Here is a 134435-nt window from a genome sequence, read left to right on the forward strand (position 1 = left end):
ATTTTTTAAGCAAGGTCCGTTTGAACGTAAGTACACAACGAAAGTTTATTTCAAAAAAGTAAATTTATTTTCATAAAGTACATACTTCACTCTATTTTTCGACATAGTTGCCAAGTTTGTTCAAACACTTATCATACCTCTGAACCAATTTTAAAATACCCTCTTCATAAAAACTTGTCGCCTGCTCCGATAACCAAGAGTTCACTGTAATCAGAGAAGGGCGACCGGAGCAGTCCTCATCATGGACGTTGTCACGGCCATCTTTGAATTGTCGTACCCACTTACGGACTTTGCTTTCACTCATAACAGTATCACCGTACACTTCACAAATCTGTCGATGAATTTCTGCAGCAGGCAGGTTCCTTGCTGACAAAAACCGTATCACTGAGCGAACCTCACATGCGGAGGGTGAGTTGATAGTCTTAAACATTTTTAAAGCGCAGGACAGAACCGTACAGGTTAGCTACAAAGCGGAAACTGCGCACAGTTGTTCCTGAGGCATGCCGGTACATGACGCATGCACTCGTTGCAGTATGCACTCGTACTACTAGTGTCTACAACAAAACGGACCTTACTTAAAAAATACCCCTCGTATATTATACATTATACTTGGTCATTATACCTTCCCTACAATGGGAAAATCCAGTCTCAACATTTTAGGCAGAATTGTGCATCCTTGCGACTAATAAGCAAAAGCTCATTAGCAGATGTACTTCTGAAGAGAGGGAATTCCACATTCTTGGAAAAAGCTATTTTATGTGTCTAGTGGATCTGTAATCCTTTGAAGGTAATGCTACTGAGCACTACAAAAACTTTCCTTTTTTGCTTTGCAGTTTCCAGGAATCCCAGCTATTATGGTGATCATGCTGGTTGGGGAATTCAAAGAGAGATTTTAAAAAAAAGAAGAAGAAGAAAGAATGCTCCCAAACTTTGATTGTATAGATCAGAACTACCGCCACTATCCTGACAATAACAGGCAAGAAGGAGACACCTTCTCAATAGGTTCTTGTGGGTTTTTTTGGGCTATATGGCCATGTTCTAGACGCATTTTCTCCTGACGTTTCACCTGCATCTATGGCAAGCATCCTCAGAGGTAGTGAGGTCTGTTGGAATTAGGAAAATTCCTAAATTTTCCTAATTCCAACAGACCTCACTACCTCTGAGGATGCTTGCCATAGATGCGGGCGAAACGTCAGGAGAAAATGCCTCTAGAACATGGCTATATAGCCCGAAAAAACCCACAAGAACCTAGTGATTCCAGCCATGAAAGCCTTCGACAATACACCTTTTCAATGTTTCCTGTGCTGTCTTCTCCTGCCAAACTGATAATAATAATTAAGAAAACACAAAAATGTAAATCCAAAGTTAGAACAAGAAGAAATTAAGCATGAAGTATACACTAGTTCTGAAGAACCATGCTATTTCCAGTCATCAAAAAATACATTAACCCCAGATATCTGTGTGTATTGTAATGCTTGGTAGCCTTGCCTGACCTGACTCAGATATCCCCTTTGAGAATCCAATGTGGATGACACTGAATCAGAGATTGGAAAAAGCCACTTATTCAGTATTTTCCAGTGTATTGTTGTCTTGTGACACAGCACAGAGGGATCTGGCCCTTTCTTTCATGGAGCTTTGTCACTGTGCAAAGTCACCTTGAATTGCAGCTGCCAGGCAAACATCACCGCTGCTTATTGTCATAGCTGACTCTGGCATGACCCACTGCTGTGGCCTCCCACTGATGTAAGCTTCCTTTTCTCACCTCCTTTAAAGCGATTTAAAAATGAATGTTTATGTCATATTACATTCTATCATTTTATGTTTTATGCCACACACAGTGATGACAGTGGTGGAAATGCTATTTAAATAATAATAATAATAATAATAATAATAATAATAATAATAATTTATATACTGTTCTATCTCCCCGAGGGGACTACACCGTGTCTGCCATCTCAGTGAAATTATTTATTGGATTAAAGCACAGGTGTCACCAAGTTTTTCTTTTTCAAAATGAGTTTTTAATAATAATAATAATTATTATTTATTTATTTATTTGGTCAGTCATATGACCATTTCAAAAAATGAGTTTTTTATAAAATAATGTGTAACACAAAGGTTTATAGTCTGCAGAAAAGTAGCACTGTGTGGAATTATATCTATGCTTTCAAATGAGAGGAATTCAGCAATTCTACTGTGATCTTTTTCCATCCCTGCTTCTCTTGGTTTTTTTTTTTTTGTTTTTTTGGGGGGGGGGGGTTTGTCGTGTCAGGAGCAAGTCGCTTCTGGTGTGAGAGAATTGGCCGTCTGCAAGGACGTTGTGCATGGGACGCCTGGATGATTTGATGTTTTTATCATCCTTCTGGGAGGCTGCTCTCATGTCCCCGCATGAGGAGCTGGAGCTGACAGAGGGAACTCATCCACCTCTCCTCGGATTCGAACCTGCGACCTGTCAGTCTTCAGTCCTGCCGGCAAAGGGGTTTAACCCATAGCGCCACCGCGGGCTCCTCTGTGACTTCCTGCCTTCAAATCATAGTCTCTGTGGGCCCTTCCTGGCTTGCCCAAAATGCAGGACCTGTATTAGTTTTACCTGAGGAGTCAAAATATGCTTCAGGGAAAATCAAATTATTCTGGAGAAAACTGGTATTTCCTAATTTTCTATGGATTAAGAAAACACCTGACAAGATCTGGACCCTAAGCTAAGTTTCAGATCTTTCCAGGTGAGGGATAGACTGTGGGGATAGACTTCCGGGACTGCTTCCATACTCTCAGGGGTCAATCCCCTGAGCCTGAGGACCCTTCCAGAGGACCCTTCCAGACAGGTCCTATATCCCAGGATCTGATCCCAGATTTTCTGTTTATTCCAGATTATCTGGCAGCGTGGACTCATATAATCCAGTTTCAAGCAGAAAACCTGGGATCAGAGCCTGGGATATAGGGCCTGTCTGGAAGAGCCCAAAGTGGAATTTCTTGGACTATCAGACCCATTTTGGTTTGAGGATTCTGAAAGTTGTAGTCTAAGGTATACATCTAATTGTTGGTTCAGCTAGTGTTGGAATTTGTGCAAGTGTTGATTTATAATTCAGCAAATAATTCAAGACATCTAGTCTAGTTAGAACTACGTTTGGATTAAGTCTCTCAAAAGTAACTTTTCCAAACTTTGACATCTTGGACATGGCTTTTTTCCCTTCTGTTCTGTGAACAACTGCATTTTTGAGAAGGGAAGTGGAATGTAAATACTTTCAAAAAGATGCTGTTGATGTTGTTGTTGTGGAGTGTGCCTTCAAGGTGTTTCTGATTTATAGTGATCCTATAATGGAGTTTACTTGGCAAATTTTGATCTAAAGACTTTGCCTTTGCCGCCTCCTCTGAGACTGACAGAGTAGGACTTGCCCAAGGTCACCCAGTAGGTTATTAATGGTCGAAAGGGGATTCAAATCATAGTCTATGTGGTCCCTTCCTGGCTGGCCCAAAATGCAGGACCTGTATTAGTTTTACCCGAGGAATCCAAATGATGCCTCAGGGAAAATCAAATTATTCTGGAGAAAACTGGGATTTCCCAATTTGCTATGGATTAATAAAACACCTGACAAGATCTGGACCTTAAGCTAAGGTTCAGATCTTTCCAGGTGAGGGCCCTGTTCCTCCCAGGTTTTGGACCTGTCTGGAAGGGCTCACTGAGTCTTAGTCCAGGACCTAAACCATTACACCATTCTAGTTCTTAATAAGATATTACATTGAATCAAAGATACTAGAAAGCCTTCTAAATTTGTCCTGTAACAGCAAGGTAGGCATGAGGTCTGAGTAGGAACATTTCTTATTTGGACGGATCACACCATTGCTGCAGTTTCTTTCATTTTAATAAGCCTTACACAACGGAGGTTCCCAAGAGACTGCACCCAATCCATTTGGAACGATGAATGTTAACTGCAGCTGTTTTTGAGTCCTGAATTAGGATCCACATTTTAGGGTGGAGGAGAGTAACACCCCCCCCCCCCCCACACACACACACTTTCCTAGTCATTCTCCTCTTTTTCCTTTTTAAGTGGTCATTGGCCTAACTGGAATCATCCCTTTTATCGTAACTCCCTCTAATAATGCTAATAGTTGTTTCAGGGAGACTCAGGGACTATTGGTTGGGAAAAGAACACAAAGGCGAAGGTGAAACACTTCATCTCTCAGCAATCTACTTTGCCCTGTCCAGTTTCTTTTAAGTTCAAAATAGGAAAACAGTGTGCGTGTGTTGTGTATTACTACATGTCCAAACGTATCTCCTGCTATGAATCATCACGAAGATTAAGATCATCTGGAGAGGCCCTGCTCTCGATCCCACCGCCATCGCAAACGCGATTGGTAGAGATGAAAGACAGGGCCTTCTCAACAGTGGCTCCCTGTCTGTGGAATTCCCTCCTGAAAGACATCAGATTGGCCACCTCCCTCTTGTCCTTTAGAAGGAAACTCAAGACTTGGCTGTGGGACCTTGCGTTTGACCATTAAATAATGGTTTGTATGAAGAAGACATAAGCAATTTCAAAGTGACAATGAATTTTAATTGGTGTATTTTAACAACTGTTCATTTAATGTTTGTTTTAATGAATTTGTTGATTGTTTTTATCATTATGATGGCACCGAATGGTGTTTACTATGAGGCTGCCCTGAGTCCGCCCTCGGGGGTGAGAAGGGCGGGTATATGAAAGTATATGAAATAAATAAATAAAGGGTAGGTATACACGTATATTCAATAAATAAATAAATACTATAATGGAACTTGTCCACAAAGCGCATATATTTTGAGGACTGGAGTATAATATGTTTTGTAGAGATGGAGCATATCTGTTCTGTCACCACTGGGCCTATACACAATGTCTTTATTCTATAGGACGCACACTTTAAACCCAGTGGGAAGCCGGGGTGCCCGAAGAGAGATTGTTAGAGACTTCCAGAAGTAATGGGCTTTAGAGTTCTTTGAAAGTACAACAAAGTCTTTATTAAGGAACAAATCTTCAAACAACACTTCAAGGCTTTACTATTCTATTTTTAAAGAAACTGGCACTGACTTGGTTTAACTGTACTATTTCAGCATAAGGAAGAACTCTTTATAATCCCTCCCAGGCCGCTTTCTATCTATGCCTAGTCGGCATGGGTGCTGCTACCGAAATCCACGTGCGTCTGGGTATCGAGCAGGCCTTACCGGCTGAGACTTGAAGATATAGCAGCTGGAATTCCGTGGTTCTACAATACTGTCTAGTGGGAACTTCAGGTCTGTTTCCCCCTCTGGTGCTGTGAGGCTGAGAAGCTGTGAGCTCTCAGCCAGAGCCTTTGGGACCTTTTCCTTCCGTTTCCCTGGAACTGGATAGTCAGTTTGGACCCCGGATGGTCTTGAGGAATGAAGCCTTTCCTACGGGACAAACTGATTTGCGTCCTATAGGCTGGCTTCCTTGTGAGGGACTGACTAAAATGGTTCCTCTCTCTTCCCAAAACCCAGGAAAAGGGGCGGAACCAAAGCTAAATGAAGATGGACAGGGGGCTTGCCCTATGACTGCAAACTATAACAGGAAGCCACCCTGCTGCAAAATCCCAAGCCTGGGATTGCAAACAAACCTTTAGTTCAAAGCAAATAAAATTGGAGCTCCTGGAACAGCTGTTCCAGAACAATATCCCACCTCAATATTCAGTATTTTTATTTGTAATATAACATATTCACTGGGTTTAGATTTCATTACTTAAATCAGATCCTCCACATCATACTAGAATCAAGGAAAAACTACTGTAAATATCGCTTTATCTTACTTCCACTACCTTCCACTACAAGATATATCATGAGAGGGCAGCTTTTCATCCTCCACGTATCATTGCTGGGAGCACTGGGGATGGGGATTTATCTTTTCCATTGCACAGTGGTGCCCAAAAAACAGTTATCTCACCAAAATCAGAATTAAAGGCAGGAATAAAGGGAGGTAAAAACATCTACACAAAATCCTGATGCTGTAGCTAGAGTAAAACTGATGCTGTAGTTTTACTGTTGTATTTGTATGCTGTTGTTTTGTTGGTGGCCTTGGCCTTTGTAAGCCGCATCGAGTCCTTCGGGAGATTTTAGCGGGGTATAAATAAATATAATAATAATAATAATAATAATAGAGTATTTTGGTGGGTGAGACTGCCCAGCTTTGGGAAAACAAAGTTATTTATTATTTATTTATTTCAAACATTTCTAACCCACCCTTCTCAACCCCGAGGGGGGACTTAGGGTGGCTTACACCGGCAACAATTTGATGCTACAAGATAAAACGCTATAACAAATAAAACATCAATTTAAAACAGTTAATAAAACAGATTAAAATCCCATTGAAACGTTGTCAACAATTCTACAGTTCAACGTATTCTACAGCATCCTGGAGTAATATTGTCCATTTAACCAGAAAACCCCCCAATATTAATGCATTAGTCCTCACTCTCCTACTCAAAGTACCCAGAATAGCTACAAATCAGAGACACATAAGCAAGCAGTCTCTCAACCAGATGCATCATAGTTAGAGAAGAGGGGTTCTTGGTAGGAGGCAATTTTAAAATAGCTTGCTATTCCCAGCAGTAAATCCCCGACAGGGCCAGCTGAGGGCATTTGGCTGCCCCAAGAAAGGCAATGTTCGAGAAGTTGCTGGACTATCATCAAGCCATGTAAAAAAAAACAAGGGAAGGTGTTGCAACCCTGCAAGAGATCATGGTTGAATTGCTTCCAATTTTTTTGCAGTACCTAGGAGTGAAGAAGAAGGACCAAGTAGTTGTGATCATGACAGTTGAGGGCATGTGTGCAAACTGGGCCATAATCAACCTAACAAGACACATCAGAACATCGGAAAGTTGCAATATTGTTATATGGGTTATCTCTACTTTTGTAATTTTTCTGGAAAATACTTGTCACTCTATGTTTTGTCTTAGACATGAGTCTAGAGCAGGGGTCCTCAAACTTTTTAAACAGAGGGCCGGATTATAATTTGAAAAATAACGAATGAATTCCTGTGCACATTGCACATATCATATTTGTAGTGTAAAAAAACACTTAAAAACAATACAATAATTAAAATGAAGAACAATTTTAACAAATATAAACTTATTAGTATTTCAATGGGACATGCGGGCCTGCTTTTGGCTGATGAGATAGGACTGTTGTTATTGTTGTGTGCTTTCAAGTCATTTCAGACTTAGGTTGACCCTGAGCAAGGGCCGGGTAAATGACTTTATAGGGCCGCCTCCGGCCCCCGGGCCTTAGTTTGAGGACCCCTGGTCTAGAGTCACTGTGCATATCAACTCCTAGAACCATAGAATCATAGAATCAAAGATGGAATCACGAGACAAGCAGAAACAAGCTTGCTCCCTCCTCCCTGTAGCTTCCTCTCACATATTTATACACGAGAGGTAGCCACAGGGAGGAGGGAGCAAGCTTGTTCTCTGCTGCCCTGGAGACTAAGACACGGAACAATGGCTTCAAACTACAAGAGAGAAGATTCCATCTGAACATGAGGAAGAACTTCCTGACTGTGAGAGCCGTTCAGCAGTGGAACTCTCTGCCCCGGAGTGTGGTGGAGGCTCCTTCTTTGGAAGCTTTTCAACCTAGGCTGGATGGCCATCTGTCAGGGGTGATTTGAATGCAATATTCCTGCTTCTTGGCAGGGGGTTGGACTGGATGGCCCATGAGGTCTCTTCCAACTCTATGATTCTATGATTTTCTGTTGTGTTTTTCTGTCATATTGTGTATATTGTATTGATGGGCATGGCCTCATGTAAGCTGCCCCGAGTCCCCTTGGGGTGATGGTGGCGAGGTATAAATAAAGTATTATTATTATTATTATTATTATTATTATTATTATCTGTCATCCAGCATGGCCATGTCGAATGAGGGTTTATGGAATGTATAGCCCAGAAAGTAATGTTTGCGTGTTCTGCCTGTTCATTATGGTTGTGCCCACGCTAGTATTTATTTATTTACTTACTTACTTCATTTATATACCGCTTTTCTCAGCCCTCAGGCGACTCAAAGCGGTGAACAACATCGATACAAAACATCATGAGACAAGTATAGGGCAATTAAAAACAATTGTAACATAAATAATTAAACATCCGTATAAGAATCATTAGCGCCTCAACAGTAAAATCAGAATTCAGTCTCATCATCCATTATTCCGTATTCCTATGTTCAGTTTCACTGTTTAATCAAATGCTTGTTCGAACAGCCAGGTCCTCACTTTCCTCCGAAATGCCAGCAGGGAGGGGGCCGATCTGATATCTGCAGGCAGGGCGTTCCACAGCCGAGGGGCCACCACTGAGAAGGCCCTGTCTCTCGTCCCCGCCAAGTGTGCCTGTGATGCAGGTGGGACAGAGAGCAGGGCCTCCCCAGATGATCTTAGTGTCCTAGTCGGTTCATAGGAGGAGATGTGTTCGGAGAGGTAAGTAGGGCCAGAACCGTTTAGGGCAGTGGTTCTCAACCTTCCTAATGTCGCGACCCCTTAACACTGTTCCTCATGTGGTGGTGACCCCCAACCATAACATTATTTTTGTTGCTACTGATTAACTATAACTTTGCTACTGTTATGAATCATAATGTAAATATCTGATATGCAGGATGTCTTTTCATTCACTGGACCAAATTTGGCACAAATACCCAATACACCCACATTTGAATACTGGTGGGGTGGGGTACGGATTGTTTTTTTGTCATTTGGGAGTTGTAGTTGCTGGGATTTATAGTTAACCTACAATCAGAGAATTCTGAACCCCACCAATGATACAATTGCATCAAACTTGGCACACAGAACTCCCATGACCAACAGAAAATACTGGAAGGATTTGGTGGGCATTGACCTTGAGTTTGGGAGTTGCAGTTCACCTACATCCAGAGAGCCCTGTGGACTCAAACAATGATGGATATGGACCAAACTTGACACGGATACTCCATAGGTCCAAATGTGAACAGTGGTGGGGTTTGGGGAAGATAGACATTGACACTTGTGAGTTGTAGTTACAGCCTGTGTTGGATGGGGCCTCACTCCCCCTGAAGACGCAGGTTCGCAGCTTGGGTGTGACCCTGGACTCATCGCTGAGCCTGGAACCCCAGGTTTCGGCGGTGACCAGAGGAGCATTTGCACAGCTAAAGCTTGTGCGCCAGCTGCGCCCGTACCTTGGGAAGTCTGACTTGGCCACGGTAGTCCACGCTCTGGTTACATCCCGTTTAGACTACTGCAACACTCTCTACGTGGGTTTGCCTTTGAAGACAGCTCGGAAGCTTCAACTAGTCCAACGCTCGGCAGCCATGTTTTTAACAGGAGCGGAGCGCAGGGAGCATACAACCCCCCTGTTGCGCCAACTCCACTGGCTACCGATCTGCTACCGGGCTGAATTCAAAGTGCTGGCGTTGGCCTTTAAAGCCCTAAACGGTTCCGGCCCAAGCTACCTATCTGACCTCATCTCTGCCTATGAACCCACCAGGACTTTGAGATCTTCCGGGGAGACCCTGCTCTCGATCCCGCCTGCTTCTCAAGCTCGGCTGGCGGGGACGAGAGATAGGGCCTTCTCGGTGGTGGCTCCTCGGCTGTGGAACGCCCTTCCTACGGACATTAGACTAGCACCATCTCTAATGGTATTCCGCAAAAAGGTGAAGATCTGGATGTTTGTGCAGGCGTTTGAGTCATTTAGTGCAATCTGGTAATGGAACATAGGAATGGAACAATGGACGACGAACCTGGACTACGCTTGGATGATGAGAAGATTGGGTACGGTTGTTTTTTGTAATAATTGTGCATTGTAATTGCTTATTGGTAATTTATGGATAATGTGTTAAGTCAATTGTTATATGTTGTATGGAACCACTGCTGTTTCTACTGTTTTTACTGTTTGTGAACCACTGTGAGTCGCCTTCGGGCTTGAGATACAGCGGTATATAAGCAAAGTAAATAAATAAATAGATAAATAAATAGTTACTGTGATGTATAGTTCACCTACAATCAAAGAGCATTCTGAACCCCACCAGTGACAGAACTGGGCCAAACTTCCCACACAGAAATCCCATGACCAACAGAAAATACTGTGTTTTCTGTTGGTCTTTGGTGACCCCTCTGACACCCCCTCGCGACCCCACCAGGGGTCCCGACCCCCAGGTTGAGAAACACTGGTTTAGGGCTTTATAGGCTAATGCCAGCACTTTGAATTGTGCCTGGTAGCAAACTGGCAGCCAGTGGAGCTGGCGCAACAGAGGAGTAGTATGCTCCCTGAGTGCCGCTCCTGTTAGCAACCTGGCTGCCGAACGCTGGACCATTTGAAGCTTCCGAGCAGTCTTCAAAGGCAACCCCACGTAGAGAGCGTTGCAGTAGTCTATAGGGGATGTAACCAGAGCGTGGACTACTGTGGCCAAGTCAGACTTCCCAAGGTACGGGCGCAGCTGGTGCACAAGTTTTAACTGTGCAAATGCTCCCCTGGTCACCACTGAAACCTGGGGTTCCAGGCTCAGCGACGAGTCCAAGATCACACCCAAGCTGCGAACCTGCGTCTTCAGGGTATAGAATATTGACCTAAATTGCCTGGGGTGTCACTAAAACCCAGGAGTCCTGGTACGAAATCTTCCTCATAATTTTCCTTAAGCAAAAAAGTGGTTCCATCTCCATGCCCAGAGGCAGGCAAGAGGAACAGAGGTTTGGCTCCCTGCCCGTTGCTCTATCTGCTAGTTTATAAAGCCCTATCAGTCCTAGTCAAGTGAGGTTTTAAACTTTGTGAATCTGAATGTTTCTGGCACCGAATTGAGGGCGGGTGAGGGATGGTAGCTTTAATTTATCTCCGCGCTGCTCTAAGTAATGAGCCAGACTTCTGGCTGGAGCAAATTGAGTCCTGCTCAGTACTTGCCTTATAAGTCCAGCATCCTTCCTCACTTGCTTTGCTTTTCTGTTTCCCCCTCCGCTTCCTCCCCCTTTCCCTTGTCTGTCCATAAATCTGGTAACAATCAGAAGCAAAGCGAGCAGAAGTGGGCCAGGGCCGGAATGAGGCAGGGGGCGGGGAAGCAGCACAAGAGCTTGCACGGGTGCCAGGTTCCACAGCACTTTTATAAACATGTTTGCCTGAAGCCAAGTCGTGCACATTTTCAGCCTTTATATGGGAAAGCAGCAAAGAAAGGGGGCCTCTGAGAATCCTTGGGGCTCCCAGCCCAAGGACCCAAGATGTGCGCTATTTGGCCACTTCCCTTGTTAGTGAGCCTCAGGCAAGGGCCAGTGGATTTAGAGAGTGGCAGGGGCCTCTACGGGCATCCCTCACTAATAGCCTTCAGGCTGGTTGAATGTTATCTAGGCAGGAAACGGGGAAGTGAAAAACTATGCCTGCCTGTTTGCCATGGATTTTTCCATTTTCTCCAGAGCACATTTCTTTACCTTGAGAACAACCAAGGCCAATCCTATCATTGAAGAAGGCAAGGCAGCAGATGTATAGTGTGCGTGTGTGCGTGCGTGCCTGTGTGCGTGTTATTAAACAGAGCTTTATCCTTTCCCTACCCGTCTCCCTGCATATCTTGCCCTCTGTTCCCTCCTCTGTTGCACCAGCTCCACTGGCTGCCAGTTAGCTTCCAACCACAATTCAAAGTGCTGGTTTGACCTATCAATCCCTAAACGACTCCGGCCCAGTTTACCTGTCCGAACGGATTCTCCCCTATGAACCATCAAGGTTGTTAAGATCTTCTGGAGGGGTCCTGCTCTCGGTCCCACCACCCCCGCAATCGCGTCCGGTGGGGACGAGGGACAGGGCCTTCTCGGTGGTGGCCCCTCGGCTCTGGAACTCTCTTCCGTTGGAGATTAGAACTGCCCCTTCCCTCCTGACCTTTAGAAAGTTGGTGAAAACCTGGCTGTGGAACCTGGCACTTGATGAGTGAGTCAATAACCCTTGACCACACGGACAGATGGTGATGAATTGTGATTTTATTCTGACAACTTGGCCTTATGTAATTATATGATTGCATTTTAATGTGTTTTATATTAGAGTTTTATAGGATGTGATGTTTTAACTATTGTGTATGAACTTCTCTGTTGTAAACTGGCCTGAGTCCCTCATCGGAGGTGAGAAGACCGGTATATAAAAGTTCTAAATAAATAGATAATAAATAAATTAGGTTAGGAATCCTCAAACTAAGGCCCGAGGGCCGGATATAGCCCTCCAAGGTCTTTTACCTGGCCCTCGCTCAGGGTCAACCCAAGTCTGAAATGACTTGAAAGCACACAACAAAACTACTACTACTACTACTATCTATCTATCTATCTATCTATCTATCTCAGGGGTCCACAAACCTTTTAAACAGAGGGCCAGGTCACAGTCCCTCAAACTGTTGGAGGGCCACATTATAATTTGAAAAAAAAAGCATGAATGAATTCCTATGCACACTGCACATATCTCATTTGTAGTGCAAAAACCACTTAAAAACAATACAATAATTAAAATGAAGAACAATTTTAACAATGGGAAGAGCGGGCCTGCTTTTGGCTGATGAAATAAGATTGTTGTTGTTGTGTGCTTTCAAGTTGTTTCAGACTTAAGTTGACCCTGAGCGAGGGCCGGTAAATGACCTTGGAGGACCGTATCCGGCCCCTGGGCCTTAGTTTGAGGATCCCTGATCTATCTCATCTACTACAATTCTATCTCATCAGTCAAAAGCAGGCCCACACTGCCCACTGAAATACGGTACTAATCTATATAAATAAAAGTGTAATGTTCGTTTGTGGGATTAACAGAACTGAAAAACCACTGGGCAAATTTGGACATAATTCGCCTATCAGGCCAACGAGTGACCATCACTCAAAAAAATGATTTTGTCATTTGGGAGTTGTAGTTGCTGGGATTTATAGTTCACCTAAAATCAAAGAGCACTCTGAACTCCACCAACGATGGAATTGAACCAAACTTGGCACACAGTTCTCCCATGACCAACAGAAAATACTAGAAGGGTTTGGTGGGCAGTGTCCTTTGGTTTTGGAGTTGTAGTTCACCTACAGCCAGAGATCACTGTGGGCTCAAAAAATGATGGATCTGGACCAAACTTTACAAGAATACTTAATATGCCCAAATGTGAACACTGGTGAAGTTTGGGGAAAATAGAATCTTGACATTTGGGAGTTGTGGTTGCTGGAATTTATAGTTCACCTAAAATCAAAGAGCACTCTGAACCCCACCAATGATGGAATAGAACCAAACTTGGAAAACAGAACTCTTATGACCAACAGAAAATACTGGCAGGATTTGGCGGGCATTGATCTTGAGTTTTGGAGATGTAGTTCACCTACATCCAGAAAGCACTGTCGACTCAAACAGGACCAAACTTGGCACAGATATTCAATATGCCTAAATGTAAACACTGGTGGAGTTTGAGGAAAATAGAGCTTGCCATTGGGAGTTGTAGTTGCTAGGATTTATAGTTCACCTACAATTAACGAGCATTCTGAACCCCACCGACGATAGAATTGGGCCAAACTTCCCACATAGAATCACCATGACCAACAGAAAATACTGTGTTTTTCGATCGTTTTTGGCGACCCCTCTGACACCCCCTCACGACCCTCCCAAGGGTCCCGACCCCCAGGTTGAGAAAAGCTGCTTTATACTGTATCTTGCCCTCTGTTCCCTTAGATCAGAGATCCTCAAACTAAGGCCCGAAGGCTGGATACGGCCTTCCAAAGTCATTTACCTGGCCCTTGCTCAGGGTCAACCTAAGTCTGAAATGACTTGAAAGCGCCCAACAACAACAACAATCCTATTTCATCAGCTAAAAGCAGGCCCACGCTTCCCACTGAAATACTAATAAGTTTATATTTGTTAAAATTGTTCTTCATTTTAATAATAATAATAATAATAATAATAATAATAATAATAATATATTTATATACCACTCTATCTCCCCGGGGGGACTCAGGGCGGTTTCCAAACAACAACATCAAAACATACAGAGTCACAACATGATCAAAAAATAACAGTAACAGCAACATAAGCATGGAATTACCCAACAACACATAAAGCTTAAAAGGAAAAAAAATCCTTTGTGAAACCAGGATTTGAATTCCCACTCAGCCACGGAAATCAGGCAAATGACTCAAGGCAAGCCACACTTTATCAACATTAGATGACAGCAACAGCAAACCCTTTTGAACAAATCTTGCCCAGAAAACTCTATTATAGGCCTGCCATACGTCAGAGACAATTTGAAAGCACACAACAACAACACTGTAGGCAGCAACATGACTTGGAACAGCATCAGGAATGATAGCTATTTTGGAATATGTCAATATGTAGAAAATGGAACATGTTTATTTTCTGATGCTCTAGAAACTAGAATCTGAATCAACGGTTTCAAGTTGAAAAAAGTGATTCTACCAGAACATTAAGAATTTATTTACTGCAAGGACTGTTTGATAGTGAAATACACTTTGTTTGGGGGGGGGGGGGTCCTTTGTGCTTAAATAGCTCATCAAGAGTGCTGTCGTTCGGTATTTCTAAATTGTGAGGGTTGAACAAGAGGGTCCTTGTGATCTCTTCAAACTCTAAGATGCTATTATTCCATCATACTGTAGCTAGACTACCGTATATTCCGGTATATAAGACGACTGGGCGTATAAGATGACCCTCAACTTCTTCAGTTAAAATATAGAGTTTGGGATATACTCGCCGTATAAGACTACCCAACGCACACCAAATAAAAATTTCAAAAGCATCAGATTTGATTTCAATATGGTAATTTTCCTATTACTGTACCTCCTTCTCTGCCTCTCATCTCGCGCATGCGCACCTGCACCACTTCACTGCAGTCTTCAGGAGCGGGATCTGGGAGTTAGAGGAGGAGGTACGGTAATAGGATACAAAGGCGGGCCAGACAGGTAAAAAAAATGTGTTTTTCTGGGCCCAGAGCCACTCTATCTCTTTTTTCTATACCCCGGACGCCTGCAGCTTGTTCCGCCCTTCACTTACACCTTCCCAGTGAGGCGCCCCTTCACCTCACCATCGGGACTGCATTAAGTCCACGAATCCTGATGAATGGATTTTCTTCTACCGTACTTGTACAGCGTTGCCCTTAATGCTTTCATGCAGTTGCTGCATACGGCAGGGTCGCAGCCACTCCCATTTTTGAGCTCCCCCACAATATGCAGCAACCACAGAGTCTCCAATCCGGATTGGAAGTTTCAATCCGCCCTATAACACAACTTCCGGTGTATGAGACTACTCCCACATATAAGATGACTCCCATGCATAAAGCTACTCCAGCGTATAAGAGGACTCCCGTGTATAAGGCTACTCCTGCATATAAGATGACTCCCGTGTATAAGACGACCCCTGACTTTTGAGATGATTTTCTTGGCTTAAAAAGTAGCATTGTACTCCAGAATATACAGGTAGTTATATTTTTATGTGGTAAAGATACATAGGACATTTCTAATTTCTCAATCTTAGTCCATTATCTCTAAAATGAATGAAAAGTGATCAACTTCATAGTGGTCTCAGCAGAGGCGGCCCTAGGTAATTTTCAAAGGTAAGCAAACAGTATTTTGGCGCCCCCACCCCACCAATCACTGATATATATTTTCCGTTCGTCATGGGAGTTGCCATATTTGGTTCAATTCCATCATTGGTGGAGTTCAGAATGCTCTTTGATTGTAAGTGAACTATACATCCCAGTAACTACAACTCGCATATGTCAAGGTCTATTTTCCCCCAAGAGCGCCTCAAGAGTGCCCCTGGGCAAAATCAACTATACTGCAAATGCTTACTTTGCGCAATGGGTTGAGCCGCCCATGGGTCTCAGAGATACAGATGAGGCACGGAAATGTACTTACTTGCTCCTGAGATTGAAAGCACTAGCAATTCACTGGACTGGAGATGAAGATAAATCTGCTGTCATAGCTGATGTGAAAGAAGTTTATAAATAACAACTCAATTGAATAAATAGGCTGCATTTAACACTTTCTGCCTTGGCGCCATTCAGACATGCAAAAAATAAAGACTAAAATATATTCCTGGCATCATTAGCAGAATATCTATATTTCTCTCCAACATGGGGACTTGTTTCTTTTGTGGTCAATATATATGTGTTTATGTAAATGCATGTGTGGAAGTAAGGGACAGAAACTAGTTAATTTATATAGAATGGTAGGGGAGTCAGAAGATTGGGAAACTATTTTTAAAAAAGAATCCATTTCCATTGTTTGTTGCAGCATTTGTTGTACTTCCTTTAAAAAAGTGACTCGTTATATTTCCTGTTATTTTTGTTACTTTCTTTGTTATTTCATACTACTATTTGTTATTTTCTTGCAAACAAGAGAATAGCATGAAATTTGAAAAATTCCACTCAGAAGGAATTGGAAATGTTTTGAGAGGCACTTTGTCAAAGCATTTAAATATGCAAGTTCTTATACATCCACACATCACATCCTACCCACTTATTACATTATTTTCTAAATGTAACTTCATTATACCCTCATTTACCAAAGGTGAGCAACTCATTACAGTTGGGTGGTTCCCTCAAGTTCTAGGCCAGAAAACATCTCAAACTACCCTTGTCACCTGCCTTGCTTTTCGATCTCTTTGGTGCCAGAGCCCATCTATAATAAGGTGGGGGCTTATTTAAAGGAATAAAATCCCTAAAGCAGAACACCACTTGTGATTGGAATGAGACTTCTGTGTTTAAGAGCCGCCGCAAACTAGGCTCCTGCGGGAGCAAACCTTGCGAGCACGTCCTTGACGTCATGAGACTGCGCCTCTCTCTCCGCCCTTTTCTCCATGCTAGAGAAGAAAACCACTGGTTTTTCCTTTGCTAGGGCAGCATTGCCAGCGTTCTCTCTCAGTTGAATTCTGCCAACTGAGAGAGTACGCTGGCAATGCTGCCCTAGCAAAGGAAAAACCACGCTGGCACGGAGAAAGGGGCGGAGAAAGGGGCGGGGCGAGAGGCGGAGTCTCATGACTTCAGGGACGTGCTGGCAAGGTTTGCTCCCGCAGGAGCCTAGTTTGCGACGAGTCTTAAAACCCAAAACAAAAAGCTGTAAGGAAAGCTGGAACTTTCTTCTGGCCGAAAAACCCTTTTGAAAGCCCTCTGGCCGCCACCAAAATTAAAAGCATTGATAAGCCCTTGGCTTACTTGAGTTATTGCAGGCAAAAGTGTGTTGGATTAGCCCTCAGCTTCTGTTCTGAGGTAATACTAAAAGATTGTTCTTTAAATTATATGCTGCTACCATTAGTCTCCTGTTTGCTGCAGGAAACTGCTTTTAAAACTTCACCCACAGAGGCACACATGAGGCAGATGTTGTGAACAACAAAATAATGATGTTTATTTAAAAGAACTGGAACAATTCAGGTATAAAGCTTAGCTGTTTCAAAATACTGATTTAAAAGCATGTGGTTACTTTAAGTAGTTCAGACTTAGTTACACAAGAACACTTCTCTCTCTCTCCACAGAATTTACTGACAGGATTTCCTCTTTGAAAGTAATTTCTAGACTCCTCCACAGATAGTCCTATCCTGGATCTATCTCTTCACTTTTCCACCAGCTATCTCCCTAATAGTTGTAGAATTTTTTCACTAGCTATCTCTGCTAGCCAACTGACCAATTTCAGGCCTCTCTCACTAACCCTTCACCACTCCTAACTCCCAACTCCTTCTTCTTTGACCCTCACAGTCAATCTCCTTGACAGGGTTTTAAAACCTTCCCTTAAAGTCATTTTTTTTCTTTTGCCAAGTAATCTCTTAGTCAATTACAGTCTTCTCTCATTTCCCTCCAAAGCTGCTCTTTCTAAACATGTCCCCTTCAGGAAATGAGTAACTAAAATGGGTTCCCCCCGGCACCCTTTCCAAAATGGCTGCCAAACTTCCTGCACCCAGTTTTCTAGGCTTTTCCTAGCCTAACAGGTAGGGAATTCACTACACCATCCCATGGATCAGGAGTGGAAATGACTACCACACTGTTAGAGTTTCCACTTTCCTCAGTATATTTCTTCAAAGTTCAATTATTCCTGGCTAGTACAGTCTTGCAATTACAAGAAAAAAGTAATACCACTTTGGGACCTTGGAAAAAGGTTAAGTGACATAAAATCCTACTTGATATACTGGACCATAAAGACCTGCCAATCCTTCTCTGAACTACACATGTCCACACTTCACTAGCTTTTTCCTGAATGGTACAACTTCCCACTAATAGTTTAATTAATAAAGAATTACAAACCAGTCTTGTCTCAAAGTATAAATTTCTGCTAAAGGTTATAAGCACCATTCCATCCCCATCTTCATATGAGTAGATATTTGTTTCTGACTTCAACAAGTATTTACATTTACTTTCTCATTTACAAACTCAGGATAGGTCTTTTTTTCCATGTTAGACTTGAGAAACTGCAAGTTGCTTCTGGTGTGAGAGAATTGGCCATCTGCAAGGACATTGCCCAGAGGATGCCCGGATGTTTTGATGTTTTACCATCCTTGTGGGAGGCTTCCCTCATGTTCCTGCATGGGGAGCTGGAGCTGACAGAAGGACCTCATCTGTGCTCTCCCTGGATTCCAACCTCCTACCTGTCACTTCAGTCATGCCGGCACAAGGGTTTAACTCATTGTGCCATCGAGGGTTCCTTCAGGATAGGTAGTAGTTGGTGGAAATTATTTCCATTAATTCATTTTCTCTCCTTTTCTTCTTCCAGAGTTATTATGAGACTGTGATGTCTGTTTAATTGGCTCAGATTTTTTTTTTCTAATTCCAAGTTATTCTGGGACTGTGATGTCTGTTTAAGCAGCATTATTGGATAAAAAGAAAGTGGACTTCCTATAACAACAGCTTTGGGTTAACTATTGAGACTTTGAAAATAGCTGTACATTTGGGAAAGTATGAGAAACAGCGGATTTATGCATATCCAACAGTTATTTGTTATAATCTTCAGAAACATGGGTCAATAAGAATTTACTTTTAATAGACACACAAACAGCTTAATTAAATTAGATCTTGTTTTAGTTAGCTGTACAGCCAACATGACTACCCTTGAATTTGTTTCCTAGATTTGAAGATACTGTATCTTAGATTAACAGGGTAATTCTAAACAAGAATTAAGTCCCCTAAGGACGGGGACTTAACTCTTTTGAGGTTTCCACTTCCAGCAAATATACTTTTGTTTTATTTTGGATTATGATTGGCTGAATTTCACCTATGCACAGAGGCGGCCTTAGGTAATTTTCAACGGTAAGCAAACAGTATTTTGCCTCCCCCCAACCAATCACTGATATATATTTTCTGTTCGTCGTGGGAGTTCTGTGTGCCATATTTTGTTCAATTCCATCATTGGTGGAGTTCAGAATGCTCTTTGATTTTAGGTGAACTATATATCCCAGTAACTACAACTCGCATATGTGAAGGTTTATTTTCCTCCAAGATTGCCTCAAGAACGCCCCTGGGCAAAATCAACTGTACTGCGAATGCTTACTTTGTGTAATAGGTTGAGCCACCCCTGCCTATGCATCACTTATATCTTTTTTCAGATGTAGCAGCACAGAGACATCTTGAGAAATCCAAAGTTCTCTGCCTAGGGGCCTGTGGCTTCACAAAGCCCAGGGACAACTTAGATCCCAAGAGAAGTTACTTTTCTACTGCTAATAATGGAGTTTAAATAATGGAGAGTGACCATTTATCCCACTTCTGTTTGCCCCATATATAGTATTCCCCCCCCCCCCCTATAGTGTTGCCCCTATGACACACTTTCCCCCGCCCTAAACTGAATGCCTTACCCCACTGTTTTATCCTTTTTGGGCTCCCCCCACTTACACATTTTCTATCCCTACTTTTCCCAGGGTTTTATCGTTTTACCATTTTATTTCGCCCATTTGGCCTTTCCATCCTGTTCTATTTGATTGTGTTAATTTGCTTTATTGTTTTGTTTTTGTTACTGTAATAATTCTCTGTTGTAAGTTTTGTTTTTGCATTTTGTATTTTATTGTGTTGTATTGCATTTTTTATAATAAACATTTATTACGGTCAATGACCAGCATCAAAAAGATACAAGTGACAGGGTGTGCAAGTGTCAGAGTATGCACACATGTACAAGCACAAGTGTAGAAGTATACATTTTTTGCATTTTTTGAGCTTGGCCTCATGTTAGCCGCCCCGAGTCCCCATTGGGGAGATGGTGGCGGGGTATAAATAAAGATTATTATTATTATTATTATTATTATTATTATTATTATTAAATGTTATTGCTCTTTGTCTCAGTTTCCCGCATGGTCAACAAGGGAGTTGACCTCTGCCTACATAGAGATACCTCCAGAGCAAATGAACAAAAGAGGCAATGTCCCGTCCCATCATGTAGTTATTCCATTCTTATGTCCATTACTCAGTATTTCCAAATGCCTCCTCAAATAGCCATGTCTTAAGTTTCTTCCGAAATGCTAGAAACAAAGAAGCTGATCAGATCTCCCTAGGAAGGGCATTCCATAGCTGAGGGGCCACCATTGAGAAGGCCCTGTCTCTCATCCCCGCCAGATGTGCTTGTGATGATGGCGGGACCGAGAGCAGGGCCTCTCCAGATGATCTTAAAGTCCTCAAAGGTTCATAAGGGGAGATTCGTTCGGACAGGTAAGTTGGGCCAGAACCGTTTAGGGCTTTATAGGCTAAAACCATCACTTTGAATTGTGCCCGGTAGCAGACTGGCAGCCAGTGGAACTGGCACAACAGGGGAGTTGTATGCTCTCTGAGAGCTGCTCCAGTAAGCAACCTGACTGCTGTCCGTTGGACCAGTTGAAGCTTCCAGACAGTCTTCAAAGGCAACTTTGATTTCAAACAACCTCCAGTATAGTTTTCAATTGAAAAGGTTTCACCAGCCAGTCCAAATCATTGCCAGAAAATGTGAACAATTCCTACCATTTCGGGAAAAGTGTGGAAAGCAGACAAGTGAAACTTTGGTTCTGTATTTCAGTCGGATTCCTTCCCTATATCCACCTGGGCTTCCATTTTCCTTTAATATATACAGTACCCACATAGTTAACTCGAATAGTTCTCAAAACGTAGCTTGGCATAAACAGCCTCATCAATTCCTGAGGGAGCTGCTGGGAGCTTAATTTTTGCTGATGATGTGAGGCTGGGATGCGTGGCAACTGAATCAGAGCTCTCCCCCACTCCTCCGCCTGCCGAGCACAATATCGTTGCTAAGAATGAGCATTTCCATTTATAGAACCCTCTTGCTTGAGCTGATGTCATCCCTCCTCCACGAGCTTGGTAAACACCGCCTGTGTGTGTGTGTATAAGTGTGCCTTGCGTGTTACTTCCTAGAGAAGGGAACAAGACAGCTACTGGGTCGCTACTGAAGCATCTCTCTTGGCACGGACACCTAGCCGACGTCTAGTGCTTCCAGCTATGTGGCATCCATGGCTCATGGGGAGAAATGAATTGAGTCATCCCTTAAGGATCTCCTTCCATGCAAGGAAAAGGAACTTCCAGGGGGGCTGTGGTACTCCTTTGCAGAGAGACTGTCCAGGGTGCCAAGACTGGTTCAGTATGAGACTCATAGGACCATAGAGTTGGAAGAGACCACATGGGCCACCCAGTCCAACCCCCTGCCATACAGGTAATGCACAATCAAAGCACCCCTGACAGATGGCCATCTAGCCTTTGTTTAAAAGTGTCCAAAGACAGAGCCTGAACCACATACTGAGGCAAAGAGTTCCACTTGACCAGGGACCACTTGACCAGGGACTACTTGACCAGGGACCACTTGGCTAGGGACCACTTTGACCAGGGGCCTCTTGATTAAGGACCACTTTGACCAGGGAGCAATTTGACCAGGGACCACTTGACCAGGGACCACTTTGATCAAGGACCACTCTCCACAGGCATGTAGCCGGGGGGGGGGGTGGCTTGAGGGGCTTCAGCCCCCCCCCCCCCAAATTCTCATGGTGGTTTGCGAAAAGGCCTTACTGGTGCATTATTTAAACTGTTATGTTTATTCATATCATGATCTGATCACCATACTCAATATATCCCATATGCATGGGGGTATTGGGGTAACAATACAAAAGGTTTGCTAGGGTAGACCCTTTTTCACTCAGACTCAGCCCCCCCGAAACCCCCCCTGAAAAAAATCTCACCCCCCCCCCCCGAATCGAAATCCTGGCTACGGGCCTGACTCTCCAACATTAGTACCAAAAGGGTTACAAATCAATTTTTGGTCAACTTTAGATTCAGTTTGGTTATTAGGAGTGCTGATTCAGAAAACTGCATTAGATAGACCCCATCAGCTTTCGTTTCTGATATGGAACATATGCCATCCAGTAGGCGCCATCTGCTTGCTCGCTCACAGGGCCAGATCAACTACACCCAAGAGTACTGAAGGAACTAGCGGAAGTCATTTCGGAACCATTGGCAATCATCTTTGAGAGTTCTTGGAGAACGGGAGAAGTTCCAGCACATTGGAGGAGGGCCAGTGTGGTCCCAATCTTCAAGAAGGGAAAAAGAATGACCAACAATTACCGTCCGGTCAGCCTCATGTCGATACCAGGCAAGATTCTGGAAAAGATTGTTAAGGAAGTGGTCTGCAAGCACTTAGAAACAAATGCGGTCATCGCTAATAGTCAACACGGATTTACCAAAACCAAGTCATGCCAGACTAATCTGATCTCTTTTTTCGATAGAGCTACAAGCTGGATAGATGCGAGGAATGCCGTGGATGTAGCGTACCTGGATTTCAGGAAGGCCTTCGACAAGGTCCCCCATGACCTTCTGGCAAGGAAACTAGTCCAATGTGGGCTAGGCAAAACGACGGTGAAGTGGATCTGTAATTGGTTAAATGGACGAACCCAGAGGGTGATTCTCCCCAATGCTTCCTCTTCATCCTGGAAAGAAGTGGTGAGCGGAGTGCCACAAGCGGGGTTTTGTCCTGGGCCCGGTCTTGTTCAACATCTTTATTAATGACTTGGATGAAGGGTTAGAAGGCATGATCATCACGTTTGCAGACGACACCAAATTGAGAAGGATAGCCAATACTCCAGAGGACAGGAGCAGAACTCAAAACAATCTTGACAGATTAGTGAGATGGGCCAAAACTAACAAAATGAAGTTCAACAGTGACAGATGCAATATACTCCAAATAAACAGAAAAAATGACATGCAAAGATACAGAATGGGGGACAATGCCTGGCTCAAGAGCAGTACGTGTGAAAAAGATTTTGGAGTCCTTGTGGACAACAAGTTAAACATGAGCCAACAATGTGTTGCAGCAGCAAAAAAAGCCATTGAGATTTTGGCCTGCATCAATAGGAGTATAGAGTCTAGATCCAGGGAAGTCAAGCTACCCCTCTATTCTGTCTTGGTTAGACCACACCTGGAATATTGTGTCCAATTCTGGGCACCACAATTGAAGAGAGATACTGACAAGCTGGAATGTGTCCAGAGGAGGGCGACTAAAATGATCAAGGGTCTGGAGAACAAGCCCTATGAGGAGCGGCTTAAGGAGCTGGGCATGTTTAGCCTGAAGAAGAGAAGGCTGAGAGGGGACATGATAGGCATGTATAAATATGTGAGAGGAAGTCATAGGGAGGAGCGAGCAGGCTTGTTTTCTGCTTCTCTGGAGACTAGGACGCGAAACAATGGCTTCAAACTACAAGAAAGGAGATTCCATCTGAACATGAGGAAGAATTTCCTGACTGTGGGAGCTGTTCAGCAGTGGAACTCTCTGCCCTGGAGTGTTGTGAAGGCTCCTTCTTTGGAAGCTGTTAAACAGAAGTTGGATGGTGTAGTGAATTCCCTACCTGTTAGGCTAGGAAAAGCCTAGAAAAGTAGGTCCAGTAAGTTTGGCAGCCATTTTTGAAAGGGTGCTGGTGGAATCCATTTTAGTTACTCATTTCCTGAAGAGGGTGTGTTTAGAAAGAGTAGCTTTGGAGGGAAATGAGGGAAGACTGTAATTGGTTGAGGGAGAGTGGGCGGAGCCTAACTTGGTAAAAGGGGAAAAAATGACTTTAAATGTCAGGCAGATTGAATCTGGGTGCCAGAAGAGATTGAACCTGGTGTTAAAGGGAGAAGGAGCTGGGAGTAAGGAATGGTGAAGGGTTAGTGAGAGAGGCCTGAAATTGGTCTTTTGGCTAGCAGAGATAGCTAGTGGGAGGATTTTAACAGCTATTAGGGTAATAGCTGTGAGAGGAGTAAAGAGATAGATCCAGGCAGGACTATCTGTGCTGGTGTTTAGAATTACTTTCAGAGAGCAATCCTGTCATTCTGTGGAGGGAGAGAGACACCGGGATTGTGGTGCAGCTGGCTGAGTGCCAGCTGCATTAAAGATCACTCTGACCAAAAGGTCATGAGTTCGAAGCCAGCCCGGGCTGGAGTGGGTGTCCAGCCATTGTGTAGCCCGTTGTCGACCTTTGCAACCCGAAAGACAGTTGCATCTGTCAAGTAGGAAAATAAGGGACCACCTTGTGTGAGAGGCTAAATTTAACTAATTTATGAGGCCATAAAGAAAGAAGACTCCGGGGAAAGTGGAATGCGGAAGAACTTCATCGGTGTCGTTGATGGACGATGAAAAGCAGCAGCTCCCCTGGCGGCCAGAAAAAAAAGTTAAATAGCCTTTGTCTGTTAAATGTTGTTTGTCAAACTGGCATTGAATGTTTGCCATATATGTGTTTACTGTAATCCGCCCTGAGTCCCCTGCGGGGTGAGAAGGGCGGAATATAAGAACTGTAAATAAATAAATAAATAAATAAGTGTTCTTGTGTAACTAAGTCTGAACTGCTTAAAGTAACCACACGCTTTAAGTCAGTACTTTGAAACAGCTAAGCTTTATACCTGAATTGTTCCAGTTCTCTTAAATAAACTTCATTGTTTTGTTATTCACAACATCTGCCTCACGTGTGCCTCTGTGGGTGAAGTTTTAGAAGCAGTTTTCCTGCAGCAAACAAGAGTCTATGGTGGCAGCGTATATTTTAAAGAACAATCTTTTAGTGTTACTGCAGAAACACAAGCCTGAGGGCTAGTCACTCTTGCCACATATATTTCTAGTAAGCCAAGGGCTTATCAGTACTTTAATTTTGGTGGTGGCCAGAGGGTTTTAAAAAAAGGTTTTCAGCCAGAAGAAAATTCCAGTTTTCCTTACAGCTTTTGGTTTTGGGCTTTTAAACGCAAAAGCCACATTCAAATCTAAGTGGTGTTGTGCTTTAAAGCCTCTCATACCTTTATAGATGGCTATCTGTCAGGGGTGCTTTGAATGCAATTTTCCTGCATCTTGGCAGGGGGTTGGACTGGATGGCCCATGAGGTCTCTTCCAACTGATTCTATGACCTATTTCAGAGATTATTATCCTCTTCAAGAACAATCTTGGAAGGAAAACATGTCTTTTCTATTTTAGTTGGGAAGCCATCACTTTTGCTCTTATTTGTTTCAGTCCATATAAGTTGCAGCCACCAACAGTTTCTAAATCTAAATTATTTCCATCCTGCTGCCTACCTGCCCCTTTCCCTGCCACTGTGGAAGTTATGGGATTTTTCAAGGACTTTAGACTTTAAACTGGGCAGGAAGGCCGGCTGGATTTATTGCCTGACAGATGGTTTTAAAATTTGACGCCATAGTACATCAAATCAGCTAATTTCTTATCCTCTAGTTACAAACTCTGACATCAGTTTATGCAGCATTGAATAGCTGGGGGTGGCAATGGAGTTAATCTACATGTAAGACACTTGATGAGAGTTACACATTTGCCACCATGAGTTTTGGGCATTGTCCAGGAGTATTCCATAAGAGGTAAATATTGAAGAGGAACCAACAGTATCCTCAGGGAACAGGGAGTCATACATCTCCAAATATCAGTGGATGGCTTCAGTTTTGTTTCTTTTTGCAACCCCCTCTCCCCCAATACATTTTAGCTTATGTATATATTTCAATATTTCTCCTAAACCAGATTCTGTCTCATTTGTGTGCACAGTACACGCCATCTATCCACAACTGATTGTAATAGGTGTGTTTTGGAAAAAATCAGAGAGAACAAGATATAAAGATGTCCAGTTGGGAGAAGCTTTCAAGGTCCAGCAGTCCATATTTGGTTTATGCATGCTTCTTTGTCAGTATATCCACCCACGCAGCACAGACTGAAATGCAAACAGTCACAAAACACAATACCCAGATGTGTGCACGCAGACGAGATTGAATACAGAACAACAGGATTCAATAAATTAAACTTGTTTTAATATATTAACATTCATTGATTTCAGTTGTTAATAAATGGGAATTAGAAAATTACAAACACTACTTAGGTGAGGATTAAACCATTCTAAATGGCAGAGGAAAATAAGAAACCGTTTCCATTGCTGTTTCAAGATAGACTGATCCAGGGGTCTTCAAACTTTTTAAACAGAGGTTACAATCCCTCAAACTGTTGGAGGGCCGGATTATAATTTGAACAAACATGAATGAATTCGTATGCACACTGCACATATCTTATTTGCAGTGCAAAAGCCCCTGGTGGCATAGTGGGTTAAACCCCTGTGCCGGCAGGACTGAAGACCGACAGGTCGCAGGTTTGAATCCGGGGAGAAGTGGATAAGCTCCCTCTGTCAGCTCCAGCTCCCCAAGTGGGGACATGAGAGAAGCTTCCCACAAGGATGATAAAAACATCAAATCATCTGGGCGTCCCCTGGGCAACGTCCTTGCAGATGGCCAATTCTCTCACACCAGAAGCGACTTGCAGTTTCTCAAGTCGCTCCTGACATGATAAAAAGAAGTGCAAAAAAACACTTCAAAACAATACAATAATTAAAATGAAGAACAATTTTAACAAATATAAACTTATTAGTATTTCAGTGGGAAGTGTGGACCTGCTCTTGGCTGATGAGATAGGATTGTTGTTGTGTGCTTTCAAGTAGTTTCAGACTTAGGTTGACCCTGAGCGAGGGCCCGGTAAATGACCTTGGAGGGCTGTATCCGGCCCCCGGGCCGTAGTTTGAGGACCCCTGGACTAATCTATGGCCCCTTCCACAAAACTGAATAAAACCCCAAATTATCTGCTTTGAACTGGAATATATGGCATTGTGGACTCAGATAATTTATTATTTGATTTATTTCGAACTTTTATATACCGGTCTTCTCACCTCCGGAGAGGGACTCAGGCCGGTTTACAACAAGATTCATGAACAGTAGTTTAAAAACATCACACCCCATAACATTCTAGTACATAAAATACATTAAAAAGCAGTCCTGTACTTAGATAAGGCCAAGTTGTCAAAGAGAAAACAAAATTTATTATTCATTACCATCCGTCCGTGTGGTCAAAAGTTACTGACTTACTCATCAAATGCTAAATACCAGAGCCAGGTCTTCACCAATTTTCTAAAAGTCAGGAGAGAAGGTGCAGTTCTAATCTCCAGTGGGAGAGAGTTCCAGAGCCGAGGGGCCACCACCGAGAAGGCCCTGTCCCTCGTCCCCACCAGACCCACTTGCGAGGGTGGTGGGACCGAGAGCAGGGCCCCTCCAGAAGATCTTAACAACCTTGATGGTTCATAGGGGAGAATCCGTTCGGACAGGTAAACTGGACCGGAGTCGTTTAGGGATTTATAGGTCAACACCAGCACTTTGAATTGTGCTCAGAAGCTGATTGGTAGCCAGTGGAGCTGACGCAACAGAGGAGTAGTATGCTCCCTATACCCCGCTCCTGTTAGTAATCTGGCTGCCGCTCGTTGGACTAGTTGAAGCTTCCGGGTAGTCTTCAGAGGCAACCCCACGTAGAGAGCGTTGCAGTAATCTAAACGGGATGTAACCAGAGCGTGGACCACTGTGGCCAAGTCAGACTTCCCAAGTTCAAAGATAAAACAGTTCAAAGCAAATATTGTGGGATTTTCTGCCTCAATATTCTGTGTAGAAGGGCCCTATGCCATCAGGGGTATCCATCTAACAAACTTAAGGTGCTTTTCAGACTTTTAGACTCACGCTGAGTGCTTTGTAAAGCCTCTTAAGGCAGAAATTTAGAAGAAAAGCTTCCACTACTAGCTCCTCCTCAAAATGATAATCCACTCTTCTAGCTTCCCAGATAAGTTTTATAAGCATTTTAAAAATAAAACTGAGATTGTATAAATAATTATTCAAATGTGTTTGAAGATGTTTAATACATGGTGTCAGTTTGTTTGGTATCTGGTCCAAAGCGAAAATGGGGTACAGTCTTCCAAAAAGGCTGTTGAAATGAATGAGAGCTTTTTTCTACAGCACTCGTAGCATGGAATGTTTTCATGGATTTTAGCCTAAACGATGAAATAATTCTCTCAACTGAGCTGATTTTTTGTCTACATTACAATTTGTTTTATAAGGCCTCGGTTACTGCAAAGTATTTGCACTGTTAAGCAGAGAGATACAAAATTCCAAACAAACTTTGGCAGTCTGACGTCGAGTGGAGAAAAGCCATAATTTACCAAAAGGTAAACATTTACCTGTGAGTACATTGGGGTTGAGAGCCAAATACATCTACAGCTTTGTTGTCAGGCAGTCGTTTAAGAGTGACATTGTTTTGCTTGCTCTCTGTAAAATGGGATCAGGATCATTGTGCACATGACTATAAAAACACAAGCAAGATACAAGGAAGGCTTTGAAACAGAGTCTAGATAGCCATCCGTTGGGGATGCTTCGACTGTGCATTTCCGGCATGGCAGGAGGTTGGACTATATGGAAGAGACTGTGGTCTCTTCCAACTGCCCCAGAGTGTGGTGGAGGCTCCTTCTTTGGAAGCTTTTAAACAGAGGCTGGATGGCCATCTGTCAGGGGTGATTTGAATGCAATTTTCCTGCTTCTTGGCAGGGGGTTGGACTGGATGGCCCATGAGGTCTCTTCCAACTCTTTGATTCTATGATTCTATGAAGCCAAACACTTTTGTCATTGAATCTATATAAATAAAAATGTAATGTTTGTTTGTGGGATTAACATAACTCAAAAACCACTGGACGAATTGACACCAAATTTGGACAGCATACACCTAACAATCCAATATATGTCCTTCACTCAAAAAAAAATGATTTTGTCTTTTGGGAGTTGTAGTTGCTGGGATTTACAACAATAAATAGCATGATAGAATTGAACCAAACGTGGCACACAGGACTCCCATGACCAACAGAAAACACTGGAAGGTTTGGTGAGCATTGACCTTGAGTTTGGAAGTTGTAGTTCACCTACATCCAGAGAGTACCATGGACTCAAACAATGATGGATCTAGACCAAACTTGGCACAAGCACTCAATACGCCCAAACATGAACACAGATGGAGTTTGGGGAAAATAGACCTTGACATTTGGGAATTGTAGTTACTGGGATTTATAGTTCACCTACAATCAAAGAGTGTTGTGAACCCCACCAACGACAGAATTGGGGCAAACTTCCCACACAGAACCTCCATGACCAACAGAAAATACTCAAGGCCATGCAGTCCAACTCCCTTCACCAGGGCAAGAAAAGGTAATCAAAGCCCTCCTGGCAAAGAGCCATCCAGCCATAAATATAGATAGATATGATTCACATACAGAGAGATATAGTATCATAGATTTGAAAAGGACCCCTGAAGAAGGACAATATGCTGCATGTCCAGAGTAGGCAAACCAGACACTCTCCACATCAACACTGACAAAGAAACAACAAGGAATACTGTTTACCCACAAGCAAAAAGACATTACATATATTAGAAACCAACACTTTCTCATTACTTTATTTTCCAGATTACCAGACTGGGCCACAGCAACGCGTAGCAGGGGACGGCTAATAATAATAATAATAATAATAATAATAATAATAATAAACTTTATTTATATCCCGTCACCATCTCCCCAAAGGAACTTGGGGGGCTTACAAAGGCACTCCAGGGTGCAGCATATAACATAAAACACATGAATGTGTAGTGCTGCATGGGGCTGGGAGCAGCTATGTTTTGGGGCATATTGTAATGCCTTTGGAAGACTACGACTAAAAACAATACCTTTTTGAGTTATTGATATAATGATTTTTATATATGATTTCTCTGACACTTGAAAATTATTTAAAGGGTTCCTCTAGAGCAGGGATCCACAAAACTTTTAAACAGAGGGTCACATCACAGTCCCTCAAACTGTTGGAGGGCCGGATTAAAATTTGAAAAAAGCATGAATGAATTCCTATGCACACCACCCATATCTTATTTGTAGTTCAAAAACACTTAAAACAATACAATAATTAAAATGAAGTACAATTTTAACAAAAATAAATTTCAACGGGAAGTGTGGGCTTGCTTTTGATGAAATAGGATTGTTGTTGTTGATGTTGTGCGCTTTCAAGTCATTTCAGACTCAGGTAGACCCTGAGCGAGGGTTGGGTAAATGACCTTGGAGGGCTGTATCTGGCCCCCAGTCCATAGTTTGAGGACCCCTGCTCTAGAGTAAAAAATAAGTTGAGAAAGACTAGTATAGGGTGTAACTTTAATTTTAGTTCTCTCGTCTATTTCAGATCAAAGACAGAAAATATTAGCTGAAATAATAGTATTTGCTAGCTGACATATTTCATGGCATTTTAGCATTTGATAGCCAAGCGATATTATGGCATATCATTTTCATGGCAGTCAAAACATTCAGATATGTACAATCTTATTTATGCATAGGATTGTTCTTTTCAGGTTTGAAATTACAATCCTATGCATGGATTTAGCTGGGTTTACTTTACTGGCGGAGCCCCCGGTGGCGCAGTGGGTTAAACCCCTGTGCTGGCAGGACTGAAGACTGACAGGTCACAGGTTCGAATCCGGGGAGAGGCAGATGAGCTCCCTCTATCAGCTCCAGCTCCTTATGCGGGGACATGAGAGAAGCCTCCCACAAGGATGGTAAAACATCAAAACATCCGGGCGTCCCCTGGGCAACGTCCTTGCAGACGGCCAATTCTCTCACACCAGAAGCGACTTGCAGTTTCTCAAGTTGCTCCTGACACGACAAAAAAAAAAACAACCCAAAAACTTTACTGGCACACTTGAAAGAACGGAAATGTGGATTCACACTAAAATGTGAGTCTTAATATATGAATTCATCATAATTTCACATTCAAAAATTCATATTCAGCAGCAACTGGTTTTTTTTAATTGCACATTTAAAAAGGCATAATTTTAATTTCTGGTTTTTACAAAAGAAATATATCCCTCCACTATTGCAGTGGAAGATATAAAAATATGCAAGGTTGGACTGGTTGGAGAGAGAAATTTCTCTCTCCAACCTATTCTGGTCTCTGGAAAGATGCATGGCAGATGCTAATGTTCTCCTGCTCCTGCTCCCAATAGGGACTAACTGCCAAGAGGGATGGCCAAAGGGGAATAGCTTTGCCGCAGGAAGAAGCAGCTCCTGCTCCCTATATATCTGGTATATGGCTGTGCACAGGGTCCAAGGGGCTACATTTTAAACGAGAAGACAAAAAAGTGCAGTGGAAGGAAGATGGAATTATAGATATCTACATAAATATCTACATAAAAACTCCAACCATCACCCAAGTCAAAAAAGAAGCACCATTAAAGCCTTGGCAGACCGTGCAAAAAGAATCTGCAAACCCCTCCTCCTCCAAGATGAACTGAACCACCTCAACTGGGCTCTCCAGGCCAATGGATACTCCACCTCAGACATCAGAAGAGCTGCAAAACCAAGAACAAGCCACGAGAGTCAAGACAAAGATTCACCCAGAGGAAAAGTGTTCTTGCCATACATCAAGGGAACCACTGACCGCATAGGGAAGCCGATGAGGAAAGACAACATACAAACTATCTAGAGACTCACCAAGAAAATCCAACAAATGCTACGTTCAGCAAAGGACAAGAGGGATCCTCTCACCTCTGCAGGAGTCTACCGTGTACCATGCAGCTGTGGACAAGTCTACATAGGGACCACCAAACGCAGCATTGCCCAAACACGCATCATGGAACATGAAAGGCACTGCAGACTACTTCAACCAGAGAAATCAGCCATAGCAGAGCACCTGATGAACCAACCTGGACACTGCATATTATTTGAGAACACAGAAATGCTGGACCACTCTCACAACCACCATGTCAGACTATACAGAGAAGCCATTGAAATACACAACAAGCATGTGAGCAATTTCAACAGAAAGGAGGAAACCATGAAAATGAACAAAATCTGGCTACCAGTATTAAAAAACTCTAAAATTGCAACAGAACAACAACAGAGAGGAAACAATCAGGCACATCTAATTACCTCTCAACAAAAGTTTGCCCCAGGCGCAGTCACGCCATTGTATGCTAATCAAGGTGGTCAGTTGAAACATTCACACCTAGCTACAGCAGAGAAGAGTCCTTTGTCTCACCCTGGTCATTCCACAGATATATAAACCCTTTTTCCTAGCTCCAACAGACCTCACTACCTCTGAGGATGCTTGCCATAGATGCGGGTGAAATGTCAGGAAAGAATGCCTCTAGACCATGGCCATACAGCCCGAAAAAACCTACAACAACCCGAAGATGGAATTGCTTGTATCTGTCACTTGTTCACTCTTCTTTTAAAGGCATGCATGAACATTCCCAGAATTATAATGGGTGAGTACTCAAACTCTTTAAAATGTTTTCAAAATTAAAGTGATATGTTAAGACAAAGTTAGAAAACAACATAATGGAGATTCCCCATCATTTACAGCAGGGGTCCTCAAACCTTTTAAACAGAGGGCCAGGTCACAGTCCCTCAAACTGTTGGAGGGCTGGATTAGAATTTGAAAAAAAAAAACATGAATGAATTCATATGCAAACTGCACATATTTGTAGTGCAAAAACCCCACTTAAAAACAATACAATAATTAAAATGAAGAACAATCTTAACAAGCATAAACTCGATAGTATTTCAATGGGAAGTGTGGGCCTGCTTTTGGCTGATGAGATAGGATTGTTGTTGTTGTGTGCTTTCAAGTCGTTTCAGACTTAGGTCAACCCTGAGTGAGGGACGGGTAAATGACCTTGGAGGGCTGCATCTGGCCCTCGGGCCATAGTTTGAGGATCCCTGGTTTACAGCATAAAATCAGGTGATAACAAAGGTGTACATTAGGAATCAGGGGAATTGCATTATCTGAGTGGCAAAATGCTGTGCTTAGTGCTGCAGAAATTTAGGTTTTCCTTATAAAGAGACATACTACTGGAGCGAGAGTCATCCAGATCCATAATCATACCCAATACTTGTGCAGTTTTTTTAAAACAAAAGATGACTATGTCCCTCTGATACATCTTTTGTAAATGTGCGGCTATGTCATTCCCTGATGTAACACTTTATTTGTGAGTTGTTGAAACAGGAGTAAACATCGCCAAAGTGTGTCTCGGTGCTATCCTAATTAAAAATGGAGATTATGTACTATTGCTTTGTTAACTCTCTGGGATAGTTTCAGAACCCCAGAAAGGAGAAAAATCACCAAGTGGAAAATAAGTGTTCCAAGCTGACCTGCCAGAGAAAGGGAATTTGCTGCTTTGTTCCCCGACATTTACTGCTTGCATCCCAGAGCCTGTTAAGGAATTTCTCCACATATCATGCTGATGAATCTGGCAGTCCACCATTTCCAACGTATCTTTTCTGTCCATCTGCCTTGTCTTTTGAACATACTTCTAATCAGGACCCATGGCCGCCACCATAGGGATCTCCTTGATTTATTATTTCTCTTCTTCCAAAATATTCTATCCATAAGGCCAGAAGATCTTCTACTCAGGAGACAATGATGCCCATTAGTCCAGCTAATGGGCTTACAGCTGAAACTGGTTAAGTTCTTATTATATGAAGCTCAAGCCAGGAGTTTCATTTACTTGACCATTTCAAGTCCCATTCTAGCTGCCCTACAACAGGTCTGAACAGCCCGACCTCAACCCCAAAGTCATTGAACCAGCTGCATCTTCCTCTATGTGATTGCCATGTATTGCTGGGCACATCTTGCTTTGAAACTAAGATATGCGTCTCCAACTTAGTCATGTGCCACAGAGAGGTTATCACCAGAACTTGGGTTGATAGTTATTCTGTGGTAATCCGCTGCTGACTTTGGTCAGAATGACAAAGACCACTCTAGGATGGAGTCGAAAGCCAAAGACTTCTGTTGTGTGGCTCTGAAGCTGTCTGGCCCAAAGGAATGGTCAAGAGCGGTTCCTATGGCTACTCGCTTCTAAGGGAATTAGATGAAGGTGTCCAAGCTTTTTCAGCAGGTCTCTATGTTCCTGGCCATGCACAGCTTCATTTGGTGCTTCATGTTGCTTTGTGTGTCTTGGACCGACAGAAGGCCCGGTAGAAGCCACGGATGATACGATACATCCAAACCACATTGAGCACTTCCAAGGCAACACTGGGCACAATCCAGGCCAGCTGTACCCACAAGCCTAGGCGCTCGTATTCTGGCGTTCCATACCAGAAGTATACTTGGGCATAATAGGAGGGAATGACGGCAATACGCACCACAAAGAACACTACCATCATGGCTAGGCCGTTGGTCAAGACAAGCCAGGAAGAGCGGGGCCAGCCAGCTGTGTCTAGGAACCATCTGAGGAAACAAAAAGACAGGGTTAAACAGATGTAGCCCCTCCCCACATAGAAGGTGGCCTAGAAGACCGTGCCCAAGGTGAAATGAAATAAAAAGGCGATATATACTGTCTGACTTGCTCAGATCCAAGTAAGAAATCAGACATATCTCCCATGGAGATATGAAAACACCTATGGTGTCCATTGACAGGTAATTCTGTCAATGCAGGGAACAAAATTTTGGAACCCACCAAGGGCTGCTGCACCTCCTCATGTAGGCCATGCATAGAAAGCACTGAACAGACTGTGCTCTGGTACCACAAGATGCAGAGCTGCCTTAAGAAATGGGGCCACAAAGTGGAGTCCACGTCATGCAAGTGTGGAGAAGAGCAAACCACAGACCACCTATTACAATGCAGTCTGAGCCCTGCCACATACACAATGGAGGACCTTCTTATAGAGGCACCAGAGACACTACAAGTGGCCAGCTACTGGTCAAAGGACATTTAATATAATGCCAAGTTTTTTAAAATTCGTGTTTTAGAAATACATTGCAACTGTACTCCTGGTTTGCTTCTGATACGATAAATAAATAAATAAGCAATGGCAGTGAATACAGAGATGCATCTCACTCTAAGAACAAGGCACATGTGGAGTTCGTACCTTGTTTAAAAGTACTGCTGCACTTCTGGGAGCATTGCCAATTGGAGCAACAGGTTGATGTTATAGATTCAAGAGTGTGCCTTCTGAGTAGTAGTAGTAGTAGTAGTAATAATAATAATAATAATAATGGCTCTGGCATAAATATAATAATAATAATAATAAACCTTTATTTATACCCCGCTAACATCTCCCGAAGGACTCGGTGTGGCTTACAAGAGGCCGAGGCCCAACACATCAATAAAACAACAGCATAACAAATACAACAATAAATAAACTCATAAAACAAGCAATAAACATTATAACAATAGCAATAAACATTAGACAATAACACCATGACACATTTAAAACCAAGGCTGGGCCAAATGTAATGATTAAAATTTTAAAATGCTGAGCATGACAGGTGAGATGGATAGGTTTTTGGAGATAGGTGCGGTGTGCAGACAATCTTAAATCTCTAGTAAAGTGTAATTGTGACATGATGCTAGGAGTTTCCTATTCTGGGAAGGCAAACTGGAACAACCTCGTCTTCAAGCTCTTCCTAAAGACTGCCAATGTTTGGGCTTGTCTGATATCCTTGGGGAGTTCCAGAGTCGGGGGGCCACCACGGAGAAGGCCCTGTCCTTCATCCCCACCAACTGCGCTTGCAACGCAGGTGGGATCATGAGCAGGGCCTCTCCAGATGATCGGAGAGATCGTGTGGGTTCATATATGGAGATGCGGTCACGCATCACCGTATATAAACCAGTACAGGTGGTCCCAGTGGTCATCAGTACACTGTGTGCCATGCCAAAATATCTCAGCTGGCATTTGGAAACAATAAACATTGACAAAATCACGATCTGTCAACTGCAAAAGGCCACCTTACTTGGATCTGCACACATCATTCGAAAATACATCACACAGTCCTAGACGCTTGGGAAGTGTTTGACTTGTGATTTTATGATACGAAATCCAGCATATAGATCTCGTTTGCTGTGACATATTGTGTTTTTGTGTCAGTAAAAATGAGAAAGATGACAGGGCCAATTGGATTTGATGCGGATGGCTAGGACGGTTTTAAATTATGTTATTTTAAATGGTGTATTTTAATATTTAGATAAATGTTTTTTAATGTTTATGTATTGTACCCAGGCATTGAATGTTTGCCATGACCAGGGTGGGACAAAGGACTCTTGTCTTCTGGAGCTAGGTGTGAATGTTTCAACTGAACACCTTGATTAGCATTTGATTGCCTGGCAGTGCCTGGAGCAATCTTTTGTTGAGAGGTGATTAGATGTCCTTGTTTGTTTCCCCTCCGTTGTTGTGCTGTTCTAATTTTAGAGTTTTTTAAATACTGGTAGCCAGATTTTGTTCATTTTCATGGTTTCCTCCTTTCTGTTGAAATTTTCCACATGCTTGTGGATTTCAATGGCTTCTCTGTGTAGTCTGACATGGTGGTTGTTTGAGTGGTCCAGCATTTCTGTGTTCTCAGATAATATGCTGTGTCCTGGTTGGTTCATCAGGTGCTCTGCTATGGCCAACTTCTCTGGAATCTGGATTTATAGTTCACCTACAATCAGAGTGCATTCTGAACTCCACCAATAGTTCACCTACAATCAGAGTGTATTCTAAATTCAACCAACCTTGGCACACAGAATTCCCAAGACCAACAGAAAAGACTGGAAGGGTTTGGTAGGCATTGACCTTGAGTTTTGGAGTTGTAGTTCACCTACATCCAGAGAGCACTGTGGACTCAAAGAATGATGAATCTGGACCATACTTAGCATGAATACTCAAAATGCCCAAATGTGAACACTAGTGGAGTTTGGGGAAAATAAACCTTGACATTTGGGAGTTGTAGTTGCTGGGATTTATAGTTCATCTACAATCAAAAAGTACTCTGAACCCAACTAATCATAGATTTGGGCCAAACCTCCCACACAAAATCCCCATGACCAACAGAAAATACTGTGCTTTCTCATGGCCTTTGGTGACCCCTCTGACACCCCTTCGTGACCCTCCCAGGGGTCCCGACCCCCAGGTTGAGAAACACTGCCTTAGCACCTCCCTGTCTGCAAATTGAGTCTAAGGGGAGACAGACACTTCAACTTTTCAATACAGGTTCTTGAGCCCATATCCCTTGCCACATGCTCCAAGTCAACTCACCGTAGATTCACGAAGGGTGTGGAGAGCTCCGAGATGAGACGGAAGTTGGCAAAAAAGGGCAGCACCCCACGGCTCTATTGGGACAGAAAAGGAAACCCTCAGTTGCCAGGACAACATCCATGACAGTGACACAGGCCTTGCTACATCTGTGGCTAGTGGCTTCCATTGTCAGTGGAATGGGGAACGTGCCTTGGATAGCAGTCTCAACTTTAAAGGAGTTACCCAAGGCGCTCAATCCCAAAGAAGTTCAGAACATTGGACAGCTCCTTTAAAGCTCAGGCTCAAACCCAGAATACAGTTCACTGGCTCAGTGACAAGGAACACTCCCAGCCACCACTGTCCTACTCTTTCCAATGGCAGAAGATGTAGATACCTCTAAAATCCTGAGCAGAAACCCCCCACCTTCCCACTTACCCCCCATAAGGAAGCAAAGCAGAGAGTGGTTAGATAGCAACAGAGCAGAGAACCAACACAACCAGACCCAATGCTACCACCCATATAGACGTACATAGCAAAACTATTTTCTGTCTAAAGAATGGGATGAAAGCCTACATGCAGGCATAATTAAAAGCCTGTATATGTTTATACCAACAGAAGGTGGTCCAAATGATTCCTCTCTTTGGTTGTTTGATCTTACCAAGGGATTGTTTTTGCCTTTCTCTTCTCCCATCTCCCAAGGCATCAAGAGCTTCACCTCATTGGACTGAAGCTTCATTCAAATAAGGAGTGCTAAGGGATGTCACATTTTTGTTCTACAACCACCAGAAGCAAATGACCATACTGGCTACAGGTTTCTGGGAGCTGCGGTCCAAAAAAAAAAAGGATTTTTCTTAAGTTCACAAAACAAATTGCCTTTTTAGGGGAGATTTCTTCTGCCCCAGTTCCCTCACCCACACAAAACAGACAGGGTTTTAGAGACACTCCTGGGGTGTCAGTGATGCCAAATATCATAGGGTGAGCCCACACACAGGAGAGTGACTACAAGAAATGCAGTGAGTTAATGCCCACAAGGGGAAAAAAAAGAGCAAGAGAAGAAAAGGAAATCAGGAACAGGATGGAATGATTGAATCCTTAGTTGCAAGTGTAAGAGATATTAAAGCAAGAAGGATGTCCTGAGAAATGGTGTTGGGGACTGCTCTTAGAGGCTGGATGGCCATCTGTTGGGGATGCTTTGCATGCAATTTTCCTGCTTCTTGGCAGGGGGTTGGACTGGATGGCCCATGAGGTCTCTTCCAACTCTATGGTTCTATGATTCTTCAGTGTGATACCCTAAGCTGGGCTTAATCATGAGTAAGCTTCCCTCCATTTATTGTAAGGATTGGGAATTTCAGACTGTAACAGATTTACAGTCGCAATCGCGTCTGGTGGGGATGAGGGACAGGGCCTTCTCGGTGGTGGCCCCTCAGCTCTGGAACTCTCTCCCATTGGAGATTAGAACTGCCCTTTCCCTCCTGACCTTTAGAAAGTTGGTGAAAACCTGGCTCTGGAACCTGGCATTTGATGAGTGAGTCAATAACTCTTGACCACACGGACGGATGGGGGTGAATAGTGATTTTATTTTGACAACTTGGCCTTATGTAATTATATTATTGTATTTTAATGTGTTTTATATTAGTGTATTACTGGATGTGATGTTTTAAACTATTGTGTATGGATTTCTATGTTGTAAACTGGCCTGAGTCCCTTTTGTGTGTGTATATATATGTAGTTTTGCACATGCTTTGTAATGTATTTTTTTGTTTTGTTTTTTGGCTTTTAAAGTCCTCTCTGCTGTGTTTTTCAGTGTTTTTATGAGTGATGGTCACTCATTGGCCTGATAGGTGTATTGCGTTCAAATTTGGTGTCAATTTGTCCAGTGAGTTTTGAGTTATGTAAATCCCACAATCGAACATTACATTTTTATTTATATAGAAGATATATATATATATTATTTATCATCAGAAAATATCATATTCTACACACTGGAGCCTCTGGTGGCGCAGTGGGTTAAAGCGCTGAGCTGCTGAGCTTGTTGACCGAAAGGTCGCAGGTTCGATTCTGGGGAGCGGTGTGAGCTTCCACTGTCAGCCCCAGCTTCTGCCAACCTAGCAATTTGAAAACATGCAAATGTGAGTAGATCAATAGGTACCGCTCCAGCCGGGAAGGTAACGGCACTCCATGCAGTCATGCCGGCCACATGACCTTGGAGGTGTCTACGGACAACGCCGGCTCTTGGGCTTAGAAATGGAGATGAGCACCACACCCCAGAGTCAGACATGACTGGACTTAATGTCAGGGGACAACCTTTACCTACTACACACTTTTCCATTTTTCTGGAAAAATGGCTTGGGAATAAAATGTTTTTCCCGCAATTTTTCCAGTTTTTTTCCAGGTCTTCCCGTTTCCACTTCTGAGTAAACACACTTAGGGTTGCACTGATATTTCTTTCTTTTGGCCTTTGAAAACCCCTCAACTGTGGAAATGCACCTCACGTATTTAGAAATCACAGAGGGAAAGGAGAAAGAAGCACAGAAGTGGTTGAAGTGAAGGAAACATTTTAGGATAAAGAAAAGGAGAATGGAGAATACAGGAAAGCTCATCCCGACCCAGCGCTAGGGAACTAACCAATACATATCCATAAGCGTATAGCGCTGCCAAGTGGTGGCAAACGAAAAGTGAATCTCCCAATGTTGTCCAGTAGCGCACTAGCAGCAACAGATCTAGAAGTCAGAACACAACACATACACACACAAGGAAGGTTTACTGAAATATCAACTTGCAAGAAACAAGGATCAAGCAGACATGAGAGGGAAACACAACCAGGCTGGCCACCTTTTTACCAAGACTGTTGAGCCTTCACCAGCCCTGCACCCCGTTACCTAGAGAAAGCATGGGAAGCTTTTCCTGACATGACAGCAAAGCCAAAACAAGGCATCAGTGGCGATGCTAACTGGGAGATTCTGGATCTCCCTGCCATTCCATGAGCTGTTTCTTCCACTATTTCACTTTGCCAGAAGCTTTGCTCTTGGTTTAGTAGGCCCTGACAATTTTGAGGGAAAATCATTTCAGCTTTAAAGAACCCTGCCAGAACTTCAAAAGTCAAAACAACAACTTGTCAAAAATTGGGAATAGCAAGCTATCTGCAGGGCTTTGCTATTTATTTATTTATTTATTTATTTATTTACTGTATTTGTATACCGCCTTTCTCAGCCTATCGGCGACTCAAGGCGGTTTCCAACAAAACAGTATAGTCTCATAATATAATTTAAAACATAAAAATCACAACAACAATAAAAACAACATCATTGGCGTCTCCTTATTGTCAAGGATTGTCCAATTCCATCGTCAGTCATCAGTTCCTATATCAGTTATCTGTATCCGTTACTCTGTGTTTGTGAACGCTTGCTCAAACAGCCACGTTTTGAGTTGCTTCCAAAACGTTAAGAGGGAGGGAGCAGATCTAATCTCTCTAGGGAGGCTGTTCCATAGCCAGGGGGCCACCGCTGAGAAGGCCCTGTCTCTCGTCCCCGCCAAACGTACCTGTGAGGAAGGCAGGGCCGAGAGCAGAGCCTCTGCGGACAATCTCAAGGTCCTAGGTGGTTCATAAGGGGAGATACGTTCAGACAAGTAAGTTGGGCCAGAACCATTTAGGGCTTTATAGGCTAGAACCAGCACTTTGAATTGTGCCTGGTAGCGAACTGGCAACCAGTGGAGCTGGCGCAACAAGGGGGTTGTATGCTCCCTGAGAGCTGCTCCAGTTAGCAATCTGGCTGCTGTCCGTTGGACCAGTTGAAGCTTCCGGACAGTTTTCAAAGGCAACCCCACGTAGAGAGCGTTGCAGTAGTCTATACAGGATGTAACAAGAGTGTGGACTACCATGGCCAAGTCAGACTAATGTGCCTTCACAAACTTGTATATAACAATGTATGGCCAAATCATAGCCAAACAGTCAACAAAGGATGCAGTGGGTGGTTATGAGATGAGAAGGAAATCTTTTTAGGAACTGAAGGTGTGAAAGGGGTGGTGTGTATTTGGTATTTTCCATCCATCCATCTTGCCCTTGGTCGGCCCCTTTTCCTTTTTCCTTCCATTTTCCCCAGCATAATTGTCTTCTCTATGCTTTCCTTTCTTCTCATGATGTGGCCAAAGTACTTCATCTTTGCCTCTACCGCATCTCTGTGTACGAACCCACACGATCTCTTCGTTCATCTGGAGAGGCCCTGCTTACGATCCCACCGGCATCGCAAGCGAGATTGGTGGGGACGAGGGATAGGGCTTTCTCGGTGGTGGCCCCTCGACTCTGGAACTCTCTCCCTAAGGACATCAGGCAGGCCCCGTCGCTAGCAATCTTTAGGAGGAGCTTGAAAACGTGGTTGTTCCAGTGTGCCATTCCAGAATAAGGAAACTCCTAGCATTATGTCCCAACGCACTTGATCAGAGATCCAGGATATAGAATCTTGCATGCCCATCCCCCTCCAAACACCCCACCTTGTCATGCCCAGCACTTTTAATTTTAATTATTACACTTGGCCCGGCCATTGTTTTTAATTGTGTCATTGGGTGTTGTTAATGTTATTACTCTTTTTTTTTGAGTTATTGTGTTGTTGTTGCTGCTACTGTTTTTATTGTTGTATTTGGGCTCTTGTGAGCCGCACCGAGTCCTTTGGGAGATGGTGGCGGGGTACAAATAAAGGTTTATTATTATTATTTTATTACTATCCTTCCCTCCAGTAAGCAATCGGGCTTTATTTCCTGGAGAATGGACTGGTGGATCTTCTCGCAGTCCAAGGCACTCTCAGCACTTTCCTCCAGCACCACAGTTCAAAAGCATCGATCTTCCTTCGCTCAGCCTTCCCTAAGGTCCAGCTCTCACATCCGTAGGTTACTATAGGGAATACCATGGCTTTGACTATGCGGATCTTTGTTGCCAGTGTGATGTCTCTACTCTTTACTATTTTATCGAGACTGGTCATTGCTCTCCTCCCAAGAAGTAAGCGTCTCCTAATTTCCTGGCTGGAGTCTGCGTCTGCAGTAATCTTTGCCCCTAGAAATACAAAGTCTGTCACTGCCTCCACGTTTTCTCCCTCTATTTCCCAGTTGTCAATCATTCTTGTTGCCATAATCTTGTTTTTTTTAATGTTTAACTGCAACCCAGCTTTTGCGCTTTCTTCTTTCACCTTGATTAGAAGGCTCCTCAGCTTCTCCTCTCTTTCGGCCATCAAAGTGGTGTCATCTGCATATCTAAGGTTGTTAATGTTTCTTCCAGCAATTTTCACCCCAGCCTTGCATTTGTCAAGCCCTGCACATCGCATGATGTGTTCTGCATACAAGTTGAATAGGTTGGGTGAGAGGATACAACCCTGTCATACGCTTTTCCCAATCTTGAACCAGTCTGTTGTTCCATGGTCAGTTCTGACTGTTGCTACTTGGTCCTTATACAGATTCCTCAGGAGAGAGACAAGGTGATTTGGTATCCCCATACCACCAAGAACTTGGCACAATTTATTATGATCCACGCAAAGGCTTTAGAATAGTCAATAAAACAGAAATAGATGTTTTTCTGAAACTCTCTTCCTTTCTCCATTATCCAGCGGATGTTGGCAATTTGGTCTCTCGTTCCTCTGTCTTATCTAAACTCAGCTTGTACATCTGACAACTCTTTCTCCATGTATTGCTGGAGTCTTCCTTGAGCATTACCTTACTGGCATGAGAAATAAGGGCCACTGTACAGAAGTTTGAGCAGTCTTTAGCGTTTCCCTTTTTTGGTAAGGGGATATAAGTTGATTTTTCCAGTCTGATGGCCATTCTTGTGTTTTCCATACTTGCTGACAAGCTTGGGCATTCCCAAACATGATTCCCCACCCATCAACACACACACACACACACACATTGTCCAATAATCTTGTTGTATATTTCCACAACAATCATACTAAAGCCCTTCTACACTGCCATATAATCCAAATTATCAAAGCAGATAATTCACATAATTGTCTTTGAACTGGATATGAGTCTACACTGTTCAAAGCAGATAACCTGGATTTTATATGTAGAAAAGGCCTAAGTTTCTTCTTCAGATCGTGAAAAGCAAAATAAAGGATGACCTGACAGTACTGTTTGGTCTGACAGGGATGAGTTAAGCAAGAAGAGGCATTTTTTAACATCTGAAAGTAAGTTGAAGTCCATTGTATAATATGATGAAGGCACTTTGGTTCTAAAGCAAAAAAGGTCTTCTAAAATCTAACTTTGCCATAAGGCACAGTTATAAGCTAAAATCCGTGTTGCTTCTCTAAAGCTAAACTAATTGGACATTATTTATGATATTGCAACCAGAAACTCTATTTTTAAAATGGTCCAAATTGGCTTTAGGAGCCCAAACGTGTGGTACAAATACATCACCCCACAGGACACATTGGGAGGGTATTTGGGAGCAAACCTTTGCCCAACTCTGGGCTATGTGAGAAGGGGTTTTGTGCTATAGACTACTGAGCAGCATTTCGATATTCAGGCCAGTGACTTCCATCTTGCAATTGGACAACTGAGATGAATGGAAGTGATTTGTTGATGACAGCAAGATACTCTCTGGCAGAAGATGCAACAGCTTACTTGGGGCTTTCTTCAAAGGATGCATGGAGATAGACACCTGGGCCTGCCAAGCACCTCAGAACTGGGAAATCAATCACAAAGTCCCCTCTCCAAGGATATTCAAATGTCAACTCAAAAGTGGTTAATCTTGGCAAGTGTTTTTAAAACCTTGTTCCTTTTCCAATTGCCTGAAAGTTGTGTGTGTGTATGTATGTATGTATGTGTGTGTGTGTGTGTATGTGTGTGTGTGTGTGTGTGTGTGTATATATATATATATATATATATATATATATCTACTGTTCTTAAAGAAAAGTTGAGGAGAAAATATTTAAAGTAAGTACAGGCTGAGCATTCAGAATTCTGGAATCCAAAATTGTCCTCATGAGTGACTGAGATAGTGACACCTTTGTTTTCTGATGCTCAGTGTACACATACTTTGTTTCAATACCAATATTTGATAAAATTGCAATCAGGTTTTTTTGGGTTTTTTCCGTGTCAGGAGCAACCGCTCCTGTTATGAGAGAATTGGCCGTCTGCAAGGACGTTGCCCAGGGGACGCCTGGATGATTTTTGATGTTTTATCATCCTTGTGGGAGGCTTCTCTCATGTCCCCGCATGAGGAACTGGAGCTAATAGAGGGAGCTCATCCGCCTCTCCCCGGATTCGAACCTGCGACCTGTCGGTCTTCAGTCCTGTCGGCACAGTGCTTTAACCTACTGCACCACTGGGGGCTCCTCTGCAATCAGGTGATGTGTAGAACGTGCATATGAAACATAAATGTATTTTGTGTTTAGACTTGTATCCCATCTCCAAGATATCTCATTCTACACACATATGTAAATACAGTTATACCAAAATCTGAAAAATCCAAACTTCTGATCCCAAGCATTTTAGATAAGAGGGACTTAACCTGTAATACGTGAAATAAATAAATATCTTTGTATTCAATGGGGAGAACTCAGTTCACTTGTGTATATTTCATGTATTTCTTTAGTCCAGTTGTCCAGATGTTGGACTGCATAACCCTTAAATATAATCTCTCCTTTGACAAGAATGCCTTTGCTTCAATATCTGCAGGGATTTCTCTTTGTCCTGACACCATCATAGGCATGGTTGGTTAGAAAAGGGCTTCTTAAACTCTTTTCATCTGAGACATTTTTATGTGACTTCAGGTATATAGATATGCAGGGGGGGGGGGGGGGGGAGTCAGATACCAGTTGTACAAGTTCTCCCACCAAAAAAAATGGGGGATGCCTGTAATTGACATCATAGGTAAACCTCAACTATGAGAGACAACATGAGAAAACATGTCCAGAAAATCACATTGTCTGATTTTTAACTAATTTATTTGCAAATTATGGTGGAAAATAAGTATTTGGTCACCAACAAACAAGCAAGATTTCTGGTTTTCACAGATCTGTAACTTCTTCTTTAAGAGGCTCCTCTGTCCTCCACTCATTACCTGTAGTAATGGCACCTTTTTGAACTTGTTCTGAGTCTAAAAGACACCTGTCCACAACCTGAAGCAGTCACACTCCAAACTCCACTATGGTGAAGGCCAAAGAGCTGTCAAAGGACACCAGAAACAAAATTGTCACCCTGCACCAGACTGGGAAGACTGAATCTGTAATAGGCAAGCAACTTGGTGTGAAGAAATCGACTGTGGGAGCAATAATTAGAAAATGGAAGAGATACAAGACCATTGATAATCTCCATCGATCTGGGGCTCCATGCAAGATCTCACCCCATGGGGTCAAAATGATCACAAGAACGATGAGTAAATTTCCCAGAACCACAGAGGAACCGAGTGAATGGCCTGCAGAGAGCTGGGACCAATGTAATGAAGGCTACCATCACTAACACACTACGCCGCCAGAGACTCAGATCCTGCAGTGCCAGCCATGTCCCCCTGCTTACGCCAGCAAATGTCTGGGGCTGACTGAAGTTTCCTAGAGAGCATTTGGATGATCCAGGAGAGTATTGGGAGAATGTCATATGGTCAGATGAAACCAAAGTAGAACTCTTTGGCAGAAACACAACTCGTTGTGTTTGGAGGAGAATGAATGCTGAGTTGCATCCAAAGAACACCATACCTACTGTGAAGCATGGCGATGGCAACATCATGCTTTGGGGCTGTTTCTTTGCAAAGGGACCAGGGCGACTGATCCGTATACAGGAAAGAATGAATGGGGCCAGGTATCATGAGATTTTGAGTGCAAACCTCCTCCCATTAACAAGGACACTGAAGATGAAATGTGGCTGGGTCTTTCATCATGACAATGATCCAAAGCACACCACCAGGGCAACAAAGTGTGGCTTCATAAGAAGCATTTCAAGGTCCTGGAGTGGCCTAGCCAGTCTCCAGATCCCAACCCTATAGAAAACTTTGTTGCCATGTTGCCCAGCGACAGCCCCATAACATCACTGCTCTTGAGGAGATCTGCATGGAGGAATGGGCCAACAGACCAACAGCCGTGTGTGCCAACCTTGTGAGGACTTACAGAAAACATTTGACCTCTATCATTGCCAATAAAGGATATATAACAAAGTATTGAAATGAACTTTTGTTAGGGACCAAATACTTATTTTCCACCACAATTTGCAAATAAATTCAAAATCAGACAATGTGATTTCCTGGATGTGTTTCTCATGTTGTCTCTCATGGTTGAGGTCTACCTATGATGTCAATTACAGGTCTCTCTCATCTTTTTAAGTGAGAGAACTTGTACAATTGGTATCAGACTAAATACTCCCCCCTCCCACTGTATAAAATAGGTATAAAAATCAAACATTTCCTGATAATAAATCAGTATTTGTAAGGCTTGTTAAACAGGCTCATTTTCCTTTTTGTGGAGTACTGCTGATGTCCACTATACTCTGAAATCCATCATAAAACTGCACCTTGTTGCTAACAGATTTGTGTAAATAGGTAGCATTCAGAAACCTTTTACTGTTGCCATATTTTTCGTGGCCCTCAACGCTAAGCTAAGGAGCCCCTCTTTGGAATCAGAATCCACAGTTTTAAGATTTCTCCAGTTAACTCTTGCACTGACATCAATCTAAGTGGCTACCTCATAACTTCTGCCCACCCAGTGAAAGAGGGAAGCTTGCTACTTACCATAGAGCAGATAGCCACAGGTGATAGCTACGTTCAGTTTGACTAGCCAAGGGTCTCCCCTGCAAAGATGAAACAATACGGGGATGTTAAAACAGCTGGGGTCTCCCTTCCCCTCCAACTCAAGGTGCTATTTCTTTTCCCTATTAATGGGCTAAGCTCTAAACTTGGATTTTATGAATTACCATTCATAAAATCCAAAATTCTTACAGTAATTTTATGAATTACCATAGAAATTACCATTCATACCAGCAAGGACATCTTTAAACCAAAAGAATCACTGATTTGGTCTTCGATAATGATGATGATGATGATGATGATGATAATGATAATAATAATAATAATAATAATAATAATAATAATAATAAACAACTTCATTTTTATATCTCACCTCCATCTCCCCGAAGGGACTCAGGGCAGCTTACATGGGGCCAAGCCCAATCAACAAAGCATTAAAATGAATGACAACAATTCAAAACAGCATTAAAAAACATTATAGCAATATATAAAGCAAGCAACGAAACCAACAACAATGGCATAATTCAAGTTTCAATACGGGAGGACAGACTGACGCACCACAATTCAGAGGATAGGGCTCGTGGGTAAAGTTTTTAAACTATGTTTTAACATGTTATATTGTATTTATATGTTGTAATTGTTTTATAATTTGATATGTTATATTTATTATTTGTTGTTGCACTTACTGCATTTAGATGTTTTAATTGTTTTATAATTTGATATGTTATATTTATTATTTGTTGTATGATGCGGCATTGAATTTTGCCATAATCTGTAAGCTGCTCTGAGTCCCCTTTTGGGTTGAGAAGAGCGGGGTATAAATACAGTAAACAAACAAACAAAAGAACAAACAAATAAATAATATAAGTGTATAGGTCAAATAGCAGCATTAAGGATAAGAGCCTACCGTAGGGTCATTCGTTAGTAACAACTGATAGAATCAAGGTAAATTAAATAACTATTATGCATCTCAATTTCCTAGTTTGAAATGCATATATTACCTGAACTGCAATGCATACTAAGGTTGCAAAAGCAATAAAAAAAACCTCTCAACGAAAGTTTTTCCCAGGCTCAGCCAGGCCTTCAAATGCTAATGAAGGTGGTCAGTTGAAACATTCACACCTAGCTCCAGCAGAGAAGAGCTCTTTGCCCCACCCCAGCCATTCCACAGATATATAAACCCAATTTCCTAATTCCAACAGACCTCACTACCTCTGAGGATGCTTGCCATAGATGCAGGCGAAACGTCAGGAGAAATGCCTCTAGAACATGGCCCTATAGCCCGAGAAAACCCACAAGAACCCAATAAAAAACATTTTGGTTTGCAAATGAGCAGGTCTTGAATAAAAGATTGGAGTACAACCTTTGGCTGCAACTGCCTCCAGGATTGATAAGACTGTGGCACCTTCTACACTGCCGTATAAAATCCAGATTACCAGTTTTGAACTGGATTACCGTATATAGCACTGTAGACTTGTATAATCCAGTTCAATAATGTGGACTATTTGATTATCTGGATTATATGGCAGTATAAAAGGGGCCTGCCTTTGCCAGGTATTGCTGGACTTCAATACCCATCAGTCCGAGCCAGACTAGCCATTTGACAAGCATGTTGGCAATTGGGGGACACGGAAAGAGCCTCCTCGAAGACTGAGTAAATACCAGAGAAATCAGCCATAGCAGAGCACCTGATGAACCAACCTGGACACAGCATTTTATTTGAGAACACAGAAATGCTAGACAACTCTCACAACCACCATGTCAGACTACACAGAGAAGCCATTGAAATACACAAGCATGTGGACAATTTCAACAGAAAGGAGGAAACCATGAAAATGAACGAAATCTGGCTACCAGTATTAAAAAAAAACTCTAAAATTACAACAGCACAACAACAGAGAGGAAACAAACAAGGACATCTAATCACCTCTCAACAAAAGTTTGCTCCAGGCACTGTCAGGCCATTATATGCTAATGAAGGTGGTCAGTTGAAACATTCACACCTAGCACCAGCAGACAAGAGTCCTTTGTCCCACCCTGGTCATTCCACAGATATATAAACCCTTTTTCCTAGTTCCAATAGACCTCACTACCTCTGAGGATGCTTGCCATAGATGCAGGCGAAACGTCAGGAGAGAATGCCTCTAGAACATGGCCATATAGCCCGAAAAAACCTACAACAACCCAGTGATTCTGGCCATGAAAGCCTTCGACAATACATTGAGTAAATACAGTTGGGTGTCCCCCGCGTAACATTTCTTGTAAACGGCTAATCTTTCCAAACCCAAAAGCACTGCTTTTAAACATGCTGGAAGTTGACCAGTAGCAACATATGGAGGGCCATAGGTCTGGTAAGGAGACAAGTTGCTTTTTCCATGTCTCTTTGATCCCTTCTACACTGCAATATAATCCAGATTATCAAAGCAGATAATCCACATTACCTGCTTTGAACTGGATTATATGAGTCTACACTGCCATGTAATCCAGGTCAAAGCAGATAATCTGGATTTCATATGGCAGTATAGAAGGGGCCATTGTTTTTATGTAATGTCAGGAACAAAAGAAAAGAGAGAGGAAAGTAGAGGTGAAAAGTAAAAGGGTCAAGCCCCAAGAGATATGGAGCATGGAGAACAAGCCCTATGAGGAGCGGCTTAGGGAGCTGGGCATGTTTAGCCTGAAGAAGAGAAGGCTGAGAGGAGATATGATAGCCATGTATAAATATGTAAGAGGAAGCCACAGGGAGGAGGGAGCAAGCATGTTTTCTGCTTCCCTGGAGACTAGGATGCAGAACAATGGCTTCAAACTACAAGAAAGGAGATTCCATCTGAACATGAGGAAGAACTTCCTGACTGTGAGAGCCGTTCAGCAGTGGAACTCTCTGTCCCGGAGTGTGGTGGAGGCTCCTTTGGAAGCTTTTAAACAGAGGCTGGATGGCCATCTGTCAGGGGTGATTTGAATGCAATATCCCTGCTTCTTGGCAGGGGGTTGGACTGGATGGCCCATGAGGTCTCTTCCAACTCTTTGATTCTATGATTCTATAAGTAGAGAAGTGGCAGGCTGTACCCAAGAGAAGAAGACAACTCTCACCAGACCAGAAGGCATGAGCTTTTAGGACACAGGGAGGGCCAAGGAAGTTGACTGGAACAAAATATGGGCAGGTGGGACAGAAACAGAAATGGCACAGACGGGATGTGAAAGGGATGCTTGCAGGACTTTGACACTCAGCCCAGCCAACCCTATTTGGGAGTAATGAGAGATCGAGGGAGACCCAAGCATGGCCACGGTCGATTGTCAGCAGGGCAGGAGGATAGCCAGGCAGCAGCCTAAAGCACCTCTTTGGGCCCAGTGCCAGTCCTGGCTCACAAGCTCCTGCCTGCAGCTGATTCCACCCCATCCGGCTCAGTCCTAAACCCAAAGGGGAACAAGAGCCTATTCTTTCCTAGCACAAAACAGCCCTTCATGGTTTCCCAGCACAATGGGGCCAATCAAGCTCAGGGGCTCTGCCTCTCTTTCTGGCTTGAAGGGAGCAGGCTGAGGAAACAGAGTGTGCCGACTGGGTGGTAAAGCATATTATGAGAGAATAGTAGTGTGTGTATGTGTTTGTGTGTGAAAGAGAGGGGTGGGGGGAAGAGATTACAAGAGAGAGATTAAGGGCAGAATGAGAGTACAAGCCAGGTGCTCTATTCCTCCTTACCAGATGGGGTTGGCATTTACAGCATCATCAAACCAAAGGATGTAGAGGCAGAAGAGTCCAACTATTAAGGCATGGAGGGTGGATACGCACCTATGAAGGAGTAACAGGAAAAAGAAGAGTTAAGTGCTGGTCTTGGCCTATAAAACCCTATACGGCTCCGGCCCAGCTTACTTATCTGAACGTATCTCTCTCTACTTTCCACCTTGTAATTTAAGATCTATTGGGGAGGCCCTGCTCTTGGTCCCACCAGCATCTGAAACGTGTCTGGTGGGGACGAGGGACAGGGCCTTCTCGGTGGTAACGGAATTCGCTCCCCAGCAAGATTAGATCAGAGTCCTCCCTCCTTAAAAAGGTAGAAGGTAAAGGTAGTCTCCTGACATTAAGTCTAGTCATGTCTGACTCTGGGGTGTGGTGCTCATCTCCATTTCTAAGCCGAAGAGCCAGCGTTGTCCGTAGACACCTCCAAGGTCATGTGGCCAGCATGACTGCATGGAGCGCCGTTACCTTCCTGCCAGAGCGGTACCTATTGATCTACTCACATTTGCATGTTTTCGAACTGCTAGGTTGACAGAAGCTAGGGCTGACAGCGGAAGCTCACGCCGCTCCCCGGAATCGAACCTGTGACCTTTCGATCAACAAGCTCAGCAGCTCAGTGCTTTAACCCACTGCGCCACCGGGGCCTCCCTCCTTACTTTTAGGAAAAAACTAAAGACGTGGTTTTGGAGCCAGGCCTTTGGCTAGTGGGCACAGCGACACTTTAGGCACTGAACTCGGACAATAGGCTTGTTTGAAAATTGGAAATGGTTTTATGACCTGTGATTATGTTATTTGTTATTTGTTCTGTGATTATGTTATTTGATTATGTAATTTTAATTAATATCGCTGTTTAATTGTTATGTAATGGATTTTATACTGCTGTTTTATATTGTTGTTTTGATACTGTTGGCATTGAATTGTTGCCCGTGTTAGCCATCCTGAGTCCCCCCTCGAGGGTGAGAAGGGCGGGGTAGAAATGGTCTAAATAAATAAATACATAAATAAAGTGTTCACCCAGGATTGAATGCACACATAGACGATTCAGGTCCAGGCTATTTGGCTGACTGCATCCCTTTGTACAAACCTGCTCAAGCCCCGAGATCTTCAGGAGAGGGCCTTCTCTCGGTCCCATCTCTATCTCGGTTGGTGGGACTGAGAGAGAGGGCCTTCCTTCTTAGTGGCTGTCCCTTGACTCTGGAACTCCCTTCTGCCCAAAGAAGCCAAAATGGTCCCCTCCCTGCTGTATTTCCGGCAGCAGGCTAAAACCCTTTTATTTATTTATTTATTTATTATTAATAATAATAACACTTTATTTGTACCCCGCTACCATCTCCCCAAGGGACTCGGTGCGGCTTACATGAGGCCGAGCCCAAACACAACAATACAAGCAATAATAACAACAATACAAGCAATTAAAAAACATAAACAATAAAATACACAACATTATCAATAAGACAACACACAATTAAAAACAGTGGGAAGGCCAAATGTAGAGTTAAAATTGGAAATAATGCTGGGACATGGACAAAAGGTGATATTGGTGTTTGTGGAAGGGCATACGAGCAGACCTAAAGAAATGTAAAGTGCTTTAGAGGACAAAGTGCTATGGGATCATTATTCCAGGAAGGCACACTGGAACAGCCACGTCTCCAAGCTCCTCCTGAAGACTGCCAGAGTTGGAGCCTGTCTGATGTCTTTAGGGAGTGAGTTCCAGAGTCGAGGGGCCACCACCGAAAAGGTGGTCTCTCTCGTCCCCACCAAACACGCCTGCGATGCTGATGGGATCAAGAGCAGGGCCTCTCCGGATGATTGAAGGGATCATGTGGGTTCGTATACAGAGATGCAGTCACGCAGGTAGGCGGGTCCTAAACCGTTCAGGGCTTTGTAGGTAAGAACCTGCACCTTGAATTGGGTCTGGTAGATGAATGGCAGCCAGTGGAGCTCCTTGAACAGGAGGGATGACTGCTCCCTGTAAGGAGCCCCAGTTAACAACCTGGCTGCCGCCCGTTGGATCATCTAAAATTTCCGGGCCGTTTTCAAGGGCAGCCCCACGTAGAGTGCATTACAGTAATCCAGTCTAGAGGTGACTAAGGCTCTTATTTATATATATATATATATATATTTACGGCACTTATATGCTGCCCTTCTCACCCCGAAGGGGACTCAGAGCAGTTTACAATATATATTTTCATACAATATATTATATTATTAGCATAGTACAATACCAGTATTATATATTACTATATGGCACTATACCATTATAGTGTAATATTATTAGTAATATTACATGTAATGTAAATATATAATTATAATATTGTATTATTATTACTAGTATTATATTGTATTACATTATAATATTATAAATATTATATGTATATACAATATACTATATTATATTATTAATAAAGACAAGATGATAATGTCAGACAGGCTATTAAAGAAGAAAAATTTTAAGATAATGTCAGGGGCTACTGAGGTTTTATATGTTTTATGGATTTAATTTGAATTGTTTTTAATACTAATGATGTTTAATACTGTTTTAAAATCTGTATATTTGTATATTTTAAATTGTATTGTAATGATTTGAATGTTAGCTGCTTTGAGTCTCCTTATGGAGAGAAAAAGCGGGATATAAATAAAAATAAAAATCATAATAAATAATTTTCCACCCCACTTCTGTACCTGGAATTCCATTCATTCTGCTTGACATCAGGAAGAGTGGCATAGCGGGGGCTCAGCGACAGGGACAACTGGGGGCTGAGAGCTGAGAAGAAGAATTGGAAGGCCACAAAACTACTGGCCACGATGCAGTAGCCCACAGAGTTGGAGTCCTCCATTGAGTTTCAGCAGCGCCTGTGAACAGATGACTGAATGTTAGAAGAGAGAATGGGCTGCTGTTGTGTGGAAATACATTAAGGCAACAGGTTTAAACAACACTCTCTTCAAGCCAAGAGTAGAGGATCTAAAGGGGTTACTTTGCTGCCTGGCAGTGTACCACAGGTACCATGATATTACATCTGCCCAAATATGCTGGCTGGAGGATGCTGGGGGTTATAACAACAAACAAACAAACAAACAAAAAATACTTCCAGCACAGCAAGACATTTCCCAGTTTCCCAGTTTTGATCCAAATAGCAGGGACAATTTAAAATCAAAATTCAGAAAGGTTGTCCAACAAATAGTTTGATAGTCCTTGAACTTTGAGTCCAAATAACCCAAAAAAGTAAAAAAAATAGTATGAGCAAAGTACATATATAGGCTGAAATGTGTCAGACTTTTTTTTAGCAATAGAAAACTTATATTTGGATCATCATGCAATGTGTCTCCAGTTTCTTCTGTGGATTTGATTGGATGTTCTCCAGTTTTTCCTTCTTTTATATACATTTAAGACTATGTTACCAAGTCACTTAGCCAGTCTCCCACTACAACTCAATGCCACAGGATGAACACTTAAATCAGGCACCACTGGCTACTTTGAAAAAGGATACCGTTATGGAGGAGAAACAAGGTTCAGGCAAAAATCAGTCCTATGTTGCGCCAGCGCTTTTTCCACGGCCTTGAAGGGACTCACTGGCTCAAGCCTCCCTCTAACCTCACGCACTTGCCCGTGCATGCACACAATGCTGCCATGCAGCCAGCACACCTGCTCTCCCCTGCTTGGAGTCTCAAAAAACAGCCCTCCCTTTGGCTGAGAGGATGGCCAATTACAGCAGGAGGAGGGCTTTTGGTTGGAGGATTTGCCATCTGTTTCCAAAAAGGAAGAGAAGGACAGGCGGAGAGATCTTCTGGCGGTCCAAGGCACTCTCAGAACTTTCCTCCAACACCACAGTTCAAAAGCATCTATCTTCCTTCGCTCAGCCTTCCCTATGGTCCAGCTCTCACATCCATAGGTGACTATGGGGAATACCACAACTAATTTACAATGCCATAAAAGAAATCTCCAGCAAGCCTGCAAAGAATGAGGAAGTACTTCATCAGTGTCACAAATGGACGGTAAAGCAACAGCTCCCCTGGTGGCCAGTTGGAATGTTAAATTGCTTCTCTGTCTTATATATGTTGTGTGTCTATGGCATTGAATATTTGCCATGTATATGTACATTGTAATCCGCCCTGAGTCCCCTGCGGGATGAGAAGGGCAGAATATACATACTGTAAATAAATAAGGCTGCATACGGCAAAGCTGCATACTCTCGCCCAACCTTTTTAACTTGTATGCAGAACACATCATGCGATGTGTGGGGCTTGATTAATGCAAAGCTGGGGTGAAAATTGCTGGAAGAAACATTAACAACCTCAGATATGCAGATGACACCACTCTGATGGCCAAAAGCGAGGAGGAGCTGAGGAGCCTTCTAATCAAGGTGAAAGAAGAAAGCGCAAAAGCTGGGTTGCAGATAAACATCAAAAAAACCAAGATTATGGCAACAAGAATGATTGACAACAAGAGGGAGAAAATGTGGAGGCCATGACAGACTTTGTATTTCTAGGGGCAAAGATTACTGCAGATGCAGACTGTGGCCAGGAAATCAGAAGACGCTTACTTCTTGGGAGGAGAGCAATGTCCAGTCTCGATAAAATAGTAAAGAGTAGAGACATCACACTGGCAACAAAGATCCGCCTAGTCAAAGCCATGGTAAACTACGGATGTGAGATCTGGACCTTAGGGAAGGCTGAGCGAAGGAAGATAGATGCTTTTGAACTGTGGTGTTGGAGGAAAGTGCTGAGAGTGCCTTGGACTGCGAGAAGATCCAACCAGTCCATCCTCCAGGAAATAAAACCCGACTGCTCATTGGAGGGAAGGATACTAGAGACAAAGTTGAAGTACTTTGGCCACATCATGAGGAGACAGCAAAGCCTAGAGAAGACAATGATGCTGGGGAAAGTGGAAGGCAAAAGGAAGAGGGGCCGCCCAAGGGCAAGATGGATGGATGGCATCCTTGAAGTGACTGGACTGACCTTGAAGGAGCTGAGGGTGGTGATGGCCGACAGGGAGCTCTGGCGTGGGCTGGTCCATGAGGTCACGAAGAGTCGGAGACGACTGAACGAATGAACAACAACAACAAACAAATAAATAAATAGTATACAGGAGAAGTAGAAAGGCAAAGTAAGGTGATCCCTGCATGTGCTCTAAAAGGCATCTTATACAGAGATCTGCCAGCAGACAAAAAATGTAACATCCATATTTGCTGGTCTGCTCTTAATTACTTGTTCAAAGTGTGTCCTGTTCAAATCCCAAATTCAGGCAGACATTGAAAAGATCTGCTGTGGGCCATGACAACTCAGGAATCAAGGACAGGATTGCAGGAATGCTTACCTATGGGTAACCTCCACCTTGTTTGGTTTACTCCTAAATAACAATGCATCAGGCTTGTGCAATTCGGCTGGAGGGTGATCTGTTTTCGGTATCCAAATTTCCGTTTTCGGGAGCCTCCTGAAAATTGGCTAATAAAAATCTGTTTTCAGCTAGGCAGCCGAAAGATCCGGGAAGATCTGGCCAATTGGCAGCAGTGGGGAACTTTCAAGGCTCCCCTTTCCATCCCTGGGACCCTTTCCTTTCTTCCCTTCAAGGGAGCCTGGGTTTGAGGAACAAGTTAAGGAAGCACCTTTCCTGGGACCCTTTCCTTTCAACAAAGCCTGGATTTGAGGAAAAGGATTAAGGAAGCATGCACCATGTACTTCCAAATAGAAGGGAAGAAGATGCTCCCAACAGCCACGTAGGCCATTTCGGGTGAAAAAAACATGGCAACTGAGCCCTTGCCATTACGGCCGTCTGAAGAAGCCAAACACACCTAAGGAAAATGTTAAAACTTTACATAAGTCTATTTTTAGTGCTTGATTTTTTAAAAAAGGTTTGACTACTTTTAAAGCAGTATTAGGTCTGCTTCTGAGTAACTACCCAAACCTTCCTTAAGATGCTCTATGGCAGAATCTTGAGTTTCCCGGACACATTTATTCTATTTTTTCTTAATCTTAAACCAAAATGGACCCATTTATGCATTAAATTGCTGCTGCTCACAAAAAGGAATTATTTTTCCTTCTCTTCTTTAAGAAATCTTTTAAAATATTTCTAATCCTCCTCCTAATCCTTCCCTCTTAATCTTCCTCCAACTGAATGTGCAGAATGTGCAAAGTCTGGAGTAACACAACACAAACAGTGATGTTCTCTATAACTTTACTTTTAACACAATAGCATGGGGAGTGGTGAGAGCATAATATTAATCCTTCAAAAACAACAACAACCACAACAACTGAAGAACAGGTAACCTTGTTGCCTTTAATTTGTTTTGGAGGGGTAGAATGAAAAACATAAACCCATAATTTTCAACTTGCTGCTTTAGGGGAATAGATTACAAGTGTTTTGGGGCTATGTTTATTTTTGAAAAAATAGAATAATATATTTTAAAAAGTTACTTCCTAGAAAAGGCCTGCATGTAATGCAATGAGTTACTCTTCCTGCAAAATAATACAATACTCAATACTCAATATGCCCAAATGTGAACACTGGTGGAGTTTTGGGAAAATACACCTTGACATTTGGGAGTTGTAGTTGCCTGAATTTATAGTTCACCTACAATTGAAGAGCATTCTGAACCCCACCAACGATAGAATTGGGCCAAACTTCCCACACAGAACCCCCATGACCCACAGAAAATACTGTGTTTTCTGCTGGTCTTTGGCGACCCCTCTGACATCCCTTCGCGACCCCCACAGGGGTCCCAACCCCCAGGTTGAGAAATACTGATGTAGTGTTTATCAGGTCCTTCTACACTGCGATATAATCCAGATTATCTGCTTTTAACTGGATTATATGAATCTACACTGCCATTTAATCCAGTTCAAAGCAGATAATCTAGATTTCATATGGCAGTGTAGAAGGGGTCCTAGAGTGGTGTTCTTTCAGTAGACAAAAAATACATTTTTTATTCATGGCTATTCTCTTTTCTTGGGGGCTATGTGTCCTTGACCCAGCAAACATTGAGCACTAAATGTGCTTTGAAAGAACTTACAAGGTCCACTCAGTTAAAAGCCCCTTTCAGAACAAGAGATGATATGACTCTAAAAGGTCTCAGCCCAAACTTAGCTAAAGCATCTCACATTTGGAAAAAGTTGGGAGACAGAAGACCCAAGGCCATGGATGTTGTTGGTCAAAGTTGACTTTTCACCTCCATGGATAACGATTTAAGTCGTTAGAAGACTGTTCCTTCAGGGTGCATATCAGTCACACAGAAAAGTCTGCTTTGTATCACCCAATAACCTTTGAAACTTCTTCCAGCTTGACACTTCAGAGATAAAGGTTTAACTTGTGCTTTTAGACTAGATAAGCTTGCCCAGTTTTTTGCTTACAAGGCAAAACTGTGCATGTGTGCTGCGAACTCACGTTGCATTATATTCAAAGGGCCTTGCTTTTAGGACAGGCATGCTGTAATCCAAAGCTGGATGTTTAGGTTTAATGTTTAAACTGGCTTTGAAATAACCAGCCATATCTCAAGGTATAGGTTTAAAGTTTAAACCAGAGGTCCCCAAACTAAGGCCTGCAGGCTGGATGAGGCTCTCCAAGGTCATTTCCCCGCCCTAAACTTTAGATTAGATTCAACCTAAGTCTGAAACAACTTGAAGGCACACAACCACAACAATCCTAATTAACTTGGCTGTGTCATCAACCAAAACCATGCCCACACCTCCCACTGAAATACTGATAAGTTTATCTGGGTTAACATTGTTCTTCATTTTAAATATTGTAGTGTTTTTTATATATATCTATATAAATAAAACGTAATGTTCGTTTGTGGGATTAACAGAACTCAAAAACCACTGGGAGTTTTTGACACCAAATTTGGACAGCATACAGCTAACAACCTAATGTATGTCCTTCACTCAAAAAATTGAGTTTGTCATTTGGGAGTTGTAGTTGCTGGGATTTATAGTTCACCTACAATCAAGGACATTTTGAACTCCACCAATGATGGAAGTGAACCAATCTTGGCAGATAGGACTCCCATGACCAACAGAAAACACTAGAAGGGTTTGGTAGGCATTGACCTTGAGTTTGGGAGATATAGTTCACCTACATCCAGAGAACACTGTGGACTCAAACAATGATGGATCTGGACCAAACTTGGCACGAATATTCCATATGCCCAAATATGAAAACAAATGGAGTTTGGGGGAAATAGACCTTGACATTTGGGAGTTGTAGTTACTGTGATTTATAGTTCACCTACAATCAAAGAACATTCTGAACCCTACCAACAGCAGAATTGGGGCAAGCTTCCCACACAGAACCCCCATGACCAACAGAAAATACTCAAAGCCATGCAGTCCAACTCCCTTCACCAGGGCAAGAAAACGTAATCAAAGCCCTCCTGACAAAGAGCCATCCAGCCATAGATAGATAGATAGATTAGATAGATAGATAGATAGATAGATATGATTCACACACAGAGAGATATACTATTATAGATTTGAAAGGGACCCCTAAAGAAGGACAATTATACGTTGCATGTTCCAGAATAGGCTAACCAGACAATCTCCACATCAACCCTGCAAAGAAACAGCAAGAAATACTGTGTTTACCCAACAAGCATAAAGAAATAATATAGATTAGAAACCAACACTTTCTCATTACTTTATTTACCAGATCACCTGACTGGGCCACAGCAACGTGTGGCAGGGGATGGCTAGTGTGTGTGTATTTGCACTACAATTAAGGTATATGAAGTGTGCACTAAAATTCATTCGGGTTTTTTTTTTCTTCAAGTTTTGTTCCTGGGTTATAAATGTCATTTCCTAATTGGGTCTATCATAAAAACATGGGAAAGGTTTGTTAAGCTGCCAAAACAACATTTTGCAGCACATATTGTTAGGTTTTCAATGAATATCTCACAACTGTGAGAAGTGGCTGTTTGATCCGAACCAATAGATAAAACATTTCCTTTTTTTTTTTAACAATTAAATGTTTTAATGCCTTCTTTGCCAAACAGGTGCAATTATAATTTAAAACAGCCTCTGTTTAACAGCCTGGCAAAGTGAATGTAACGCTCAGCAGAAATACCATACAAGTAGCTTTTAAATGGTACATTTCATAAGGACTGGATCGAGATGAGTGAACTTCTTTTCACGCCAAATTATGATTTTTCCCATTCTTAACTGGAGTGCACAAGTTTTCAAGTATTGTAATATATTAAAAATAATATATAATAGATAAACATTTCCAATGTATTGAGAAAATTTAAGGAGTAACAGGCTCATTTGCACTGCCGTGCCAATATCTGAACTTTCTCCAGAAAATGCACACTTCTGTGGCTCTCATATATGCCCTTGTCTTGCTGGATAGTTGTGTCCTGAGCAAAATCTCTTTGAAGCACACAATATTTAAACTGAAAAAAGGAGCGGGGGGAGGTTCTGTTTACTTTGAGGCCCTTCTGATGCAACCGAAACCAGTCTCATGAAAACACTGAAAGAGCCAGAAAAAAAGCTTGTTTTCCCCAGCAAAGATGAGTGAAAACATATTTCTAACCACCAGCAGCAAAAATTTGAAAAATTCAGCAACATTAACATATATATAATAGGCCTGGGTAACAACGCAAAAATTTGTTTCTAAAATCGATTTGTAATTGGGGTTTTTTTTTGTTTCAATATTTAAAATAATTACAAAATTTTCCAAAAAAAAAGTTCGGTATTTACGAAATTTCGTAAATATTTACAAAACATTTTGTAAAGATGGCGCCCTTTTTTTTCAATATTTTTAAAATATTTTTTAAATTTAATTATTAATTTAGTAGAATAGGGAGGAGAAATTAAAATTATTATTAAGGAGGGAAGGCAGGCACTCACTCTGGCGGGCCCTCTCGCTCGCCGCTCGCTCGCCGCTCGCTTGCCCCTCTCGCTCGCCATAGATGCAGGCGAAAAGTCAGGAGAAAATGCCTCTAGGCCATGGCCATATAGCCTGAAAAAAGCTACAACAACCCAATCAGGGACATCTAATCACCTCTCAACAAAAGATTGCTCCAGGCACTGCCAAGCCATCAAATGCTAATCAAGGTGGTCAGTTGAAACATTCACACCTCGCTCCAGCAGACAAGAGTCCTTTGTCCCACCCTGGTCATTATTCCACATAAATATAAACCCTTTTTCCTACTTCCAACAGACCTCACTACCTCTGAGGATGCTTGCCATAGATGCAGGCAAAACGTCAGGAGAGAATGCCTCGCTCGCCCCTCTCGCTCGCCCTCTCGCTCGCTTGCTCAGCCGGCGCCGAGAGAGGAGAGCTCCCAGCAAGCATCGGCAGGCGGCCATCTTACGTATTTCCGAAATGGACGGAAATACAAAATTTTTTGGCGCCTGCCGTTTCGATATTTAAAAACACTTCCAGGTTAAAAAAAAAGTTTTGTAATCGTTTCGTAACGAATTTTTTAACGAATTACGAATTAACGAAACGAATTGACCAGCCCTATAACAGTGTTTTTTAACCTGTGGGGTCGGGACCCCTGGGGGGTGTCATGAGGTGGTTTCAGAGGGGTTGCCAAAGACCATCACAAAATGTATTTCTAACAGTCTTAGAAACCCCTTTAGCAGAGAAGGCTGAAGATCTCTCCGTCTGTCCTTCTCGTCCTTTTTGGAACCAGATGGTGAATCCTCCCACCAAAAGCCCTCCTCCTGCTGGAGAGAGGCTCACGCCAGAAAGTCCCTTCAAGGTATGGAGCTTCCGTTTGGGAAGTTTGGCCCAATTCTGTCGTTGGTGGAATTCAGAATGTTCTTTGTTTGTAAGTGAACTATAAATTCCAGCAACTACACCTCCCAAATGTCAAGGTCTATATTTCCCAAACTCTACCAGTGTTCACATTTGGGCATATTAAGTATTTGTGCCAAGTTTGGTCCAGATCTATCATTGTTTGAGTCCACAGAGCTCTCTGGATGTAGGTGAACTACAATTTCAAAAATCAAGGTAAGCGCCCACCAAACAGTATTTTCTGTTGATCATGCGAGTTCTGTGTGCCAAGTTTGGTTCAGTTCTATCGTTGGTGGAGTTCAGAATGCTCTTTGATTGTAGATGAACTATAAATCCCAGAAACTACAACTCCCAAATGATAAAATCAATCTCCCCCAGCCCTACCAGTATTCAAATTTGGTGGTACAACAACAACAACAAAACTTTATTTATATACCTCCCTATCTCCCCGAGGGGACTCAGAGCAGTTTCCAAGTAACATCATCAATACATACAGAGTAAACAACATAAACATAAAATTAACAAAGCAACAGAAGCATAAAAAATCACAATAGCACATATATATTTGAAATAATCCTGCCTGTTCAAGGCAATTTAAAAAGGCCAGGCTGAGGCTAGTGCAATTTCAAGAGGGAAATTAGGTGTAATGCTATAGCAGCCCACAAATAATAATAGGTATAGTCTATAGCTGTTCATTTCCGGGGCCTAATAGGAGAAAGTGACAGGGATAATTGGTAGAAAAAGATATGGCCATATTCAGCAATGTCTGGGGCTGAGCTAGAACTAGTCGTTCTCAAAGGCTTGTTTCAACCACCTGGTCTTCAAGCTCTTACGAAAGGAGAGGAGGGATGGGGCCTGTCTTATTTCTCTAGGAAGGGCGTTCCAGAGGTGGGTGGCCACCACCGAGAAGGCCCTCTCTCTCATCCCCACCAACTGTGCTTGTGACAGTGATGGGAGCAAAAGGAGGGCCTCCCCGGAAGATCTTAAGGTTCACATCGGTTCACAGAGGGAGATGCAATCGCGAAGATAGGCAGGGCCCGAACCGTTTATCAGGTATTTGTGCCAAATTTAGTCCAGTGAATGAAAATACATCTTGCATATCAGATATTTACATTATAATTCATAACAGTAGCAAAATTACAGTTATGAAGTAGCAGTGAAAATAATTTTATGGTTGGAGGTCACTACAACATGAGGAACAGTATTAAGGGGTCACGGCATTAGGAAGATTGAGAACCACTGATATATAATTTCCCTTCAACTGGTCTACAAAGGATGACTAAAACAAATATATATTTCCTGACTTCTGTTAATGGACAATATTTTAAAACCTTAGACATTATTACACCATTTTATGATTGTGCATACCACAGGTCAGCTCTCACATTGTTTTCTCCTGGTGGGAGTTTGCTGGGAAGGATTCCAGCAGATCAATAAGTTACTATTTAAAAACAACTCATACCTAACTTTTACTGTGCTTACAAAGTAATCTGTTGCTTTCATTAAGGCACTAGATAAAATGATGCTGACTTCTTTGCTGCTCATTAGTAAAGGTAAAAGTTTTCCCCTGACATTAAGTCCAGTTGTGTCTGGGGGTTAGTGCTCATCTCCATTTCTAAGCTGAAGAGCCTTCCCGTTGAAGCGGTACCTATTGATCTACTCACATTTGCATGTTTTCGAACTGCTAGGTTGGCAGAAGCTGGGGCTGCAGAAGCTCACGCTGCTCCCCGGATTCGAACCTGCGACCTTTTGATCAGCAAGTTCAGCAGCTCAGAGGTTTAACCCACTTCACCACCGGAGGCTCAGTACTTTTGCTTTAATTTCCTGGTTAAGAAGAGAGAAAGGCTTAGGTCAGTAAGTGAATGGAATACAAATAGGAAAATTGCCATCAGAATGCATGCATGAAATCCCAAGGAAAAGTGACATTCAGGCTCCCTTCTATACTGTCCTTATATCCCAGGATCTGATGCCAGTCTGATATAATAAATAATAAATAAAACTTTGTATTGTCGAAGGCTTTCATGGCCGGAATCACTCAGTTCTTGTGGGTTTTTTCGGGCTATATGGCCATGTTCTAGAGGCATTTCTCCTGACGTTTCGCCTGCATCTATGGCAAGCTTCCTCAGAGGGTGAGGTATGAGGAAGCTTGCCATAGATGCAGGCGAAACGCCAGGAGAAATGCCTCTAGAACATGGCCATATAGCCCGAAAAAACCCACAAGAACTGAAATAAAACTTTATTTATATGTATTGTCGAAGGCTTTCATGGCTGGAATCACTGGTTGTTGTAGGTTTTTCCGGGCTATATGGCCATGTTCTAGAGGCATTTTCTCCTGACGTTTTGCCTGCATCTATGGCAAGCATCTTCAGAGGTAGAGAGGTCTGTTGGAAGTAGGAAAATGGGTTTATATATCTGTGGAATGACTAGGGTGGGACAAAGGACTTTTGTCTGCTGAAGCTAGGTGTCAACCAGAGAAGTCAGCCATAGCAGAGCACCTGATGAACCAACCTGGACACAGCATATTATTTGAGAACAGAGAAATGCTGGACCACTCGAACAACCACCATGTCAGAGAAGCCATTGAAATACACAAGAATGTGGACAATTTCAACAGAAAGGAGGAAACCATGAAAATGAACAAAATCTGGCTAGCAGTATTAAAAAAACTCAAAAATTACAACAGCACACAAGAATCTGCAACCTGGGGAGACCTAGAAGTCTTTCCTTTTTTTTTTTTCTTCTTCCCTTGGTTGGTGTTGTTGTTTGGTTGTTGTTGTTTGATTGACTCTTCCATTCTTTAAATTGGAGCCCCCAGTGGCGAAGTGGGTTAAACCCCTGTGCCGGCAGGACTGAAGACCGACAGGTCGCAGGTTCGAATCTGGGGAGAGGCGGATGAGCTCCCTCTATCAGCTCCAGCTCCTCATGTGGACATGAGAGAAGCCTCCCACAAGGATGATAAAAAATCAAATCATCCGGGTGTCCCCTGGGCAACGTCCTTGCAGACGGCCAATTCTCACACACCAGAAGCGACTTGCAGTTTCTCAAGTCGCTCCTGACATGACAAAAAAAATTCTTTAAATTTCCCACTTTTCTTTCACACACATTGTTCCCACTCTTTTTATGTAATAAAAGAAAAAAATTATTTTATCACTACTTCTTTAGGGAGCTTACCTTTATTTTCAATAAAAACATTTAAAAAAATAACTTGTACAAAGAAAGTAGTAATATTTGGTTTGAATCTTTAATGGAGTGATTGCAAGGATTGATATTTACAGGTGAAGGGTTAGGGTTAATGGGATTTAATTCATTTTTCTGAATTAAATCTCATTAAAACTTGCTGAAAGAACTAATAATGCTTGCTTTGTAGGAAGACTTAGGAAGTGCACACTCATGCAGCTCTCGGAATGCTGGTATCTAGGACTTTGATACAACTTCCTAGAGTCCAAAGTAACTTTGTAAACAAGGCGTTCAAAAGCTTTAGGTAGGGAATCCTGTTTGATCCTGCCTGCCCACTGAGGTCAGCTAGGGAGGCACTGTTAAACATCCTGTTGGCCATGACACCTGGCCTTTGGGACTCCTGCTTCTGAAATATTTGTCTCTTTGACTACCTGCCACTGCCAACCAAAGGGAATTTTGTTTGTTGGTTGTTCTGGAAGGCCAATAGCCTGACAACTGATTGTACTTGCCATTCTTTTTCTTTCTTTCTTTTACAGTTTTAGTGTCCTTATTCCAAGTCTATATTTTTAAAGTTTATTACACAACCTGACTTGAATGGTTTAACTGAGAATCACAACTATATTAATATCTTAGATAATGTAAAGGACCGTATAAGAAAGCATGCCTTCCCTATTTTCAAGTTTGGGGCCAAACATGTACAAGACACGCAAATGCTTGTATTGCAATCAGAACCATGGGCTTTAACCTGTTTCTCCATTCAAGGCTGTCTTTTCGAAATAAAAACTGCAGCCAAAGACATAGGGTAAATTTACACAATAGAATTAATACAGCTTGACACCACTTTAATTGGGTTGTTATAGGTTTTTTGGGCTGTATGGCCATGTTCTCTGGATGCCCGACCACCATCTCCCAAAGCAGTTCCTCTATTCCGAACTCAAGAATGGAAAACAGAATGTTGGCGAGCAGGAAAAGAGATTTAAAGATGGGCTCAAAGCCAACCTTAAAAACTCTGGTATCAACACTGAGAACTAGAAAGCACTGGCTCTTGAGCGCTCCAGTTGGAGGTCAGCTTGACCAGCAGTGCTGTAGAATTTGAAGACATACGAATGGAGGGCGAAAGGGAGGAACGTGCCAAGAGGAAGGCACATCAAGCCAACCCCGACTGGGACCGCCTTCCACCTGGAAACCAATGCCCCCACTGTGGGAGAAGATGTAGATCAAGAATAGGGCTCCACAGTCACCTACGTACCCACCGCCAGACCACCGACCTTGGAGGACCATCATCATCCTCGGACTATGAGGGATCACCTAAGTAAAGTAAGTAAGTAAGGCCATGTTCTAGAACTATTCTCTCCTGACATTTCGCCTGCATCTATGGCAGACATCCTTAGAGATGCCTGCCATATCTATGGATGCCTGCCATAGATGCAGGTGAAACGTCAGGAGAGAATACTTCTAGAATATGGCCATACAGCCCGAAAAACCTACAGCAACCCAGTGATTCCGGCCAGGAAAGCCTTTGACTATACCACTTTAGAGCCCCCGGTGGCACAGTGGGTTAAACCCCTGTGCTGACAGGACTGAAGACTGACAGGTCACAGGTTCGAATCCAGGGAGAGCGTGGATGAGCTCTCTCTATCAGCTCCAGCTCCTCATGCGGGGACATGAGAGAAGCCTCCCACAAGGATGGTAAAACATCAAACATCCAGGCATCCCCTGGGCAACGTTCTTGCAGACGGCCAATTCTCTCACACCAGAAGCGACTTGCAGTTTTTCAAGTCGCTCTTGGCATGACCAAAAAATAAATAAAAGTACCATGGCTCCATCTATGGAATTATGAAGACTGAAATTTTATAAGGTCTTTTGCCTTCTTTGTATATGATTGCTAGTACCGCACCAAACTACAACTCACAGAATTCTGCACCACTGAGCCATGCCAGTTAAAGTCATGTTAAACTGTATTAATTCTATAGTGCTGGTACACATGAAGAGTAAATCCACACAAGTGCTATATCCAAGCTACAGTGAGAATTATCCTGCCCTGGTTTGACCCCACTAATACCACAATTACTTATTTAAATCTTAGCTCAAACTGGTCTTAGAAGCCCACACACTTTCAGCTCTCTGAAGCCACCTTGGTACAAAAGGGTGCTTGTGGCACATCTACGTGTTCACTGTACCAGATTATTTTAGGCCAAAGGACTATTTTTTCTTTTTTCCTGATAAACCTATCAACCAATAGTCTTTCTTGTTTCCTGTCAATCTTATCCCCATCTATCAATCTGATCCCAATGGATGGTTCCTCTATGCCATCCCCTCTCCCTCCCATGTGAGTGCGGGAACTTTAAATGTCACTTAAAATGAAGAATGAGGAGATGTTTCTTCCAACAGACACACACACATTCACACAATAGAGGGCGGGTAGTGCAAACGTGCCAGGGCAGTGAAAGGGGGGAGGTGGTGGCTCACTCCACATCCCTTTCACCTGTCCTTCTTCCTCTGTTGGTGCTATAACTCACCCTCTAGAATTGGATGGTTCAGATTGGCCCCTTCTACACTTCCATATAATTCAGATTATCAAAGCAGATAATCCACATGATGGAAGTCCTATTCCACAACAGGAGTTTGCAAACGCTGAAGACCCACTGACATCATTCATCAAGTTTGGGGTTTTTTTGGTCATGTCAGGAGCGACCTGAGAAACTGCAAGTCGCTTCTGGTGTGAGAGAATTGGCCGTCTGCAAGGACGTTGCCCAGGGGACGCCCGGATGATTTTTGATGTTTTATCATCCTTGTGGGAGGCTTCCCTCATGTCCCCGCATGAGGAGCTGGAGCAGATAGAGGGAGCTCGTCTGCCTCTCCCCGGATTTTAACCTGTGACCTGAGAAACTGCAAGTCGCTTCTGGTGTGAGAGAATTGGCTGTCAGGAAGGACGTTGCCCAGGGGATACCCGGATGATTTTTGAGGTTTTATCATCCTTGTGGGAGGCTTCTCTCATGTCCCCGCATGACGAGCTGGAGCTGATAGAGGGAGCTCATCCGCCTCTCCCCGGATTTGAACCTGCGACCTGTCGGTCTTCAGTTCTGCCGGCACAGGGGTTTAACCCACTGTGCCACCGGGGGCTCCATTCATCAAGTGATGCAAAGATATAGAAAGATTGCACTGCTCCTAGAGATTATTAAGGAGAAGCAGGAAATTAGGCACCACCATTTCTGGCAGCTTCATTGCTTTCAATGCTCCCTCTTGGCCACTAACAGTACTTTTTGCATCCTGGTTTCTTCACCTTGAACTGGTTATGATTTTGGACTCTTTTACTCTGGAGATTTGTGCACCATTCACCATCCCTCCCCACCATTCAATTCCCTTTTCCCCATCTGCATGAGTGAGCAACTGACTGGTTGAGTGAGAGTGTGTATACCTTCCTCCTCCTGATACACCTGTCCCACCCCCTTAGTCCCCATGAACAAGCTAAGCACCCCTCAGCCCCCACAAAGGTGGAGGAACAACTATACTAATAACATAAGTCTGTCTCCAAAGGACTGAAGTATTAAAAGTCCCAAGAATCATAGAATCATCTATATAAATAAAAATGTAATATTCATTTGTGGGATTAACATAACTCAAAAACCACTGGACAAATTGACACCAAATTTGGACACACAACACCTATCTGTCCAATGAGTGACCATCACTCATAAAAAAAACACTGAAAAACACAGCAGAAGGGACTAAAAAAGCCAAAAAAGCAAAAAGATGCAACAGCGAATGCGCAAAACGACTCCCCCTGGCAAACAAAATACACAATAGCATATCCACACTCTCTTCTGGACTACAGCTCCCAGCATCCCCTAGACCAGGCCCTTTAGGAGAGGAGGATGATAAAAGGCACTACTTCCAAGCTGCAAGCTTTCTTTTCCTTGGATTTCTTTGAGAGCACCCCAATCCATGCATATTTCCAATTTCCTATTCCTGGACTGCAACTCCCAGCAATCCTCCAGATAGAGAATGCCTCTAGACCATGGCCATACAGCCCGAAAAAACCTACAACAACCCAGTGATTCCAGCCATGAAAGCCTTCAACAATACAATCCTCCAGATAGATAGATTAGATAGAGATAGGTAGGTAGGTAACTAGATAGATGAGGAGGATTGCTGGGAGTTATAGTCCAAGAATTGGTAGAGAAGGAAGAAAGGAAAGAAAGAGGAAGGGAAAGAAAAGTTGGGGGGTGGGAAGGAAGGGAAGAAGAAGAGAAGGAAGGAAGGAAGGAAGGAAGGAAGGAAGGAAGGAGAGAGAGAGAGAGAGAGAGAGAGAAAGAAAGTGAAGGAAGGAAGGAAAGGGAAGGAAGGAGAGAAAGAGGGAGGGAAGGTTGGCCACAGCAACGCGTGGCGGGTACAGCTAGTAAAATAATAAATTTACATCAAATGTATATCATACACACTACAGAGAGCAGAAAGTCTTAGGATGCATCTAAACTACAGAATTATGACCTGCATCTCCTTGTGGCTCAATGCGGGGTACAATATGGTTTAAACAGAATGATAAAACACAATGTGACTGAAATACGACTTGCAGGGACGAGCGAGAGGGCCTTTTCTGTGGTGGCCCCCCGACTCTGGAACTCACTCCCCAGAGATATTAGGCAAGCCCCCACGCTGGCAATCTTCAGGAGGAATATGAAAACCTGCTTATTCCAATGTGCCTTCAGTGATTGAATGTAAGACATTCCCTGACCAAACCTTGCACAAAATGACCTCAGAAGCACTTTATTTTATGGTTCGTGCAATTAAATCCTTCCTCATCCCCAGATCCTCCTGTCCTATTTCCCAGTGTTTTAAAATTTTTATCCTTGAATTTGGCCCTGCCCGGTGAAATCTTTTGTGTTTAATGTTTGATTTTATATTGTTGTGTCGCTTATTATATTGGTTTTGCATTTTATGTATTTTATTTTCTGGTTTTGTTATGCTTTTGTGTTATATTGGGTGTACTGTACCGATGGGCATGGCCTCATGTAGGCCACACTGAGTCCCCCTGGAGGAGATGGAGTGGGATATAAATAAATAAATTATTATTATTATTATTATTATTATTATTATACATAAAACACATGACCACCCCAATAAAATGTAGGTGGAATTCAATAGTTAAAACTAACAAGGTAGGCCTGCCAGAAGAGATAGATTTTCATCTGTGTTTTAAATTCCAACAGCTCATTTAGCTGTCGGATCTCTTCCAGCATGTCGGTCCACAGTCTTCTTGGGGCAGCCATTGAAAAGGTCCTCTGGGTGGTGGTTGCCAGTTGGCTTGTGGTTGGTTGGAGTAACCACCCCCAGAGGGCCTCCGTGTCCTAGAGAGAGGATTGTATGGGAAAAGGTGATCCCGTCGGTAACCTGGTACTAAACCATGCAGGGCTTTAAAGGTCAAAGCCAACACTTTGTACTTTGCCCGGAAACTAATTGGCAGCCAGTGGAGTTACTTTAGTATAAGTGTATTATGCTCACTCCTAGATATTACTGTAACTAGTCTGGCTGCCGTGTTTTGAATTAATGGGAGTTTCCAAACTTGGTACAAGGGTAGCCCAATGTAAAGCGCATTGCAGAAGTCCAACCACGAGGTTATCAATGTGTGCACTACCATCTTCATTTCCTTCAAATCTAGAAAGGGGCATAGCTGGTGGTTCAGAAGCTGATAGTAAGCACTCCTGACTGTCACATCTATCTGGGCTGACATCTGGAGAGACGGATCCAGGAGCACTCCCAAGTATTTATGTGGGAGAGTAACCCCATCTAAAACTGATTGACACATCACCATCCCTAGATTAGGACCCTTGATAGCAAGCACCTCTGTCTTGACTGGATGAAATTTCAATTTGTTTTCCCTCCCCTGGCCTATTGCCTCTTCCAGGCAATCATTCAGAGGAGGCACACTATCCTTAGCTGAAGCTGTTTTTGAAGGCATGGAGAATTATATTTGGGTGTCATCAGTATAGTGGACACCCCATCCCCAGGTTAAGGTGCACCTGCACTGAAGAATTGATACAGTTTGACATCTCTTTAACCACCATGGTTCTCTGCTGTAGAATCATGGGAGCTGTAATTTGGCAAGGCGTGAGCACCCTTTGGCAGAGATGGCTCAAGACCTGATAAAACTAAAACTCTCCTGATTCCATAGCATTGAGCCATGGCCGTCCAAATGGGGACCTCTCCACCCAGCACCAACTGCTGCTGTGGGCCAGAGTGAAGAGGGGACGGATGGACAGGGGACAGTTCCACCTTGTTTCCTGTACTATGCTAATAATATAATATATTGTATATACATATAATATTTATAATATTATAATGTAATGTGAAATAATACTAATACTATTGCTTGTTTTCTGCTGCCCTGGAGACTAGGACACAATGGAACAATGGCTTCAAACTACAACAAAGGAGATTTCATCTGAACATGAGGAAGAACTTCCTGACTGTGAGAGCCATTCAGCAGTGGAACTCTCTGCCCCGGACTGAAAATGCAAAAAGAAATTAAGAAATACAGCGCTTGCACAAAACCACTTATATTATATACACACAAACACATATACACACACACACAAAACACATATACACAGACTGAGCCACAGCAACGCGTGGCAGGGGACAGCTAGTATCTATATAAATAAAAATGTAATGTTCGTTTGTGGGATTAACAGAACTCAAAAACCACTGGACGAATTGGCACCAAATTTGGACCCAAGACAACTAACAACCCAATGTATGTCCTTCACTCAAAAAAATGTTTTTGCCATTTGGGAGTTGTAGTTTCTGGGATTTATAGTTCACCTACAATCACAGAGCATTCTGAACCTCACCAACGATAGAATTGGGCCAAACCCCCCACACAGAACCCCCATGTGGGCCACAGCAATGCGTGGCAGGAGACAGCTAGTGATATTATAATTATATATTTATATTACATGTAATATTACTAATAATATTACAATATAATGGCGTAGTGCAATATAGTAATATTTAATACTGATATTGTATGCTAATAATATCATATATTGTGTGTATCGTGTAAGCCGCTCTGAGTCCCCTTCGGGGTGAGAAGGGCGGCATATAAATGTTGTAAATAAATAAATGGTGCCAAACGGCATTCATTGTACAGTGCGGACACAACCCTGAAGATAGTTCCCTGGGATCCCCATATCCAAATGCTAATCAGCAAGAGGACCAACATCAGACACACAGGCCCTCCAGTTTGCCCAGACACCCCCCCCCCATTCTTTACTCAAAAAGAAGAGAATCAATTGTCTCTCCGTGGGCTCTCTAACGTTCTCTAGGTCCTCCAGTGCAACTCTAAACTTTTGCAGAAATTGGCCACACTGGAAGACCTAGAGATTCCTAGATATCATATTAAATTGACAAATATTAAGATTGCAGTATTGCGTCAATTGTACCACTGTACCATGCAAGGAAACTGTGCTGCTCTGACAGGAGATCACCTTATTTTACAAGTCTTACCTGCTCAAAAATACTCTGACTAAATGTATAATAGTAATGGACGAGCTAGACTTTTCAAGCCATGGGCTATAGGTCACTTTTCAAATAAGTGGCAGACACTCCATTTAGTATATGTATGTATGTAGATAGATAGAGTCATTATCACCATCAGAACCACTTGAACTGCCCTGGCTCAATGGCATCAGGAGAGTTTCAATTTTGCAAGGTCCTGCCCCAAAGCACGACTCTGGCCCCTTTCACACTGCCAAATAAAAACCAGATTATCTGCTTTGAACCGGATTATATGGCCGTGTAGACTCAAATCTTCCAGTTAGAAGCAGATCATGTGGATTAACAGCTGGATTATATGGCAGTGTAGAAGGGGCCTCTGTGGATCCCCTAGCCAGGTTTTTTGGACTCCATTTCCCAGAATCCCTAGCCATTGGGCAAGCAAGCCAGGGCTTCTGGGAGTTGGAGGCCCAAACAGCTGGAGGGCTACAAGTTTGACATCTCTGCTATCCGAGGATCCCGTAGCCTTGAGCCACAGCAGTTCAAGCGGGCTCAACCTGCATTCATTTTCCAGAGGAGATGGGCCCCAGCTACTCACCGCTGCCTTCCCTCCTGGTGCTGATACTTCTGCTGTTTTGGGCCTCCTGAGGGACCCCCGGCCGATGGCGGAGCCCTGCAGGAGGAGGAGGAGGACAGCGCCCCCAGCTTGGGCCAATCAGAGGGGGCCATGCCGTCTTTGGTCCCGCCCTCCCTCCGTGGCGGGGGCGGGGCTAGTAGCGAAAGGGGCGGAGAGAGGAAGAGGCCCCTCCCCTCCCAGCATGAAGAGGCTGCCTGTGAGAGCACCATTCATTCATAGCAGGCTGTAGCATGGGTGCAGTTTGCTACCGCTTTAGGGCGGGATAGAATCAGAATCATAGAATCAAAGAGTTGGAAGAGACTTCATGGGCCATCCAGTCCAACCCCCTTCCAAGAAGCAGGAATATTGCATTCAAATCACCCCTGACAAATGGCCATCCAACCTCTGTTTAAAAGCTTCCAAAGAAGGATCTTCCACCACACTCCAGGGCAGAGAGTTCCACTGCTGAACTGCTCTCACAGTCAGGAAGTTCTTCCTCATGTTCAGAGGGAATCTCCTCTCTTGTATTTTGAAGCCATTGTTCTGCGTCCTAGTCTCCAAGGAAGCAGAAAACAAGCTTGCTCCCTCCTCCCTGTGGCTTCCTCTCACATATTTATACATGGCTGTCATATCTCCTCTCAGCCTTCTCTTCTTCAGGCTAAACATGCCCAGCTCCTTAAGCCGCTCCTCATAGGGCTTGTTCTCCAGACCTTTTATCATTTTAGTCGCCCTCCTCTGGACACATTCCAGCTTGTCAATATCTCCCTTCAATTGTGGTGCCCAGAATTGGACACAATATTCCAGGTGTGGTCTAACCAAAGCGGAATAGAGGGGTAGCATTACTTCCCTGGACCTAGACACTAGGGTCCTCTTGATGCAGGCCAAAATCCCATTGACTTTTTTTGCCGCCACATCACATTGTTGGCTCATGTTTAACTTGTTGTCCACGAGGACTCCAAGATCTTTTTCACACGTACTGCTCTCGAGCCAGGCATCCCCCATTCTGTATCTTTGCATTTCGTTTTTCCTGCCAAAGTGGAGTATCTTGCATTTGTCGCTGTTGAACTTCATTTTGTTACTTTTGGCCCATCTCTCTAATCTGTCAAGATCGTTTTGAATCCTGCTCCTGTCCTCTGGAGTATTGGCTATCCCTCCCAATTTGGTGTCGTCTGCAAACTTGATGATCCTGCCTTCTAACCCCTCATATATAGAAATATAGTATTATTTTTTTTACTGACACAAAAGCACAGTATGACACAGCAAGCGAGATCTATATGCTGGATTTATGGATTATTATTATTAGTAGCATTATTTTACTGACACAAAAGCACAATATGTCACAGCAAACGAGATCTATATGCTGGATTTATAGATTATTATTATTATTATTATTATACTGACACAAAGGCACAGTATGTTACAGCAAACGAGATCTATATGCTGGATTTATAGATTATTATTGTTATTGTTATTATTATAAGTATTATTATTATTATTATTATTTTACTGACACAAAAGCACAGTGTGTCACAGCAAACGAGATCTGTATGCTGGATTTCATATCACAAAATCACAAGTCGAACACTTTCCAAGCGTCTAGGACTGTGTGATGTATTTTTGAACGATGCTCGCAGATCCAAGTATTATTATTATTATTATTGGGTTGTTGTAGGTTTTTTTGGGTTAAATGGCCATGGTCTAGAGGCATTCTCTCCTGACGTTTCGCCTGCATCTATTGCAAGCATCCTCAGAGGTAGTGAGGTCTTTTGGAACTAGGAAAAAGGGTTTATGTATCTGTGGAATGACCAGGGTGGGACAAAGAACTCTTGTCTGCTGGAGCTAGGTGTGAATGTTTCAACTGACCACCTTCATTAGCATTTGAAGGCCTGGCTGAGCCTGGGGGAATCTTTTGTTGAGAGATGTTGACCATCTTGACCAGCATACAATGGCCTGACAGTGCCTAGAGCAAACTTTTGTTGAGAGGTAATTAGATGTCCTTGTTTGTTTCCTCTCAGTTGTTGTGCTGTTGTAATTTTAGAGTTTTTTAATACTGGTAGCCAGATTTTGTTCATCTTCATGACCTCCTCCTTTCTGTTGAAATTGTCCACAGCACAACAACAGAGAGGAAAGAAACAAGGACATCTAATTACCTCTCAACAAAAGTTGTTGAGTGGAGAGGAGCAAACCACTGACCACCTGCTGCAATGCAACCTGAGCCCAGCCACATCATTGTCTGAAGACAATTTTATACACCTTTTAATGCAAGGCTGGGGTAAAAATTGCTGGAAGAAATATTAACAACTTTACATATGCAGATGATATCACTTGGATATCTTATGATATGCAAAAAAGAGGTATTTCGAAATCTAACGGGGGGGGGGGGGGGATACCCTTATGGCCCAAAGCATGGCGACACACAGAGACCATTCTGAGCTCCAGGCAAAACAGGACTCCCTCTTAGTGGGTGGAGCTTCCGCCTCCCCTTCGCGCTGATTGGAGACCTCGCGACGTGACGTCAACCAGGACGTCTCAAGATGGCGGCGCCCAGTCGGTGAGGTCAGTGAGGAGGTGGGTGTGCATGGATGAATGCTGAGGCCATGGGATTGGGAGGAGGGGGCATATAAAGGGGGATAGAGTTGGCAGGCTTCTTCTGGGGGGAAAAGAGCAGACGGTTGTAGAGACTATTCATGCTTTTGCTCTTTCTTAGGTTGCATCTACACTATTGTAAAATTAATGCAGTTTCATGGAATCAAAGAGTTGGAAGAGACCCCATGGGCCATCCAGTCCAACCCCCTGCCAAGAAGCAGGAATATTGCATTCAAATCACCCCTGACAGATGGCCATCCAGCCTCTGTTTAAAAGCTTCCAAAGAAGGAGCCTCCACCACACTCCGAGGCAGAGAGTTCCACTGCTGAACGGCTCTCACTGTCAGGAAGTTTTTCCTCATGTTCAGGTGGCAGTTAAAGTTTAACTGCCATACCTCAAGGCTATGGGATCTTGGGAGTTGTAGTGCAACAGTACCCTTTGGTAGATAAGCCAAACGTACACATGATTCAATAGCAGGTAAAGTGGAGTCGAATTGCCTTAATTCTAGTGTAGATGCATCCATACTCACGTTTAAAGTAATGTCTGAATCCGACACACGTGTAATACACATGGAGGTAAATGTTTTATCTAGCTTGTTGTAATGACATTGGGTCACACTTTAGATGCTCCATGTGCATGTACAGGCAGCCCACAAGTTACAAACGAGATAGGTTCTGTAGGTTTGCTCTTAAGTTGAGAGCACATCTTAACACATCTCAACAAAAGATTTTCCCGGGCTCAGCCAGGCCTTCAAATGCTAATGAAGGTGGTCAGTTGAAACATTCACACCTAGCTCCAGCAGAGAAGAGCTCTTTGCCCCACCCCAGCCATTCCAAAGATATATAAACCCATTGTCCTAATTCCAACAGACATCACTACCTCTGAGGATGCTTGCCATAGATGCAGGCGAAACGTCAGGAGAAATGCCTCTAGAACATGGCCATAAAGCCCGAAAAAACCCCACAAGTACCTAGTGATTCCAGCCATGAAAGCCTTCGACAATAAGTTGAATTTGTTTGTCAGTCGGAACAGGTACAGTTTTTAAGTGTAGCTCCAGCCTGCCTATCTATTTTACTTATCTAGTTGATCCCTCATTGTCCGAGTAGGATAGTCTCCCAAGGTCGGTGTACTGATGGTGGGTCCGTAGGTGACTGTGGAGCCCTATTCTTGATCTGCATCTTCTCCTGCAGTGAGGGCATTGGTTTCCAGGTGGAAGGCAGTCCCGGTTGGGGTTGGCTTGACGCGCCTTCCTCTTGGCACGTTTCTCTCTTTCACCCTCCATTTGTGCCTCTTCAAATTCTGCAGCACTGCTGGTCACAGCTGACCCCCAGCTGGAGCTCTCAAGGGCCAGGGCTTCCCAGTTCTCAGTGTCTATGCCACAGTTTTTAAGGCTGACTTTGAGCCCATCTTTAAATCTCTTTTCCTGCCCACCAACATTCCGTTTTCCGTTCTTGAGTTCGGAGTAGAGCAACTGCTTTGTGAGACGGTGGTCAGGCATCCGGACAATGTGGCCGGTCCAGCGGAGTTGATGGCGGAGGACCATCGCTTCAACGCTGGTGGTCTTTGCTTCTCCCAACATGCTGACATTTGTCCGCTTGTCTACCCAAGAGATTTGCAGGATTTTCCGTAGGTAGCGCTGATGGTATCGTTCCAGGAGTTGCATGTGACGTCTGTAGACAGTCCATGTTTTGCAGGTGTATAGCAGGGTTGGAAGGACAATAGCTTTATAAACAAGCACCTTGGTATCCTTACGGATGTCCCAGTCCTCAAACACTCTCTGCTTCATTCGGAAAAATGCTGCACTCGCAGAGCTCAGGTGGTGTTGTATTTTGGTGTCGACACAGTGAATTGCAGCGCTTTCTGAGTCTATCTATCTATCTATCTCTCTGTATAAATGCACATATACTTTGGATAGCATAGGGAAGGGTTAACACCCCTGTGGTGTTTGTTTTGCTGTCCCTGCCCCTGTTCAGAAGTTTTTCCCTCTCTTTCTGTCCCTATGATCATTGGATTTTGAAAATTTGGCCTTATTGTGGAAACAAGGATTGGCGATAAAGCTTCAGTGGAGATACCTTTTTCCTTTGAAAACTCTTTCAGGAGTGAATTTCTCCTCCAAGGGGTAGATTTCTCTCACTTGCTATTGTTAAACGCCAGAGGCGGATATTTGTAACTCAGGGCCCTTCTACACTGCCATATAACCCAGAATATCAAAGCAGGTAATCCATATTATCTGCTTTTAGTTGGATTATCTGAGTCTACACTGCCATATAATCCAGTTCAAAGCAGATAATCTGGATTTTCAAAAGTTGTTTGGAAGGGGCCTCAGAGACTGCCTGTACAGTGAGTATTCCTCACCTGAAATCAGAAGCGTATAAGATTTTGGATTATTCCTTCATTTTAGAATATTTTCATATGCATAATTTATTTCTTCAGTTGTAAGAAACCATTAAGATCACCACCAACAAAAATACTTAAGACACACCCACGATTCTAAGATGCACCCCATTTTTGGAGATGTTTGTATAGGAAAATATGCATCAAATAAAGTAATAAGGAATCTTGGAGATAGGGCCCAAGTCTGTAAACACAAAAAAAATTGTTTTGCACACACCTTATTCATGTAGCCGCAAATAATGTCATGCATGAAATAATGTTGAATCATCCAAAAGCAAAGTTGTCACTGGCCCCATCTATATGATAAAATAACAATTGCCGTTCTTTTACTAGTTTTAAATCAGCTTGCCAACTTTTGATTCTTTTATTATGGCTGTGTTTCTTTCTATTGTTCTTATTTAAGTTGGTGGAGCCCCCAGTGGTGCAGTAGGTTAAACCCTTGTGCCGCAGGACTGCTGACCAAAAGGTCAGTGGTTTGAATCCGGGGAGCGGGATGAGCTCCTATCTGTCAGCTTCAGCTTTTCATGCGGGGACATGAGAGAAGCCTCCCACAGGATGGTAAAACATCAGGGCATACCCTGGGCATTGTCCTTGCAGATGGCCAATTCTCTCACATCAGAAGTGACTTGCAGTTTCTCAAGTTGCTCCTGACATGAAAAAAATAGGTTGGTCTCTAAATAGTTTGAGAACAACAACAAAGCCTTTTGGCCTCACATTTTCAGAACATACCACTATAAGTGTGCATGGCGTAGCGTTTTGCTTTTAAGATATGCTGTATGCTAGCATGCAGTTGTGATAGAAATCAAATATTTTCTGTAAGAAGAGGCCCTGAAGAGGAAAGAAACAAGCCAAAAGTTTGTCATGTTGTAGGGACTTTTTTTCTCCTAAGAAAACTCATTTGCTTACATTTCTGTCCATTTCAGTTTTTGGGAGTAGGTGATGTGTGTGGCACGAAGTCTCTCGATACAACCACGACCTCGGTTCCCTCTTATTATGTACTGTATGATTCTGAAATAACAAGCTGACCACCATGAAGTGCATGAGGACATTATTACTGGCTCGGGAACTGTCTGTCGGAAGATGCATTGTCCATATAAAGGACCTTTCTAAGAGGGATCTCCTGGAGCTACAGAAAGGTGTCTGTCTCCAGGTAAGACTTCTTGAGCATTTCTTCTCTTTAAAATCATATTAAAATGTGGACATTATTCAAATTTCTGTGTCAGTTGTTATAGATCAAGGGTCTGGAGAACAAGCCCTATGAGGAGCAGCTTAAGGAGCTGGGCATGTTTAGCCTGAAGAAGAGAAGGCTGAGAAGAGATATGATAGCCATGTATAAATATGTGAGAGGAAGCCACAGGGAGGAGGGAGCAAGCTTGTTTTCTGCTTCTCTGGAGACTAGGACGCAGAACAGTGGCTTCAAACTACAAGAAAGGAGATTCCATCTGAACATGAGGAAGAACTTCCTGACTGTGAGAGCCGTTTAGCAGTGGAACTCTCTGCCCTGGAGTGTGATCGAGGCTCCTTCTTTGGAAGCTTTTAAACAGAGGCTGGATGGCCATCTGTCAGGGGTGATTTGAATGCTTCTTGGCAGGGGTTGGACTGAATGGCCCATGAGGTCTCTTCCAGCTCTTTGATTCTTTGATTCTATGATTTGGTGAATTCAATTTAGTGTCAATGCCTGGTAGCTTTTCCTTGAATAATGTGCTTTGAGGTCTCGCCCAAGACATTTTGGTAACCAAAACAAATGTCTTGTACCCTGTGCTGACTGCTACTTGCTACAATCTCAGTTTCCACCCTAATGGTGTATCCTTGCCAGTTCTCTTGATTTCACTATGACAGTGGTTCTCAACCTTGCTAATGCTGGGACCCCTTAATACAGCGCCTCATGTTGTGGTGTCCCCAACCATAAAAGAATTATTGTTGCTACTTCCTAACGGTAATTGTGTTACTGTTATGAATCATAATGAAAATATGTGAAATGCAAGATGAATTTTCATTCACTAGACCAAATTTGGCACAAATACCCAATAACGGAGCTCCATGCACTCATGTCAGCCTTGGAGGTGTCTATGGACAACACCAGCTCTTTGGCCTAGAAATTGAGCACCAACCCCCAGTCTTGGACATGACTGGACTTAATGTCAGGGGAAAACTTTTACCTTACCTTACCCACTATGCCAAATTTCAATACTGGTGGGGTTGGAGGGAGAATTGATTTTGTCATTTGGGAGTTGTAGTTAGTGGGATTTATAGTTCACCTACAATCAAAGAGCATTCTGAACTGCACCAATGATGGAATTGAACCAAACTTAGCGCACAGAACTCCCATGAACAACAGAAAATACTGGTAGTGTTTGGTGAGCATTGACCTAGAGTTTTGGAGTTGTAGTTCATCTGTATCCAGAGAGCACTGTGGACTCAAACAATGATAGATCTGGATCAAACTTGGCACGGATATTATTTTTTACAAAGAAATTTGTCAAAAAAAGATAATATCAAAACCTGGGAGGAAATTATAAAATATATGATATTAGCTGCCCAAGCAACTGTGGCGTTGGGGTGGAAAGATTATAGAAAATGGGAGGTTAAAAATGGTATGAGTATTTAGCAGAATATATGCTTCAGGATTATATCCATGAAAAAGAAGCAAATACACAACATGCCGATTTAAGAAAACTTGGGTGCAGAAGTGGGAAAGACTGACCGAAAAAGTGGAAGGAAAAGAAAGATATAATGTGCTAAACCATTTTCTTTTTACAATTGTTCAATTAAATTAAGATCTGAATTAAGGTAAATACTGTTCCCTGAGGGGGGGTGGGTAGGGGGAGGAGGGGTGTAAAACTGCCAGACACAAGGGTAAGGTGAAGGGGAGACAGATAAGAGCATTAGGAAAACAATATGCGATATGTGATATGTGATATGTATTCATAATGTAATTTAGCAACTGAATTTCTAATAATGATCGTATGTGATGGTACTAATTTTGTGTCGGAAATAATAATAATAATAATCATAATCATCATCATCATCATCATCATCATCATCTTGGCACGGATACTCAATATGCCCAAATGTGAACACTGGTGGAGTTTGGGGAAAATAGATCTTGACATTTGGGAGTTGTACTAGTTGCTGGGATTTATAGTTCACCTATAATCAAAGAGCTCTCTGAATCACACCACCGATAGAAATGGGCCAAATGTCCCACACAGAACCCCCATAACCAACAGAAAATATTGCAGGGATTTTGGATGAACTGGCAGTGATTTAGGGGAGATGTAGTTCACCTACATCTAGAGAGCACTGTAAACCCAAACGACTATGCCCAAGGGATTCTTAAGACCATCAGAAATATGTGTTTTCTAATGGTCTTTGGCGACCCCTCTGAAACCCTCTCATGACCTCTCCAGGGGTCCCGACCCCCAGGTTGAGAAACACTGCACTATGAGGAAAGCTGCTTGCTTTCCGCAGAGAATGGTGTTGTGACAATCGTGACCAGGCCTTGGTATCACAGGAACTTTCTGGGACCTTTTGTTCTATGGTGTCCATGCTTAGAGCACTGTTGAAGGAATTGGTTTACAGTTTATGTTGTAGTAAACACAGTCTTTGCTGTTACAGTAAAGCAACAATTGTGATTTGGCTTTCTTTTCTTGGGAAGAGAGATAGATGAATGGTCAAATGTGAACTGTGGCCAGGTGGGTTTGACTTTTGATAGGGCAGATTGACAGTATCACTGTGGCAGGTATCACAATTGATGCTGTCTTCCATCTCTTGGTCTATCACTATTTGAGCAAAATGGATATCCTTTTGGGACAGGCGTATATTTTTATTTGTTTCTCTTTCTTAGAATTCCAGGATAGTTCCTGTGAGGAGCATTCACATAAGCACAGGTCTTGGTGCTGCCACCGCTCCTGACAAGGACAACCCAGATAATAGCAAAGAATCTACTAATCGCTCCTTGGTGACAGTGGAAGAATTATTTGAGAGAACCCCTGTGGATGCAAAGAGTAGAGCTTCGTTCCAGCAAGCTGTGAACATCTTCTGCAAGAGGGACATCCGCCGTAGGGGTCACGTGGAATTTATATATGCAGCCCTGAAGAAGATGCCAGAGTTTGGTGTGGAAAAAGACATTGATGTTTATAACAAAATCTTGGATGTCTTCCCCAAGGAGGTTTTTCTGCCTCACAATTTCATTCAGAGGATGTTCAACCACTATCCGCGACAGCAGGAATGTGCTATCGAGGTGCTTGAGCAGATGGAGAACTATGGTAGGTACAGAAAGAAAGAGTACAATAGTGCCACGAGGCATCATTTTGGTTTCTGTGGAGTATAGCAGAACTGTGGTCAGAGCAAGAAATTTGTGTTTAATAGTCCTAGGGGTTGGATGCAGAACTTGGCCATGACTTTGGTTTTATAGAAAACCTATGTATAAAAATCACCATAGCAGTGGCGTCAGACTTGTGGCCCTCCAGGTGATCTTGGCAATACCACTTCCCAGAATTCCTGGCCATTGGATAAACTGACTAGTCAGAACATCTAGGGCCACAAGTTGGACTCCTCTGTTTTATTGGAATAGCGGACTTGGATAGCTGTAGGATATATGTTGTGTTCAGTTTTATGGAATTCTGTATCATGATAAAGAACTTTGTGTTGGTATTTATTTTTGTGGTGGACGACATTTGTTTGCTATTTCTGAGAGATTGATATGGTTTTGAAATTGTCTGACAATAATGCAGAAGAATCAGAAATAAGATTTATTGCTCTCTAATGGGTAAGTAGCCCAGCCTTTTAATTCTGGTCCCTTTGCAATAGAATAAACTTCTTTCAACATTGTCTCTTCATTGTAAACGTATATCTTCTTGAGCAACTTGAGCCACTTCAGGATAATGGTTTTCCCCTGCATAAATAAATGCTGTCATTGCTGGATGCACATCTGTACTGACCATTTAATGCACTTTCAAATCAGTATAGAAAAAGTGGATCCGCTGTGCAGATAATTGCACAGGAAATCCTGGAACCACTTTGAGGCCTAGATGGTGATTACACAATCCTTTCTACTTTTGTAGACAAAAGCCATTACATCATTATTTATTATTTACAGTATTTGTATACCCCTTTTCTCACCCCATGGAGGACTCAAAGTGGTTTACACATAAGTAATGGCAAAAATTCAATGCCAGTACAAACAATTGCAATTATACACTACAATTAGACATAAATTAAATTTAAAAATACATCCATGAGCAATAAAACAATCATTAAAACAATAAAACAGTCTTGTCCGTTGAATCACCATTCCAGTCATTGTCTTTCCAAAATGCTGCATACATTTATTTCTACTGCCCGAAGGCCTGGTCCTAAAACCATGATTTTAATTTTTTTTCTAAAAGCCAGGAGGGAGGGAGCGGATCTTACCTCATTTGGGAGTGTGTTTCATTGGTGAGGGGCCACATCCGAGAAGGCCCTGTCTCTTGTCCCCGCCTGACGCATCTGTGCTGTTGATGGGAGCGAGAGCAGGGCCTCCCCGGATGATCTTAGATTACGAGGTGGGACATAGGGGTGGATGCGTATGAACAAGTAAGCTGGGCCAGAACCATATAGAGCTTTATAGGTCAAAACCAGCACTTTGAATTGGGGTCGGAGATGGACCGGCAGCCAGTGGAGCTGGCATAGCAGGGGGGTGGTATGCTCCCTGTATGCCACCCCAGTTAGTAATCTGGCTGCAGCCCACTGAACTAGCTGAAGTTTCCAAACTGTCTTCAAAGGCAGCCCCATGTAGAGCGCGTTGCAGTAATCTATTCGAGATGTAACCAGAGCGTGGACCACCGTGGCCAGATCAGACTTCCCAAGGTACGGGCGCAGCTGGTACACGAGTTTTCACTGTGCAAAAGCTCCCCTGGCCACCGCTAAAACCTGAGGTTCCAGGCTCAGCGATGAGACCAGGATCACTCCCAAGCTGTGAACCTGCATCTTTAGGGGGAGTGTAACCCCATCCATTAAAGTGTTGGGTCCTGTAGTTGCAATACTATGTTATTCATGCCAGCAATATAACAATATCAGATTTTGTTTTAAATGTTAAGAAAACCCTGGGTGCCATACTTTTCATTCTCATCCTCAATAGTTCAAATTGGCCCCTGCTGCCATGTTGCCTAGCTACAGCTTGTGATTCTAGTTCCAGAAATTTGAAGTCCTGTTCAGTTTCCCGAATCATGAGCAGCCAAATAAGTTTCTTTCTAATATTAATCTTTCCTCTTGCTCTGAAGGTGTCATGCCGAACAAGGAAACCAAGTTGCTGCTGTTACAAATCTTTGGGAACAAGAGCCACCCAATGAGGAAATACCAAAGACTCATGTATTGGTTTCCTAAATTCAAGCACGTCAACCCCTATCCAGTCCCAGATCCTCTGCCTCGGGATCCTGTTGATCTTGCAAGGCTGAGCCTGCAGAGGATTGCAGCTGACTTGGATGCCAGGGTTACAGTGTATCAAGTAAGTCAATTTTCTTCTCCTATTATGCAGGGAGTTCTCTTGTCTAGCTGCAGTTTAACACAACTATTGGTTTTCAGCATCCTTTTAGGCAAAGGACGCTTTGCTCCAGCTGCTCATTGTAGCACTAGTGCTTCTAATCTGAAGTGGAGGGAATGAGATGACATAGTCAGTGGCCTTCTTGGTGGTGGCCCCTCAGCTATGGAACACCCTCCCTACAGATATCAGATTGGCCCCCTCTCTCTTAATGTTTCGGAGAAAAGTTAAAACATGGTTGTTTGAGCAAGCGTTTACAAATGCAGAGTAACTGACATAGGAAACCGAATGACTAGACGATGGAATTGGACAGTTTTCTTTTAACAAGGAGACGCTAATGATGTTGATTTTTATTGCTTCTGGTTTTATATTGTTTTAATATTTCAATTTGTATTGTGATATTATGTGTACTGATTTGTTGTAAACTGCCTTGAGTCGCCGACAGGCAGAGAAAGGCAGTATACAAAGACAGACATAAATAAATAAATAGATAGATAGATAGATAGATAGATAGAAAAACACACCCCAACCTTACCACATTATTATTATTTTTCCTAACTGGACTCTACTGAAATGTTTATTCTGTTCTAAAGTCTAGAGCCATTTCATTTTTAGTCTCATAAATATTTAGTGCAGGAATTGCATGAGTATTTGTATGATTCTGTTTTCGCTGTTTATGTATGCAACACGAAGGAGCGGCATGCAAATGGGATCTTTGCTTGTTGCTCAGTAAGATACAGATTTGTTCCTTGTAGCCCACACAATGCATGCAAGTATAATGGCCATATTTGCACAAGGATGGCAGGAGAGTTGTGGTTTCTTGTGCATGACGTGGGGGTTTGTGTACACAACTGTTTGCTTCTCCTTGACTTCCCTAGAAATGTTTGCTTACTGTGTTATTCCAAACAGGACTCCTGGTTGGTTCCTTTTAGATGGCAGGATCTTAAGGTTTTGTTCTTGGTTTAGGAATCTCCCCTTTTTGAGGAGGAAAAGGTTGCACGCCCAGTTTTTTATGTGTTAAACCAGGAATCCACAAACGTTTTAAACAGATAGTCACACATATGCTCACCAAATACACAAGATAATCACACATATGCTCACCAAATACACAAGATAAAGCTGAACACTTAAGTTACCCCAAATTTGATGCAGATTACTCAAATCGGTTCAATCTTTTTTCCCCCATGGGTGCCATGTTCTTTGGAAGTTTGTTTAGACCAAGTTAATGGCCTTTTAGTTTTTCCTCCATATCAAAAAAGTTCATTTTTTGAATAATAAGAATTATCTGGTTGGGGCGTCAGGATTTTAGAAATGCTTGGGTGGGGCATGGCCAAAAAAAAAAAAAAAGTTGGGAATCACTGGCTTAAGATTTTCCTGCCCCCGAAATGAAAAGGTCTTCTGTCTCTTCCAATTCTTTTTTTAAAAAACATTTTAAAATGTGCTTTGATTAATTTGAAACATTTCATCTTGGATTAGATGGGTGTGCTTCGGATTTATTACAGCTATAAGACTAAACTGTTTGTATTGTCTTTAATTTGGGGAATATTTGGGGCTGTAAAATGAAATTTTGGTTAGTAATAAAACTGTCTTAATCCTTACAGATGCCTCATCTGGAGATTACAGACTCTGGTAAATCTATTGACCATCCGCACATCGTAGGTACTAACTCTCTTTGCATTGTTTTCCTTTATTTTGAATGAATAATCTTGTATTCTGGGAATGAGGGGGAGTAAGTTCCTTGTCTTAATGGTGATAAACAATAAACAAATCTAGATAGGATTGAGATGATAAGTTTCTTTCATTACATGATCTTCCTGTCTTCTCCACCACTAATTTTCTCAAATGCAGCATCTTACTGCTCAAAGGAAATGTTCCAAATTCTTTGACTCCTCAGCACCTCTTTCAAGAAATTCAGAATAAAAGCCAAGTAAACAGATGACAATGTTGTACAATTGGAAAGTATCACATTCAGGAAATCAAAATAAGAATTCACAGATTTAGACAAGTTATAGCACTTTTGCCATCACATTACTTTAGTAAGAAGAGGAGGAATACATAATCAGAAAAGAAGTGAGGCATTTGTTGGGAAAATCTAGAAGTTCCAAAGTTCATCTGTCAGAAATCTACCCAAGTTTATCATTGGCTTTTAAATCTTCTTGCCTGCTTTGTATTCTTAGCCAGAAGAAACAAAAACAAGCTATGTGAAGTTCACCATTTTTATTAGTTGACTAGCCGTCCCCTGCCACGCGTTGCTGTGGCCCACTCTGGTGGTCATGGGGGTTTTGTGTGGGAGGTTTGGCCCAATTCCATCATTGGTGGAGTTCAGAATGCTCTGTGATTGTAGGTGAACTACAAATCCCAGCAACTACAACTCCCAAATGTCAGGATTCTATTTTTCCGAAATTCTACCAGTGTTCACATTTGGGCATATTGAGTATTCATGTAGAGTTTGGTCCAGATCCATCATTGCTTGAGTCCACAGTGCTCTCTGGATGTAGGTGAACTACAACTCCAAAACTCAAGGTCAATGCCCACCAAACCCTTCTAGTGTTTTCGGTTGGTCATGGGAGTCCTATCTACCAAGATTGGTTCAATTCCATCATTGGTGGAGTTCAGAATGCTCTTTGATTATAGGTGAACTATAAATCCCAGCAACTACAGCTCCCAAATGACAAAATCAAAATTTTTGAGTTAAGGACATACATTGGGTTGTTAGGTGTCTTGTGTCCAAATTTGGTGTCAATTCCCCCAGTGGTTTTTGAGTTCTGTTAATCCCACAAATGAACATTACATTTTTATTTATATAGATAGCAGCTCTACTCAGCATTTTGGAGTAGAAGTAACATTGCTGGTGGCAACACCACTTGCTTACTCAGATGCTGGTCTCATTCTTCCCCAGTGCTGTTATCACTACAGTGTGGAGCCTTTGGTTTATAATCTGTGTGCTCTCTGTCTCTCTTCCCTGCCCCTTTTAGGAATTCAGAGCCCTGACCAGCAGTCACTTTTGGCTCATCACAATCCAGACAGGCCCATTTTCGTGGAGGGTCCCTTCCGCTTGTGGCTCAAGAAGACATGTGTTTATTACTATGTGCTGAGGGCAGAGCTGTTGCCTCCTGAAGAAAGGGTAAATGATATGTTTTTTCTACCTTAGTGGGGTGGGCACTTTTAATGTTCCTGGGGCAGTTTTCTATCTCTGGATCTTACATGGGCTGTCAAAAACAAGGGAATTTTGAAAGTCCAATTCCATTATTATTATTATTATTATTATTATTATTATTATTATTATTATTTTGTATTTATTTAAGACGTGGTTATGGAGACAGGCATTCAATGAGTGAGCCAACACCCTGAGATATGGATGGAGGATGATGAACATCAAATTTAGTGGGACGACTGACCATTGTATTTATTAATGTAATTGCTGTTTTGCTGTTTTAATGTTTTATTGCAATATGAAGTATGATGTTATTGCAATATGAAGTATGAAGAAGAAGAGAAGGCTGAGAGGAGATATGATAGCCATGTATAAATATGTGAGAGGAAGCCACAGGGAGGAGGGAGCAAGCTTGTTTTCTGCTTCCTTGGAGACTAGGACGCGGAACAATGGCTTCAAACTACAAGAGAGGAGATTCCATCTGAACATTAGGAAGAACTTCCTGACTGTGAGAGCCGTTCAGCAGTGGAACTCTCTGCCCCGGAGTGTGGTGGAGGCTCCTTCTTTGGAAGCTTTTAAGCAGAGGCTGGATGGCCATCTGTCAGGGGTGATTTGAATGCAATATTCCTGCTTCTTGGCAGGGGGTTGGACTGGATGGCCCATGAGGTCTCTTCCAACTCTTTGATTCTATGATTCTATGATGTTTTATTGACTGAATGTGATATTATGGTTGGAAACCGGTCTGAGTCCCTCAAGAGAGGTGAGAAGGTCGGTATATAAAACTTTTAAATAATAAATAAATAAATTTATACCCCGCTTTATCTCCCCAAAGGGGAATCCAATTCTAGTTTTGATAAAACATTTTAAAGACATTATGTTATATACTAAGGGCTCTGTAACCTATAATTGCTGATCTTGGAAGCATCCAGCCTATTTTGCTAAGGAAAAACGTTTGTTGAGGGTGAGAAGATGAATCATAAACAATCCCAGAGCTGCCACCTATGGCACTAAAGGATGATTGTAGCAGCAAATCATGCTGGATGATTTGCACAATCACTGTGCTGAAGTACTATAACAAAAGGTATTCCCTGACCAAAAACTTTGCACTAAATGACCTCAGTAGCACTTTATTTATGGTTCGTGCAATTAAATTCTTCCTCATCCCCGGACCCCCCTCCCGATGTTTGACATTGCCCTATCTCCCAGTGTTTAAATTTTTTATAATTTTATCCTGAATTTGCCCTGCCCAGCAAAATCTTTTGTGTTTTAATGTCTGATTTTATATTTTTGTGTTGCTATTATATTGTTTTGCATTTATGTATTTTATTTTTTGGTTTTATTATGTTCTCGTATTATTTTGTGTAATGTACTAATGGGCGTGGCCTCATGTAAGCCGCACCAAGTCCCCTTGGGGGAGATGGAGCAGGGTATAAATAAAGTATTATTATTATTATTATTATTATTATTATTTGTTTTATTATTATTCTGAGTGTGTTTCAATTGAAAAGAATTTTGCTTTTGAAAAGATACAAGACTTGTCATATGGTGCTCTGCATGTGTATATAGGGAACATAGTGGTCTGTGTGCATATGTGGAAGGTAGGACTGTTATTCAGAACACTTTTCTTTTCTCTTTAGAATGTTTGCTGCTTTACAAAGAGTGCTAAAAGTGGGTTCAGTAACTCTTAATGGTATCTCCAGACTTGGGTATCATTTCCAAAATATCTCATAATATATTTGCAAGTACAGTTGCCCCTCCATTTTTTAGGAATTAGGAGTGCAACTACCCTGCAAAAGTGGAAAAATTGACATTGGGGGTGGAAGTAAAGTAAGAAATCTGGCTTTTGCAAAATCTAAAAATAAATACAAAATCTTCTGGTGTCAAGAATTTTGGATGAGGACTACTCAGTCTGCATTACCTTAAATTTAACGTGCCAGAGAAGGTAGCAAATCAGACTTCTACTTCTAGTTTGAAGTGTGGCATTGAATGGTTAATTTAAATTTGTAAATACTTGTAGGTAAGAGTGGGCCATACCTTACAAAAACTAAAAAAAAAGTGCATTATAGTTGTTAAGGGAGAAATAACTTGGCAGTCTAGAATTGGGGGAGAAGACATGTGACCTTCCAGATGTTGAACTGCAACACGCTAGTTAGCACAGCCAATTGTGATAGATTGCTGGAGGCAAAGAGGGCTAACCAAAGGCCAGCCTCTAGTGTAGAAGCCACTTTCAGTAGAAAATACAGGGTTAGTCAAAATGCATAGGCCAATCTGCCATTCAATTGAATGGCTTATTGGCCTATGCATTTTGACTAACCCTGTACATTAAACCCCTACTGAATAGATCTAGTAATTTTTTAAATCTAATATCAGGTCAGATACTGTCAGCAGATTCTTCACTAAAAGCTCTGTATGAACCTGTTTGTAATATGCAGAAACTAAAGAACTAAAAACATTATTACTGAGAAAAAAGGGTTTGCACTTGTGGGAGCAGAAGTGGGAAGGGGCTTAACAGGAGTTAGACTGGTGATGGAGATACAGTGAACAGGGAACAACTTTTTCTGCACAATACACAAAAATGAGAGAACATCCTTGATAGATTAGGCAAGCTCCAAAGTCATTGAAACTTCGTCTGTCAGCCTGGACAGGCCAGTGTAAGCATTACTGTGCTTTTATTTATGTATTACCATTTACTGAAATGAGGAAAAAACAACATATTTGTTTTGTGATACCCTCTGAAGCATCTGATTCTAGTAGAGATGGGACAGAAGTCTGATGTTGCTCTTCATTGGTGTTTTCTTGTAAGGACATGAATGCTCCCTTGAAACAGCAGATTTTTTTTGTTGACTATTGAGATAGTTGTGTGCTCCTCTCCTTTCTGTTCACAGAAGGAAGAAATTATTGACCCAGAGAGGAATTTTTACTACCCCATGCATCTGGATATTGATTTGGAAAAGGACCTGTGGGATGACATGGAATTTGATATTGATGAAGGTAAGCTTCATAATTATGAGTACTTCTTTTTTATCGGTTGGTAGCAATGGGAACCCAGGAAAAAACTATTCTTAGCATGATTAAGATCATCTGGCGAGGCCCTGCTCTCAGTCCCGCCTGCATCACAAGTACGTCTGGTGGGAACGAGAGACAGGGCCTCCTCAGTGGTGGTCCCTCTGTGGAACGCCTTCTTACAGAAATTAGATCGCCCCCCTCCCTATTAGCATTTTGGAGGAAAGTGAAGACCTGGTTATTCGAGCACGCATTTGAATAGAGAGTGTATTGAATATAGGAATATGGAACAACGGATTATGAGATTGGATCTTGATTCTACCTATGAGACGCTAATGAGATGTTATAGTTATGTTTAATTGATTGTTTATTATGTCATTGTTTTAATTGTTTTTAAACTGTTTTTATGATGTTGAGCAATGGATTGTTAACCGCTTTGAGTCGCCCAAGGGCTGAGAAAAGCGGTATATAAATGAAGTAAATAAATAAATAAATAAATAAAAAGTGATAAAAAGATGGGTATTGCATTGACTTCAGTTGATAGCTTTAAGCTTGTCTCAAAACCTGGTTATACTGTGGGTGTAATAAATTTAGAGATGTGGACTGAGGACCAGTTATTTATTATTTAAAGTATTTATTATTTAAAGTATTTCAGCATTGGGTTGTTGTAGGTTTTTTTGGGCTATATGGCCATGGTCTAGAGGCATTCTCTACTGACGTTTCGCCTGCATCTATGGCAAGCATTCCCAGAGGTAGTGAGGTCTGTTGGAACTAGGAAAATGGGTTTATATATCTGTGGAATGACCAGGGTGGGACAAAGGACTCTTGTCTGCTGGAGCTAGGTGTGAATGTTTCAACTGACCACCTTGATTAGCATACAATGGGCTGACTGTGCCTGGAGCAAACATTTGTTGAGAGGTAATTAGATGTCCCTGCCTGCTTCCTCTCTGTTGTTGTGCTGTTGCAATTTTAGAGTTTTTTTTTAATACTGGTAGCCAGATTTTGTTCATTTTCATGGTTTCCTCCTTTCTGTTGAAATTGTCCACATGCTTGTGTATTTCAATGGCTTCTCTGTGTAGTCTGACATGGTGGTAGTGAGAATGGTCCAGCATTTCTGTGTTCTCAAATAAAATGCTGTGTCCAGGTTGGTTCATCAGGTGCTCTGCTAAAATTGCAACAGCACAACAACAGAGAGGAAGCAGGCAGGGACATCTAAATACCTCTCAACAAAAGTTTGCTCCAGGCACAGTCAGCCCATTGTATGCTAATCAAGGTGGTCAGTTGAAACATTCACACCTTTTTAAATGTGATTCTTGTTGGGCTACTTTGGTTTTGTTGTGTGGGGTTGGGTTTGTGTTTTTTGACCTGAAAACAATGTTGTTTCTTGTGCTTCCTCTCATAGTTGAGGAGGGCCCTGTATTTGCCATGTGTATGGCAGGGGCAGGAGATCAGGCCACCTTGGCAAAATGGATTGTCGGCCTTCAGGAGACAAACCCGATTTTGCGCCAGATACCGGTTGTGTTCCGCCTAACGCCGGGGCCTCGGGAGCTGCAATCAAGCCCTGACTCGGATGATAACAGAGAAGAGGAGATGGCACAAGCTCAGCGCCTCAAACAGGAGTTTTAAGCAGTTTGGATGGTGGAATAAAAATTATTGAATAGAACATAATGACTGTATTTTAAGTTCGTGGTTAGTGCAATACTTTCCCCAGCTGATCTAGGTCATTTGAGGTTGAATTCTAACAGAGTGTGGGGCATCAAAAAAATCTGCTTTCACAAACAAGGCATGTCTTTTCTCAAAAGCAGGACTTAAATATTGACTGTTTACAGATTAGCTGGCACCAGCAGAGCCTCTTTAATGCCAGCAAAATTACAAGAATTCAGTACACAACATTTTCACCTTTGCTATTCTCTGGGTTGTCTGAGGTGATAGCTTTTCCCCCTGCTTTCTATTTTGCATCACTTTCTCATGAATACAACTACTGTTGCAGTTCTGTCTGCTTTTTAAATATTTGACAACTATCCTTCTGTAGCCTACCATTGCTGTCTTCACAGCTAAAAGAACTGAGATTTGTTCCCCTTAAAACTGAGCTGGGATTAATGATTATTTTTCCTGCAAGCTTTTGCCTGTAAAGCTGGTAAGTGCTGGGGAAGAAAATTTGCGATATGTTTCTCTGATATGCTGCTTTGGTTCCAGCCTTGCAGTTGCACTATTAAAGGTGGAAAATGGGTCTTTGTATTAAAACTGCTGGAATAATAAATCTCACATGTCTTGTATATCTATGTGAAATTAAATTTCAAACACTAAATAAGCAAGTACAAAACTCAGAAAACTCATGAAATGATACTATACATTCATAATTGCTAAAATGTTCAAGCTTCATTTTCTGGATTGTAACAGAATATCTTCTTCAAGGTATTTATTTATTTATCGTGTCAGGAGCAAACCAAAACAGTTGTATTGCATTTATTAACAAACAAACAAACAAAACACTTTGTTTGCAAGCTTGGTAGTTGATTAAATGTCCTTTGACCAGTATCTGGCCACTTGGAGTGCCTCTGATGTTGCCGCAAGGAGGTCCTCCATTGTGCATGTGGCAGGGCTAAGGGTGCATTGCAGCAGGTGGTCAGTGGTTTGCTCCTCTCCACACTCGCATGTCGTGTATTCCACTTTGTAACCCCATTTCTTGAGGTTGGCTCTGCATCTCGTGGTGCCAGAGCGCAGTCTGTTCAGCGCCTTCCATGTCACCCAGTTTTGTGTGCCCAGGGGGGAGTCTCTCATTTGATATCAGCCATTGGTTGAGGTTCTGGGTTTGAGCCTGCCACTTTTAGACTCTTGCTTGCTGAGGTGTTCCAGCGAGTGTCTCTGTAGATCTTAGAAAACTATTTCTAGATTTAAGTCGTTGACGTGCTGGCTGATAACCAAACAGGGGATGAGCTGGAGATGTCACTGCCTTGGTCCTTTCACTATTGGCTGCTACTTCCCAACGGATGTCAGGTGGTGTAATACCGGCTAAGCAGTGTAATTTCTCCAGTGGTGTAGGGCACAGACACCCCGTGATAATGCGGCATGTCTCATTAAGAGCCACATCCACAGTTATAGCGTGGTGAGATGTGTTCCACACTGGGCATGCATACTCAGCAGCAGAGTAGCATAGTGCAAGAGCAGATGCCTTCACTGTGTCTGGTTGTGATCCCCAGGTTGTGCCAGTTAGCTTTCGTATGATATTGTTTCTAGCACCCACTTTTTGCTTGATGTTCAGGCAGTGCTTCTTTTCAAAGCAGATAATGTAGGATTTTATACAGCTGTGTGGAAAGGTCCAGGCTGCTCACCGGGGCGACATACAGAGAGCACACCACCCCTCTGCTGTGTCAGCTCCACTGGCTGCCGGTTCAGTTCCGAGCCCAATTCAAGGTGCTGGTTTTGACCTACAAAACCATGAACGGTTCCGGTCCAGCGTATCTGTCCGAACGTATCTCCCTCTACGTCCCACCACGGAATTTAAGATCATCTGAGGGGGCCCTGGGGGTGGTGATGGCCGACAGGGAGCTCTGGCGTGGGCTGATCCATGAGGTCACGAAGAGTCGGAGACGACTGAACGAATGAGCAACAATGAGGGGGCCCTGCTCTCGACCCCACCGCTTTGCCAAGTGAGGCTGGTGGGGACAAGGAGCAGGGCCTTCTCAGTGGTGGCCCCTCACCTGTGGAACTCACTCCCAGTGGATATCAGGGTGTCGACATCACTCTTGTCTTTCAGGAGGAGGGTAAAGGCGTGGTTGTGGGACCAGGCCTTCGGGCAATCTGCTGACTAGGTAAGGACAACCAGACAAACAGGACCGGCAGGACGGATAAATGTGGAAGGAAACTCTGAACTATGAGATAGCGAACATTGACCGGCAATAAGGAGTAATTGGTTTGTATCGGTTTGTATGAAACTTTTATTGGTTTTAACGGGTATAGATGTAATGTATTCAGGGGCGGCTCAAGCCATTACGCAAAGTAAGCGTTTGCAGTATAGTTGATTTTGCCCAGGGGCGCTCTTGAGGCGCTCTTGGGGGAAAACAGATTTTGACATATGCAAGTTGTAGTTACTGGGATGTATAGTTCACCTAAAATCAAAGAGCATTCTGATCTCTACAAATGATGGAATTGAACCAAATATGGCAACAAAACTCCCACGACGAACAGAAAATATATATCAGTGATTGGTGGGTGGGGGGGCGCCAAAATACTGTTTGCTTACCATTGAAAATTACCTAGGGCTACCTCTGAATGTATTGTTGTTGATTGTTAAATTGTGTGATTTGTTTTATTGTTGCTGTATGTTACGGGCATCGAATTGTGCCTTGGATGTGTAAGCCGCCCTGAGTCCCCTTCGGGGTGAGAAGGGCGGGGTAAAAGTAAACCAAATAAATAAATAAATAAAGGTTCTGTGTCCACACTGCTATTATCATCCAGTTCAAAGCAGATAATGTGGGATCTTATACAGCTGTGTGGAAGGGACCTCAGTGCTCCTTGCCTGAGAAAAACCCTATGAACCTGGACAGACGATTTGAAGGCACTCTTGTCCTCATGTTTATGAAAGTGGTCTACTTTGCAGGCCTCCAATTCCCAGAAATTGAAGTACTTTGGCCACATCATGAGGAGACAGCAAAGCCTAGAGAAGACAATGATGCTGGGGAAAATGGAAGGCAAAAGGAAGAGGGGCCGACCGAGGGCAAGATGCATGGATGGCATCCTTGAAGTGACTGGACTGACCTTGAAGGAGCTGGGGGTGGTGACGGCCGACAGGGAGCTCTGGCGTGGGCTGGTCCATGAAGTCACGAAGAGTCGGAGACGACTGAACGAATGAACAACAACTACACTGGTTTAGTACTAGTTACCACTTGGTTTGTGGACAACCAAGGAATTATGCTATAGGCCAGGGGTCCCCAAACTAAGACCTGTGGGCTAGATGTGGTCGTCCAAGATCATTTACCCAGGCCCCGTCATAAACTGTTGTGTGCCTTCAAGTAGTTTCAGACTTAAGGAGACCTTAACAAAGATCTGCCTAGTCAAAGCGATGGTATTCCCTGTAGTCACCTATGGATGTGAGAGCTGGACCTTAGGGAAGGCTGAGCGAAGGAAGATCGATGCTTTTGAACTGTGGTGTTGGAGGAAAGTCCTGAGAGTGCCTTGGATTGCGAGAAGATCCAACCAGTCCATCCTCCAGGAAATAAAGCCCGGCTGCTCATTGAAGGGAAGGAAACTAGAGACAAAGTTGAAGTACTTATGCCACATCATGAGGAGACAGCAAAGCCTGGAGAAGACAATTATGCTGGGGAAGGTGGAAGGCAAAAGGAAGAGGGGCCGACCAAGGGCAAGGTGAATGGATGGCATCCTTGAAGTGACTGGACTGACCTTGAAGGAGCTGGGGGTGGTGACGGCCGACAGGGAGCTCTGGCGTGGGCTGGTCCATGAGGTCACGAAGAGTCGGAGACGACTGAGCGAATGAACAACAACAACAATTCCCAGAAAACCTCGCCATTTCGTTCAAGGGGCAGGAATTCTGGGAGTTGGAGTCCTCAGCGGCTGGAGAGGCCTAGTTTAGAACGCTGGAACGCGTCAGGAGAAACCCGGAAGCGGGTGTGCGTCACCGAGGCGACGCCGCGCGTGACGTCACCAGCGCGCGCCGCCCCCTTTCCCTTCCTCCTTTGACGGGCCTCCTCCATCGGTGAGAGTGCGTTGCCTGGTTACCGGGCGGGGAATGGGGGACTCGGCGCACGGCGAGCCTGAGGAAGAAGAAGGAGAGGACGAGGAGGAGGAGGAGGAAGAGGAGGAGGAGGAGGTTGGAAGGAATGGGGACGGGGAGTCGGCGCCCGGCGGAGGGCGGAAAGGCCGCGGCGGCCGCAAGGCGAGGGGGAGGCCGCGGCTGACGGAGTCCGACCGGGTGCGGCGCCGCCTCGAGTCGCGCAAGAAGTACGACGTGCGGCGGGTCTACCTGGGCGAGTCGCACGGGCCCTGGGTGGACCTCCGGCAGCGGAGCGGATGGAGCGACGCCAAGCTGGCCGCCTATTTGCTGGAGCTGGAGCGGGAGCAGCGGGCCGGGCGCCGAGGGTGAGGAGGGCGAGCAGGGGGGAGCAGGGCAGATCAGAGGCTAAGGGCACCATGACACAAACAGCCCCCGAGTCACAAACAGCCCACTTGCACGAGGGTTCATTCATTCATTCATTCATTTCGTGTCAAAAGCATCGCATAAATCAAAAGTACTGTATAACACTGATAAAGTACAGGGAGCACAAGCAGCGCAATATTTTTTGACCAAAAACGGGCAACAGCGCCCGCATTGCCTGTGGCTTTAAACACTTTATTTATTTACTAGTCGCCCCCTGCGACGCGTCTGGTGGTCTGGAAAATAACGAGAAAGTGTTGGTTTCTAATTTATTTATTTAGTTATTTACTTTACTTTCTCAGCCTATAGGCGACTCAACGCGATTCACAACAAGAGCAAAAAGACAATCATAACAATATACAATTTAAAAACCATTAAGAGCATAATATACAAAGTAATGACACATCAATAACAACACATTAACGTCTCGTAACTAGAATCGTGATCCAATTCGTCGTCTATAATTTCGTTCCTATATTCATCGTATTCATTGCACTGTTTATCCAAATGCCTGTTCAAACAGCCAGGTTTTTAGTTTTTTTTGAAACACCATTAACGTAGGAGCTGATCTAATATCCATGGGAAGGGCGTTCCACAGCTGAGGGGCCACCACAGAGAAGGCCCTGTCCCTCGTCCCCGCCAGCCGTGCTTGTGATGCAGGCGGGATCGAGAGCAGGGCCTCCCCAGAAGATCTTAGAGTCCTGCTGGGTTCATAGGCAGAGATACGTTCGGATAGGTAGCTTGGGCCCGAACCGTTTAGAGCTTTATAGGCCAACGCCAGCACTTTGAATTGAGCCCGGTAGCAGATCAGCAGCCAGTGGAGCTGGTGCAGCAGAGGAGTTGTATGCTCCCTGCGCTCCGCTCCTGTTAGTATCATGGCTGCCGAGCGTTGGACTAGCTGGAGCTTCCGAGCCGTCTTCAAAGGCAACCCCACGTAGAGAGCATTACAGTAGTCTAGATGGGATGTAACCAGAACATGAACTACCGTGGCCAAGTCAGACTTCCCAAGGTACGGGCGCAGCTGGTGCACAAGCTTTAACTGTGCGAATGCTCCCCTGGTCACCGCCGAAACCTGGGGTTCCAGGCTCAGCGATGAGTCCAGGATCACACCCAAGCTGCGCACCTGCGTTTTCAGGGGGAGTGCGACCCCATCCAACACAGGCTGTAACCCTATACCCTGTTCGGCCTTTCGACTAACTAGGAGTACCTCTGTCTTGTCTGGATTCAGTTTCAATTTGTTCGCCCTAATGTATGCAATGCCTTTATGCTTGTGGGTAAACAGTATTTCTTGTTGTTTCTTTGTCAGTGTTGATGTGGAGAGTGTCCTGTTTGCCTACTCTGGGACATGCAACATATAAACTCAAAAATTACAACAGCACAACAGAGAAGTAACAAACAAGGACATCTAATCACCTCTCAACAAAAGTTTGCTCCAGGCACTGTCAGGCCATTATTTATTATTTATTTACTTCACTTGTATACTGCTCTTCTCAGCCCTCAGGTGACTCAGAGCGGTTAACAACCAGTATCAACAACACAATACAAAATCATTAGTCATTTAAAATGGTAATACCAATTAATTAACATCAAAACATCAATACAATAATACAGCAAAATAACAATCCATCACGTCTCATCAGTAGAATCAGCATCCAATCTCATTGTCCATTAATCCATATTCCAGTAATCAATCAATTGCACTGCTTAGTTGAAAGCTTGTTCAAAAAGCCAGGTCTTCACACTCTTCCGGAACGCCAGTAAGGAGGGGGCAAATCTGATGTCTGTAGGAAGGGCGTTCCACAGCCGAGGGGCCACTACTGAGAAGGCCCTGTCTCTCGTCCCCGCCAGGCGTGCTTGTGAAGCCGGCGGGGCCGAGAGCAGGGCCTCCCCAGACGATCTTAACGTCCTAACTGGTTCATAGGAGGAGATGCGTTTGGACAGGTAGGTCGGGCCAGAACCGTTTAGGGCTTTAAAGGCTAAAGCCAGCACTTCAAATTGTGCCCGGTAGCAAATTGGCAGCCAGTGGAGCTGGCGCAACAGAGGAGTAGTATGCTCCCTGAGTGCCGCTCCTGTTAGCATCCTGGCTGCCGATCGTTGGACCATTTGAAGCTTCCGAGCAGTCTTCAGAGGCAACCCCACGTAGAGAGCGTTGCAGTAGTCTATACGGGATTTAACCAGAGCATGGACTACCGTGGCCAATCAAGGTGATCAGTTGAAACATTCACACCTAGCTCTAGCAGACAAGAGTCCTTTGTCTCACCTTGGTCATTCCACAGATATATAAACCCTTTTTCCTAGTTCCAACAGACCTCACTGCCTCTGAGGATGTTTGCCATAGTTGCAGGCAAAACGTCAGGAGAGAATGCCTCTAGACCATGGCCATATAACCCGGAAAAAAAAAACAACCTACAACAACCCAGTGATTCCGGCCATGAAAGCCTTCGACAATACATTCAATATATAATTGTTCTTCTTTAGGGGTCCCTTCCCAGTCTGATACGATATTTGTGTGTGTGTGTGAATCATATATATCTATCTATAACTATGGCTACCGGAGCCCCTGGTGGCTCAGTGGGTTAAAGCGCTGAGCTGCTGAGCTTGTTGACCGAAAGGTCACAGGTTCAATTTCAGAGAGCGGCATGAACTTCCGCTGTCACCTCTAGCTTCTGCCAACCTAGCAGTTCGAAAACATGCAAATGTGAGTAGATCAATAGGTACCGCTCTGGCGGGAAGGTAACGGCGTTCCATGCAGTCATGCCAGCCACATGACCTTGGAGATGTCTATGGACAACGCTGGCTCTTCGGCTTAGAAATGGAGGTGAGCACCACACCCCAGAGTCAGACATGACTGGACTTAATGTCAGGGGAAAACCTTTACCATTACCTTTATATCTATGGTTGGATGGCTCTTTGTCAGGAGGGCTTTGATTACGTTTTCTTGCCCTGGTGAAGAAAGTTGGACTGGATAGCCTTAAGTATTTTCTCTTGGTCATGGGGGTTTAGTGTGGGAAGTTTGCTGCAATTCTGTCTTTGATTGTAGGTGAACTATAAATCCCAGCAACTACAAATCCCAAATGTCAAGGTCTACTTCCCCCAAACTCTAACTGTGTTCATATATGAGCATATGGAATATTTGTGCCAAGTTTGGTCCAGATCCACCATTGTTTGAGTCCACAGTGCTCTCTGGATGTAGATGAACTACAACTCCCAAACTCAAAGTCAATGCACACCAAACCCTTCTAGTATTTTCTGCTGGTCATGGGATTCCTGTGTGCCACGTTTGGTTCTATTGCTCTACAAAACACATATACATAGACTGGTCCATAGCAATGCATGGCAGGGGGACAGCTAGTATAATTATAAATATTATATGTCTATACAATCTATTATATTATTAGCATAACACAATATTAGTATTATATATTACTAGGGAGCCTCCGGTGGCGTAGTGGGGTAAACTGCTGGGTTGCTGAACTTGCTTAACCGAAAGGTTGGCAGTTCGAATATGGGGAGCGGGGTGAGCTCCACCAGTATTCATAGTTGGCCATATTGAATCTATGTGCCAAGTTTAGTACAGATCTGCCATCAGCTGGGTTCAGCGCTCTCTGGATGCAGGTGAACTACAGCTTCCCATAATCAAAACCCCTCCAGTAACCCTTATGTCAGTGGGGTAGTGAATCCATGCCAGCTTCATGTTTGCTTGGAAGGAACTATCCAGGGTGCTAGTTCAGTTTGGCAACTTGGAAAGCTTCTTTAAAACTTATATTTAGACCTTGAAGTAGATTTGCTACTAATTAGTTGCCACTACTTGGAAGAATAATGCCCCTTTGTATAAAACATCTTTGCCTATTTGCGTTATATCTCTTTTGGCAGGAAAACCATTACATCTGTCCCTAGGGGTCTAATTAATGCCATAATATGCACCATCTTGAATCCTCTGCTTGGAGAAAAGTGGGATACAATAATAAAACTGCTGTTTTTACTTACAGAAAACCATGGGAACAGATGCCATATGAGCCACAGCGAAAGAAAAGTAAGTACATATATTTTTATTGATAAGTCTGGAATGATGTGTGATGTTTCTGAATGTTTTTCTGTACAAAGACTAGAAAGGGCAGCCTGCATGGTGATCTAGATCAAGGATTTCTGATAATATTGGAGAATTGCAAATCCTAAACTGGCATTCAAAATGTAAGTTTTGTATAGGGAGGATTTTTCCCTTCCACTAAGATCAGAGTGACTTACAGTTTGATAGTAGTTCTCTGCAGAGTAAATCAGACTAAATTTGGTTTGACTTGTTTCTAAATACTGAAACAGAATTGTGTTGTTAGAGATCTTGTAGGCCTTCCTCCATTCTAGAAACTAATAAATGACCCTTTTAGCGTCATGAAACATGTAGCCTCATTTATCATATATTGTATCATATACAAAGAATTGGTATCACTCTTTGGAAGCTTTTAAGCAGAGGCTGGATGGCCATTTGTCAGGGGTGATTTGAATGCAATATTCCTGCTTCTTGGCAGGGGGTTGGACTGGATGGCCCATGAGGTCTCTTCCAACTCTTTGATTCTATGATTCTGTGTGTGCTGTACAGATTCTGGTGGCTATTGGAAATGGTCCAATGAATGCTCGTGTTTACATCTTGAAAGATGCAGTCAGTATGATCATGGCAAAGGTATTCTTCTAGCTGGCCATGTGGACCCAAAGTTGATGAATGTTCCAAGAAAAATAGAGAACATATTTGCTTGTGCACTGATTCTGACAGCATGGAAAGAATTCATAGCAGCATCTCCAAGTGTCATATCACTGGGTTATTGCAATACATTGATTTTGAGGTAGTTTGAATAGTAGTGTATTCCTTTTTGTAAAAGCTTTGTGTTCATTCGGTGGGCTTTCCATTATCAACATTTTTGTAGATGTTTTATTTAATTTACAAAATACAAAATATTTTATTTACTAATAATATTACATATAGTGGTATGGTGCAATATAGCAATGTTTAATACTGATATTGTACTATGCTAATAATATAATATATTGTATGTAATATATACCTTGTATGCTGCTCTGAGCCCCCTTCTGGGTGAGAAGGGCGGCATATAAATGTCGTAAATAAATAATACATTATTTCAGCTAGACTGTTTTAATTAATGATACTTATTGCTTTTCATACATTTAAAATGCATGAATGTAAATTTATTTAAAAGATTTTATATGAATGATTTGTCCTGCATTAAGATCTTTGTGACCATTTTTAATCTTTTAATTATGTGCTTCTCAAACTCCAGTTCTTCTCTTCTTCCCCCGTTGTCCCATGTCCTAAGGAAGAAGGCGGAATGTGAACTGCCTTAAAAACACTGTGATCTGGTATGAAGACCATAAGAACCGCTGCCCCTATGAGCCCCACCTCTCAGAGTTGGACCCCACCTTTGGGATGTACACTACAGCTGTGTGGCAGTGCGAAGCAGGACACCGCTATTTCCAGGACCTCCACTCCCCTCTTAAGCCCCTCAGCGATTCTGAGAATGAGTGTGACAATGGTGAGTATGTAGAAATCTAGAACATTTTGTAGGGAAAGCACATTCACACAGCAATGTCAACCTCAGGAAGTGCAGAGAGATCACCTCTTGATGAGAGTCTATCGGGGAGAGGTTACCTTAAAAGAGTCACTGACCCTCTCACCTCAAGACCTGATAAAACTTCAGTTATTTTTCTTATACTGATTTTACCCTTATCACTACTGAAGTATGTAGTGATGTGATGGGATTTTTTTTCTGTTTGCAAGAAGTGTATCCTGATTTGTTGATTTAGATTATGATTCTTACAGATAGAGGATGTGTGGTATGTATCCAGAACAGATTATTATTGCATGGGTTTACTTGAGAACAGTGTTAAGTGACAAAGTAGAACATTGGTTGCATTCTAATCACCTTTTCTCAGTAAGATTCTCTGCTAGTTGGATTGGCACCCTCAGTTGCACTAACTGTGCCCACCCCGATTTAATGTTTGTGAGATATTTGAGGAGAATCCCCATAAAAATATGTCTCAACAATAGTAAAGGGTCAGACAGCATAACTTCCTTTTTTCAAAACTCAATAAAACCCATTATATGAATCAGAATTTTTTATTTTTTTATCATGTAGGTGCATACCTAAAGTTTTGTTTTACATAGTTTTGAAGATCAAATTAGGTAGGTGACGTCCCCCATTCTCCATACACTGAGTAAACCGATTTCTGACGTTTGTCATGACTCTTGTCAGCATAGCAGGCGTTATGTTGGCAATTTCTTCCTGGATGTTCGTCTTCAAATCTTGCAGGGTCCTTGGATGGTTCACATAAACACGGGATTTCAAAAAACCCCATAGAAAAATATCACAAGGGGCTAAATCTGGAGAGTGGGCCGGTCACTCCAAATCCGCTCGAAAAGTAGGCCTCAACGGCAAAAGCACATTCCTCACTGTTCCAACACATGATGGCGACTGAACTGTGTCAGGACAAAACTTCATACTCCCGCCTCTCGAATGAGACCACTAGTGCTCCGCTACGTCTTCAACCGACTGAATGGCACGCATTTTAAAAAAGGAAGTTATGCTGCCGCACCCTGTAGTTACAGTTTTGTAGATGTTTTTAAAAAAGAGTTGCTTGTTTGCTTTGCTGACATTTGCATAATCCTGGGCAGTGGCATCAGTGCAGATTAGGCTGCTGGGGAACAAAGCAGTAGGTTTTGATCTGCTTTGTCTTAAGTAAGAAGATCTCTGCTGATGTTTTCCCTTTGTTTGCCCTTTGCAGTTGCCAATGGGACAGCGGCTGGAAGCTCCGATTCTTCAGAGGACAGCTCCGGCTCTGACGCAGAGGAACAACATGAGAGCCATAAGATCCAGACCCAGCAGCCATTGGCACCACCAGCAAACACCGAAGGCGGGAGTGCCAGTGGGCTCATTACTCAGGACGGTATCCACATTCCCTTTGAGCACCATATTGAGAACCTGACGGCAGAACAGGGTGCTAATGGGGACCACAATTCACCCCTGAATGGCCCAGAAACTATGGAAACTGTGGTATGCGTGCCAGTGCCCATGCAGATGAGCACAGGCCATGGGACTCTGTTTGAGAATGTTACACAAGAGACTCTTGGTGAGGTGGTGGCTAACTGCCCTGTGCAGGGCATGGTGCAAGGCTCACAGGTCATCATCATTGCTGGGCCTGGCTACGATGCCCTCACGGCCGAGGGAATCCAGCTGAACGTCACCAGCACAGGAGGAGAGGAACTGCCTTGTGCCATGATTGAGGGTGTGGCAGCTTATACTCAGGCAGAGCCTGAGAGTGGACAGCCCAGTAGCATGGAGAGCATGGAATACATCGAAATCAAAAAAGGTAATCTCTACCATACACCTGGCTGTCTCTTTTCAAGTGGCACAGCTCTGGGTTCTGATGTCATTCCCCCTTAAATTGCTAGATGTAATTTGCTATTGTGTACCCAAAAGTGGCAATTCCTGCTGCCAACCAGGGAGGGCTGAATGGTTTCTTGGCTCTGCAGCTCCAGAACTAGTGAAATATCCCACACTGTAGGGATGGGCATATGCGTATATCTCCTGTTTCTGCTGAAGTAACAGCTGCTGTTGCCTTGTCTGTAAGTAGGTTTAACACAGGTAAAACCAGTATCCTATTATGAACAGAACTGGAGAGCACTTCATTATTTTCTCTCACCATCTTCTGAGTCTTGAAGGAACAAAATCCTTCTCTAGGAACCAGGCTACAAAATAACCAGCAATTTCTTGTGAAGCATTCATAGTAGAATTCTGCTTTTGTAAGTATATTTGTTAGGAAGAATATAATTGTATGAAATGGACTTTCAAAAACAAAAAGGGTGTTCTGGAACTGTATATTCAGCACATGAAAAGTGGAAGAAAGATATTGCGGTTAGTGCACCAGTTAGTAGATTATTATTAGCTATCTGTTCTGAGAGAGAGAAAAGAACTTTCTTTGGCAGTGTAACTTCATGTAGTCTTTCTGTGGTCCCAGGGGACGATGTGTTTATTATATATTATATTATTATATTTAAAACTTTTATATCCCAATCTTCTCTACTTATGTAGAGAAGAGTCCTGTAGAGGAACTTAGACCCGCTGACAGCAAGAATTCAATGCTAAACAGTAAAAATCTAAAACAACATATATCAACAGTAAATTAACAAATACATATAAAATAAATACATAAAAGCCGTTCGCCAAGATAAAAAAAAACATGTCCAACTCAGTCTGTTCAGTCCATGTATTGTGGTCAATACTTTGGTTGATTACCAGTCTCACCCATCATTCTGCAAAGGTCTTGTTCCACAGCCAGGTTTTCACTAGCTTCCTAAAGGTCAGGAGGGAGGGGGCAGATCTAATTTCATTCTGGAGGGAATTCCATAGCTGGGGGGGCCACCACAGAAAAGGTCCTGTCTCTCGTTCCCACCAAATGCGATTGTGAAGATGGCAGGACCGAGAGCAGGGCCTCTCCAGATGATCTTCACACACTGGAAGGTTCATAGGGGAGAATACATTCGGACAGGTAAACTGGGCCGGAACTGTATAGGGTTTTGTAGGTTAAAACCAACACTTTGAATTGTGCTCGGAAGCTAATTGTGGTTTTTCTGCCACAATCACAGCTTTCATATGAAAAGGTGGTGGTGTACACTACTTTTTGTAGTGGTGTTGTGGTTGCTTCCTTCTGCTTTGCATTTTCATTGATTTGAATTTATAATAGGTGGAGCTAATCAGGGCCAAGCTCAAAAGGCTAACCATAAATCCTGTGAGTTTCTGATCTTTTTGGAAAGTGGATCATCTTTCCTGGTTCCTACAGGGGAAGCTGTTTAAAAAGAGATTTGCCTGTGGGTAGCATTTGCATATGCCAAACTTCAACCTTTGTAAAGCCCCTGGAATCTCCATGCAGAGAGCTTCAGCATTCAAAGTTGTGATTTTGTTTTGTGATTGTTGGCAGAAAATGAGGAGCTCTTTGAACTCAAAAAAGAGGAACCGCAGCCCCCAACAGAAATAGAGACACCCTGTGACCCAGAAGCATGCCATGACAATGAGGAGCTGGAACAAGAGCCTGAGCCTGAAGATGAAACTGAGGGCAGCAACATGTCATCCATTATCTATGAGATTCCCAAGGAACCTGAAAAGTGAGTGAGCAGCAGGAGGGAATTGTTGCTTATGTGAGTGCTGTAATCACTGGAAGGGAATGGGTGCTGCTTTTGGATACTGTTCTGGAACATAGGCAGTGGAAATATTTATCTTGTTTCTGGTATATTGGTGTGCTTGCAGTTACTATCATCCTGAGGATCATGATTGTGTTTTAGTGCTGTTGATGTGTGACGTACTGTGCTTTGGCTCCCATCCTGGGAGTAAAGTCAGGTATACATTTTAAAAATAAATAAAATGTGCAGTGGGTCCTCCATATCTGCTGCCTTTGAGATGGTAGAACAGAAGCTTTCCAAAGCTCTAGGTGCTCTTACTGCCTATTACAGGGAAAACCAGCTGATCCCCAACCCATCTAAAACACAGACACATGCCTTTCATCTCAAGAACAGAGAAGCATCCTGAGCTCTGAGGATTACCTGGGAAGGAATCCCACTGAAGCATTGCAGCGCACCCAAATACCTGGGAGTCACTCTGGACCGTGCTCTGACCTACAAGAAGCACTGCCTGAACATCAAGCAAAAAGTGGGTGCCAGAAACAATATCATACGAAAGCTGACTGGCACAACCTGGGGATCACAACCAGATACAGTGAAGACATCTGCCCTTGCACTGTGCTACTCTGCTGCTGAGTATGCATGCCCAGTGTGGAACACATCTCACCACACGAAAACAGTGGATGAGGCTCTTAATGAGACATGCCGCATTATCACGGGGTGTCTGCGCCCTACACCACTGGAGAAATTACACTGCTAAGCCGGTATTGCTCCACCTGACATCTGCCGGGAAGTAGCAGCCAATAGTGAAAGGACCAAGGCAGTGACATCTCCAGCCCATCCCCTGTTTGAGTATCAGCCAGCATGGCAACGACTTAAATCCAGTAATAGTTTTTGAAGATCTACAGAGACACTCGTTGGAACACCTCAGCAAGCGAGAGTCCAAAAGTGGCAGGCTCAAACCCAGAACCTCAACCAATGGCTGATACCAAATGAGAGACTCCCCCCCTGGGCACACAGAAGACTGGGCGACTTGGAAGGCACTGAACAGACTGCACTCTGGCACCACGAGATGCAGAGCCAACCTTCAGAAATGGGGCTACAAAGTGGAATCCTCAAACATGTGAGTGTGGAGAGGAGCAAACCACTGACCACCTGCTGCAATGCAACCTGAGCCCTGCCACATGCACAATGGAGGACCTTCTTGCAGCAACATCAGAAGCACTCCAAGTGGACAGCTATTGGTCAAAGGACATTTAATCAACTACCAAACTCACAAATTTTGTATTTTTTATGTTTGTTTGCTTTGTTCTGTTAGAAATGTAATATAAATAACAAATAAGTCTGCTGCTTTTGGATCCAAAAATTCAAGTATTAATTTTTATTTTTTTAAAAGTATTTATATCAAAAATTAAAAAATGCAAGATATCTCATTTCTTCTCCACCTGGCCGTGCAAAAGGAAACATTTCTTTGGTGCTTCAGTGAGGATGAAGAATCCATCAAGACAGGCTGGCGGAGTGGGAGGAAGAGAGGGAACTGGTTGTTGGAGTAGATAGAGGCATGGACTCACACTTAGCAGTTACCTTTGGTGTGTGGGTTGGGAAATGGATGAGTAGAAGGAAAAGATGGAACTGGCTGTCAAGGTGGGGAGGGAAGGCTAGGAATCTTGTGCCGAATGCCTTCAAGGTGAGTGCAGGGGTGACGACAGAAGAGAGAGCTGGTTGTCTGGGTGGGATGGGAAGGTCATGCAGTTTCCATTTTGGGTGCATGTGAGAGAGCAAGAGAGGAAATTAGTTGGTAGGGTGAGAAGGGAGGATGGTGCAATGATGCCTTACGTTGGCCTTTGGGATGCTCATAGGGGGTGGTGGGGTAGAAGGATTGCTGAATCTACGTGAGCAGTGCCTCTTAATAAACTTAAATTTAATGGTCTATTTGGAGTCTGTTTATACAATCTGATTTATACACATTTGTTGAGCATTTTTGTTTTTTGGTATCTGAAATTTGTGTGTCTTGGATATGGAGAGACAACTGTATTAAGTCAATTGCAATTTTTTATCTTTGTGATTTAACTGACTGTGGCAAATCTTGCATAGTTATCATAACTGGTATTATGGTCATAGGGAGATGCAAGAACCTCTCATCAATTGGATAGTCTTTGTCACTGGAATCCCATTCTAGTTCTAGTGATTTCTTATTTCTGGGATTTTGATTCTGCGGCCTTTAAACCTAGTCTTTCAGGATTGGGAAAATCGCTGTTTTCTGCTAGATGTGTCCTCAAACTAAAGCTTGCAGGCCAGATGTGGCCCTCTGTAAAGAAAGCTTAGGGCATTTAACTCTAATTTTGTTAAAGGCAGAATAAACTTCAAAACTCTGCCACTATTTAAAATACAGGACTGAGGTAATTTCTTATAGAAATTACCAAAATGTCTTGAATCTTTTTCACTAACTGGTTTAGAGATTCCTCAGTAAAACAGCTTTAGATCTTTCTATACAGAGGATCACGTGAGGCAGAGGCCTGAACAATAAAACATTGATATTTGTTGTAGAGAACTTGAATAAATCAGGTACAAAACTTGGCTCTTTCAGAGTATTGTCTTGAAAGTGTGTGGTTACATAAACAGTAGAATTCTTAAAACACTTCTTAGTTACACTTAAACACTTTACTCTTCCTCCACAAGAATCTAGCAGTCTCTGCACTGACTAGGATTCTTTAACTACTAACAGTCCTCTCTCTAGGATCTGTCCCACCTCAGTATTCCAGTTATTCTTCCTCTAATAGCCCTCTGAATACTACACGAACCTTACTTACTTACTTAGGCGATCCCTCGTTGTCCGAGTAGGATAGTCTTCCAGGATCAGTATTCCTGTGGGTCCGTAGATGACTGTGGAGCCCTATTCTTGATCTGCATCTTCTTCCGCAGTGAGAGCATTGGTTTCCAGGTGGAAGGCGATCCTGGTCAGGGTTAGCTTGACGTGCCTTCCTCCTGGCACGTTTCGCTCTTTCACCCTCCATTCGTGCCTCTTCAAATTCTGCAGTACTGCTGGTCACAGCTGACCTCCAGCTGGAGCGCTCAATGGCCAGGGCTTCTCAGTTCTCAGTGTCTATGCCAGAGTTTTTAAGGTTGGCTTTGCTCCTGAAGGGCTGCAATGTCAATATTAAAGCGTCCCAGCTCCCTTGCAATGATAGCAATTATGCGTTCAGGGCGTTCACTGTCAGTGTTGTCCATCAGTGTCCGTACGTTCCATGTACCGAAGTTTATTTTTCTTTTTTGGCCGCAAGGTGGTGACCCCACGGGACGCGGCAGTCCAGTCAGGGATAAGAGAGGCAGACTATGTTTAGGACACCTTTTCTAGCCCCTTCCCCATGTGGGGTGAGCAGAGTGGATCTTAAAAAGGGCTAACCTACCCCTCCTAAAAGCTTAGTCTACCTGACTCTCTAAAACCACAGAACCTATCTGTTCAACACCCAGAGCCAATCTCCCTGGCAGGGTTTTAAAAACCTCTCCTTAAAGACCATTTCCTCCCTTTTTCCATGTTAGGCTCCGTCCACTCTCTCGCTCAGCTAATTGCAAATTCCCCTCATTTCCCTCCAAAACTGCTCCTTCTAAACACTCCCCTCCAGGAAAATGAGTAAACAAAATGGATTTCCCCGGCACCCTTTCCAAGATGGCTACCGAACCTCTTGGGCCTACTTCTTCCTAGGCTTCTCTCAGCCTAACTAGTAGTGGATTCACTAGAATCATAGAATCAAAGAGTTGATTCCCTCCCAATTTGGTGTCGACTACATCCCTCCAAGATCATTTACCCAACCCCCCGCCCTAAATGTTAGATTTGGGGTGCCCCTAAGTCTGAAACGACTTGGAAGGCACACAACAACAATCGTAATTAACGTGACAATCTCATCCTCCAAAAACAGGCCTACACTTTCCATTGAAAAAACTGGTAAGTTTATGTTGGTTAAAAATGTTCTTCATTTTAAATATTGTATCGTTCTTTCATTTTTCTGCACTACAGATAAAATATGTGCAGTTTGCATGGGAATTCAAGTTTTAGACATCTTGGCTATATCTATCTGTCTGTCTGTCTGTCTGTCTGTCTATCTATCTGTCTATCTATCTATCTATCTATCTATCTGACCCTAGGAACAATGGTTTTGGATTTTGTAAAGCCAGTTTTCTTTCTTGCCTTTAGGAGAAGACGGAGCAAAAGAGGCCGAGTGATGGATGCAGATGGCATGTTGGAGATGTTCCATTGTCCCTATGAGGGATGCACCCAGGTCTATGTAGCACTTAGTAGTTTCCAGGTATGGTTCATTCTGATTTCTAATCTGAAGTTCATGGTTGAAAAGCTAGCAAATAGAGCAGGATATCTCATCACAGGCCTGAGTATGGTCTGTGAGGGAATAGTAACTCCTGAAATTACTTGCAAAGCAATAAAGGCTATGATTGAGAAGTTGGAGTATTCTAAGTGCTAGATCCATGCCTTTGTGATGGGGTGACAGGAATTGCTCAATAAGGTACTTCTTAAAGGACAATGCTCATTCCATCTCTCTCTTTTTCTCTCCAGAATCATGTCAACCTTGTTCATCGGAAAGGAAAGACGAAGGTGTGCCCCCACCCTGGTTGTGGCAAGAAGTTCTATCTGTCCAATCATCTCCGGAGGCACATGATAATTCATTCAGGTATATTGCCATCTGCTCCATGGTCATTATATGTTTTTTGCCTCCCTTTCTGGATGCTTAGACTGGAGTAGTTCTGAGACCAACTGTCACATTGTTATTTAGCCACAGCCCAGACCAGCTTACAGCAAGGATTCAATGCTACAAATACAAGTTAAAACATCATACAACAATACAAGATTAAAATACATATAGATAATATACATATATACCAAATCGCCAAGGTAAAATCATATTCAACTCAGTCCACATATGTGGTCACTTACTTTGGTCTGTAATCAGATGAAATTGAAGGGCATTTATTGAGGGTGCAAGTTTGTAATAACTTGTTAATTACAGAAAACACAGATGTAACATCCTCTGTATCCAGTATAGGAAAATTTGTTCACAATATGAACTAACCTCTGTCGGTCTATTAGCACACTAAAGTTGCCATTCTGAAGCAGGCATTTTTGTATTTTTCTTAAAATGAACACATTTGGTATAATAAAGTATTCGTTACATACTGGAAAATGCAATGACATAGTAAAAGCTGAACCCATTTAATAAAATGTGTAATCGAGATGGCAACAAATCAAATACACATTTCATCCCCAGAGATTTTGTGATGTCCAGTTATTAATATTTTCATAAATTAAACAAAATATTTGCAGCCACCTGCAAGGGAGAGTGTTGACCTCGTGCTTGTTTTTTCTTTCTCTTTTCTACAAACTTTCAGGACCTCTTGAAAGTTTTGCATATTTTGCCAATATTTGAGCTATGACATTTCTAGTTACACCCAGGTTCTATTGTGCTATTAAAATAATAATATGCTGGAATATTTTAGCATGTTTTATAGAAATGATTTCTGTTATTTGAAGTGTGTGTAGAAATGTGCAATACAATGTTAAACCTATTTATACTAATTCTTCAGAGGTCCATTTCCTCAGCCCATGTCTCCTGCTCCGTCACCACTCAGAAATGGTAAAAGAATCTATTTTCCGTCAATATATTAAATGCCACGAGTGTGCAATCATAATCTGTTAGGCCAGTGGTTCTCAACCTGGGGTCACCAGATGTTTTTTGCCTACAACTCCCAGAAATCCCAGCCAGTTTACCAGCTGTTAGGATTTCTGGGAGTTGAAGGCCAAAACATCAGGGGACCCCAGGTTGAGAACCACTGTGTTAGGTAATCTGTTAGATTCTCTGTTAATGCTATTGGCCCAGTACCATCTGTCGTGTCATGCAGGTCTTGAGTGGAAGCAGTAGCATCAATTGAAATATTAATTGTCTTAACTTTTTCTCAGTGGAGATACCAACATTGATAGGAGCCTATTGAAATGTTGAATTCCTATCGCTTTAACACTGTATAAAATTACTGGCACTGCCTTTTGCCCAGCATGGTCTTTGGAACAGGAACAGAGGCCCTGATATAAGATGCTTCCCTCCCAGAAATGGGCTCACTCCTTTTGTTTCTCTTAGGAGTCCGTGAGTTTACCTGTGAGACCTGTGGGAAATCCTTCAAGCGGAAAAACCACCTGGAAGTCCATCGACGAACCCACACAGGAGAGACGCCTCTTCAGTGAGTGATGGGGCATGGGGCATGAATAGTAGACTCTTATGGCTGAGTTATTCTCTAGCATCTGGTCATTAAGATGAAGTCTTTGTGTGAGTTGTGAAGCTTGGCAAGAGATGGGGCTGAGCCTTTCTGATTGTCATTTTCTGTGCATCCTAGCTCCACAAACTAGAGAGCTTTTAAAAAGGCTGTACTTCTCCTCTTCTTCCTGCTTCTCTCTCTCCTCCCCTCTCTCCCTAACCAGATGACCTCTCTGGCCCACTAAAGAGCTCAAGTGAGGCAAGAGAAAGCACTTTGTAACCTTGTGGTTGCAACACGTGTGGCCAGGGCACCAAGACTAGAAAAAACAGAATAGAGCCAATCAAGATGGTAGGAGGAGGGGTACCGTAAAATGGCTTCGTGTTTCCATTCCTGAGAGAGGGAAGCATTGAAAGTAGGTGGTTGGTTAAAATGCACACACATAATAATAATAATAATAATAATAATAATAATAATAATATTTATTTATTTATCGTGTCATCAGCAACCAGACATTTGTATTACATTATTAACAAAAACAAACAAACAGACAAAACACAGAATTTGCAAGCTTGGTAGTTGATTAAATGTCCTTTAACCAGTATCTGGCCACTTGGAGTGCCTCTGGTGTTGCCGCAAGGAGGTCCTCCATTGTGCATGTAGCAGGGCTCAGGTTGCATTGCAGCAGGTGGTCTATGGTTTGCTCTTCTCCACACTTGCATGTCGTGGATTCCACTTTGTAGCCCCATAATAATAATAATAATAATAACAACAACAACACTCAGCAATAGTGGTTGGTGCTCTTGGAGGCATTCCAAAAAACTTCGAAAAGCACTTGAAAAGTCATAGTTTGAACAGAACATCAATCCACATGCTGCAGAAGGCATCACTTGTCAGAATGGTGCACATTCTACAAAAATACTTCTAATTATCCTAGGCCCTTGGGAAGAGCCCATTATTCAGAGACAAATCTCAGACCTAATGTGCATGTGTGCTGAGATGTTATGTACATGTAAATAATAATAATAATAATAATAATAGCAACAACAAGAACAACAATAATATAGGAACCGAATGAACTTCTCGTTGTTATGTTACTTTGTACATATAATATTTGATACTAAAGAATGGCTTCCATAAGTACTTTACACATCTAACTGAAATGCATATAGGTTATTTGTTGCAATCACATAATTACAGCATAGCTTTGTATAGAACAGGGGTCCACAAACTTTTTAAGCAGAGGGCCAGGTCACAGTCCCTTAAACTGTTGGAGGGCGGATAATAATTTGAAAAAAACATGAATTAATTCCTATGCACACTGCACATATCTTATTTGTAGTGCAAAAAACACTTTATAACAATACAATAATTAAAATGAAAATCAATTTTAACAAATATAAACTTATTAGTATTTCAATGGGAAGTGTGGGCCTGTTTTTGGCTGATGAGGCAGGGTTGTTGTTGTTGTTGTTGTTGTATGCTTTCAAGTAATTTAAGACTTAGGGTGACCCTGAGCGAGAGCCGGGTAAATGACCTTGGGGGGCCATATCTGGCCCCCGGGCCTTAGTTTGAGGACCCCTGGTATAGAATGTAGCATTGGTTAAACTCTGTAGGCTAGATTTAAACAATGAACTAATCTGGCAGATTGGGCTTTACTTAAAGTCAGATGTTAAAATTGTCCTTGGGAACAAAAATAATCCCCTCAATTGGTGGAAACTGATAGCCCTGTTAGTTGCATAAGTTTCTTTTGTCTTATACCACATTTGTGTGTGTGTGTGTTGGGGGGGGGGGGCAGTGTAGCAAGTTGCTGCCACATATGCTGTGATTTACTTAAGTAGGCATGTCAAACGCATTTTCATTGATGTCCACATCAACATCCCGAATAGATTATTGCAACGCACTCTACGTGGGGTTGCCTTTGAAGACTGTTCGGAAATTTCAATTAGTCCAGTGGGAGGCAGCCAGATTACTCACCGGAGCATCATACAGGGAGCATTCCACCCCTCTGTTGTGTCAGCTCCACTGGCTGCCGATCCAGTTCCAAGTACAATTCAAAGTGCTGGTTTTGACCTACAAAACCCTATACAGTTCTGGCCCAGCGTATCTGTCCGAACGCATCTCCCTCTACGTCCCGCCTTGGAGTTTAAGATCTTCTGGGGAGGCCCTGCTCTCGGCCCCGCCTCTATCACAAGTGAGATTGGTGGGGACAAGGAACAGGGCCTTCTTGGTGGTGGCCCCTCACCTGTGGAATTCACTCCCCGGGGAAATTAGATCATCGACATCCCTCCTTTCCTTTAGAAGGAAATTAAAAACATGGATTTGGGACCAGGCATTTGGGTAATCTGGCAGATAAATAAAGACAATGACGAATGATAGGAAGGGATAATGTGGAATGAATTTATGGATTCTGAGCTGGCAAACGTTGAGCACGAGATTGATTTTACTGACTGTGATATATAATTGATTGTTTTAACTGTTATAATTGTTTAATTGCTGTTTATATATGTTTATCTGTATTATTGTGTAGGCATCGAATTGTGCCTTTTGTAAGCCGCCCTGAGTGCCCCCTCGGGTGTTGAGAAGGGCGGGGAAGAAGTACGCTAAATAAATAAATAAATAAATAAATAAATGGTTGCTTTCAAGGGCCATGGAATCCATGGATAAAGAATCCATGGATACAGAGGGCCAACTACATATTTCCTTTACTTATTAGTCAGCATTCTTTAGTTTTTAACCAGTTTGGGTCCCCAGATGTTGCTGAATGAAAACTCCCATCACTGTTGATTATCTGTCATGTGGACTGGGCATGATGGGAATGGCAATCCAACAGCACTTGCTCCTCTGAGGTTGGGGAAAGGTTAAAGAACATTTTAAAGTCAGACATCTTATTTAAATCCAGACCAAAGTATCCTGACTAAACAGAACAAACGGCAGCCTTGCAGATGTTGCTGTATCATCAGCTTTAGTCATTATATCTAACAAGAAGGAGGAACACGGGAGTTGTAGTCCAGCATTTGGAGAGCCACATAAAATGACATGGAGGGCCGGATTGGACCTTGGGTCTGGAGTTTGGCACGTGTTTCTTAAGGGATCACCATGGCTGCTTCCTGTAGGCTGGGCTGCCCAAAAGGGTGGCATTGTTTGGGGATATGAGCTCTCTGCTCCTAGGAATGCACAGGGCTGATGGCTTCTTTCCTCTGCAGGTGTGAGATCTGTGGCTACCAGTGCCGGCAGCGGGCCTCTCTCAACTGGCATATGAAGAAGCATACCTCAGAAGTACAGTACAACTTCACTTGTGAACACTGTGGAAAGCGCTTTGAGAAGCTAGACAGTGTCAAGTTCCACAAACTAAAGAGCCATCCGGACCACAAGGCTACCTGATCCTGACTGTGGACCACTTTATTTATTGCCTCACCGTGGATCCCAAATCAGCTGAAGACACTTTGTTGCACATACACAGCTGGAGATGTGATGTGTTCTACCTGGTGCAGAAGGATCCACCCCTCAGTGTTAACATGGGGCAGCTTTCGAAAAACAAATGTTGAGAGACTTCAAAAAGTTTTAGTTCTGATGTGCAGCTGTCAGTGTTCTCAGGTACTAGGGGCAGGGGAGAGTTCAAACAGCATCAGGTCAATTCATATAGTAACTGGAGATTGTGGTGCTATAACTATCTTGTCTGGGCCAGGGCCGGGGGACAGATGGACCCAGAAACAATAGGGAAAGAGAATATTAGCCAATTAAAATATAAATACTTTGTTACTTGCTTAGCAGTGCCATTGTTTTTCAGTCTTCCTGAGATTTACTCTGACATAAGAAGGATTCAGCCAGATGACATAAAATATTATAGAGTGGATGTTGGGATCTCTGGTCCAGGTCTCATTGCCATTTTGTTCCCATTGATAACATTTGACCATGCAATCTCACAAAGGGTTTGGCTTACAGAAAGTGTGAACCAAGGATTGTTATCAATTGGCTTGAATTCAGAGCATCCTTTCACTCGTTCTTTGTACTCAAGGACAATTCAAAGTACCTCTGTTCCTGGGATGTGGGTATTTTGTAAAGTAGTATCCCCTGCAGGGCTCCTTGGGTTGATGTTAGTCCATAAACAGTCAGCTACAGGTCCCTGGCAGAGTGTCCAGGAAAGAAAGAGTTTTTGACAATGGGACAAATATGAAACTGGTCTCTGAGAGATTGGATGGGAAATTATTGTCAGTTCCATGTCAGTTGAAGAAGCTCTTAAAGTACAAGCTCCTGGTAACGTTCCATCCAAGTCACAAGTACCACTATACTTGGGCTTCTGTGCTGATTGTCTACAGCAGTGGTTCTCAACCTGGGATCCCCAGATGTTTTTGGCCTTCAACTCCCAGAAATCCTAACAGGTGGTAAACTGGCTGGGATTTCTGGGAGTTGTAGGCCAAAACACCTGGGGACCCACAGGTTGAGAACCACTGGTCTACAGTGTCATGTTTGGAGACCTTGCTTTCAGTGGGAATTGCCTTCTCTTTGTTATCACAGCTATAGGGAACCTTAGGCCCTGGGTTAAAAAGCAATTTGGCCCTTTAAGGTTCCCTAGTTGGCCAGGTGACCTTCTTTATGACTTCAATGTTTAGTGGTCTCATCGCTATTGTATAGGCTTTCCCATTCTGAAAGGATGAAATAACTCTCTCAAGACTCACATCATGGCAGAAGAAGGTTGCAGTTAAAATAAATCCCAGCAACTACAACTCCCAAATGACAAACTCAATTTTTTTTTTAGTGAAGGGCATACATTGGGTTGTTAGGTGTCTTGTGTCCAAATTTGGTGTCAATTTATCCAACGGGTTTTGAGTTCTGTGAATACCACAAACAAACATTACATTTTTATTTATATAGATTGAAATGAGAAGAACTATTTCCAGCAGTTCCTTCCTGCACTGAAAAGGCAAGAATCAGTTGGAAGACAATGTCAGTGTGCAATTTCAGCAGTTTTCACACATCTGTTTATTTATTTATTTATTTATTTATTTATATTATTTATATTTCGTCCTTCTCACCGCACAGGGGACTCAGGGTGGATTACAGTGTACATATACATGGCAAACATTCAATGCCATAGACACCCAACATATATAGGCAGGCACACATTTAATATTCCAGCTTTTTCATGAGGGTATTCTGGCCACCAGGGCAGCTGTCGCTTCACCATCCATTTGTGACACTGATGAAGTACTTCCTCATTCTTTGCATGCTTGCTGGAGATTTTTATGGTGTCGTAAATTAGCCTCCCCACAGTACCTAAATTTCCTACTTGACAGATGCAACTGTCTTAATTAATTTAGTATCTGACTAAGAAAGAAGTTAGAAAAGTTACTTTTAAGGGCTGCAACTTATTTATTATTTATTTATTAACTTTATTTATACCCCGCTAACATCTCCCGAAGGACTCGGTGCGGCTTACAAAAGGCCAAGGCCCTCAATAAAACAACAGCATAACAAATACAACAATAAAATCCATAAAGCAAAACAATAAACATTAAAGCAATAACAAAAACATTAGAACAATAACACCACGACTCATTTAAAACTAAGGCTGGACCAAATGTAATGGATAAAATTTAAAAAGTGCTGGACATGACAGGTGAAATGTATAGGTTTTTAGAGGTAGGTGCAGTGTGCAAACAATCTTAAATCTCTAATAAAAGTGCATTTGGGACATGATGCTGGGAGTTTCCTATTCTGGAAAGGCACGCTGGAACAGCCACGTCTTCAAGCTCTTCCTAAAGACTGCCAACGTTGGGGCTTGTCTGATGTCCTTGGGGAGAGAGTTCCAGAGTCAGGGGGCTACCACAGAAAAGGCCCTGTCCCTCATCCCCATCAAACGCACTTGCGACGCAGGTGGGATCATGAGCAGGGCCTCTCCAGATGATCGAAGAGATCGAGTGGGTTCATAATGAGGACCCTTTGTCATCATTACAGGACATGTTGACAAGGAATGGTTATGAAAGCTGTAATAGCAAGAGTAACTTTACCACACGTTGACAAGGATGATCAACCGGGTAGGAATGGAGAAAAATAGGCATTCAATAAGAGAAAACGTTTTTACACTTGTCCTAGATGTAGCGCACCCCTTGACTTCTGTTCTGTTGAATTATGAATCTTTTCGTATTTTTAAACATTATCCGTCCTGAAACAGACATAGCCTTCCGCTGAATCCTCCCCAATTTCTTTCATTTTGCAGGAGATGTTGAAGGGAGCTTCCTTTGTGTAATGAACATCTTTGTCCAGTAGGTAGAGCTGGAGCCACACCTCTCTTATCAGAATCAACTACTATGCAGTTGGTTCTGATACAAAGGCCTACCACAGGGCTTGGCAAACTCTAGAGCAGTGGTTCTCAACCTGGGGTCCCCAGATGTTTTGGGCATACGACTCTCAGAAATCCTAACAGCTGGTAAACTGGCTGGGATTTCTGGGAGTTGTAGGCCCAAAACATCTGGGGACCTCAGGTTGAGGACTACTGCTCTAGATCTCAGTTGTCTTCCTGACTCCATTTAGACTGCTTAAGTAACTCTAGAGGACCAAGCATCACACCTATGATTTTGGATGGCCAGGGAGCAGGGTTGAACTGAAGCAGCCTTCTTAAAATCTGTTGAAACTCTTTGTGGTGAAAGAGGGGAGTGTGTTGTCAGTTGAAAGTTTGTTTATTGGGGTGGGCTTCTCCACTTTTAATGGTTGTGTAGAAGAAGAGTTTCAGCAGATGTCATTGTTTACCTACTTAGTGATGCACAACACCTACTGAAATGCTGTCTTCTATCCAACCATTGTAGCTCTTTCCAATTTTTATAGTGACAACCCTAGTCTCAAGTAGTATATTGGAACCACCAAAGGGCCACTTGCTCAATGGGTTGCACTATTCCCCACTCCAGGCTACCTGGGGTAGTTTTTTCCCTATAGTAGCCAACTAGAAAGCTTGGAGAAGAAAATGATGCTGGGGAAAATGGAAGGAAAAAGGAAGAGGGGCCGACCAAGGGCAAGATGGATGGATGGTATCCTTGAAGTAGCTGGATTGACCTTGAAGGAGCTGGGGGTGGTGACGACCGACAGGGAGGTCTGGCGTGGACTGGTCCATGAAGTCACGAAGAGTCGGAAACAACTGATATAATGAACAACAACAACAAAGCCTACCAGATGTCTGCAGGACGCTGTTAAACTATTCCTGCAGCACCTTTCAGGCCTTTTACATTTCCCAAAGGGATGTGATCCGCCATAATGGAATCCTTGAGTCATAGCTAATAATTATATCTCAGAGGGCTTGGAAAGTACTTTTTGCATCTCTGTAGAATAGGACAGTATAAATAGCTTGGTTACAGAAGTGTTTGCATCCCCTCTCAGCCTTGTAGTTGTGGTGCTGGCTCTTTGGCTTAGAAATGGAGATGAGCACCACACCCCAGAATTGTGTCCAATTCTGGGCACCACAATTCAAGAGAGATATTGACATGCTGGAATGTGTCCAGAGGAGGGCGACTAAAATGATCAAGGGTCCGGAGAACAAGCCCTATGAGGAGCGGCTTAAAGAGCTGGGCATGGGAATTAAGTGCAATGCTATGGCAGGCAACAATAATATTAGGTACGGGTCTGTGGCTGTTCATTCCGGGGCCAATTAGAGGAAATGATCTAGGTAATTGGTAGGAAGAATAAGGCTGTATTCGACAATGTGTAGGGCTGAGTTAGAACTGGTCATTTTCAAAGGTCTTCAAGCTCTTACGAAAGGTGGGGAGGGATGGGGCCTGTCTTATTTCCCTTGGAAGGGTGTTCCAGAGATGGGGGGCCACCACTGAGAAGGCCCTCTCTCTCGTCCCCACCAACCGTGCTTGAGAAGGTAGTGGGACCAAGAGGAGGGCCTTCCCGGAAGATCTATTGCTTTAAGCAATAGATGTGCATTAACTTTTCAATATTTACAATGAATCTAGAAGGTGGACTAATGCCGTTAAATCCCCCATCCTCTGATATGACACGGATGGGGCTGCCTTGTGCCTTCATGACCCAGCTATGGCATATCACATCTCCTATCTTTACTCTCATTTTGTGGGTTCAGAGGGCAGTTTGTCAAACACCCCTTACCACCCCAAGGGGGTAAAATACCCAACTTCGGTCACCCTGAGTAAGAACAAATGATAACCATGTATAAATATGTGAGAGGAAGCCACAGGGAGGAGGGAGCAAGCTTGTTTTCTGCTTCCCTGGAGACTAGGATGCGGAACAATGGCTTCAAACTACAAGAGAGGAGATTCCACCTGAACATGAGGAAGAACTTCCTGACTGTGAGAGCCGTTCAGCAGTGGAACTCTCTGCCCTGGAGTGTGGCATAGGCTCCTTCTTTGGAGGCTTTAAACAGACATCTGTCAGGGCTGATTTGAATGCAATATTCCCCGGATTGTGGTGGAGGCTCTTTCTTTGGAAGCTTTTAAACTGAGGCTGGATGGCCATCTGTCAGGGGTGATTTGAATGCAATATTCCTGCTTCTTGGCAGGGGGTTGGACTGGATGGCCCATGAGGTCTCTTCCAACTCTTTCATTCTATGATTCTAATAGTATTCCTGTAATGTAGCTTCTTTTGAACTGCTCTGCACTAAGCATTCTCTGCAAAACCTTCTTCCTAATGGTCTGGAAGAGAGATGACTGGTAAACAGCTAATAGGCACTCTCAAGGGACATTATGTCTCCATTGTCCTCTTATTTCATGAGACTGCTTGCGGAGTCCAGCCACTAGGAATGGCCCCTTCTTATGGGCAGCTCCTTTCATGTACTTTCAGAGACGTTGTCATTTGCAACGGGAGGATATGATTCATATCGCTAATTCACTTTTCATTCCTTCAGCCAAAACGGCTCCTAGAGCAGCTTAGAAATCTATATAAATAAAAATGTAATGTTTGTTTGTGCTATTCACAGAACTGAGAAACCACTAGGGCAATTAGCACCAAATTTGGACACAAGACACCTAACAACCCAATGTATGTCCTCCACTCAAAAAAATTGATTTTGTCATTTGGGAGTTGTAGTTGCTGGGAATTATAGTTCACCTACAATCAAAGAGCATTCTGAACTACACCAATTATGGCATTGAACCAACTCCACCAATGATGGAATTGGGCCTAACTTAGCACACAGGAATCCCATGACCAACAGAAAAAACTGGAAGGCTTTGGTGAACATTGACCTTGAGTTTGGGAATTATAGTTCACCCACATCCAGAGAGCACTGTGGACTCAAACAATGACAGATCTGGACCAAACTTGGCACGAATATTCCATATGCCCAAATATGAACACAGATGGAGTTTAAGGGAAATAGACCTTGACATTTGGGAGTTGTAGTTACTGGGATTTATAGTTCACCTACAATCAAAGAACATTCTGAAACCCACCAATGATGGAATTTAACCAAACATAGCTCAAAGGACTCCCGTGATCAACAGAAAACACCAGAAGGGTTTGGTTGGCATTGACCTTGAGTTTGGGAGTTGTAGTTCACTTACATCCAGAGAGCACTGTGGAGTCAAACAATGATGGATCTGGACCAAACTTGACACAAATATTCCATATGCCCAAATATGAACACAGATGGAGTTTGGAGGAAATAGACCTTGACACTTGGGATTTGTAGTTACTGGGATTTATAATTCACTACAATTAAAGAACATTCTGAAACCCACAAACGACAGAAATGAGGCAAACTTCCCACACAGAACCCCCATGACCAACAGAAAATACTTAAGGCCATCCAGTCCAACTCTCTTCACCAGGGCAAGAAAATGTAATCAGAGCCCTCCTGACAAAGAGCCATCCAGTCATAAATATAGATAGATAGATATTATTTTCACACACACACACACACAGATATAGTATCATAGATTTGAAAGAGACACTTAAAGAAGGACCATGATATGTTGCATGTTCCAGAGTAGGCAAACGTCTGGCATATGGAATATTCGTGCCAAGTTTGGTCCAGATCCGTTATTGTTTGAGTCCACAGTGCTCTCTGGATGTGGGTGAACTATAATTCCCGGGACTCTCCACATCAACACTGACAAAGAAACAACAAGAAATACTTTTTACTCACAAGCAAAAAGGAATTACATGTATTAGAAACCAACACTTTCTCATTACTTTTTTTCCAGATCACCAGACTGGGCCACAGCAACGCGTGGCAGGGGACAGCTAGTGATAAATAAAAACAAGACAGCCCTTGCTTATTTTCTCCTGCTCTCTATAACAGTGACAACAGTTAAGTATGTACTCTGGAGTATTTTTCTGTGCAGAAGAGGTTAAAAATCTGTCTCCCCGTCTCCTCCCACCCCCAGCTTAAAAGCACCTTGGTGCCTCTTCCCATTCCCTACAAATAGTGCTGAATAAATAATTCACAGCCTGACAAGGCTGCATGAATAATGCAGGCTCAGGGAACTGCTGCTCTCCACACCAAGGGCACCTCAAAAGCTGCTCTCTTTTGGCCACAGCCTGGCCAGATTCCCTGCCTATGGAGCAGCGGGTGCTCCTCCGCCGGTAGTAGGCTGGGCTCCAGGACCCCCCTCCCTTCTGCTAAGATGAGGTCCCAACTTTACGCTTGGAAGGTCTCTTGCTTTGGCCTACCCCAGCTATTGAAGGCTTTGCTGTGTTGTGTCCTTCATGGAGTGCTAATTCAACAGTAGTCGTGGCCATGAGGTGTCCTTTGGGTTCTTTAGCTTGAAACCCGTTGTGCAGCAAGTGGATCTTAGCCACGTGGCGGCAAAAAAAGCCAATGGGATTTTGGCCTGCATCAATAGGAGCATAGTGTCTAGATCTAAGGAAGTCATGCTACCCCTCTATTCTGCCTTGGTTAGACCACACCTGGAATATTGTGTCCAATTCTGGGCACCACACTTGAAGAGAGATATTGACAAGCTGGAATGTGTCCACAGGAGGGCGACTAAAATGATCAAGGGTCTGGAAAACAAGCCCTATGAGGAGCGGCTTAAGGAGCTGGGCATGTTTAGCCTGAAGAAGAGAAAACTGAGAGGAGATATGATAGCCATGTATAAGTATGTGAGAGGAAATCACAGGGAGGAGGGAGCAAGCTTGTTTTCTGCTTCCCTGGAGACTAGGACGCGGAACAATGGCTTCAAACTACAAGAGAGGAGATTCCGCCTGAACATGAGGAAGAACTTCCTGACTGTGAGAGCCGTTCAGCAGTGGACCTCTCTGCCCTGGATTGTGGCAGAGGCTCCTTCTTTGGAGGCTTTTAAACAGACATCTGTCAGGGGTGATTTGTATGCAATATTCCTGCTCCTTGGCAGGGGGTTGGACTGGATGGCCCATGAGGTCTCTTCCGACTCTTTGATTCTATGATTCTACGTCCCATGCACAAGACACACAGACAAGAGTAGAAATGAACAGAAAAATCTTTACTCTTAATAGCAGAGATGAAACAGAAACTTGCAATGTTGCAAACAAAAAACAAACAGTGCAAGAAACTTATAGTCTTTGTAAGTAACACAAAATAAGGCATCTTTATCTTAAGTAAAATGAGAAAGCAAAACATAAATCTTGAGCAAACAGCTGTTCCACCCTGCCACCATCTCCCCAATGGGGACTTGGAGCGGTTTACATGAGGCCAAGCCCAGACAGCAAATTACAATAAAATAAAAACAACAACAACATAATTACATAAAACTTTTTTTTGTCGTGTCAGGAGTGACTCCTCGTGTGAGAGAATTGGCCGTCTGCAAGGACGTTGCCCAAGGGACACCCAAATGAATTGATGTTTTTATCATCCTTGTGGGATGCTTCTCTCATGTCCCTGCATGAGGAGCTGGAGCTGATAGAGGGAGCTCATCCGCCTCTCCCCGGATTTGAACCTGCAACCTGTCGGTCTTCAGTCCTGCCGGCACAGGAGTTTAACCCACTGCGCCACCGGGGGCTCCTATAAAACATGTGAAAACATAGCAATATAGAATTACAATAGGCACAATCACAATAACAATGGGCAGGCTACATGTAATGGTTAAAAGAGAGACTGATTAAAACTGATTAAAACGTAGGCGAGATAAGAAAGACAGATTATTTGTGGAGGAGGACTCATTATAGTGTTGGTTGTGGAATCAAGCTTTCCCACAAAGGGGACGACGACATGTACTCCAATGACAAGACGTTGAGGCTAAGCAATAGTGTGAGAATGTAAACCTATTCTCTCCAACCTGCTCCTCAGAGCAGAGCCTTTGAGCATAGAACCCCTCAGAGAAAAAGCTCTCCAGAACTGTATTCTAAAAACCCATACAGTTATACCCTATCGGGTGTGCTCCAAGATTGCTGGTTGACCTACATTAGCAGCTGCACATAATAATTACCATCATAAGGTTTTTCTTCAACACACACACTCACACACGGTCCTGCTACAACTTACAATAACAAAACCTTGGACTGTACCATTGCAAAATGGCCAAACCACCTTGCAATCCATACACCCATTTGAAACACAAGAACCCCAGTTAGAATTCCATAAAATGGGAGTGGGAAAACCTGTAGCCCTTCAGAGGTTGGATCTCAAAGCTGTATTAGCCACATAGCCTGTGGACAGGGTATACAATCTGAAGTCATACAGCGTCTACAGGCTTACTTTTTGCCCAGTGCTAGAGAAAAGGATAATCTACGGTTGCATTTGGAGAGACCAGTATGCTCCATTTCAGCTAAAGAGCTGTTTAGCTGCTACTTTTGTTTCCAAAGCTATTAACACTTGGTTAGCAAACTCCAAAGCAATCACTTTCCCTCAGAGACTTTAAATGGAAGGGGTAGTAAATGCCCCCGCACCATGTTTCATGGCTTCATTCAAAATACATTAGTATTAATTGTGGGTGTTATCCTGCAAATCTTGTTCATTACCAGCAGGGAGAGCTATTGTGTTACTCCTGTTTGAAAGAGCAGTGGTTGAAAATCTATCCACCAACTTCCAGAAGTGACTGGCTTGATTCTGAAGGAGCTGGGGGTGGTGAGGGTTGACAGGGAGCTCCGGTGTGGGCTGGAGCCCACAAAGAGTTGGAAATGATTGAATGAATAAACTACAACAACAACCCATCTCTTCTTTTCAAAATCTATTATTAGCAGTTATGCGCCAACCCTTGTAATTGCTTATGGTGTGGGCCTATACAGTTGAGATTTACGTTGATGGGGTAGTGGTGTATTGGAATATAAAACATAAAACCTGAACTTGAAAAAGTTGTTTTTTGGATGATACTTTCCAGACTCTTTTAGCCATTGTGGCCTGTAGCCATGCATTTTGGCAGTTTCTGAGAGGTATAGTCTCCAAAAGGTACCTAATGTTTTATACTTGCTGTTTAGTTTATGGTAAGAAGCAAAGCCACACAAACCAAGCAGGATGGTTCAATATTGGCATGAATGTATGTTGAAGGGAGAAGAGAAAACAAAAACAAAACAAGCACCACATGACAAAACCCCTTGTGTGAATATAGCTATTGTGCATGAAACTTGACTGTGCCTTCACTTGTATGCCATTGCATTCATTCTGCTGTAAGTACCTTCCAACAGACAGAAATAATTCTTTGGATTGGAGAGTTGCTCACACTTTTAGTGGTTCACCACCAATGCCGTTGTCACCATTAACTTGGAAAATAAGTGTCCATAAAGGCATGTAAGGACAGAGGAATTTAAAGGTCGAAAGTGGTTCTCCATCATCCTGGAACCTGAATCGGAAGGAAGAGCTGTTTAGTTCAAGAATATTGTGTGCAGAAGAGATAATGACTATAAAGTGCCCATTAAGAACCACTGGCTCTAAATCAGACCAGTATTTTAAAGTATGGGATGCATGACATTTAAACAGTTTTGGCACTGAGATAAAGAATCTCTTGGTCTTCCAAGACTTTTCATGAAAAATGCTTGAACATTTTTATTCCAGGATCTCAGAAAGAAAAAAATCTAGTTTACGGATCCTGATTTATTATTATTATTTATTTATTATTATTTACTTTGCTTATATACCGCTGTATCTCAAGCCCGAAGGCGACTCACGGCGGTTCACAAACAGTAAAAACAGTAGAAACAGCAGTGGTTCCATACAACATATAACAATTGACTTAACACATTATCCATAAATTACCAATAAGCAATTACAATGCACAATTATTACAAAAAACAACCGTACCCAATCTTCTCATCATCCAAGCGTAGTCCAGGTTCATCGTCCATTGTTCCATTCCTATGTTCCATTACCAGATTGCACTAAATTACTCAAACGCCTGCACAAACATCCAGGTCTTCACCTTTTTGCGGAATACCATTAGAGATGGTGCTAGTCTAATTTAGAGCTCAGATTCCCTGCCTTCAGACAGCTCTGATTCCTTGGTAATTGCAGACACAGTATATGACTTGCCATTGGGACAAGGGAACAATTAAGAAAACTTAGCAAGGGAACAATTAAGAAAACTTAGAATTATGGGAAGTTGGGATGTATAGGGGCTAAATATAGATAAAGCATTACATATAATATAGACCATATAAAAGCAATATAACAAAATAACCATAAAACACAAGTCCTCAGCATCTCATCACTAAAATCGTTTTTCCGTCGCATCGTCCAATCGTTCCGTGGATCTAAATTAATCTGTTACACTGTATCTGCAAATGCCTGCTCAAACAGCCAGGTTTTAACTCTCTTTCAAAATGTTAGGAGAGAGGGGGCCGATCTGATATCCCTAGGGAGGGCATTCCATAGCTGAGGGGCCACCGCTGAGAAGGCCCTGTCTCTCATTCCCGCCAATCGCATCTGCGAAGGAGGCAGGACTGAGAGCAGGGCCTCCCCAGATGATCTTAAGTGCCTAGTTGGTTCATAGGGAGATATGCATTCAGACAGGTAAGCTGGGCCAGAACTATTTATGGCTTTAAAGGCTAAAGCCAGCACTTTGAATTGTGCCCGGTAACAAACTGGCAGCTAGTGGAGTTGACGCAACAAAGGAGCTGTGTGCCACTCCTGTTAGTAACCTGGCTGCTGCCCGTTGAACCATTTGAAGCTTCCGAACAGTCTTCAAAGGCAACCCCATGTAGAGCGCATTGCAGTAGTCTATACGGGTGTTAACCCTTCCCTATGCTATCCAAAGTTAAGATATAGATATATGTCTGGAGTTACACTTTTAAAAGGTCCCTGCTCCGACTTACATACATACAATTTCAACTGAAGAACAAAGCTACAGAACCTGTTTTGTTTGTAACTTGGGGACTGCCTGTATACCCTGAATATCAGTTACCAGGAAAGAAGCAGAAGAAGAGGTGTAATGCTTTCATGTCTTGCCTATCAAGTTCCCAGAAGCATCTTGTTGGTTCCTTGATGTGATGCATTAGGATCCACATACCTTATGTACTCGAGTATAAGCCGACCCAAATATAAGCCGAGGCACAAGAAACTGGGAAAATGTATTGAGTCGAGTATGAGCCGAGGGTGAAAAATGCAGCTGCTTCTGATAATCATCAGTAGATTAAATGTTTTTGTGTATTTACATAAAACTGTAATTTAAAATAAGACTATTCAACTCTGATGAAACCATTATTATACCCTTCTTCAGTGTCAATGTGCTTACGTATCCTTCCAATAGTAATAAAGAGAGTAAAGTAATAAATGTAACAATAATAATATTAGAGTGAATAATGGAAATTTAATAACAGTAATAGAGTAAAATAATAAATGTAATAAAAATAATAATACAGTAAAATAATTCAAATGTAATAATAATAATAATAATAATAATAATAATAATAGGTAAGGTAAAGGTTTTCCCCTGACATTAATTCCAGTTGTGTCCGACTCTGGGGTGTGGTGCTCATCTCCATTTCTAAGCCTTCAAGGACATGTGGCCACATGACTGTACGGAGCGCTGTTACCTTCCTGCTAGAGCGGTACCTATTGATCTACTCACATTTTTGAACTGCTAGGTTGGCAGATGGATGGATGGCATCCTTGAAGTGACTGGACTGACCTTGAAGGAGCTGGGGGTGGTGACGGCTGACAGGGAGCTCTGGCGTGGGTTGGTCCATGAGGTCACGAAGAGTCAGAGATGACTGAACGAATGAACAACAACAACAACAAGGTTGGCAGAAGCTGGGGCTGACAGGGGAAACTCACACCACTCCCTGAACCTGAGAACTTTCAGTCAACAAGCTCAGCAGCTCAGCACTTTATCCCACTGTGCCATCGGGGGCTCAATAATAATAATCATAATCATAATCATAAATAGATATAATAATAATAATAATAATAATAATAATAATTAAATAGAGTAAAATAATAAATAACCTTGACTCGAGTATAAGCCGAGGGGAACTTTTTTAGCCTAAAAAAAGGGATGAAAAACTAGGCTTATACTTGAGTATATACAGTATGTTATTTAAGCAGTGCTGTCTGTATTTATTTTGTTACAATTATGTGGTGGATTTCTTCCAATGAGTTCAAGGTGGCACATGTAGCTTTTCCTCCTTTTTGTTTTGTACTTTTCTTCCTTTCTGGTTTGTACCTTGAAGAGTAGGTCATGTTGGGAGAGAATGACCAGTCTACAGTCACCTCTTTTCTATGGCTGAGTTAAGACCTGAGTTTGGATCTAACAAGTCAAAGTCCAAAGCTTCAAATGTGGACTCTTATCCCAAAATCCCATGCTACACTATCAGCTTAGATTTTAGGTGCCACAGTGGGTTAAACCCTTGTGTCGGCAGGACTGAAGACTGACAGGTCGCAGGTTCGAATTCCGGGAGAGCGTGGATAAGCTCCCTCTATCAGCTTCAGCTCCACATGTGGGGACACTAGAGAAGCCTCCCACACGGATGGTAAAAACATCAAAACATCCAGGTGTCCCCTGGGCAACATCCTTGCAGACGGCCAATTATCTCACACTAGAAGCGACTTGCAGTTTCTCAAGTCACTCTTGACACGAAAAAAGCTTAGATTTGAGGGTATTAAGGTGCATATCAAACCCCCCCCCCCCAATTCTACAACTTCTTATACAAATAACAAGTCATACACCCGTGTTTTCATCAAGGAGAAGGTTAGGTTTGTAACCAGAGAACAGATGGATGCTTTCAAAGCTCTGCCCTTCCCAGTGTCCATTCATAAAGGAAGACCACACATTCCAGCCAGCAGCACTAGCCAAGGAACTTTTCTCCTCTTCCTCTTTGTCCTTTGTCTCCTTTCTTCTTTTCCAATATGAAGGCCCGAGAACTGCACGCTCCCTTCCCCTAACTAGTTTCCCTCCCTTTGGCTAATTAAGACGGATTGGGCCATTAGTGAATACCAGACACTGCCTCTTCTGGGAGGAAATTGGATCAGAAGATGAGAAAATGGGAGATGATTTCCACCTCCCAGCGGATGTTTTTGCTCCCCCTCCCTTCCGATTTGCTGGATGCTTTCAAGAGGGCTGAGCTGGGAAACAGATCAGGCTGGAAGGTGGAGGCATCTGCTCCTCTGCTTTTGGGAGTGACCTCACTCTTCATTCTTCATGGTTGCCTTTGAGCCCAGGAGGAAGAGAAGGAGGAGGCTGGTGGTGGTGGGGATTTGGACTGTGGAGTTCAAGTCAAAGGTCTTGGTGCTCTTTTCCAGGTTTGAGATGTTGTCTCAATCCACTGTTCTTTGATCCACTGTTCTGATGCATCTTCCCCTCCTGCTGCATCCTGAAAGGTTCATCAACTAAAGATTTTGATTGCTGATAATAATAATAATAATAATAATAATAATAATAATCTTTATTTATACCCTGCCACCATCTCCCCCAATAGGGACTCGGAGCGGCTTATTATTATTATTATTATTATTATTATTATTATTATCATTATTTGTACTCCGCTAACATCTCCCGAAGGACTCGATGCGGCTTACAAAGGCCAAGGCCCTCAATAAAACAACAGCATAACAAATACAACAGTAAAACTCATAAAGCAAACCAATAAACATTTAAGCAATAACAGTAAAACATCAAAAACAATAGATCGTGACACATTTAAAACTAGGGCCGGGCCAAATGTAATGAATAAATTAAAAGTGCTGGACATGACAGGTGAAATATAAGGATTTTAGGGTAGGTGCGATGCGCAGACAATCACAAATCTCTGGTAAAATGCATTTGGGACATGATGCTAGGAGTTTCCTATTCTGGAAAGGTACACTGGAACAGCCAGGTCTTCAAGCTCTTCCTAAAGACTGCCAACGTTGGGGCTTGTCTGATGTCCTTGGGGAGAGAGTTCCAGAGTCGGGGGACTACCACAGAGAAGGCCCTGTCCCTCGTCCCCACCAAACGCGCTTGCGACGCAGGTGGGATCGTGAGCAGGGCCTCTCCAGATGAACGGAGGGATCGTGTGGGTTCATATACGGAGATGCGGTCACACAGGTAGGCAGCTCCCAAACCGTTTAGGGCTTTGTAGGTGAGCACCTGCACCTTGAAGTGGGACCGGAAAATGAACGGCAGCCAATGGAGTTCCTTAAACAGGAGGGTTGAACTCTCTCTGTAAGGAGCACCAGTTAACAACCTGGCCGCCGCCCGTTGGACCAGTTGAAATTTCCGAGCCGTTTTCAAGGACAGCCCCACGTAGAGCGCATTACAGTAGTCCAATCTAGAGGTGACCAAGGCATGGACCACCCCGGCCAGATCAGCCTTTACGAGGTACGGTCACAGTTGGCGCACGAGTCTCAATTGTGCAAAAGCCCTCCCGGCCACCGCCGACGCCTGAGCTTCAAGCGTAAGTGATGACTCCAAGAGGACACCCAAACTGCGGACCTGTGACTTCAGGGGGAGTGTAACCCCGTCCAGAACAGGTTGCCACCCTATACCCCGATCCGGTTTACGATCGACCAGGAGAACCTCTGTCTTGTCGGGATTGATCTTCAGCTTGTTCATCCTTGTCCAGACAGTCACAGTGGCCAGGCACTCGTCCAGCACCCGAGGGGCTTCCTTGGAATTAGGTGGAAAGGAGTAGTAGAGTTGCGTGTCATCTGGCTTACATGGGGCCAAGCCCCGAGTAACAGATTACAATACAAAAAATAAAAAATTACAATAAAATAAATAACATAACATCAAAGTATAAAACATCAAAGCATATACACAATATACATAGAACATAAGAACCGAACATAAGGACAAAGAGCGGGCCGCATGTCCATAACATGATTTAAAAACTCCAGATGAGATAAAGGGGTAAAACTAATTGTAAGGAGAACTCATGGAGGGATAGGATAATAAACAAACCTACGTACAAGGGGGGGGGGGGGACTCCTGGGACAAGAACGCTGAGTAAGAGCAATAGCATGAAGTTGTGTGACTACTCTCCAAAGGCGAGATGGGATTCACTTACACATGCTGCAGAGGGTCCTATGAAGACACACTAGCTGTACTGTTTTTTCCTGGAATGGTCCACAGCACAGGAGGGAAAAAGCCGAGAAAAGTGCAGTATCTCAAGGAAGAAAGGGCCTTTTCTTTACCAAGGCACTCTTCACATCCATGTAGCTTCAAATGCTTCTGGTTGCATGGAATCTCCAATGGAGGAGACAAGATGAGTTGAACGGTTGTGTTAGAGTCAATGGATGTGTTTATGGGTCTTGATTCCCCAGTGGCCCTATAGCATGGAGGCCCTCCCTCACTTCTCCTGCCACCACTGCTGCCTGGCCAAAAGCCTCTCTGTGGTTATAAAATATTCCCCTGATTCAATTTACTCCCAGTGCTGCAGGCGCAGAGATTAGAGGCAGTGGGTGGGTGAATCTGAATAAATCACAATTGTAATTTCCATTGCAGGAAAGAGTGAGGGGAGGGAGGCACTGAGCAAGATTACTGAAACATGGCAGTGGACAAATGAAGGGCATTCGATCACCTTCCGGATCCTGCCTGCCAGCTTCATGGATACTGAGCAGGTGGATGATGGGCAGAGATGGAGGAGAGAGCACTGTCCTCATGTGCTGAATTCTTTCTGTGGGGAAATGAACTTGACCAGAGTGCTAGGCTATAAACTTTACCACACCTCTGTACCATCAATTATAAGGAACTTCGCAGGGAAAGGAACAGAGAATTTTAAAATAGTAATTCCCACAAGCTGCCAACCAACTTATATATAGGTGCAGGGGGATATTTTTTTTAAAAGAGGCAACTGGGAGATCTTGAAACTGGTTCTTCAATTGTTTTCGCTGCCACCTTTTTGTTTGATATTCAGACTGAGTTGTATGTGGAGAGTATACTTAGTAACACCCTTTTGTGTTACAATAGGGTTTGTTTTCTTTAGAGGGTTTAAATCACAATGATGTTCACACTGAGGCTGTTATATAAAGTTTTAATAATAATAAAATATTTATTTAACAGGCTTAAACTTCTTCTGGTACAAATGCGTAGTTGTTTCAGTAAGTTACTGGTACATGAGCTTCTGGCTACTTTTGATGTACAATTCTTAGATGGGTTCTGGGTTCAAATCTTGATGTTAGCAAAACAGGAGATTATCTCAGGAAATTAATCACGGATAATAATTCCAAACAAAATTCCCCCTTTCTGGAACCTAGCCAATATCCTTTGGGCTAGCCTTCCTCAGAGACAAAGAACAGACCACGAACAAGGTCCTGTTCTACTATATGTATTCCTAGCTAATTTCTAGCTCTTGAATACCACAAAAGATTAACCCAGCTCTCCTATCTAACACCAACCAACTGTTGTCACCAACAGACAACCCACCCAATGGACAAATTCCAACTGTCAACTCAAGCCTCAGTTCAAAAGGTATTTTTTTTTCTTTTTGGATGCTAGGCTCCGCCCCCTATTTTCTAACCAATCCTTGCCGTCTAATCTCTGCTTCCTGGATTAGGACATGCCCCCTCTAGAAAACCCTTAACTGAGATGGCGTCTCCTTGTTTCCCTATCCTAAGATAGAATCATAGAATCATAGAATCAAAGAGTTGGAAGAGACCTCATGGGCCATCCAGTCCAACCCCCTGCCAAGAAGCAGGAATATTGCATTCAAATCACCCCTGACAAATGGCCATCCAGCCTCTGCTTAAAAGCTTCCAAAGAAGGAGCCTCCACCACACTCCGGGGCAGAGAGTTCCACTGCTGAACGGCTCTCACAGTCAGGAAGTTCTTCCTAATGTTGGCTGAAAGGGCTTCGCCAGGCCCACATTCTAGCTGCGTAAGGTAAGGAATTCTTTACAAAGAACTCCAGATTGCTGAAACATGGCAGTGGACAAATGAAGGGCATTCAATCACCTTCCAGATCCAACCTGCCAGCTTCATGGATACTGAGCAGGTGGATGATGGGCAGAGATGGAGGAGAGAGCACTGTCCTCATGCACAAAATTCTTTCTGTGGGGAAATGAACTTGACCAGAGTGCCAGGCCTACCCACAGGATGGGAATGGGACCTGTTTCTTCTGAGCTAGCCTGAGCTGGAGGCCAATATGGGCATGCCTTCAATGGGGTGTTTCTGTGTAAGGGACACCAGACTGCATTCACTGATTTTATTATTTATTTATTTATTTATGTACAACATTTCTACCCATCCCTTCTCAACCTCCAAAGGGGGACTCAGAGCAGCTAACACTGGCAACAATTCGATGCCGCAATATCACAATATAAACAATATAAAACCATACATATACAATAGATTAAAGACAATAACATTAATTATGCAGTCATATAGCCATTTCCATTATCATAACAATCATATGGCCCAGTTCAATGTCCAAAGTGCCATTGTACCTGCTAGCCAAAAGCCTGGTTCCAAAACTACAATTTCAGTTTTTTCCTAAAGGAAAGGAGGGAGCACGCTGATCTAACCTTGCTGGGGAGCGAATTCCACAAGCGGGAGGTCACCACCGAGAAGGCCCTGTCCCTCATCCCCACCAGACCCATTTGCAAGCCCGGTGGGACCGAGAGCATGGCCTCCCCAGTGGATCTTAAGCTTCGAGGTGGAACATAGAGGGAGATAAGTTCGGACAAGTAAGCTGAAAAAAAGAGACCTGTCAGCAGAGCGTCTATGGGTAAGACTCTGCAGAGCTGCTCTAAGATCACAAATGAAGCCCACACTTATTTCCATCTTTAGTCAGCTGCCTTGCAATTCCATTCTTGCTATGGCTTCTCTGCCTAGAACAGGGGTCCTCAAACTACGGCCCGCGGGCCACTTCCGGCCCGCCAAGGGCACTTGTCCGGTCCGTGGAGGAGGAGTGCCCCCTCCCACACACAGTGCCCCTCCCTTGGCTGGCTCATGCTATCCGTCAGGCCCGATGGCAGCGTGAGCCAGCCAAGGGCAGCTGCCCCACGCAGTCTACTCTTGCGTAAAGCACGAGGTGCTTTACGCGAGAGTAGGCCGTGCAGTGCTGCTCCTCCCTTGGCAGGCTCACGCTGCCCATCGTGCCTGATGGGCAGCGTGAGCCAGCCAAGGGCAGCTGCTCCGTGTGGCCTACTCTCGCGTAAAGCACCTTGCGAGGAGCTTTATGCGAGAGTAGGTCACGCGG

At 43.0% G+C, this 134435-nt stretch overlaps 2 protein-coding genes across 3 annotated transcripts; one reads left to right on the forward strand and one right to left on the reverse strand.

Moving 5' to 3' along the window:
- Positions 1-33549: 33549 nt before the first annotated feature.
- On the reverse strand, positions 33550-72820 carry LOC132768022 (TLC domain-containing protein 4-B-like). Of its 2 annotated transcripts, XM_060763570.2 has the most exons (8): positions 72704-72820; positions 63102-63261; positions 53391-53561; positions 50673-50762; positions 46964-47022; positions 39889-39983; positions 37285-37358; positions 33550-34498 (listed from the first exon to the last, which is right to left on the reverse strand). In XM_060763570.2, exons 3-8 carry the CDS (start codon positions 53543-53545, stop codon positions 34207-34209), a joined length of 765 nt encoding a protein of 254 aa, XP_060619553.2. In that variant the 5' UTR covers positions 53546-53561; positions 63102-63261; positions 72704-72820; the 3' UTR covers positions 33550-34206. The 2 variants fall into 2 exon arrangements, with proteins under 2 accessions (XP_060619553.2, XP_060619555.2); XM_060763572.2 differs by lacking the exon at positions 63102-63261.
- Positions 72821-75230: 2410 nt separating this feature from the next.
- On the forward strand, positions 75231-115721 carry ZNF653 (zinc finger protein 653). The gene is made up of 18 exons (XM_067464023.1): positions 75231-75289; positions 78638-78851; positions 81549-81969; positions 83965-84188; positions 85823-85880; positions 87197-87345; positions 90261-90366; positions 91781-91928; positions 93528-93534; positions 96149-96474; positions 100519-100562; positions 101854-102069; positions 103319-103903; positions 105512-105695; positions 109900-110011; positions 110275-110389; positions 111848-111947; positions 115166-115721. The coding sequence occupies exons 2-18, from the start codon at positions 78732-78734 to the stop codon at positions 115341-115343; spliced, it is 3093 nt and encodes a 1030-aa protein (XP_067320124.1). The 5' UTR covers positions 75231-75289; positions 78638-78731; the 3' UTR covers positions 115344-115721.
- The last annotated feature ends 18714 nt before the right edge of the window (positions 115722-134435 follow it).

The sequence above is a fragment of the Anolis sagrei genome, chromosome 2 (assembly GCF_037176765.1).
Source record: "Anolis sagrei isolate rAnoSag1 chromosome 2, rAnoSag1.mat, whole genome shotgun sequence".
Taxonomy (NCBI): Eukaryota; Metazoa; Chordata; class Lepidosauria; order Squamata; family Dactyloidae; genus Anolis; species Anolis sagrei.

Coding starts and splice junctions, on each gene's coding strand:
- LOC132768022 (XM_060763572.2), bottom strand. CDS start 53,545: ATGGAGGACTCCAACTCTGTGGGCTACTGCATCGTGGCCAGTAGTTTT. Junction 39,984..46,963: donor CTGTGGCTATCTGCTCTATG/GTAAGTAGCAAG, acceptor TCTGACTTCTAG/ATCTGTTGCTGCTAGTGCGC. Junction 34,499..37,284: donor ACACCCTTCGTGAATCTACG/GTGAGTTGACTT, acceptor TTGTTTCCTCAG/ATGGTTCCTAGACACAGCTG.
- ZNF653 (XM_067464023.1), top strand. CDS start 78,732: ATGAAGTGCATGAGGACATTATTACTGGCTCGGGAACTGTCTGTCGGA. Junction 105,696..109,899: donor ATTCCCAAGGAACCTGAAAA/GTGAGTGAGCAG, acceptor TCTTGCCTTTAG/GAGAAGACGGAGCAAAAGAG. Junction 110,390..111,847: donor GCACATGATAATTCATTCAG/GTATATTGCCAT, acceptor TGTTTCTCTTAG/GAGTCCGTGAGTTTACCTGT.